General features: G+C 49.3%; 2 protein-coding genes across 8 annotated transcripts in view; both read right to left on the reverse strand.

Annotated features, from left to right (window-relative positions):
• Positions 1–5,937: 5,937 nt before the first annotated feature.
• On the reverse strand, positions 5,938–69,615 carry LOC149367665 (alpha-crystallin B chain). 3 transcript variants are annotated; one of them, XM_089556651.1, is made up of 5 exons: positions 69,435–69,615; positions 43,472–43,744; positions 40,043–40,219; positions 34,286–34,482; positions 5,938–6,090 (listed from the first exon to the last, which is right to left on the reverse strand). In XM_089556651.1, the coding sequence occupies exons 2-5, from the start codon at positions 43,685–43,687 to the stop codon at positions 6,048–6,050; spliced, it is 633 nt and encodes a 210-aa protein (XP_089412777.1). In that variant the 5' UTR covers positions 43,688–43,744; positions 69,435–69,615; the 3' UTR covers positions 5,938–6,047. The 3 variants fall into 3 exon arrangements, with proteins under 3 accessions (XP_089412777.1, XP_089412784.1, XP_089412793.1); XM_089556658.1 differs by having other exon boundaries at positions 43,502–43,744; positions 69,435–69,610; XM_089556667.1 differs by lacking the exon at positions 5,938–6,090 and having other exon boundaries at positions 31,236–34,482; positions 69,435–69,612.
• A 38,989-nt stretch (positions 69,616–108,604) lies between these two features.
• Positions 108,605–144,179, reverse strand: part of LOC149367666 (uncharacterized) — a 53,971-nt gene continuing 18,396 nt past the window's right edge. For 3 of the 5 annotated variants that reach the window (XM_089556696.1, XM_089556706.1, XM_089556681.1), the window contains exons 3-12: positions 140,670–141,813; positions 138,744–139,244; positions 137,585–137,910; positions 136,299–136,598; positions 132,432–132,569; positions 129,231–129,391; positions 127,773–127,913; positions 126,942–127,176; positions 116,585–116,845; positions 108,605–111,793 (exon numbers count right to left, since the gene is read on the reverse strand). In XM_089556696.1, the coding sequence (XP_089412822.1) occupies positions 111,427–111,793; positions 116,585–116,845; positions 126,942–127,176; positions 127,773–127,913; positions 129,231–129,391; positions 132,432–132,569; positions 136,299–136,598; positions 137,585–137,910; positions 138,744–139,244; positions 140,670–141,813 (3,574 nt within the window). In that variant the 3' untranslated portion in view covers positions 108,605–111,426. The remainder of the gene's footprint in view (positions 111,794–116,584; positions 116,846–126,941; positions 127,177–127,772; positions 127,914–129,230; positions 129,392–132,431; positions 132,570–136,298; positions 136,599–137,584; positions 137,911–138,743; positions 139,245–140,669; positions 141,814–144,179) is intronic. The other 2 variants (XM_089556688.1, XM_089556711.1) reach the window with 2 other exon arrangements.

Consider the following 144,179-nt stretch of genomic DNA (forward strand, 5'->3'; position numbering starts at 1 on the left):
AGCACAGCACACGCAACTGTCACAGACGGTAATCTAGGCTCAATTCACAGAGAAACCGAACACCTTCACTGCACACCAACCGTCAGTTAGGTTTGCCCCGGCGCTTAGGGTACTTTCCTCAAAGAGAGGGCGTCCATGTAATGTCTGAGAGTATTTTCCAACGCTCTCCTCGATCGCATCAGTGTAGTGAGGGTACTAGCAAATAATATGATGGATTGTCCTTGGATGACTGCAGTTAAAGCAATTCGAGCTAGCTGCAACCCCAACCTTGTGTAGGTAGCTTTTAGTCTCATCATCATCAGCCTGATTACGTCCACTGCAGAGTAAGGCCTCACCCATGTCTCTTTCATTAATCCTACCCTTTGGCATCTGCGGCCACCGTGTGTCTGCAAGCTTCTTGATCTCATCCGCCCACTTAACTTTCAGCCTCCTCCTACTACGATTCCCTTCTCTTGGAATTATCTTGCCTTCGCGTTACATGCCCTGCACAAGCCCATTTCTTCCTCTTGAATTCGACTAGGATATAATTAACCCGCGCTTGTTCCCTCACCCACTCTGCCCGCCTCGGGTCTCTTAACGTTACACCTATCATTTTTTTTTCCATACCTCTCCCCGTTGTCCTTAACTTAAGCTGAACCCTCTTTGTTAGCCTCCACGTTTCCGCCCCATAGGTGAGCACCGGTAAGATACAGCTGTTGCATACTTTTCTCTTGAGGGGTATATGCGTTCTACCCCATTCGTATTCTTCTAGCTATTTCCCTCTAATGATCCGGATCAGCTGTCACTACCTGCCCTAAGCAGACGTATTCCCCTACCGCTTCTAGCACCTCGCAATCAATTGTGAACTGCTATTCCTTTGCGAGACTATTGAGCATTACTTTGGTTGTCTGCATGTGACTTTTAAGACCTACCATCCTGCTCTGCTTGTCTAACTCATTGATCATGCTTTGCAGCTCATCTCCTGAGTGACTCAGCAAAACAATGTCATCAGCGAATCGCAAATTAGCGATTTTCCATCAAATCTTATTCCCAGCTGTTCCCAATCCAGGCCTCGGAACACCTCCTGTAAACAGGCATTGCCGAAATCGTGTCTCCTTGCCTGACACCCTACCTTATTGAAATTTTATTTCAGGTAGCTGTGCAATCGTTTTAGATATCTTTCAATATATTCACATAAAACTCCTCTACACATTGATTCCGCAATGCCTGCGTGACAGCTGAGGTTCCCACTGAGTCAAATGCTTTCTCGTAATAAAAGCTGGTTATAAGGACTGGTTGTAATAAGGTTATAATCTGCGCATTTTTCTGTCACCTGACTGATACTGTGGTCGATTGTCGAGTATGCTTTACGAAAGCCTGCCTGATCATTTGGTTGATTGAAGCAGAGCAGAGTTCTTTGACGTCAAAAACGGGTGTGCACTCACACCGCGCACTGTTGCTGAAAAAGCTGGAAGTGCACAGGCACATGTCCCGGCACAAACGCGTATGCATACGTGTGGTGCTTATCTGGTACGGTTTTAACGGAATTAAACGGAGTCGACCTGCGAAAGCATGTGTTCATACTTCGCCTCTTCTTCCTGGCACCTGCATGTGCACGCTGGCGCGATGCCCTCCTCCCATTGGCTGCAGCTTGAAACCGGAGCTTAGCCGAGTTACGCCGATCACACAAGACTAGATTTTTGCTCGCGGTTTTTACGTCTGCAGTAGTACTCTCGCACTAAAATTATCAGAGCCCGTATATATAAAGCGGGGGCTTAGGCAAAGGTGTCCTCTGTCACATTCGTCACTGATGTAACTACAAGGATTAGAGAGCAAAGTAGAGAGCACTGGACTTGGCTTCAACCTTTTTTTCAGGCAAGAATGGATTGAACAGTCATTACCAGGACTGAAGAACGTGGATAATATGGTGCTAATAGCTGAAAACAAGGAAGATTTGCAGAGGTTGGTGGACATCTGCACTATAGAGGGAGGCAGATTAGGTCCCCAGTGTAGAAAGGGAAAATCGACAGCCACGACATTTAATGAAGAGGGCTGCGAGCTGGGGGGCTCGTCCTCTCTGGTTTGCTTCCCCGCGATGGGTCCTCCCTGGTTTCCAGCTACTTTAGCAAGGGAGGGTGCCGGTGTCCCAGTGACGCGAGTGATTCCTGCGCGCGCGTGACCTGGAGGTGGGGGGGGGGGGGATAGCTATTTATCTACGGCTCGGGAACTCGACGCGAGCTGACGTTCCGTCGCGGCGCTCCGCTCCAGCGAGAACTAGTGGGGACATTTTCCCTCTAGTTCGTCCCGACTGGCCCCTGAGCTTTTCCCTGCCCTCGCGTGGGCGAACATTCGCTCGTAACCATGCGGATGAGTCGGACGACCTTGATTACTTAGCGTATTTTATTGCTAGCTGGCGTTATTGTTGTTGCAGCAAGAAATGCCTTGTTTGTGTCAGCCAGTGTTGTCGTTCCTTTGTTCCCCCTCATGGCAAGGACCACCGTGGTCAGCGTGCGCTCGGCAGCGCTCGCGATCACGGCGGTTTTGAACAGTGTCAGCCGGAGTATAGCGGGGAAAATGTATTTATCCCGCCTATTACAACCCCACAGAGCACAGGACGCAGGAGGTCATGCCAGAGGCAGTGGACAAGTACAGATATCATTCTTGAAGGTATTGGTGAGCGCTATCAAAATACGGAAAAGGGACTAACACACAGGTCGACACACAGGACAGATATCATCGTGGGGCACGGATAAATAATGTGCCGAATATCTGACATAGCATGAAAAATATGTAACAGGAATACAGCAGTCATGAAAAATAGGGAATTGAGGAATTACAGTAAGTACGAAGTGGTAAGAGGGTTCTGGAAATGGGCGAGGGTTCCTGGTCTGGTGAATACAAGGGGGGTACTGCGCACAAAAAGACAAGGACAATAAGATAACACAACAAGCGCAGACTCGCGACTAACTTTATTTGAAAACACGACACTCCTTTTATAGTTTCAAAACTGTCACATCACACACATGAAGAAACCAAAAACCTGTCTTCATTGTGATACAGTTTGATAGAAGGGTCACTTCCGCAATCTTTATCCTTCTGTTTGATGCAAAACGCCTCCGCCAACTCACGCGCCACCTGGTCACGGCTCCTCCTCAAAACTTTTGTATCTGTCATCAAAGGCAGGCAAGGGTTATTGCGCGTAGCATCCGGGCATGCGCCACAATGCAGGGGTAAATTCGACCCTGTCCCTGATTTCATGGAAAGCTGGTGTTCCCTTAAGCGCTCATTCAGACATCGGCCTGTCTGACCGATGTATACCCTGCCACAGGTGAGGGGAATCTGGTATACGACACCCGTCTGGCACTTGACAAAACGAGTGGCATGACGCTTCTCGCAGTCCGCTTTCCTCTTCCCTCCGGACATGACCTGAGGGCACAATGAGGCCAACTTGCATGGGGCGGTAAAAACTGCCGGCACGCCGTACCGTTCCACCACGTTCTTCAAGTTGAGGGAAATTCTGTGAATATACGGTAGAACCGCTGGCCTCATTTCCTTAGAACGGCCACTATCCCGGCACGTCCTATTTTTCAGTTTGCGCAGAAGCTTCTCTGCCACTGCAACAATGATTGAAGCAGGAAAACCAGCCTTCGTCAACCTAATTACCTGATTATTGAGGCTCTCGTGCACCAGGTGAGTGCAAGACTTAGACAAGGCGCCCTGCAGGCAATAGGTTCCGATAGCCCGTTTAACATTCTTGGAACGTGCTGACCTGAACGGCAACAGGTCTTTCCGTGCACGTGGTAAGTACATCCAGCAAACGTGATCTGGTGTTAAAGTCAGGTTAATATCTAAAAACTGTAGCTTGTCATGTTCCGGTAACTCGTGAGTAAAGGTCAGACCCTTCCCATGTCGTCTGAAAATCGATAAAAATTCTTCCACAATCACAGTGTGCGTCGCGCCAGGTCGATCTTTATTTTTTATTCGACCTGGCGCGACGCACACTGTGACGCACACACCGACTAGCCCAACAACGTACGCTCTTCCTGGTCTGGCCTTCGGCAATGCGGTCCTGTGCATGAGACCAGATGTTCAAGCAAGGTTAAAAAACAACGCGGCGTAGGGAGGCTTGCTTTGGGAGAACATGCAATATATTGAAATCAGTAAGTACAAGGTTACGCGAGATGGGCATTATTCGAGAGCAGAAAAGCTGGCATTAAGTTAGAATTTGAGAAGCAATCGAGAAAAATAGGGGAAAAGCTTTGGTCAAATGGTTTTGCCTTACTTGTATATGAAGTATGTAGATACAAAATGGAGAAAGCGAAATAGAAAACTAGCAAGCAAATGTCTACACAGCACTAGAGCGGCAAATAAGGAAATATCGTCTAAGAAAAGCCCGTAGAAAGGACGGGTCTGTGGAACACAGGGATGCATACGAAATCGGCACTGGTAACATACAGAACATTAAGCAGGAAACATCCAAAGAAAATATCTGCCATAATTCTAAGGGAAGCCCTCTGTTGTTGGAGGCCAGGACCGGAATACTATGGAATAAGACATATCGGGTACCACGACATAGACACGTTATGCGGTGCATGTGGAGAGGAAGAGGGAACGGGTGAACATGATAATGTTCTGGAAAGAGCTTCACCGTAGGTAGCGTGAGCCGCCGCCCAATTGAAAGGATTCAGCCTCATCCACCCAACCACCCACCATACCTACACATCCGTCCGTCCAACCACCAGTCCGTCCGCCCGCCCATCCGCCTGCCGTCCGTCCGTCCGTCCGTCCATCCATTCATATCCATCCGTCCATCCATCCATCCGTCCATCCGTCCGTCCGTCCGTCCGTCCGTCCGTCCGTCCGTCCATACATCCATCCGTCCGTCCGTCGATCCGTCCGTCCGTCCGTCCGTCCGTCCGTCCGTCCGTCCGTCCGTCCGTCCGTCCGTCCGTCCGTCCGTCCGTCCGTCCGTCCGTCCGTCCAGCAACCTGCGCCCGCCTTCTCGGGAGCCACCGCTTATTTCGGCGCCGTGGATCACGATCTTATGATTTATTCATTGCTGTTGACGAAGCAGTCATTGCGTTTCGTCCATTGGTCCACAGAAGAGTCGGCACCTTATGGGATCCTATTATGCAAGTGTATGCTAGCTGAATTCTACTGGTGTCGCATATATCAGCATAAGAGTAAGAGTGCTTTGCTTTCACGGTTTACATAAACATTAAGTAATTTTTTGCAATTATCTACGATTGTAAAGCACATCCCGCATGCATTGAATTGCTTCCACTCACTGCGCACACAGTGATCCTTCTGTATTGCGTGAACATTATGCAGGAAATTATCTCACATGTATTACGAGAATGTAATGAAAAAAGCTATGTACTGAAAATGTCAGCTGCACCGTTTGAGACAAACTTTACACTTCTGGTGCGTCGACACACACTGTCTGTATTGTACGGAATGCTGTAACGTACACATAGTGTATTCTGAGAAATCTCTTTTAGACTGAATGTAACGGGAAGGATATATGTGTCAATAAAATCAAGGAAAATATGTTCTCTGATGTCTACATTGGCGCAGCGTTGCGGTTACCATTGTTGACCATTAGCGCAACCAATTTTAACATGCCACAAAAGCAAAGAAAGGTTGTGGTTGTACGAAAACCCAACTATGGCGTGCGCCGCGCGCAGAGCAGGCGGACGATACTTCCGCCCACCTCCCGTAGAGCCCGATTTTGGACCAGCCCGCACGTGGAGCAGATGCCCTGCATACGGTTTCGGTCGCCCGCTGTGCCCTCATTCTGCCGCCATCCGCTGTGACTGAAGGAAAGTCTATTTGTGGCCGCTGGGAGGTACAGGAAGTTTATGCCCCCCCCCCGCGCTTGGTGTGTCGTGTGTGTGTGTCCAGAAGATGCGCCCTGAGAGACACCGCAGTGGATGCTCTTGTGACGAAGTGTGGAGATGCTTTTGCAAATGTCCCTCGCTTTAATGGCCGTTTTGGGGGCTGAAAGAAAAAAAAACACACTGGGATGAAGTCGGGCAGAAGACAAACAGGCTCGCAAGCAAAAACAGCTACTCCTCGGATTCCGTGTCGCTGCTCTTGCCTCCAGAGGGCCTGCGAGGAGGAGAGAACGGGGAGCACCAATGAGAACGCTCCACTCGGGACGCCAACAGCATTTATACGCACGAGGAAAAAAATTGGCAGTGGCTGAGCTCTGGTTAAGCCTGGATATACAAGCGAAAAGCTGCAGTTATGCTTTTTTTGACGTCATGGCTGTCGCAGTTCGCGCACAATGCACTGGGAGCACCACGGTAGCGGTGTAGGCAAGCGCGTTATATAGCCCTCCTTCCGCATGCGTAGTAACTGTGGTAAACACGCGGCTGCAAGTAGCGTCAGGTCTCACTGACACAGGTCCTGGAAACTGTCCAGAATCGTGCAACTAGATTCATCTTAGGCAATTACCATCGAACATCTAGCGTCACCCAAATGAAAAAGTCTTTAAACCTCCTGCCCCTAGCTACCCGCCGTAAGCACTTCCGCATCTGCCTATTCCATAAGATTTTCTACTCCAATTTTCAACTTCGCTCTCGATGGATTCAACCAGCACCGTTCATTTCTCACCGTCGTGATCATCAACACAAGGTCACAGTGCCTCATTGTAACACAGTGACATGTGCGCAATCATATTTTCCGCTAACCTCTAAAGAATGGAATTCCCTACCCGCATCAGTAACTAGCATCACTGATTCAACTCAATTTAGAAGAATACTTACCACTCTGATTACATAATGATCGCTTTTGTATTTTATTGTAGTGTTGTGTTCTCCACGTACAAGTATTGTTCTTAAACTATTTTATTAATCTGTTCCGTGTTAATTTTGCTCAGTTCTTTTTATCTTGCCTCAGTTGTTCTATAGTTTTGTATGAATTGTGCTTTGTTTATTTTTCTTGTTATCAACTGCCCTTCCCCTCTGAAATGTACTTTGTACCCTGAGGGTATCACAAATAAATAAATAAATAAATAAATAAAAATAAATAGGCGGAAGCCGAGCGCGCGCCGATGCACACTCGGTAAACACGCGCAGAGCGCGCGAACGACGGCGAAGGTCGACCGGCAGAGCCGCACTCGGCGGCGGCTCCACCTGCGCCTCTCCAGTGACGTCACGCGGCGAACTCGCGCATGCGCAGCTGTGGCTAAAATTGATCACGGCGCACGCCAGACCCGCTGTTGACTAGCCTAGTGAAGCTTTTTGCTCTAAAAAAAAAGCGATACACAGGGGTGCAAATTACGCTTCCAGGGTTCTTTGAAAACGAACCATGAGCAGTAGGTAAAGAGCGCGTTTCAGTCTTAGTGCCTAAGTACAGTGAGCCCGATACAAGATTTACAAGTAGATTTCGTCACCAGGTGGACATACAGTTACTGCCTTCTGAAATCAATTGCCCATGGTTTCTGTCGTCGCAGCTGCCCTACTTGTCGCTGCTGGAAACTTATAGCCGGTCATATTCCGAGAGCGTTTCATATGCAGGAGAGCCCGTAGCACGATCAATTATCAGCCTGCGAATTTCCAACTCGAAACGCATAACTGCGAATGCAAGGCCACGACTGCAGGCGTAAAGTTACTCCACAGTCAAGACATCAACTAGCGGCACTGTAGCGCCAGAATGAACTCAGTGTACGAGCATCATGTGATGAAGCTGCTTAAAATGGGGCGAGTTGGTATTTCATGCTTTCATTCGCACAGCGCTTTGTGGTTTCTCTCCTTTTGTCCGTGTTCGTCCTCGCGCTGTGTGAATGAAATATAAATGAAGAATCGCATTTGCGTGTATGTTTGCAATTAATAACATAAAAGACTATAAAGTTACTCCTGTAGAAAAATCGACTCGCCACGGCGGTAGCTGAGTGGTTACTGTGCTCAGCTGCTGATCAAAACATGCGTGTTCGATCCAGGCCGCGGCGGTCGCGTTTACATGGAGGCGGAATGCCAGAGAACAGGGGACGTAAAAGATATTCAGGTGGTCGAAGTTACCTTCCCATCGTAACAGCGGTTATGTTCAAGACTACCGATACTGCATCGGTATAAGGACCTGAAAATTTTTGCCAGCCATAGTTTCTCGTTGATATACCTCAACCTTTCCTCATACCGCCCCTTACTTTGTGCCCCACGCGCTTCGAATGGGGACTACCCCGTATCACCATGAACTGCTTCATTAGTAGCGTTTCCATGTGCCGGCCACAGGGCAAGCCTGCATGCCGACTATCCTCTGGTATATGTCAGTGACTCTTCAAATTCGTACTTTAATTGTGCCCCTTGCAATCAAAAATTATGATTTTAGGCAACTTTTGATCATTATTGTTTTTCAATTAAACCCTCTGCGCAAATAATGTGCGCCGTGCCGTATGGTTTGGTTTATGGTCTATGGGGTTTAACGTCCCAAAGCGACTAAGGCTATGAGAGACGCCGTAGTGGAGGGCTCCGGAAATTTCGACCACCCGGGGTTCTGACACCGCACAGTACACGGGCCTCTGGAATTTATCCTCCAAAGAAATTCAGCCGCCGCGGCCGGGATCGAACCCGCGTCTTTCGGGTCAGCAGCCGAGGACCATAGCCTTTCCGTAAGTACCACACGCACAGACAGCACTGACGCATCTTTAATTTTTCTTAAAAAAAAGACCCAATTTGAAACACCCCATACATAAAATAAGTTGGAGAAGACCTCTTCGTCATACTATTCTGCTACTTGCTTCAGGTTATGTGATAACTTGTGCACATATGGTATCACAGAGAATCACTTAGCACTTCGCTGCTCGCCATTTCCTTTTTCTCGCAAATCCCACCATCTTATTATACATTTCAATTCTTCACACGCTCTAGCAATCTTGGAAACTAATCTTCATGCTGCGGTAGCACGACTTCTTCGAGACCGAACTCTGGCTGAACAGCACAATGTCATCTCCCAGAAGCATTACCTGACAAGACCTCAAATTCAAGTAGGTGCTTAACAGACACGAGAGACTGTCGCCAACACAGGCGACAACGCACTCGAAATTTTTTTCATTAACGCTTGCTATCATCAAAAGCGTTCCCCATTTCTTTTCTATGGCAGTCTTAGCTGTTCAATACGATCGATGGAAACACTTTAAAAGATATTGCTACATATCAGAAGAATGGATCATTATGGATCAATTTTCTAATTTTCTAAATTTTTGTCCGAAATGGTTCGACATGACGGTTTGAAAATGTTATGAGTCTTTATACTGCCATCAAAACCTTTATAAAAGAGCGGTGTCACAAAAGTGGCAGCATTTCTCCGTTTATAATATTTCGTGCAAGTAAACACACGTAGGCAGCTCGGGTTGATTGATTAGTATGTGCGTAGCCCTTATGTCTCTCCATGGGTCGGACAATGCAAGAGCACAATTACGTGCGCATTCTCTTCGCCTGTTAGCTTCCGTCCAGTTTCGCCAAGGGATGCTGGCAGATCCCACTGTCTGACGAGGCCACTGAGAAGGCAGCGTTCTCCACGACGGCGGGGCTCTCCCAGGGAGCGGCTTTCGGCTTGCGTGCGCGATAGGGTGCAAGGTTCCCTCGTAGGCATCGGTGCGCAGCACGGACGTCTCGCTGAAGTTCCGGCAGCCGCAAAATAGAGGCATCAGATATGCTGTCCTTGAGCTTGTGGAAGGCTTGCTTGTGAGAAGACGTCCATTTCGCTGCGTCGCTTTTCCCCTTCTTGCTGGCACCTGACGTTTTGTCCTAGGTGGCTTGGCCGCTTGAATCTTGTCCCATGATGGCCGCCGCCTCGCGCGAGCGGAGGCCATTTCCAAGCAGTATGGTGCTCGACCAGGGGTATTTTACACGGACGCGGCAGGTCCACACCATGGGGGTTGGTACACGGCTGCCGTTGTCCACCAAAACAACCCAGTTCAGGGCCTCACCTTCCGTGCCCCCAACATTACATTCGCGGAGGAAGTTGCTATCGCACTTGCAGCTGCGGATCCAGCGTTCCGAGTCATTATCACCGACTCAAGAGAAGCTTGCCGCAATTTTGAACAGTGCCAAATTCCAGATCGTGCTTTCCAGATTTTACCCAGATGTGAGTACCGGGATTTCCCAACCCGGCGCACCATCATCTGGGCCCCAGCACATGCGGGGATAGAGGGAAATAAGGTAGCGGACACTACCGCCCGCGCGCTTAACCACCGGGCATCGCCTCTTTCACCGCCTGATCCGGCTACTGATTTTAATCCGGCTATTACTTTTCGGGAGATCTCTCTCCTGTATCAAAACGCTCACGGCCGATACCCACCCCCCTGTAAAGGCCTCAATAAGGCAGAGGAGCGTTGGCTACTTCGCCTCTACACCAACACGGTACTGTGCCCGGCAGTACTCAAACATTTCAATTCGGCTTTTTCGGGCGAGTGTCCACACTGTGGGGAAGTGTTTGCGGACACGTATCACATGCCCTGCCAATCCTGCTTTCCCACCCCACCCCCACCCCACCCGAGAGGACTGGGAGGCTGCCCTGCTCGGCTGCTCAACTCTCCAGGACCAACAAGGCCTGGTGACAAGAGCCCGGACCGCCGCGGAGGCCACAGGGGTCCCGGACTAGGGATCCCTCCTAGTGATTGTGAGGGCCGGGCCCTTCAGGCACGGTCCAAGCAATACCTCTGTATATAGTACAAATAAATGTTTTACACCACCACCACCACCAAGCTCACATTGGCTAGGATGCACCGTGAGCCCGGCGGCTTCGATTCTGGCAAATAGCTGCCTTACTGAGTGTATGCGTTAGTTTCAGGTTGCACTGGCGACCAGTGTGTCGTCGTAGTAGTGTTCCACTCGAGGAATGCCACTGACAGCCTTGCGCAATAGCTTGGCGAAAACTGCGGACCCAGTCTTGATGCCGTCGCCTAGATCGAACGGGAATGCCTCGGTTTGGTTTGAGGGGATCCAGAAGTTTTAGAATTGCCTGTATGGTGTAGAGTTTGTTGTTCAGGCAGATCATCAGCCGCTGGCCAATATAGTATAGCAGAGTAGGCAACTGAACAGTCGAGTTCTTCGCTGGAGTCTTCTCCTTCAGCAGTACAGTTTCTGTGTACTACACAATAAGGGAAGTCAAAACGCCGGGACAGACTACCTGAGCCGAATGTAAACTCTATGCGACACTGCTTGCATCTCGGAATCTTGCATCTATTATATGTAATGTGAACTAAAGTGGAAGCTTTTTTTTTTATGTGCATGTATGTCGCATGTCCATGCGTTGTACCGGCCTGCGTACCAAGTTTTGTAAGTTTAGAATATTATTCCGTAATATTCTCAAAGTGACGGGCCGTGCCACAGAAGTGGTAGCATTTCTACATGTATAGCATTTCGTGTGAGTAAACACATGTAAAGTCGCGGGTAAAGAAGATTAGCGCACATGACGGAACACCAGAGCGCCGGAATGACAACGCGTGGTGGTGGTGGTGTAAAACATTTATTTATACTATATACAGAGGTATTGCTTGGACCGTGCCTGAAGGGCCCGGCCCTCACAATCACTAGGAGGGATCCCTAGTCCGGGACCCCTGTGGCCTCCGCGGCGGCCCGGGCTCTTGTCACCAGGGCTCGTTGGTCCTGGAGAGTTGAGCAGCCGAGCAGGGCAGCCTCCCAGTCCTCTCGTGTGGGGTGGGGGTGGGGTGGGAAAGCAGGATTGGCAGGGCATGCCCACACCATGTGATACGTGTCCGCAAACACTTCCCCACAGTGTGGACACTCGCCCGAAAAGGCCGAATTGAAATGTTTGAGCACTGCCGGGCACAGTACCGTGTTGGTGTAGAGGCGAAGTAGCCAACGCTCCTCTGCCTTATTGAGGCCTTTACAGGGGGGTGGTTATCGGCCGTGAGCGTTTTGATACAGGAGACAGATCTCCCGACAACGCGTGGCGCTGTGGGTGGCGAAGAGGCTGATAACGAGAGTGCCGGGCTGTTCCCATTCTACAGTATTAGGTGGGTTCAGCGGACTGCCACGGACCAGCAATATCACCAGCTAAAAGCAGCGCTATCATCTATTGTTCCCGCGAATTCCTTTTGACAGACTATCGCGGACATAAAAAACAGCAATAAAAAGAAGCCATCTTTGCTCATGATGACCGAGCCAAAATAAATGCCGCACGCACAGTCACGTAGGGTCGGCACTTCAACGCTCGGGCGGTGCACGCTTGATAAAGAGAGAGAGAGAGAAAAAACTTTTATTTGAATTGAGGAAGGTTGCTCGAGCAACTTGGGTGGCACCCCTAGTCCAAGGCGCCACTGGCTTTAGCTGACTGACGGACTTGCTGAACCAACTTAAGTTGCTGATCCAGGGTCGCACTCGTCAGGGCCACCTCCCACTGCTCATATGTCGGGTTGGATACAGTTAAGTGTTTTGGTTTCGTTGTGCATTCCCACGATATGTGGTAGGGCTTAGGGCACGCTCCACACCTAAGGGCATGTATTCTGATATTGAGTGGGGCTAATCTTGTGTAGGATGAACAAGTTAGGGAAAGTGTTGGTCTAAATTTTCCTCCAGTCTATGGCTGCGGAGGAGTCTAGTTTTATGTGAGGGGGTGGGTATTTTCTGCGTTCCAGCCGAATATGTTCTAATCTGTCACTATAGGTGCTAGGCATGGGCGTGGGGTAGGGATGACGATCCGCCCGGTTGGTTAAATCTCCCGGGAAAGTTCTCAGTCGCTGCGATTGACCACCAACTAAAACCGGCTCTCCAAGCTTCTATCTATGCAGAAAACCCCTCCTCTGCAGAGGCTCTGGCAATAGCTATCGCCATCAAACATAATGACCAAAGAGGAGAGTCCTAGCTCCCACGTTATAACAGACTCCCAACAAGCCTGCCGAGACTTTCTTAATGGCAGGCTTCCCTCAAGAGCAACACAGCTACTTGGCAATCTCAGCCAAACACACAGACTAACATGGACACCTGGTCACGAAGGACTAGCTGGAAATGAGGTAGCCAACGATCGCTTGATAAAGCTTACTTCCCCCCCCCCCCCCCCCTAGGCTGCAAACATGGAAACGGTCCGATAGGCAGGTCTGCGAACCGCAGCGCCGCGTGGTGAGATATCCGAATTCCCAGCAAACCAAAAACCTCTCAGAGACGTCTAGCTAGACGTCTCTGAGAGGTTTTTGGTTTGCTGGGTTCTGATCGCCAGTGATCTGTGCTAATATTTTTTGCTCGCGACTGTACGCTTACCAGGTTGGCTGATATAGTATTGCCACGTAGTAGTGACTGCAGTAAGGAAGCAGGAAGGCAGCGAAAATGGCTTCTAAACAAAACTCTTTATTTGGGCCGACTTGCGCCCGCAAACAACTGAATGAGTCGGCGGCGGCGTAGCAACAATTAAGCCTGCTCGGCGGTCGTCGAAACGAATGCCCGCCGCTCTCGGCCGTGCTCATTTTAAAGCTGATTGCGAACTTTCGAGGTAAATTGTGCAAAGTTATTAGAAGATTCTGGAACAACGTAGAATCGGCTCCGCCTGGATACGATCAATCAAGATAAATCTGGGCACGTCTTACACCACACAAAAGCGATAAAGCGGCGTGCCGGCAGCTTTAAAGAATGAAAACAGAATCACTACAAAGATTCGAGGTTGCTTCCCTTCCAAAGAGCATCGACCCGGTGCTTTAAAACGAAAGGCGACTACAAACAAATAAAACGGATCGTGCAAAAATAAACACCTAGTGTGGAAACACAGCGTTTCTTCAGCCCGCGTAATGGAGCTTTAGACGGACGACGTGGACAACTTCTGGTGGTACGCGGCGTCGCTGGGATGCAGACATTTGGTCAGGGACGACTTCGTAGTCCAGTTCACGTAGCCGACAAAGAACCTTGTAAGGGCCGAAAAATAGCACCGCAAAAGCTTTTCGCTTGAAACCGCGGCGGCGAATGACCGTCCAAACCCAGACTCGGTCTCCTGCATTGCGGTGTTGTAGGCGAAGAAGATGCAAGGAAGGATGACGTCCCAGGTCTTGTGTTCGGCATCGGCATACATGGCGAGCATATCGTCGATGATTTTGTTCACGCGCTCGGTCAGTCCGTTGGTCTGCGGATGGTATGCAGTTGTCCTCCGGTGGCTGGTTTGGTTGTAACGCAGGTGGCTTGCGTCAGTTCCGCCGTGAACGCTGCTCATCTGCCCGTGATGAGAACATAGGGGGCGCCGTGTCGCAGAAAAATGCACTCCACGAAAAATTTGGCGACTTCTGCTGTTGTTCCGTTCGGTAGGGCTTTTGCCTCGGCGTAGCGGGTCAGGTAGTCGGTCGCTATGATCATCAACTTATTTCCAGACGATGACTTCAGGAAAGGGCCAAGCAAGTCCATGCCGCGATTTGCTGAAAGGGCCTTGAGGGGGGTTCAGTTGGGTTCAGAAATCCTGCTAGTGGGTGGGAGGGGTCTTTCGTCGCTGACAATCTCGACAGGTTTTCACATAACGTGCGACATCGGCAGACAGTCAGAGCCAGTAATGATTGTCTTGAAAGCGGCGGAGGGTACGAGAAAACCCGAGATGTCCAGCTGTCGGCTCGTCGTGTGAAGCCTGAGGAACTTCTCCGCGCAGACTTGCAGGTTGTAGTGCCAGAGCCCACATTTCGCTGGCGGGCCTGTCTAAACCAGCGCTGCGCGCCCGCCGGCGCTCAAAGCAGGCCCAGACTCTCGGACATGTCGCGACGTGCAGCGTGACTCATCCAGCCACGCCGGCGCCGACACGGACCCTTCCTCCTTCCCTCCTCTCCGTCGGTGCGGGCTCCTCCGACCATGCCAGCCTTTTTTATTTTTGTTTAACCGCGTTGTAAATTGTCATTAAAATGCCCCATATTTTTTTTTTTTTCAATACGGTTTCCTACACTTCTCACCTTCTCTCTGCTTTTGAGCCACCAATCTTCCAATCGCTTTTTGCTATCATCCACCGCAGATTTATTTACAAGACCATTATCTCCAAACCATACGGCCTCAGGAAGAGTGACTGTGCCTGCATCGACATCCTAATGGATACAATCACATTTGAGTATGAGGTGTTCAATTGTTTCTACAGATATACCACACACAGCACATTTATCATCTTTTTCGTTAATTTTTTTTGTACCTGCGCGTTTTAAGACACCCTGACCTAGCTTCAAAGAGTAGGCATTGCCTCTTGAGTTACCATAGAACAATTCCTTCCTGATCTGCCTTTTCCGGTATCGATATAGTTCTACACTATGCTTCGTTTCCATTGAATTAATCCAATTTTTACCTTCCGCGTTTTTAACCTGTCGTTTAATGCTCTTTCTTCCTCCGTCCTCGTGTCCACCATAATTACTGGTTAGTTTTCTAGTTCTTTTCCGCCACTGTGAGTCAATGCTCTTTCTGCGTAAATATTTAAACACCTCAGATGCCCACCTGTTATCGCCCAATTTCCTCAGGTTCTTCATATAGTATTTTACTCCGAGCTTCGAACGATGCCCATCCCACATCCCCTTGTAGTGCCTCACTTGTGGTTTTGCCCTGGGCACCTAGTGCTAATTTTCCAACAGCTCACTGATTTACTCCTAATCTCGACTAAACTTCTGCCTTTAAGCACAGAACCACATCCCCGAAAGTACGCCCCGGCACCATTTTTCATTTCCAAATAACTCTCAGTACTTCATATTTGTTGTACCCCCCTAATGCCCTATGTTTCATTACCCCGGCATCTCTTCGCAATTTTGCCCCAAGAAACTGTTCGTACTTTTCGATGTATATCTGCCATTTATTTAGCCATATCCCGAGATATTTCTATCCGGCCACTCTGGGTATTTCATTGCCTAGTATTGTAAGCACCTGATCAGTTGTATCGTTGAAAATAATCACACCTGACTTAGTTGCTCTAAAACTGAAACTAGAGAGTCTCCTCCTCTCCACAACAATTTGCCAGAGTTTGCCAATCTTCCTGGCTATCTTATATTGAAATGAATTCAAGCGCACAGGAACACGCATACAAGAGGAGGAACACACAGGACAGACGCTATCCTGTGCGTTCCTCCTCTGGCTATCTGCTAACAGTACAATATCGTCCGCATACAGTAAACCCGGGAGCCGTTGTGGATTACTTGCTTCGAGCCTTCTTTCCATATCTATCACATACTCTATCTCCTGCTTGGGCCAAGCAGTGGCCTGCAGTATTATGAAATAAAGCATGAACAGCAGCGGTGATGACAACTTTGCCTTAATCCTTTGTGTACCTCCACAGTGTCGTACTTTTTTATCCCTTCCCATGAAATTTCAACTTTATTATCTCGGTAGATTTTCTGTAAAAATTCAGTTACATCATGACCGATACCTACATCTTTTAATATGTTCCACAGGAGTTCCCTGTTCACGTTGTCGTATGCACCGCTTATGTCCAAAAAGGCTAAATACAGAGGTATGTTTTCCGCCTTAGCTATTTCTATGCGTTGGGTAAGCACGAACAGGCTATCGTCTAAGCGCCTACCCCTTTTGAACCAGTTCTCAAGTTCTCCGAGTAACCTATTACGTTCTACCCATGACTGCATTTTTAACTTCACCGCCTGCAATGCCAGCCTGTACATAAAAAATGTTATCGTAATCGATCGGAAGGATTGAATGTTCATCTTATCTCCTTTCCCTTTATAAATCAAATTCATTTTACTCTGTCTTAAGCTTAAAGGGAGACTGAAGCACTTTTTCTGAAAATCGGGCTGGAAGCGGCATCCTATAGTTTTTCATGCTGTATACTGGAATATCGCATCCAAATAAGGCAAAAACAAGCGCGAATTGCCTTTTTTAGCCGAAATATGCGGCCTGTGCCGCGGGGCATGCCGCGCGGCGCGCCGCCGCCCGTGATTGGTCAAGAGAGGTCGTGACGTCACTTTGAGGACTGGAGAAGCTGCCGATGCGGATCCGGCGCTGCGTTGAGGGCAGATTGCAGCTTTCCGTGTCGTTGTAAAAGCGAATACGGCGACTATTTTTTTTTTACTGACCACGGAAGAAAAGGATACTACAGTTTGCTCATTCCACGTATCGCCTGAAACCAAAAAAGACACAAGCAAAACACAAGCAAAAAATTCTATGCCTAGCGCAAGCGTACGCCAGTGTCAAAGACGCGATGCAGTCCATGCGTAAAAGGTGCCCGCACAACATGGGCTCGTATTCTCGGAAAGGAAGGGGTGCGAACAATACTCAAGTCAATTACCACCACCGGACGCCTCCTGGCTCGCCCGGAAGAGCGTCATCCTAAAGAAAAGGCCCAAAGTACTGTGTAAATCTTGTTCTCAGTACCCGGCGTTGCAGGTTGGGGCAGAAAGTATTTCAAGTGAACGATGAAGCAGCACAAAGTTGGTGTCAAAATTAGCGAAGCGCAGTGGCCAAGCACTGCGAGGCATGTGACCACAGGATAGTGACGCAATCATGGTGCGCTGGAAACCAAGCCAAATACGCGCACAAATACGCTTCACTCCTGGCGCGTTCAGCAGATGCCAGAAAATATTAATCGCTGCCTCGGAAACGTTCGCCCTTCCTAGATTTGCAGTTTAGGTTCAGTGAAGTAGTTGCCAACTATATGTGTGTTTAAAAGCCAAGCTAGCTGCAACTCGCCCGCTGCCACAACTTGATGAAGAAACCGAGTAAGGTTGCGGTGTTTTTTTGCAAAAACTCGGTTGGCATTCATTTCTCTCATATATTTGCATCCGAAATCAACGTCGAACGCTTTCATTTTAATTGCTTAGCTAGGATTAAACGAGATGCCGCATATGAAGAGCTTAGATGCTTGCTTTGCTTTATTGTGCTTTGCTCTGCTTGCTTGCTTGCTTGCTTGCTTGGACACGTCGAACCGAGTATAAAATCACTAACCGAGCCTTGCTGAGCACGTCTCAGGTGGTCTGGAGGCACCTAAGTTGAGGAGAGCGACACATGCTTAAGCCTCTATAAGGTTTCTTCAGGGGCTAAGTGAGCATGTTTCTACTTTTAAAAGAGGCGCTTCTTCGGAATGGTGACACGCCTGTTATGCGCGAGGAAATCGATGGAACTGTGTCATGGTTCAGCCGCGCCTTTTCGACAGAAATCTCCAGAGATCACACTAGGACAAGCTCTGCCTGTAGCCGCTTTTACGGAAGTGTTTCGAGCAGAGTAAGCTTGCTTTAGTCGGCTTGAATTCTTCGTCACAGCAGCGAGCGGTTGCGCTGCGAGCTTGTGGTCTTGCGGAAAACAGTGGAAGACGACACAGTCGCGGCCGTAGTTGTTCGTGGACACGAACGCAGAGTAGTACCAGTTGAATTTGATTCTCAAGGTCGGCTGACACGCTTTGTACGTCGCAACGCACGCAGTACGAGGAACAACGCATGCAGCACGAGAAACAACGCGCGCTGAAAGCGCGCTCGGGTGCGCCGAAGCATCCCCGGCTCCTCAACATGACGTCACGCTGGCCGACATGGACATAGAGTTTCTTACTACTACCTGGAGGGAAAGCTGGCGGCGCTGCACTTCAGCCAACATGGACGCTCAAAGCATCATGGGGCGGCATGGAGGAAGGAAAACTAAGGAGAGGCCCTTCGTATTCCCAATGCATTGGCGAGAATGTGGCGGAAGTGACGTCAAAATTTAGGCTTAAAAAGTCGGGCCACTAGCAACGTTGTCGTTGTTGCTAAGAAAACTCGGGCCACTAGCAACGGCGTACGGCGTCGTTAGCGTCGTTGTTGCTAGGGGCCCGAGTGTTTCTCGGTGGCGGTGGACGGGCTTTCGGCACGGTGTGTTCAGCCTTGCGTGTTAAAGTCTACATGCCTGGCGTCGTGACGTTACGCACGCATCTAAGGTTGCTTTTAAATGCAGCAAATAACCGCTCATTTGATATTTTGTTCGTCAAACTTGGTGTCGTTACGCGGAGCGATCGATTCATTGAAATGAATCTCGCGAAAAGGTGGCACTCCGGAACAGCGCTTCGACACACGAAGAAGCGTTGATTGTTTTGATAAGCGAACTTTCGCACCTCACCAAACAGTACAGAAACATGAAGCCGCTCTCGGCGATGCTGAGCTGCGTTTCGAAGGCCACACAGCGGGTGTACGGTAGCCCGAGGAGGATGGTGAGCTCAGCGGCGCGCAATGTCGTCTTTCTTCGCCTGGCGTCGGAAAAGGTTCACCGCACCTGTGCGCCGGTCTGTGTCTAGGTGCGTGTTTGTGGGGAGGAAGGTGTAGGAGTGTAGCGGCAAGCGGCGCGGTTTTTCGATACCTTTCTTTTACGAAGCGCTTGCGAGCCGCGCGCGATCCCCGCCCCGTAGCTCGGTGGAGAAAGAAGATAGTGAGGAGAGCCGAGCCAACTTCCGGTTGCGGAGCGGCTTCACAAAAAGTGACGTCAGGGCCTCTCCTTATTTCTTTCCTTCCTCCATGTGGGGCGGTGAGCTACTTGTTGCGGCACAGTCGTAGTTTTTCGGGAACACAGAGTGGCAGTACTAAGGCGTTTCATTCCGAAAACGTAGTTCGTGTGTGCGCAGACGACTTTCGCGCGAACGCAGTGTGCAAAAGCCATAGTAGTGAAGACGCGACGACACACGACGCCAATAAAAGGTTTTACTCTTCCGAAATGCCATTAAAAAACCTCTTAAAGTATCTAAACAACAACATTTTTTTTGAAAACATATTTACTTTTAAAAGTGCGCCTGTTAATTACGAAATATTAGTTTTTTTAGTGTTCATCACTTGGCCAATAGGAAAGCTAGTCATGTCTTATTTTAGGCAAACTTTGCACTTAAATGCTTTTCTGCTCGTTTGTTGCAATCATTAGATAAGATATTGAATGTTAGGACGTTTGTAGCTATCAAACAGCTTTATTTTTTTATTATTTTTTGGCCAAAAGTTACAGTTCCGCAACAAGTAGCTCACCGCCCCATGATGCTTTGAGCGCCCATGGTGGCTGAGGTGGTCACGTGGGGTCTCCATGCAAACTCCCATAGACGGCTTGCCAGCTTTCTCTCTAGGTAATAGTAAGAAACTCTATGGACATGGACGAGGTTTCCCTCTCCGCTGTTCCCCTCTCCTGCGCTCGCGCGGGGCGCGGGAAATTTAAACATCGCGTTTTTAATTGGTGATTGCGCCACTGTTCTAGCCAAAATCGAAAAAATAATTTCACAGACGTGATCAGCAATGACACTACTTCAAAACCCTAGAAGGTTAGCTGATTCGAAAACCGCCTCAGTATCCCTTTAAGTGGAAGTTTGCATGCAGCGCCGCCTTGCCTCTGGCGGAAGCGCGCGCATTGGGTCGTCTGCAGGTTCATAGCTTCTGCGGCAAGTTCTCGGACCTCCCCAAACTGCGTGTTCCGACTTAACTAGTTGCAAGCAAATACCAATGAATTTTATAACTGACGGACATCACATGGCGATGTCTGTGGATGAAATGAAAGAATTACAATGGCGAGTAAGTATTTGTCTGCAGGCAGTCAAGCGAGTTGTCAGCAGCACAGCGCGGTGTGCTTGTGCTGCGTCTGGGGAGCGCATCGCTGTACGAAAAGCCCGCCACACAGTCGATAATTCTGCTTACTGTGCTTTCCTTTTTCCAAAATATGACTGCGATGGCTCGTTCGCTAGTTTCGTTTCTTGCAAACTATATGTCATGTACTCAACTGGAATTATTTATAAACCTATGGGCACAACCAACTCCCCAAAGAAACGAATGTGTTCTTCAGTCATCTTCTGCGGACACGGGCCTCCTCCATGGTGCTGGACTTTTCGTCGTCGGATAATTAATCGATGCGGACTTTCCTGCTCAACCGGAAATCCTTTTGCAGTTGCCACACATCTCATATCGCAACGGCCCTGCGCACTACTTTCCGACGCTCTTCACGGTAATCCCTTCGGACGCGGTCATGCCGTCTTCGCTGTCAAACGAGCCTCAGAAGCTCGTCGATTGCGGCAACCAGCAGCGCTTGCTTGCCGCCATCTCGGCCAGTTAACACCATCAGCGAGACACGCAACCGCAGCTAACGGTTCACAGCCACCAGTGCATCAGCGATATATCCATAGAGAAGCAGTAATTATCTGCTGTCCTGTCTGCAGCGCGCACGGGTCCTGCGTGCTGCTGGGATTGCACCCCGGCGCACCGCCGATTTTCTCGGTGCGCGACGAAGGCAACGAAAAACCGCCACCCTACCGCCACAAGAGGGTGTGCTTCCGGTGGCTGAGGATGTGCTGATCAGTGCGCACCAGTGCGGTTGATCGAGAATGAAGGTGCTCACTACTCCTCTTCCCACCTCCTCCGGCTCCGCCAACCCCGATCTTGATGCGGACATCTCCCTGGGCGAGGTTCGTGACTCAAGCTCCGCACCACCTCGGCCCCGGGGGCTGACCGCATCACTAACCTAGATACCCCCTCCCTCGAACCCCTTACTAACCTTATAAGTACACAATGGCAGGCTGGCTCTCTTCCCTCCTCGTGAACTCATACACGTGTCTCTTTCATCCCCAAGAGGATTCTGGTGTGGGCTAGTTGGTTCATGCTTAATAAACAGATTCACAACAGCGCTACGGCACAAGGACAGAAGAAACACGAAAAACACAGGACGGGCGCTGACTACCAACTCTTTATTGCGTGAAAAACCAGCACAGATTTATACTATTTCCCTGACCACGTGATGCACTGTCAGCCACGGGACACAGCGAAGGAACGCTTCACACGTTTGGGGAGTCATCACACAGCTCGACAGAACTCATAAAACGTGCATGCACTATCAAAAACTATAGCATTACCAAGCTAATGATAAAGGGACTAACAGATACAAAGATGTGCATGGACCAGCTACAGCCAATGACAACTGCAGCTCAGATAGGCAAGAAAATGAGTACTTCAAAGCAAAGCGGAATCTTTGGGCTACGTAAAAAACATTCAAGAGAGCGAGAAGGCGTAAAAGCATGAGAAAAGCATGAGCAAAATGGCGATGAAAAAAGTAAAAGTTGCTAGGCAATAGGCACAGTCAGCAGGCTAAAAGCGAAAACAAGAAACCGACACCAACAAATAACACGGTAAAAGTAACAATCGTTAAAAAGGGAAACTAAAAGAAAGAACAAAAACATGAACCACCACCGGCCAAGCAATGAAGACGGTAAAACAACTAAAAGTCTTTAAAAGACAGAGGAGCAAAGTTCCGCATAAGGTCAACAAACAAAACAACGCAAAATAAAACACAACAAGGTGAGATGCAGGAAAAACCGTTTGTCAGGATGTCTAGCAGTTAAAACGCAAGAATCGCGTCCGTTCAAGAAAGGTCCTTTCTTTCTCCTGTAAACAGACAGATGAGCTGCTGATGCACTCGTCCCCAGCCTTTTCAATCAAAAAACCTTCAATAATCTCCCTTTCTATTCTGCTCCTTGCGGTCGCCAGAAACTTGGTGTCTGAAAACATAGGTCGACAATCGTGACGGGGTTGGTTACAATGTAGTGGCTCCCAGACTTGTTTTTTACGTTCAGGAAGTGTTCGCTTGCTCTGTCATTGAAGCAGCGTCCGGTCTGGCCGATGTATACTTTTCCACAAGTGAGGGGAATCTGGTAGACAACTGCGGATCGACATTCGGTGTACTGACGGGAATGTTTTACTGAGCAGGTCGCCCGCTTCTTCCGGTTTACTGAAGTAGGGTGATGATTGCAGGGTGAGTTTTACCTGCAATCCACAGTAGTGTCGTACAAAGACCAGCTCCTGATACAAAAATCGGGAATATGTATTGGTTCCTCCGTTGCCCCGGTGCTCTCGGATATTTTCTTGTCCACCATGGACCGGGCAGTTCAAGAACGTTTACATGACAAGCACATCGTCAAGATCTATCGGTACGTGGACGATTTCCTCATCGTGTTAGACAGTGCTGCTGCTATTGACATGCCACAAGCCGTCAGGGACATCGTCGGAGTGTTCAAGGACTATTCTGGTGGAATGAACTTCACGTGGGAAATGCCAAAAGAGAACAGGATCCAGTTTTTAGATCTGTTGCTGGTTTTTAGTGGTAAGCGAGTGTGTTGGTCGTACAACGTTAGATCGAAGAAAGGTTTACTCCCCTTCGACAGTGCGCATTCCAAACTTGTCAAGCGGGCAGTCGCAACTAGCGCACTTCATGCGTCACTAACAAAAAGTTGCGAGCACATGGCTGATTACAGCTTTGATAACCAGGTTGAACGCCTTCTTTTAGCTGGCTACTCACCTTTCCTCATAGCAGGCCTGTGCGAAGCCTTACTACAGAAAATGAAGCTAGGAGAGGGAAGGAGAGAGCCCAGGGAAAGGAAACGTGTTGCCGTAATTCCTTATATCCATAAGCTATCGCACAATGTTAAGAAGGTTGCAGCCAGGTACGATGTGAACGTTGTGTTTTCTGCCCCATGTAAGTTGGCAAGAGTGTGTCCGATGGTAAACCGGAAGAAGCGGGCGACCTGCTCAGTAAAACATTCCCGTCAGTACACCGAATGTCGATCCGCAGTTGTCTACCAGATTCCCCTCACTTGTGGAAAAGTATACATCGGCCAGACCGGACGCTGCTTCAATGACAGAGCAAGCGAACACTTCCTGAACGTAAAAAACAAGTCTGGGAGCCACTACATTGTAACCAACCCCGTCACGATTGTCGACCTATGTTTTCAGACACCAAGTTTCTGGCGACCGCAAGGAGCAGAATAGAAAGGGAGATTATTGAAGGTTTTTTGATTGAAAAGGCTGGGGACGAGTGCATCAGCAGCTCATCAGTCTGTTTACAGGAGAAAGAAAGGACCTTTCTTGAACGGACGCGATTCTTGCGTTTTAACTGCTAGACATCCTGACAAACGGTTTTTCCTGCATCTCACCTTGTTGTGTTTTATTTTGCGTTGTTTTGTTTGTTGACCTTATGCGGAACTTTGCTCCTCTGTCTTTTAAAGACTTTTAGTTGTTTTACCGTCTTCATTGCTTGGCCGGTGGTGGTTCATGTTTTTGTTCTTTCTTTTAGTTTCCCTTTTTAACGATTGTTACTTTTACCGTGTTATTTGTTGGTGTCGGTTTCTTGTTTTCGCTTTTAGCCTGCTGACTGTGCCTATTGCCTAGCAACTTTTACTTTTTTCATCGCCATTTTGCTCATGCTTTTCTCATGCTTTTACGCCTTCTCGCTCTCTTGAATGTTTTTTACGTAGCCCAAAGATTCCGCTTTGCTTTGAAGTACTCATTTTCTTGCCTATCTGAGCTGCAGTTGTCATTGGCTGTAGCTGGTCCATGCACATCTTTGTATCTGTTAGTCCCTTTATCATTAGCTTGGTAATGCTATAGTTTTTGATAGTGCATGCACGTTTTATGAGTTCTGTCGAGCTGTGTGATGACTCCCCAAACGTGTGAAGCGTTCCTTCGCTGTGTCTCGTGGCTGACAGTGCATCACGTGGTCAGGGAAATAGTATAAATCTGTGCTGGTTTTTCACGCAATAAAGAGTTGGTAGTCAGCGCCCGTCCTGTGTTTTTCGTGTTTCTTCTGTCCTTGTGCCGTAGCGCTGTTGTGAATCTGTTTATTTCATCCCCAAACCCGGCAAACCTATCGCACTCATCTCTCTCACATCCTGTCTCGGCAAGCAGTTCGAGAATGTCATCCTGGCCCGCCTGTAGACTTATCTGGATGACCACGACATGTTTCCGGACTCCATGTTCGGCTTTCATCCCCAATTGTACACCCTGGATGTCATGCTCCAGCTTTCCGAGGATGTCTTGCACCCCTCCCACCACAAACGCACTCGAGCTATCCTGGTGCTGGACCTCACCAAAGCATTCGACAATGTGTATCACACTGCCATTCTGGACGCTCTCTTCCCTCTATGTCGGATCCCCGGTCCATGCTTACATCACCGCTTTTCTCGCCCACCGCACAGCCAAAATCTCATACGGCCTACTTCCTTCTCCTTCTTTCTTCCTTGGCAACAAGGGTACCACCCAAGGTTCTGTCTTGTCCCCGCTTCTTTTCAACATAACCCTCTTCCCGTTGGCACGTGCTCTGCGCACTATTCCAGCTCTGTCTCATGCTTTCTACGCAGATGACATCACCCTCTGGGTGACCGCCGGCAATCTTGGCGATATGGAGACCACTCTCCAGGCGGGCGTGGACGCGGTGGTGACTCACGCTCGGGCTATCGGGTTGAGCTGCTCCCCATTCAACTCGGAGCTTTTGCTCCTTCTGCCTCGGGGGGTGGCCCCCATGTCGCCTTCTCCTCTCATCGTCTACCTAGACGGTACACCCATTCTTTTCTACCCTCCGCATCCTAGGACTATTCCTTCAGTATAATGGCGAGCACACCACCCTCATCACTAGACTCACAAACACTGTACACCAGACTATCCGCCTCATACGCCGCATTGCCAACCGTCACCACGGCATGCGCGAACATGACCTCCGCAGCTTGGTCTTTGTTATAAGCCGTTTCATCTATTCACTTATTCCTTTCTCGCACCGAGGAGGACAAAATCAACACCACCATTCGCCAGGCTTATAAGTCGGCCGCGCCAGGCGTATAAGTCGGCCCCATCCCTTCTCATATCTACCTCGACGGCTGGGCACCCCCCTGGAAAATCACTCACTCGAACCGTGAGTGATGGCCGCACGCTAGGGGCGGTGGTGCGCTCAGCCAAAAGGGTGAAAGCAGCCCCGCTTCCACGCTTTGGGGCACATCTGCGGAATGCCGCGTCCGGGCACGCGTCTTTACGCCGTTTTCAAACCACACCATCGTTAGCTCTGTGGAAGGGCGACCTGTTGCAGACATACAGCGGCACCGGCGAGCATGTGTTTCGAGCCGCCTTGAGATGGGTGTCTGTTTCTTTGATCTCTATACAGATAGCGGCAGACAGTGCACAGGGCATCTTGTTTTCGCCTTCGTTACGCCGGCCACCGATGAACTCTTCAGGAGGGAAGGACAAATCAGCCGTGTCCACCCCGCTTTGTCGGGCTGCTCAGGGGCAAGCGGGCGATGAGTTGGCGCTGCCGCTCGCTGTCTCCTCCGATCCACGGGAGAGCGCAGTTCGGTAGAAGCGCCACTTTCAGAATCTTCGGCAAAGGGGATTAGCTGCTTTTGTTCACGGCGACGCAGTCTCTAGAGGCGCCCCCACACCAGCGTTCCTTGCGTCTTCTCCGAAAACCAGCGCCTTTGGTCAACGCAGCCCGATGGCGCCTGCCTGGCTCGCCTGTCACCTCTGGCTGGGTCCCAAATCACAACAGCGCCCATGCACTTTGCGATGTCAGTGCATGGTAAAGAGACCCAGGTGGTCGACATTATCCGGAACTCTGTACTACTCCGTCCCCATAGCCTGAGTCGTTTTGGGGCTCTGATCCCCATAAAAACACACAAAACAAATTTTCCGACCGGAGTGGCGAGTGTCCCTTCCACTCGGAAGTCGCGCGGAAGTAAGCCCTTGCACGTGTGCGCGCCGCTGTGTTTGTGCTTCGGTGTTTTTAGTGGCCGGTTGTCAACGAAGCTGAAACAACCAAGACAGCGGACAAGAAAACGACGAGCGGCGAGCAATGTGTGTGCGGTTGCTCGACTGTGCGGATGCGCGAGCAAGATGGAGCGAGGTGTATGAAGCTGCGAGCGTGCACTTTTCTTGTAAATAAGTTTTCGTTGTATATATAGTCATCTTTCGTTTTCAACGTACGCGTCCAACCGTTTTTCCAATCAATGTGTATGATGAGTGTGCACCGAGAGCGTGTAATGAAGCACAGAAATGAATTTATCACCCACGTAATCACGCAATTCGCCCAGAAAAGTCCGAGGCGCCTACAGTTGCTGTTCAAGGAAGACTGACTGAGTGACTGCGTGTTTGTGACCATATTGTGCTGTGTGCTGGTCATCAATCCGGGTGAGTCGAGAACCCGTATGCAGCAAGACTGAGCACTCTTCTCCACGAAGTGACAGTATCTTTTTGCATTTTTTATTAATTTTGATTGTTTCTTCGTTGATAAACTCGGATGTATCTCTCCTAGCCACCCTTTAATTTGCTGTTTGTAATTTTTCTTTCATGTGTGTATTTAACTTATTTTTTATTTATATATAAATAAATAAATTTACTCCGCAAATAGTGCCTTTTTGCTACGAACATACCCCCCCCTCTCCGGCGCCAACAACCAATGAGGCCCCCCCCTGCAAAAAATTCTGCGGACGCCCTTGTGATTGCTACGGAATTTAGAACTGACAAATAGTATGTGTGTATATTTTTTTCTCGTGGCACACAATCGGCTTTTCACTACAGGTAGGTGTTTGTAGAGCTCGGGTTAAAAAGAGGGAAGCAGCTGCAAGAATTTAAAAGGCATATAGAACGCACTTCAATTTATTCTCTGAAAACACAAGCAATGAAATGCACCAATTCATTACGCAGTTATGACAACAAACAGGCCCCGTGGGCGATACTTTACTCTGTGACAATGCAACGAAAAGAGAGTACTTCAAAATTTCAACGACGATAACACAGTTTTAAACTAGCTTCGATAGCTTGCGCAGCTTTTGTGTTTTGTTTTCAGCATTCTATTTCAGCTGCTTGCAATACTGACGCATGCGTAGTGCTACGTAATAATGCGCGACTTGTGCCATTATGTCGACTTTATGCTAACTGCATGGAAATGACATCTGATTGTCTAGAATGTAGTCGACAGTTATGTCGTAGACATTCTTATCAGAAGCATGCTTCTGAAACTGTTTTTCTATTTCGTTTGAGAGAGAAAATATGGCAACATTTGCATGTAGCAGCCCGCCTCGTGTTTTCTGCAAAACTAAGGCTGCTTCAAGCCTGGTCACGTTTGCAAAAGCCGTTAGCCCAGTTTTGCACGCTGAGCAATCGGTGCATTTCAGCAGTTTCCTGCATAGAAACCCAGTCACATAATAAGTTATACAATCGGCTACACTACCTGAGTCGGGTTCGTTGTGAATAAAGTCCTCACATTCATTATTCTCTCTACAGGACCATCAAGTTTGGCCTTGAGCTCATTGATACGTGGCTCGTAAGGTTCTTTGAAGGCTAGAATCATGTCGGCCAGGTTTATCAGACGCGAGTCTTCATTGTCATGTACCGTCTTTGTCGAAAGTAACCAGGCTTCATGGTTTGCTTCTAGCTTGTATAGTTGAGCCCTTGTGGCTTTCCTAAAGACCAAAAGTTGTTGGAAGGTAAGAAGACCCCCAGCCCTTCCCTTTAACTGGCGTTTGAGCTCCAGGGAAGCTGTAAGGGTTCCACTGTACGAGCTAGAAGCAAACCATGCAGCCTGGTTAATTTTGATAAAGGCGGTACCTGGCAGTTACCATATTTTGGAGGTTTAAACAAGCTGTACACAGAAAGCATGCTGTACAGCAGCAAGAAAGTTGGTAGACACGGGTGCTCATTTTGCCCACCTGCTTGGCGGTTAATACCGAATAATTTTTCGAGCACATCTTGGCTAAACTTCGCAGTTAAAACATACTTGAAATGACATTTCTCCAACAGGTACTTGGAAAGTTGCATGCTTGAGAGAATAGTCACTCTTAAGCCCTCGGCAGTTGAATTTGACAGAACATCTCTGTCTTCACGTTTTTTTCCCATTCATTGAGCCAATTCAGAAAAGATTCCAGAACAACAAAATCTTGACTGTGCAGTTTTAACCCTTCCTTTTGATGTTTCCGATTCAATGCATCGAATAAATTTCTCATTTTCACAGTAAAATCAACAGTGCCCTTGACATAATCTATACCTGGCGTACCTCTTTTGGAATAGAACTCTAGCCCATTGGCAACGCTGAGGCTGAACAGCAGTGTTGCTGGTTTCACCCGCATCTTTTCAGTATTTGTTGGGTTTAGATGTGAGTATGAGAGTTTAGGACAAACCCTCAATTTGCCTTCATGCTTAGTGTCTGCAACGTATAGCGTGTCACAGTGTGACCAGAAAACGCGGGTTAACACAAAGCACTTTTTCCCCATTTCTCTTGCCTTCAAAGAGACGACTTGACTACATGCATGAAGGAGATAATCCTTGGCAACCAAACACCACCACACAAGTGAAATCATCGCGAACAAAGCAAGACACAAGCGTGAAAAGCAAGCGAAAAAGTAGCACGCTACGAACACAGCGCAAGGCGCCAAGCCCCCTCGGCCCTAACGCCATCTGGTGGCGTGGGAGGGAAATGGGTACTGAATTTCCTTTCCGGCCGCCGTGTGGACGGCGCAGTGAGCGTAAGGCGCCAAGCCCCCTCGGCCCTAACGCCATCTGGTGGCGTGGGAGGGAAATGGGTACTGAATTTCCTCTCCGGCCGCCGTGTGGACGGCACGGTGAGCTCTATCACCTGAAATATTTCTTACACCGTGACCATGATATTACTTTGCACTACCGCCTCACTCGTCTCACTTTGCCCCCTGCGCACAAATCCCTTTCCCAGCACCACCAACGCATGGGGCGTCACCTACAGGCCCGCAACCCCCGCACGTCTTGCACTCCTCCACCCCGGAGCGTACTCGCCGGCCTGCCGCTTAAGTGCATGGGCGTCCGGATGGGGGGGGGGGGGGGCGGGGGGGGGGAAGAGGGGACGGCTGCACGCCCCTGGAAATTTGGACAATAACTTTTTTTTGCTCGAGCTAAAATGTTGATTGGCACACTCGGGTTCCTCCGTAGAAGCGCCATTCAGGATTGCGAGCAAACTTTGCACTCTGCACACTATGACGTAATCTTGCTGGTGATGGCACAGCAGTGAAAGAATGGCAGGCTAAAGATAGCAAACAATTATGAGAGGACCGCTCGAGGTTTTCTATCTTGAACTTCGAGATCTATGCAGTATTATCGCGAGAACTTCCGCTTTCTCATAAATTGCCAGCTAAATTTAGGAAAAAGTCTAGACCGCCTTGAGGGATAGCTGAAGCTGGGGAGACGTGTCAGGGTTTCAAGTGAAAAAGAGAGTGTCTTAGGGATTTAGAACATAAGTGAAGGACCAGGCGGTTTTAGTGTGATAGCATTAGGAGAGCCATGCAGACGAAATCTGTCCAACAGTGTCTGTGTGAAGCCTCCACTGTTCCCGAGCAACCTCAAGGTCACAGGCTTTGGACAAACACCGGCGAAATATGAGATCGGGGGTTTTAGTGGTTTACGGTTTATGAGGTTTAACGTCCCAAAGCAACTAAGGCTATGAGAGACGCCGTAGTGGAGGGCTCCGGAAATTTCGACCACCTGGGGTTCTTTAACGTGCGCTGACATCGCACAGTACACGGGCCTCTAGAATTTCTCCTCCAAATAAATTCCAGCCACCGCGGCCGGGATCGAACCCGCGTCTTTCGGGTCAGCAGCAGAGCACCATAACCGCTGAGCCACCGCGGCGGCCGGGGGTTTTAGTGTTAGCGCACTAAAACACATTCCCACTATACATCTACCCATTTCGAAAGGCACAGAAGGGTTTTAGCTCATTGTCACCAGAGCCGGCGCGCTTGATGCGTTAGCTTGCTCGAGCAGATAATGCCGCAATCATGTTAAAGTATCAGCAGCACTTAATCACGTGGATTGTTGGGCTAGTTGGTGCATGATCACTTAAAACCAGCATCACAGAAGAAACAGCCGCAAGGAAGACCTTGTCTTTGTCTGTGTGTTTCTTCTATGCTGCTGGTTTCAAGTTATCAGCAGCAGACCATTATTAGTTAGCAGATTCTTGCTTTCAAGATGAGTACTGTATCTGCGTAAATATTGTTTTCTCAAATGCACCTCATATGTTGTTGTTTTTGGCGGAACACCTACAGCGAACTCAGCCACAATGCTTACAAGCTGCTAGAAGAAGCCAGCTTAAGATGACCTTGGCAAAGTCTGGCATGCATGAGCAAAAGGATGTGGCTACTAATGTGAGGAAAATTTCACAAGCACTTGTTAAGTACTGTCTTGCAAATAAATGCTGAGGACAAGAAAGACTAATCGTTCACGCACAGCCCTCGGCCATGGTTCCTCTAAACAGTCTGAGCTCGCGTTATAATCAATTTCTTTCAGTTTCCCAACATTCTCAGAAATTCCCCCTCTTGCATTTATTAGCAAAATACAGTAAGTTAATTGCATTCCGATTGTTCTTTCACTGAGACTGTGGCTGCTAGAACACAATTCAATGCAAATTGTTTAGATCCGCGATTTTTCCCTACATAAAAGCTGCAGTCCGCGATTGCAAATGCGAGTTTCAGTGAAGCTGTATGCCTGCTTCAACAGCAATGCGGTTCATGCCCACGAATACCGAGATAAAACGACCATCCTCTCCCAACCAATGCCAGCAGCCCAAAATGCTGCTCAGCAGTCACATGCACACAGCTCAACGGGGCAACAGCACAGGCTGCACTTTATTCGGCCATCGCACAGATACACCGCGCCCAAGCAGAACGTGTCCGAGGGCAGAGGAAAATAGTGCACCTCTGCAAGAGAAACACATCCTTCCCACAGAGGAAAAAAGAAGACTACGCACAAACAAAACTATGGTCCCTCCAATGAGCTCTACAAAAAGGTGCCACCCACACACAAATAACGACAGCCACAATGACGACACACCACTGGTCTCAGAGGCTGCCTTTGTACCACCCTCCATGAAGGCCACCAATGTTCACCTATTTTTCACACTCATTCCTTGGCTAAATGATCTGTCATTTGCAGTGGAACTCGTACTTATCATTCTGCTAATAGGAACCTAAACTCTATGCTTTAATGTCCACATCTCTCATAGGTATGTAAAGCGCATGTCTCAAACGGCACGTACATTCTAAATGAGTACTGTAGTTTGAAATGTGTTTTCTCTTCTCCATATAGTCGGCCCTCTTACGGCACTGGTTCTTTTTTGTTTAGTCTCTTTGCACACAATGCGCATGGATTTCTTTAGTTTTTGTACAGAGTATCATTTGCTTCGAGGATTACAGGCACGTCCTTTTAGTTGCGTGTTTTCACCTCTGTAATGTGCACAAGACATTATAATACATGGATCGCCATGTGTTATTCGCCTACAACTGCTGAATAACTCACAGGTGAATTTCTTGTGATGCTGTTTTTTCAACTGAACAAGCGCTGCAATGTGTAAGCTGCACTTAGGTCATGAGGCATGAAAGAAACTGAAACATGCACCAAAACAGTGTCAAGAAGAAATTCAATTATAAATCATTTAACAGTCGTAAGTATAGCACGTCATTTAAAAGAAGAAAGCGTGCAAGTAAAAATTCCGTGTCTATACTCTTTTAATCTAATGCATACTATGCCCTCTATATATTTTTTTTATATTTCCCCACCTGCAATAATGCTCTGGTGTGGGCACTGTAGGTACTGTATAAATAAAGAATAAAAATGGCCTAAAGACATGCTTCAACCACAATGTGCCCCTTGCAAGCAGTTGCTCTTCTCATCTGGCAGGAGCAAAAATGTTCCCCGAAGCAGGGCATGGGAATGAAACTCACACAGAGTGAGTGCAGCCCTGTGCTGTGACCGGTGTGCTGACACATCCCAAGTCACACATCGCTGGCAACGAGGGAGCACTTCCTGTTGATAAATGCACAGCTGATGCCACAACAAGGTTGCCAATAGGTGCTCAGCAGAATACGACAAGCTTAGCTGTCTGCATTGGAGACTGAGAGCACATTATGAAGCATACGAGGCCTCTAAGCAATCTGCAGCAGCAGCAAACTGTGGCAGTACACTGCACCAGGGCTGCTTCCGTGGAAGCAGGGACTGCACATGATGCGCAAATCTTCCAGGGGAACAACTGAGAGGGTGTACCAAACAATGTGCGTGCTGCTTGGGCCTGGTACACCTGCTGGTGTTGCCGCACACCCCTTTGCCCAGCAGGAGCACAGCCAAGTCTGAGCTCAACTGCCAGCTCAAAGGCACAACGCTCACACCCGGCCCGCTCAAATAAACTTTGCGACCAGCAAAGGATGCGTGCACAGTTCAGCCCTTCAAAGCAGATGTACGAACTGCAGCTGTCGCACATGTTGCCATCTCAGAAGAAGTCGTAGAACAAAATAAGGATGCCATGGCAACGCTCCACAAAATGGTGTGTTAATCACATGCCCCCCCACTTGCACGTACACAACACACTTGCACAAAAAACACCCCAACACAACCACCGTCATTGACCGCTCACGGTCCTCTACAAAAATAGGTGCTCTCTACACCAGTGGGCCTACTCATCTACTGGTGCACGGCCCCAATGTCTTGGGCTACATTACGTGCAGCAAGAATGGGAGCGTGGCATGAGCTAGGTTATGCACTGGGAAAGGCTTCTGGAAGATCAAATTCACAGGCACAATGAAAAACACCCCAGTGAAAAAGCTGACACCTTAAAAACAGCAAAAAAAAGGCTAATATTGAGTTCTCCAAGCAAGCCTACCCCAAATAATTTCCTCCCCTTTCCCAGAGCCTACCCCTCTAGCAGCACCACATCTACTACTGAAGCAAGCCGCCCCCTTTCACTAGGCACAAGTGAAGCTGCACATGCAAAACTAGCCCAACAGCCCAACATGGCTGCCACTCCATTGTCTCCCAGCTGCCAGGCACTGTGTGCTCTCACATAAACAAAAAGCCGGCAAAACTGCACCGGTTTACCATTCAGTAGATGACCCCTGCCTTTCTGCATCAACTCCCATGAAGAGAGATGCAGCAACAAGGGCACCTTGCACAGAGGCACTGTTTTTCCCGTGCAGTGAAGGGCTTCCCAACATACCATCCAAGGTCTGGCTGACCCCCCCTTCCAAAGAGGGCAAGCAGAATTGCAGGCACTGCTTAAGCCTGACATGAAGCCACTGTGTACCAACAGATCCCTATAAGTGGTTTAGAAAACCAGCACATAGTGTTGCTGCCCATCCTTCACATTTCCATCACGTGGGATGCACAGAAAATCGGTAACAACGCAAATCACATCATCATACCACACACTGCATCTACCTACAGTGGCTGTTGTTGCCTTCAAGTTGCGCACACAGTCTAGAGGGTGCCGGAGTCTAAAATAAATAAAAACAATAAACAGAGAGGAACAGCACAGAAGCAACCAAGACGTGCATGCGAGATACAGCCAATCGCGACAAAGTGAAACTTGGGACATACAGTGCAGCATCATCACGAGCCTCGACACTCCAAGGCATCAACGCATGGTGGGATACAACTTAGGGAAACAGCAGCTGGCAACAACAACCCACGGCCTGCAGGGGACGTTGCGTAACCAGTCAGAGCTGTAAACTAGGCCAACACTTTACTCAGCTGAACAAACCAGACATCGAAATTTCTTCCCTTTGCAGTTAGCTTTTTGCACACTATGCGGAAGTGGTACACTGCAGACTTAAGTTGTACCCGACCATGGCGTTGCAGCAGCCCTGCCTGTGCGCTCACTTCTTGTCAATGGGGATGTTGCGCTCCTTGTTGGGGGCCTCGATGGCCGGCAGCGGGGCCTCTATTGTGAGCACCCCATCCTTGGACAGCTGGGACTTGATCTGCTCCGGGTTGGTGCCCTTGGGGAGCAGGAACTCCCGATTGTACTCCCGGTACACCGAACGGTTCTCGGACTTCTCCTCGTGCTTGGCGTGAACCTGTCAGGCACACCACACCACAGGTCAACCCATGTGATCCAGCTCATACGCCAGCTTTCCTATCACTCAAGCACCAGTGTGCGAAACAGTGGGCTGCACTTTATAAGTGTTACTGCGACAACGAGGCAAGGCTCAATGCTGCTGACGATGCTTTCAACCATTGTTGAGAGTCAGCATAGTAAATGACGAACAAGGCTTGACCAGGTTCCGCCTCATCCCATCTTGGTGCACATGAACATGACACTGAAGCAGTGCTCAATCCCCAATGGGTCAGTTGTGACTGAACAAGGCATTATTTCAAGGCAACTCAATGTCTCAATGTTGGGCACATTGCAGGCATTATGCAGGGAAAGACTACGAAGACCTGTCCATTTCCTCCCGACAAAAAATTTGCCACATACTATTTGGAAAGTAGGTGCGAAAGAGATCAAGCTCGCGCATATCGTCAACAATTCGAGACGCTTGGAGAAAAGTTCCCGCATTGGCAACAGAGAGTGCGTAAACTCAATCATGCTGAGTGATCCCTTCTCCACTTCACTCGCACGCGGCAGCGCCAGGTCAGAAAGAAGGCTAGTTTTTTGGAAGCCGCTCTCCACGCCTGACCAACGGCGAATCGTGCCTCGGCGGGAGGATGGGCTGTAATTATGCTGCAATTACGAGCAGATGAGGTGCGCCCTATACAGGGAGAACATGTACTGCTGTCAACCAGCCCATGCCATAGTTTAAGGGGGGAAGAGGGTCTTAGAAATATATTTTTATTAATGAAGTCACAACTGTGAAATCTTCAGGAGACATGCATTTTTGCATGCTGATTCCAAATACGTAATTTAATTTTATGTACAACAAGTCCTTGTGCGCTTATGCAATATGTTAGGTTACTTTTGCCGAGGGTTTGAAAGAAACTCTACTACAGGGAAGTTGTTAGACTACATGCCATTGGTTTCTCTTGACATCAAGCTATGCAATAAGGGTAAAATTATCATCCTGCCTGTTATAGAAGGTGGGTTATAGGATTTTGAAATCATCAGTTTCTTCCTGTTTGTGCAGTGGCAAATTCAAAACCCTGTAACTCAACTTCTATGATGGGCAGGATAATAATTTTGCCCTTATTGCATAGTTTGATGTCAAGAGCAAGTTTCCTGCAGCAAAATTTATTGTAAGCTCTTGGCAAAGAAATTACATAACATATTATATAAGGACTTGTTTTAGTACACAAAATTAAATTACATATTTGGAATTAGCATGCAAAGATACATCTTTCTTGACGATTCCATTATTGTGGCTTCATTAACAAAAATTTTTTTTTCCAAGACCAGCTTCCCCCCTAAAGCTTCGGAGAAGTGCTCCTGCACGACTCCCAGGCTGACACCACTCTCCCAGCCATGGACCAGCGAGGCAGTGCATGCCAGACTTCGTGGTGGCCCTGCCATGATCATCGGACTACTGTCGCAGTGCCCGGTGCAAAAATTGTGTTGTGTGCAGTTTGTTTCTCTAGCGCATTAGGGCACTTAGGGTGCACGACCTCTTTTGTATTGTAGCCTCTCTCCAGTGTCACTTGCATGTGTTGCATTGTTTTGTAGATCACTTTGTATGTGTTCCTACAAGTGACTGGAAATTGCTCTGTATCGTCTCTTTGGTACACAGAGTTTGTTCAGTTTGCGAACCTTTGACACCGACCCAAGCTCTCGCTTGCAACCAGCAAAAGCTGGGCACCAAACGATCACCCCCCTTTACCACTGGGTAGTTCGTTCCTGGCTAAGCTTGTCAAGCCGAGTCGGGGACATCTCCTTAGAGGCAGCTACCCCATCTGCTACGGGTGTCGGGGAGCGCACGCAACAGATGCACACAGGTGACACCTCCCGAGCACTGAGAGAGGCAAACACTAACGGAGCCACAGGCAAGAGCTGACGCAGGGATTGTCCAGAGCATGGCCTGCTGGTCTAGCTTGTCGAAATGCTTCTGCCAAGCTTACTCACTGTTCAGATCCAGGAATTCCTGCTTTCATCTAGTGCTTGAGCAACTGGCACGGATTTCGCACTCAGCAAGGAGCTGCGTAAAATAACGCACACTGCCTGTGGCTCTGAATTAGGAACCGATTACGAGACACTGCAAAGATTTTGTGTGCTCATCATACGCATCCACCATTTCGGGGTATCGGCATTTGCCGCCTTCAATGACCACAGGATAAATCAGGTTCCGTCACTTATTTTGGTGCTGCCAACTGAATCCTAGCCCCAAGCTGGACTCCAGCAAGCTTGCATTAGTCCAACATGCTTTCATGCTACTCTAATAAGAACTGTCACCAGTTCCCCACACAATTTTGCTGGCTTAACTCTGCAGAAGTGTTGCCCACTTTGTGACTGTTCCTGTAAAGAACCATTTTGCCAATTTTGGGCACCACGAAAGAAAACAACAACTCGTGGAATGTTTATGTCTAGTGTTTCTTTATCTGCCCAAATCTTTGAGAGATATTTTGGCTGTGTCTGGTTTCCAAGGTGAGCCATCATGCAGAGTAAGGAAAAGGCTCACAATTCAACCATGGAAAAGTGTCAGGCAGCGCCCGAGATCAGGCCGGAACGGCCGCTTGAGCTGTCACTAGGTGCCCGACCAAGGACTGTAAAGGGTCGGTTATCCATGCAAAACCTAGGGCAGCAGCCTCACAAAGTTAGCTTGCAATCACTTTCAGACCAACTTAAAAACGAAGCTTCAAAAATGGACTGAAAGTGACTGAAAGTGGGTCTCCACATCAGTACACAGGCTCCTTCCCAAAATACCATGCTCATTATTGGCCTCAACATTAGCCCCACACAGATATTCTTCTTGACCTGTCCGAGGATATCCATGCACACTGCGTCTATTTATACTCCCGTTGCAGCCCATTACTTCACAAACGTAAACAAAACCTACACCAACCATGTTCTGTCCCCATGTGAATGCACTGCAACATAAAGGGTTATGAACACAGGAGCGTGAACGCAGCTGCTCATGCGGAAAGCACGACTACGGAAAGCACTAGTTTTCTGCACAGCATAACAATTTTGAGCCCAAAAATTGGCCCTTGAATCTGGAAAGAAAAGTGCAGCCCTCATTTGCATTCATGTGGTACTTGCACGATTGTAAGTTGACCTATTTTTATTTCCATTTGAAAACCCACAGTGCGAGTGTTGACTTACAATCAAACCAAAGCATTGCAACATAAATAAAGGTGAGAGAAACGAGATGTCAGGGATGCCACAGCATGCTTGCAATTTTATGCTCGCTCTATGGCTCTACCTGGTAGCATTCGGCTATCTTGCATGCTTGTGTGAAAGGATTTTTTTTTTTTTTTTTTTGCTTTCAGCTGTGCACTTGGCGCTTAAGGGTGTGTCCATAGTTGATGGAAAGGCCAGTGTTCCCTTTGCAGCGGCACCGCCACTCGGACTGGAAAAGTTTCAGCAGAGTGTTAGTAGCCGATGGAAGAGCCGACGTCACTCACACATAGTTCCTGTTTGGCTCTGTTTGACGACTGCTGGCCACATTTTACCATTTTACTATTTTGGTGCCTAATTGCGTTTCTACGCACAGCATGCCAAATAAATATCAGCTGTTAGTTCAGCACTGTGTTGTCCGTTTCTTTCCTTCCTCTGCTCTCTTCTTAGGCCTTGCGCTGTTTCAATTATATCATAACATTTTACCAGTTTTTAATGTAGTGCTTCGTCAATCATCATTGGTCCTCTGGCTGTCATTGTTTCCACCGAAGAAACAACCGCGTGCCGGGCCGTAAGTTTGATGTCGCGGAAAGGGTGACACAGGCAGGTATGGCAGTGGCAGCAGGGCAAAATTTACAGCTGCTCCAAGCAGTGTCATGGTTTGGTTGTTTACGTACACGATTTCACGGGACAACGGCGTGGTTTTGCTTGCAAAGTGGGCGATTTCAGTGGACAACAACATCAGAATGACGTGCCGTGGGACAACGATGACAACAGCAGCGGTAGTGAGGACGATGGCGCCAGTGTGGATGGGTAGTCCAGTGACTAATACATCTTCGTTTTGGAATGTGCCCACGGGCACGCAGTTTATTTTTTTACTTCCTGACATGCGACATGGGGGGGGGGTCAACTTACAATCATGGAAATAGCATCCACCCGAGTGTAGCCATACGGCCAGCAAGGAAAGGTATGCAGCTTCTGCCAAAACATCGCAGCTGAAGGTGAATTAGTCCTGGTCCACGGACTGAACCTGGGACCACCATCTATTTGGCAAGAAAACTAGTGCAAAAAACAATGGACAAAAGACAAAGGTTTCTGTGCTAAGTGTGCACCTTAGCCAACTGGCCCAATCTGTGGTCTTAGTTCCGCCGCCTATCCACGGCAGTCTGTCTGTCTACACACCTAGCCCACCAGGATGGCAGGGAGAGAAAGAACTGAATAAAAAAAACCGGCAGAGATTTAATTCAAACTGAGTAGAGGTACGAAAGCATGTGTACAGCCTGGCTGGCTCATGGTCTTGCTTTGCTGGGTCATCGGCATGTCTGGAGACGATATTAGACTAACTTCAAGCTCTGATCGAGGTTAGGCTGATCTGATCTGTTCCCGTTTTCGAGCTGGTGATAGTATGGCCTTGCCCCACCATTTGCGAGCCACCCTTTGGGCATGTATTGCAAGAATCCGTCGCCCCTTTCAAATCCACCTGGTCCTTTGGCATAGGTGAGTGTTGTCCGGTGACACAGCTGCAGGCTTTCACACACCTGTGGGAAGCAACCAGACCACTGGCTCATTGGCAACCAGACCTCACCAGTAGGTGACTAGCTGCTTTTGTCTGATGCCAACGGAATAGTGCTACAGTTGAACCTGGATATAACGGAGTTGAAAAAAGTCCGGGATTTTTCGCTACATCGAGGTTTTCGTTACATGCAGTTTTCGCGAGAAGACCCGAAAGGGCAATGCAGAACAGAAACCAAAATAGGAAATAAATGTTGAGGAAATTACTTTGAAAATGTTTACAGGAAACCCCACCATTTAATGTCTCATAGCGGTACTACCACGGCAGCCGCCGCCACCCCCGCCGCATTCTGCCGCGAGACTATCGTCGAAAAAAACGTCGCATGTATCCCTGGCTACGCAAGCAAGCGTGGTGCGGTGAAAGCGAAAGCTACAGAGATGCGTTGATGGACGCGTTATCTCAACTGCGGTCACTCGTTGCAATTGTTGACGCTTCTCTCATGTTAGTTCATGCTTTACTTTTCAGCCAAATTTCGTAGCTCAGCACAAGCTAACAGACAGTCGGCCTAGCGAGTTCTTTACATCAAGGTCAACCGCTGCTAGGCGTTCGTTACATGGAGGTCTTAAATACACGGGCTTCAAGGGGGGCAGCGTTGGGGAATTGAAAAATTTCATTATATCGAGGAATTAGCTATATGGAGGTTCGTTACATCCAGGTTTAAGTGTAATGCATGCTAGTGACTCTCTCATTTCGAGGCTGTCTATAGCTGGCACACCCTGGCCAGCCTCCATGGCCACCAGAGATCAGCAGAATTGTGCACAGAGTAAGAGGCCAGGGTGCAGGAGGAAAGAAGAATTACCTGGAGCCTGTTGTCAATGGTCTTGACGACAATTTCTTCGGGGGCGTACTGGGAGACGTCGAAGCGCAGCTTGAGCTGTTTGGTGCCGTCCTCGGCATCCTGGATGAGGGGCGAGTTCATGCTGTCCAGCCAGGTCTTGCTGGCCGCGCCCATGCCCGGTGGCAGCTGGCCCGATCCCTGATGATTGGGGGGGGGGGGCAAAAGTGTTACTGCACAACTCCAGCAGACAATTCTTGATGTTTGCACTGATATCTTTCCTCTTTCTGAAGTGAAGTGTACTTTGTTTCATGGCTCCTGCTAGCATGTTTCTCGAAAGTTCTTGGCTATATATGCTCTTTTTGAATTCGTATTCTAGCCCATTTCGTGGCACGGGTCTGCATTTTTATTAGTTTCCTTTCAATGAGTAAGGGTGCCACTTTTTGTTTGCATTGTTGTTCTTTTCTTCCTACACCCCTCTACCATGCCACGGTGTACGAAGGCACGTAAAAATAACTTGACTCAGCAGTGCTGCTGCATTACTTTCACCATTTGCCAGAGCAATGGGATTGCATTGAACCAACAGTGCTAGCAAGCAGGCACACAGTTCTGCCATGCACATCAGCCTCGCCAACAGCAAGCACGTGCACGCAATCGCACACACCCACTGTGAGCACACAACACGCAGCAGTGGAACCGCGCCCTAAAGCAGCTGCACCAGAAGAGAACACACACTAGGCAACCCTTGCAGGGACCATGGTTGTGAACTCACAACGTACCGTGTTTACTCGCATTATGGGCACAATCCCCCCCCCCCCCGAAAAAAAATCCCCGAAAACTGGGGTCGATGGTTGATATGTGGTGCAAAATGTTCAAACAAAATTTGAAGCAATAAAAACAGTGCAAAAAGAGCAGGCTGGTGGAATAAATACTTTGCTCGGTACGATTCAATCTCTTCAGCATGATTTCCATGTTCAAGAGATAGTCAGCAACTTCTGACCTCAACCTGCATGTATAGCTCGGGCAGCAGCCCACAATGCTGTCCAAAGCGAACACAATTAGAGTTCACACCATCCAGCACAAAGCACAACTGCAACAAGTTCTTCCAACTGCAGACTGCAGACTTCCAACTGTTTATTCGAGACAGAAAAGCAAACGCTATATAGGGGGCGAACCTATGCGCATAACCGTCACTCTCATTCACACAAGACCTGATTAAAATCTAGACCACAATGATGGAATTTTTACGTTGCAGAAGGGCCGATAAACCAGAGAGGTCTCGGTCAGCATGTCCGCAGAAACTCCATGTCAAGAAACACGCCGACATGCCGACTGAATGCTCTCCGATTTATCGGCCTTTCTGCAATGTAAAAATTTTATAAATGTGGTCGAGATTTTAATCAGGCCTTGTGTGATTGACAGTGATGGTTATGCGCACAGGTTTACCCCCTATATAGCGTTTGCTTCTCGGTCTCGAATAAACAGGTGGAAGTCTGCGCCTGTGTTGACATCTGTGTTCCTCGTTGTCCTGTCCTGTCCCATTCGCGCAGTACTAATTTTTTCTGCAATGAACCAACTAGCCCGCAAGAACGCTCTACTTATAAAGCAAAGCCAGCGTTCACTCATACTGAAAAATACCACGAATCACCACTTGTGCTATCACAGTGGAATTCATTACCACCTAGCGTTGCCACTATCAACGACTTTCATTCTTTTCAATCAGCGCTTCACTTGTTATTAATCTCAAAGACATTGAATAATTTTTCCTTTTTATTCAGCCTTACGTGAAGGATAATGGTTTTTCGGTTTTGTGATATGTTAAAAAAAAAAGGACAAAAGTGTTATAGTGAAATTTTTCCTGCTCATTCTACTAATATTTTGCGTTAACACGTTTTGGCGGGCTAGTTGGTTAAGCATCTTGAATAAACAGCGCGAACGAAGACGAGCACAAAAGACAAGAAAATGGACGACACAGCGCTGTGTCGTCCATTTTCTTGTCTTTTGTGCTTGTCTTCGTTCGCGCTGTTTATTCAAGATGCTACTAATATTTTATTGCACTAGTGTCTGTGTCTGTACTTTTTTCTTCTTTTGTTCTATTACACATGGCATCTTTTCCTGCTGTTTATAGCATTTCTGTATTTGCCTGTATTATGAAGATTTTTGTATTGGACATCCCCCCCCCCCCTATGTAATGCCCTTGCAGGCCTCAAGACGGCACAGTACAATTACCAAAAACAGAGTGCGGAAAAGCTGCCACAAACCCCCTGAAAAATCTAACATAATTTGGAACCCAAAAAGCTATGAAGTGTATTCACTATGGGTGCTTGCATGCGTGCACCATCTTATAAGGCAGGCTGAAGAAAGAAAACCAGTTGGACCAGGACCAAGGTAGTGGCTGCATTCATTATGCGAGTAAACACGATAGGCTGGCAAAAAACAGACGCATCCTAGACCGAAGGGTGAGCTCTAGAAAGAAAACAGTGCAGATATCGCAATGAGACCAAAAGAAAGTAGTGCTGGTTTAGTTGTGCGGGGAAAAATTTTTTAGTGTAACGTCTATGCCATCCCAGACAAAATAAACAATTCTGCACCAGCATACTGTCATTGGCCTAGAAGAACTAGTTATACATGCGCACATATTATGCTTCCAAAAAAAAAAACACGTTGGCTGCCAGACATTCAATGCCCCTTTAAAGGTGCAGTGAAGAGGAATCTGAACTTGTCTTTTTGCCACGGGAACTCCATCTACATGTTCTGAGCATTCTTAGAAACTTCAACTTGTTGCCCTGTGTGGCCGATTTCCCTACTTAAATCAGATTAACGTTGGGCTCCCGCCTTTTTTTTAAATTCTCCGTGTACGGTGGGCGGAGTCGACCAACGCGTGGAGTGCCTTTCAGCCAGCTCGTGGAGGCTTTGCTTTCGCTTTATTTTGTTTTTTAGGTTTCCGTGAAAAAATAGTTTCATTCACAGATAATATAGCCGCGAAATAAGCCCGAAGAAATAAAAATACGCGCGGACTATTTGCTTTCATGTATTACTACATATTAAAGGCACTCCATGCATTGGCTGACTCCGCCCACCATACGGGAGAATTAAAAAAAAGAAAGGGCGGAAGCCTGAAGTTAATCCGATTTAATTAGGGAAATTGGCCACACAGGGCAATAAGTTGCAGTTTCTAAGTATGCTGGGAATGTCTAGATGGAGTTCCCGCGGCAGAAAGACGAGTTCAGATTGCTCTTCCCTGCACCTTTAAACGCCACATTCCTTTGTGGTGTTATTTCCTTGCAGCCACTGTGCAGGTAAGGGGAGCATACCACATGCACCTTCTGCAGGCATGCAAAGCAGCTGGAAGCCGGGCAACAAACCATCGACCACAAGCACCACCGCAGCAGACCTGTGTGTGGGGGGGGGGAGAAAGAGAGAGAGGAGGCCATGCATGCCGTGCACACTCACGGAGGTGCCGGGAGCACCACCTGGCCCCACCTGGAGCGGCGCAGAGCTCTTGGCAAAGAAGTCGCGCTCATGGTCCATGAGCTGGGAGCGGAAGCGCGACATCTCGTCCTCCATCTTGCGCATCTCGGCCTCAAAGCGCTCACGGATCGAGCTGAACTCATTGTCCAGGATGCTGAGGTCGGACTTCTGGATGGGCACTCGGCGCTCGGGGGCCATCTCTCTCGGTCACTGCTTTACGGTGGTGGCACAGAAGCGGTGCGCTGTCGCTGTTGCCTGCACGCAGAGGCACCATTAGGCAACGCACCACACGGGGGCGCCACAGACTTCCGTCACATCGAAGGCACTCTTACACTGACCATCAAAATTCCTGGAAAGCTCAGGGAGGGCCATGGGGCAAAGACTGTGACCGATAAACAAAAAATCAATTCTGAATTGGGTTTTACAGCACTCTCCAATTCTCCAGCGCTCTCTTAAACAAGAGAGGTCATCTTCCAGACCATTGCCAAGCCTGCTCGAAAGAGAAGCGTATAGCCTGCAAGCCTCAACTATCTGATTGCAAAGTGCTATTGAAAAGCCGAGATAGGACAGAACTTGAGCTTGTGGAAGCCTTCTATATCAAGAAGCGAGGTGATAGTTGTATTAGTGACACGTCAGTTGTTCTTCGCCACAGTGAAATGCTGTTTCTTGATGCATATCTGTGAGAGGTGAATGTCTGTGATTAAGAGCATGGATAAGGGCAAAGGCTTATAAACGTTCTTCCTTCAATAAATCCTGTTGAAAGTGCAGCACTTGTCCTGTTCCCTTACTCGTCCGTGTTGCCATTTTTGCACTCTCACGTCTTTCACGAATATGCACCAACAAGCCCAGCTTCAAGTACTTCTCTCCAACTAATAAGGAGTCAGCCTAATTGCGTGCTCTCCACCAATCAACCCTGTATAAGGCATGAGCTGTCTCACATGCAGGTAAAGTTGCGCTCAGACTTTAGCAATTGAATGACATCATTTTGAAGCCATTTAGTCTGTTTGTTTTGGAGAAAAAAAGGTGGAAATACATTTGCACCAGCACCCACTTAAAAATAAGTAAAATGTGGCACATATCTGTACACACCTCACTGACACCCCCTGCTGTGTTTGCCCTTCCTCGGGACCCACTCCGTCACCTACAAGGAGCCTATTAGAACAAACCTAAACAAAATTTAAGATGCAATTGCTGGTAACACACCACATGACTCTCTGAGAACGATTAACAGCCTCTGCTCAACAGTCGATCCTTGCTTTCAATGTTGCCCAGGCCACTTAGTGTTATGGTGAAGCTTATTTCGGTGTGCCTCCAAACATAAACAGGGTCGCTCAACAGCCTGACCAATCATGAAATTTGTGTTAAGAGTACAGAGGGCAGAGCGCCTACCTAGAATGCCTGAGCTACATGCTCTGGACATGGATCCAACCAAACATGCAGCAACATCTAGCGACAATGCCTGGTTGAAAATGGGCTCAATGTTAGCATCCGCAGCTGCATTCGCGAGATTGCATCGACACTGCTGGTCTCTGCGACTTAGGCAGCTGCTCTCACAGTCTGGAGCATGCAGCTCGGTCGTTCTAGATGAGTGTTTGCCCTCTGCAACCTGGCTGACTACTGCCTCAATACATTCTACGCACACAAAGAATTGCGTAAAAAGTTATGCATGGTCCTTGCAACACAATGAAATCTCTACATACATATGGCAATATACCTAACGGGCTAAAGAGAGAAGCTAAAACAAACGCTAGGAGACAAGAATGATGTTCGCAATGACTGCAAGAAAGAACACCGAATAACTGACTGTTTCTTTCAACAGGCAGGTTTCTCGCACACCCACAAATCAAACTAAGTTTTCGAATGCTCTCCACAACAATTGACACAACAAATCCTACTGCAGGACCACATGCCATCCTGCTTAAAAACCTGCAACACTTCCCAAGCACTGTTCTACAGCTTCACCAAAGAACTTGATGAAGTCCGTGCCACGCTCGCCTTTTTTCGTTCCGTTACTGCAGAAACGTGGAGGCTAACAAAGAGGGTTCAGCTTAAGTTAAGGACAACGCAGCGAGCTATGGAAAGGAAAATGATAGGTGTAACGTTAAGAGACCGGAAGTCAGCGGAGTAGGTGAGGGAACAAACGCGGGTTAATGACATCCTAATTGAAATCAAGAGGAAGAGGTGGGCTTGGGCAGGGCATGTAATGCGAAGGCAAGATAGCCACTGGTCCTTAAAGGTGCACTGAAGAGGAATCTGAACTCGTCTTTTTGCCACGGGAACTCCATCTACACATTCCGAGCATTCTTAGAAGCTTAGATTTATTGCCCTGTGTGGCTGATTTTCCTAATTAAATCGAATCAACGTCCGGCTCCCGCATTTTTTTTTTTAATTCCCCCCCATACGGTGGGCGGAGTCGACCAACGCATGGAGTGCCTTGCAGCCAGCTCCGTGGAGGCTTTGCTTTCCCTTTATTTTGTTTTTTAGGTTTCCGTGAATAAATAGTTTCATTCGCAGATAATATAGCCACAAAATAAGCCCGCAGAAATAAAAATACGCGCGGACTATTTGCTTCTATGGACTACTACGTATTACTCCGCCGATGGCAGAGCGGCAGGCCGTCGCGGGACTGGCTGAAAGGCACTCCACGCGTTGGTCGACTCCGCCCACCGTACGAGAGAGAATTAAAAAAAAAAGGCGGGAGCCGGACGTTAATTCGATTTAATTAGGAAAATCAGCCACACAGGGCAATGAATCGAAGTTTCTAAGAATGCACAGAACGTGCAGATTGAGTTCCCGCGGCAAAGAGACGAGTTCAGATTCCTCTTCAGTGCACCTTCAAGGGTAACGGAGTGGATTCCAAGAGAAGGCAAGCGTAGCAGGGGACGGCAGAAAGTTAGGTGGGCGGATGAGATTAAGAAATTTGTGGGGATATACGGTGGCCGCAACTGGCAAAGGACAGAGTTAATTAGAGAGAGAGGGGAGATGCCTTTGCTCTGCAGTGGGTGTAGTCAGGCTGATGATGATGATGACCGCAAGGGACCATCTTCCCCTTGCATTGACTTTCATCTGTTCCCCTCTTTGTAGAAACTAAAACTGATTTAGTTCCTCGTTGTAGACAGTAGACTGTTATCGTTTATGTAACTTCGTTTATTGCAAGAAACAAGAAACAATCAAACTGTTCGTTAGGAGGGGAGCAAGAGCTCGAGAAATTACATGCTCATCGTTGGGGCTCCCCGATCGTTCTGTCCTTTTCCAATGCCCCTCTAGACGGAACAGCTCTCCGCCTGTCTCAACCTTTGGCCCCTCTCCCCTCGGGTTCCCAGAGTCCCGTCGCCCGAGGGGAGCCGCCGCCGGCCATAAACAAGCGAGAGGTGTCTGGTTTTCGTCTCGGGAGGCGGGCTTAAGAGAATGACATACAAAAGACACACAGGGTAAAAAATGAAAAGAAAACATAGTTTCAACACTGCCCCGCCGAATGGGCTTGCTCATTCTACGTTTCCGAAAACTCCAATGGGTACAGTAACTGAACAGGGCGTCGCAAAGTCCTCCCCTGCGGCATCCTGACCTCACAAGAACGAACCTTGCCGTCTCGCCCAGGAAACAGGGCAGCGATGACTCCAGTTTTCCAGAGCAGTCGCGGTTGATTCTCTCGAACCAAAACAACATCTCCGACTCGGGGAGTCACGGCTCTGGGTCGTTTAGAGGCAAAGGCCGAGCGTAGCTGCCCCAAGTATTCTCGCTGCCATGTCTGCCAGAAAAGATTTAGCATTCGCCTTCTCTTCTTCCAGAGCGCCCGGAGAGAAGCGGCGGACGCTTCGATAGCTCGTGTTTCAGGCGAAGGAAGAGCAGTCAAGCGTCTTCCCGTCAGGAAACTGGACGGCGTGAGCGGAGCACCGTCTTTAGGGTCCTCATATGTGTACGTGAGGGGCCTAGAGTTTATTACTGCCTCCACCTCAGCCAGGATTGTTGACAGCTCAATGGCGTCTAGGCACTGGCGTCCGATCGTTTTTCTCAGCGCGCTTTTCACGCTACGGACCAGCCTCTCGTAGAATCCGCCCCACCACGGTGCGCGCTCCGCTATAAATTTCCATTCTATGCCCGAATTGGCAAAATGGTTCTGAGTTTCAAGGTGCCGCAGGAGCTTCCACAAAATGCCAATATCTTTTGACGCTCGTTTAAACGAAAGAGCGTTGTCAGAGTAAATAGTTCGGCACAAGCCTCTGCGTGACACAAAACGACGGAAAGCTTGTAGGAATCGTTCTGTGCTCATGTCTGCTGCAAGTTCAAGATGCACGGCCCGCGTCACAGCGCACGTAAAGGGCACGATGTACGACTTTACGGTCCGACTGTTCTCCTTCACCATGAGGGGACCGGCAAAGTCGAGGCCGACGATCTGAAACGGGTCCGCTTGGGACGTCCGGTCAGGGGGAAGCAGCCCTGTTGCTGCGTCGAAGTGCGAGGCACTGTGCCGTTTACACACCACACACGATCTCACAACACTTTTCACAAGCTGACGCCCCCGCACAATCCAGTACTTGTCTCGCAGCTGCACAAGTGTGTCTCTTGCGCCTGCGTGAAGCAGCTGTCGATGGGCTTGGTGCACCTGCAGCGTTGTGTAGCGATGATGCCTGGGGAGCACAATCGGGTGTCGCTTTTCAAATGTCGTCTCTGTGGAACAGATTCGCCCTTCAATCCTCAGTATGCCGTCTTCGTCTGTCCACAGCGCGAATTCTTTCAAGGCGGAGTCGTTTTGGATGCGGCTGCCTTTCTTTGTGCTTTCCAGTTCCGCAGAAAATACTGATTGCTGAACTCTTCTCAGCCAAAATTTTTCCGCATGTTCGATTTCTGCTGCAGTCAAAGGGCCCGAGTTCCTGTCAGCAGATCGCAGATTTTTCACGAACCGGAAAATCCAACCTGTTACTCGATTCACTCTAGATACAGAGCTGAATTCTTTCAGATCCAGCAGCTCATCTTCTTTATCGCAGGTGGAGTTTAAGACACCGACCTCCTTTTTCTGCTCAAGTTCTTCAACAGTGAAGTCGCCTTGTTGGGGTTCAACCGGCCATACCTCAGCTGAACCTCTTATCCACTGCGGCCCGTTCCACCATAGCTCGCTGGTCTTCACTTGAGTGGTCGTACTTCTTTGCCGCAGTACACGTTGATGGGGCATGTACACTCTCTGAGAGTCGTCGCAATGTGCGTCTGTTTCCCTCTCTGCTATGCCCTCGTCAATTAGACGCCGCATTTCGGAGTCGCAATATCTCATGAGGCTCGGGTTCCTGCTTAACTGCTTCGTTAAATACCGAAGGCGATTCTCTGCTACTCCGCGGTTGTCAGACATTTCCACATCGTCTTTCCAAGGAAGCTTTACTTCATAGCAATCGTTGATCTTCTTGATACTTTTAGTAAATTCTTCCAGGGCTTTGGAGCCTGAATTTGTGTTCGTTTTGTCTGACACACCGGTGTTTTCCAACTCCCAGAACATCTTTAGAATCGGAGCGGTTTCTCGATCAGCCACGGTCGTTCTCATGACAAAAGCATGTGTGCAAACTGTCTCTTGACATTTGGACATTACTTGGCCCTGAACTGCCCACCCAAATACCGTCTCGACGGCAGTCAGCTTGTTGGGCAGCTTTCTCACCTTCCCGGTGACGCATTCCCAATATTGATCGCAGCCAATCAGCACATCAATCGGTGTGCCGTCGTTAAGAGCTGAATCATCACCCAAAGGAAGCATCAGATCTTGAAGCGTTTCTCTGATCAATTCGTTGGGGCAAGGGATAACCTGTTCACATATGGAAGGTATTTCTAGGGCTTCGATTTTATACTGCGCTTTTGGGTCGTCTCGTCGGAGAAGGCACACTTCAACTCGCCTGAATGTGCGTCTGGTCTGTCCTCCTCCAAATACTCCCACCGACAGTAACTCTGTCCCGAGCAATTTGCACCCGAGTTTCCTGGAGCAGTCTTCCGTAATGAACGTTCTCTGACTGCCGCTATCAAAGAGAACTCGAGAGACTTTTCTTGTTTTTGTCCCTTTGTTCAAGGCTGTAACAGTAGGCATTAGGACTGTGCGGTGAGTGGGGTCCTTTTCTGCTCCTGAGGCATGCAGGCTCACTGGCTGTACCCCTTCGTTGGCCGACCGTGCGTTCTCGGCATCGTTGATGGCAGGGTCGCACATCGCTGTTGCATGCCTGCGTTTGCATCTCTTGCAGCTGATCTTAACCCTGCATTGCCTTGAACGATGTCCATGCTTCGTGCAACGAAAGCATCTGCCTTTCGCTATGAGGATTGCCTTCCTCTCGTTTACTGCCATCTTCGACTCGCACTCTTGACTTTCATGTCCTTTTGAGTCGCAAAACACGCATTGCATGCAGTTGGCTGCACCATGCAGGGCTGAGGCCGAAGAAGGGTGAGCGTTCCCTCGATGCGTTCGTGCCTTGTGCCCATCAAAATGAGAAGCAGGCTTACCATGTGCGTCGTCGGGCCTGTCTTCCAGCGTCCTTTCGCGGCTCTCAAGCTCAAAGCGGAAGAATCTGAGCAGGGAACGAAGCGGCGTCAACTGTGAGCTGTCCGACGACGATGTCGTTGACCCTGAATCGTCGACCACCGAAGACGTCGCTTCATCTTGGGTCTCAGAGTGTGAACGATGATAGTCCAAGATCATTTCCTTCGGGAGAGCGCGGAGAAGGACCGGATACAGCATCGCCTGGTAGCCATCTTCCTCGATACCCAGCGCCTTCAGCCCCCGCATGTGAACCTGTATCTCATCGTAAAGCCCTCTCAAAGCTCGCACGTTCTTTGCAGAGAACACAGGTTTCACATCGATTAGGCCCTGCATATGATCCTGAATCAACGCTTCCGGATTTCCGAATCGTTGTCGCAAGATGTCGACCGCGTCGCTGTAGCAATCACCTGATGCCTGCAGTCCGGCAATTGCTGTCAAGGCCTCTCCGCTCAGCAGCGTCTTCAAGTAATTCAAGCGGTCGATGTTAGAGAGTTCCGTGTTTTTGTGGACTGCCACCTCAAATTGTTCCCAGAATGGCTGCCAGTTTTTTCGTTTGCCGTCGAATTTTGTTAGTTCCAGCTTCGGTAATTTAATCCTTTGAGCCACGGAAGCACTACCAACGGTAGCTTTAATCTGGGTTTCCTGATTTCTGCTTTCTTGTTCGGTTTGCTCTTTCTTGAGTTTTAGTCGGCAAATGCAGGTAGCAATTTTGTCACTGTACTCGATGACTTGCTCGAATTCAGCCTCCGCTTCATCTTCTTTGATATTTGGCTCGATCGCCGCGTCTACCTCGTTGAGCTGTTGTTTGACCAATTGTAGGCGTTCAAGAAGCACGCTCACCTTTTCGACGGTGGGCGCTTCTTTAGCCGCCAAGATGTCGTCCGTTTCTTTGGTCAGTCGCGTCGCCTGGCTTCTGACGGCCTTCCTCTTTTTCCTGAGAACATCCATGTGGCTGTCGTTGGTACGCTGAGTCGTTGGGTCCGGTCGTTGTTCCTGAATAATCCGTTCCCGGGTTTCGGCACCAAAATGTTTTGTAGAAACTAAAACTGATGTAGTTCCTCGTTGTAGACAGTAGACTGTTATCGTTTATGTAACTTCGTTTATTGCAAGAAACAAGAAACAATCAAACTGTTCGTTAGGAGGGGAGCAAGAGCTCGAGAAATTACATGCTCATCGTTGGGGCTCCCCGATCGTTCTGTCCTTTTCCAATGCCCCTCTAGACGGAACAGCTCTCCGCCTGTCTCAACCTTTGGCCCCTCTCCCCTCGGGTTCCCAGAGTCCCGTCGCCCGAGGGGAGCCGCCGCCGGCCATAAACAAGCGAGAGGTGTCTGGTTTTCGTCTCGGGAGGCGGGCTTAAGAGAATGACATACAAAAGACACACAGGGTAAAAAATGAAAAGAAAACATAGTTTCAACACTCTTAAATGTCACCTCTATTCCGTTTTCTAGAGGTAGCTGTGGTGTCTGAAATTTGACCTGCAGGCATTTTTGATACCCTCTTAGTTGCTGCCCCACACATAACTAATGGCAAAATGCAACTACTGTATACCTTCCTGGCACACTACAATACACCAGGTGGGGTCCAACGGGCCTCCCAAAGCAGCACCTAGGCTATTAGTGACACTGTGGTGAAGGCCTCCACATTAATTATGGTCCAATTAGGACCATTAATTACACGCCAGGGGCAATGTTAAAAGGCACAAAAAAAGGGACAAAACACAAGGGTATACCCAGGGGCTGGACACTTTTGCAACCTGTCACCACTGAACTGCAGCTGCCGAAGCTCCACTGCATGAAAGACACTGGCAAGGTGTTATAACCTGCCAACTACTCCCCCTCCCCCGGTGGCCCAGTGTATATCCTCCCCAGACTGGCAAACTTAAGTTTTCGCCATAATTTTTAGTCCCACCCTTACTTATGCTTTGAGCCCACAAACTACCAGCGATCGACGTAGCTTGCCCTGCTCATGACCCAAAGGGGCAGGGGTTTCTCTCCCAGTGCATCCATTTTCCTTTCCAGCACAAGTGCTTTTATCTCTTCTGAGGTGGTGGTGGAATGACATCAGGACCGCGTTGACCAGTGAGTAATAGTGTAGCGACGCCATCCCTGTTCTTGCTGTGGCGTGTTTTAATTACCCGCTTGGTGTCATGTTGTCAGGACCCTTCGCATCAGTCCCAATTGCCTTGACAAGCAAACGCCAACTACAGCAGTTTCTCCACTGAACAGGACCCTTAATGCTACTGTGTTAAAAAGAATCCACCTCCAGTCAGAACCAAATAATTCTTGGTCACCGTGGGTACCTAGTGGGTTTAAAAACAACTGCAGTCAGTTGTTTCACATCCAAATGGTGCCAGTGGTGTCGAAGAATCAACTGCGTTTTCTCCCAGAACCATTCTCAAAAAGGGATTTAAATTGAGAATTGCACGCCTTTAGGGAGCTGAAACTATGTAAACAAACCTGAATCATATCGAAGCAACATTTTCTCCCACTTATATACTCCGTGCATGGGACCCTCTTGCTGATGCCAGTGGCACTTATCTATTTCAAGAAACCTCTAAAGGCCTTCGTCGTCATGAGGGTATAACATAGGGGAGTGGTAAAAAATTCGAACATGAAGATTCAAGAAGGAACATCTAAGATGAGGAAGTATCAGTGTGGAAGAACAACAAAATGCAAAATGAACATAAGAAAAAAATAACGTAATAAATAGATATAATTAACAAAAGATATAATTTAATCAAGCCCACCATAATGGTAGAAATGATGAAAATAATTTGGCCGATAAAGCTGCCAATACAGAACAATATGCAGATTGCAGTCAAAGCGATCATTGGCTTCCAAATGGACTTTCCTTTAGGAAAATTTCAAATTGCGTATTTGAAACCAATTGGAACACCCAGTTGGAGCTTTCAATTGGCTCGGTTGCAATGCTTAAGGCATGCAATATGGAATTTCACACAATTGTGAAATTCCTAATTGCAAAGCTTAAACGGCGGCCAATGTTTTTTTACTGTAACACCACTTGAAATATCACAAACCATTATCATTTCAGGAACCTGTTACGTTTATCCAAATGGTTTTGCATATTCTTGTGGTTCCCAAGATTCCAATCTGTATTATCCAAATGGGAGCAATGACACCAAGTAGAATCATAGGATCGAACTAGAATAGCCAATTGGTTTGGTTTGGTTTGTGGCATTTAATGTCCCAAAGTGACTCAGGCTATGAGGGATGCCGCAGTGGAGGGCTCTGGAAATTTCGACCACCTGGGGTTCTTTAATGTGCACTGACATCGCCCAGTACACGGGCCTCTGGCACTTCGCCTTAATCGAAATGTGACCGCTGCAGCCGGGATCGAACCCGCATCTTTGGGATCAGCAGCAGAGCACCACAACCACTTTGCCGCCACAGCGGCTGGAACAGCCAACTGGAATCTGCAAAACACAGCTGGATAATCCAACTGGACCAACCAACAGGACTGCAACGCCCTACAGAATCCAATTGGAAACAACAGGCAGTGCAATTGGTTCCATTCGGAATTTCGGGTTGACCAACTGGATCCAGTTGGGATTCCCAACTGGCATCTATATATATATACCGGATGTCCCACCTAAATGTAACCAAACTTTTAAAAAAGGCGAAGTGTCCTAGTCCAGTGAAACCAACTCAGGGTTGTTCATAGTCGCGTGGCCTTGTCTTGAGTATATTTTTCGCTCTTCAAAATTAATTCATTAGTTAAGTTTAATTAGCTAACTTTTTAATTATTAACTTGAGGAAGAAAGTGTCAATGCAAAAGTTCTAGATCACCTCGAAAAACCGCTAGTAGTGCTGTTTCCGTCAAGTTACGATTTACGTAGCTTCATTTATTGGCCTTAAAAGAAAGTTGCCACGTGACCAGCTGCTCGCTCACTTCTCTGCCCCAATGTGCACCCAAAGTCTCATCAAGGAGAGGACTTCAGAAAAAATGGATTTTATTCTTTAAGGCGCGTCTTGGGACGTTGAAGTGGCACAATTGTCATGTGAAAGCTTTTTCTTATTGTGCGGGTTATGGTTAAAGGCCGGTAAAAAACTACGTAAATATTACTTTGCTGCAAATGTCTCAGTAAACTGTTTCTCAAAGCGATCTACAACTTTTCCATTGATGTTCCTCAAGTCAATAATTAAAAAGTTAGTTAATTAAGTTTAACTAATTAGTCAACCTTGAAGAACGAAAAAAATACTGCAGACTAGGTCACGCGACTATAAACAACCCTCATTTGGTTTCAGAGGGCTAGGACACCCCGTGTTTTTTAAAAGCTGGGACACCTGGTGTGTGTGCGTGTGTGTGTGTGTTGTGTGTTGTGTGCATATATAGAAACTCTAACAAGCAATGTGAAAGGGAAAAGCAGGAGACAAGGATCAAGTAACTGCAGATCTATGTCAATGATGGTAGAGAAACTGTGCCACAAAAACTTGCACACTCACTACCAGGAACTGTGAAAACAAAGACCGATTTCAACATTTAAGCATGGTGTCACGGCAAGTCTTTGAGGATTAATTTCAACAGTCAGTGATTTGCCATTGTAGCTATAATGTGCTACATTAGAAAACTGCTACTGAATTTATTTATTTACTTAATTTTATACACTGCAGGCTCGCATGAGGCTAAAAGGCTACTCCCTATTTATTGACACTCCCTCTTAACAGCATAACATTAACTAATCTGAGCTTCTTATGTTTTAATGACCAAGACGTTACATATGGTTACACTTTATAGTCTTTTGCACTGTTTTATACAAACCACATTTTCAAAACAAGAATGCCATCTTTACATCGTTTATAGTTGATTGCAAGGAGCTGAACAGCCCACAAAGATTTCAAGCAAAAAGAACGAACAATAAAATGCACTGAATCATCAATAGAATAAAGTGATGTTGTAAGCCGACAGCACTTTTCGACTGGAGCATGTCACTTGGGGTGACTGCAGTGGTTCTACTGCCAAGTATTCACCAGTGGTGTCAAAAATACACATTTGGAAATATCGAATTGTTTCCACTGCGTAATTTCCAGGCGGAATCCTTTTCTTCGCCGGGCTGAAAACGCAGCCGCGGCGGGGCTGCACGAATGAGGAAAGCTGGCCCGTTTCGAAAACGACGCGAGACCCGGAGACGATGTTACAGCGGCGCGCAGACTGCGCCCAGCAGCGTATCGAACTGAGCGAGAGACTCTGGTCAACGGCCGCGCACTCGAGGACAAATCTCGCAGCCGGTTCCTCCGACAGCCCACGCTGCCCCGCCGGCCACCGTACAAGGAGCTCCGTGGGCGGCCACCAATCGGCAACCCGTCAGGCGCGCGCCATACATGGCCGCGGCCTCCGACAGCTCCGAGTAGGGAAAGCCTTCGAGCGACGGGTGGCCGCATTTTTTGTCGCCTTCCTTTTCCCCGCTCCATCCCGTGCGGCGGCGGGTCTCGTCAAGCGACGTCGGAGAAGACGATTCGCAGATCACACCCCAACATCTGATAAGAGCGGACTGCCGCCGAAGGGCGCAAACACTCCGCAAGCCACGCAGCTCCTCCAAGCACGCAGCGCATGATGGATGGATGGATGATAATGGCTTTACCCTTTGTACCGGGCGGCAGCTTGCGCCACCTAGCCTATACTTCCCCCACTGTTAGTTGATATTTAGGGCGAAATCCTTTAAAGGCTCATACTAGGGCCGTTTCTTTAACCTACACCAGCTACACCAGTGTAGCAAATGTCCAATACCTCCAATGAAGCTTCGCTACACTGGTGTAGCTGGTGTAGATTAAAGAAATGACCCTACTGTCTTGACCATGACGTGTTAGCAAATTAGTCCGCGTTTCAGATTGGTCGTGACGTCACTGCGCGCGAATTTTGACGGGTGCCCACCGAAACATGTGCGGCAGTTACTGCGCAATTTCCTTTCCTCGGCCCCTCTTTCTTTCTTCTTTCACTCCACTTCCTCCCTTCCTGTACGGTGCGGTTCAGGTGTCCACCGAGATGACAGAGAATTACAGCGCGATTTCCTTTCCTCAAAAAGGGTTGCGTTCAAAGGGCAACGCATCGCGCCGAACGGGTGGTGGCGTTCCGTGGACTCCCTGACAGCGCTACAACACGCTGTCGCGTTTCATTCCTAAAGGCAAAGATTAAGCGTCATTAATTGGCAGTTAATTAATGCACCAACAGAATGTGAAGTGAACAATCGCGTAGCAGAATGCAGCACTCAGGCTTTCGCCTTTCACCACTTTAGCCGCTAAAGTTCCTCGTAACTTTTTCCTTCCTCCATGTCTGCGCCCAACATTGCACCAACCCTGCGCCCACCGTTTGCAACTGCGCCTGCCTGCGCTGCCGCGTTACCCGGGTGGCAGCGCTGGCGGCGCAGACGCGATGTGTCCCCTTCGCAACTCATTTCTTTGATATCTCATTTTTAATACTTATGACTGGTTATAATTTAGTTCATAAGCATGTCTTTGTTATCCACTGCGGTCTAGAAATTTTATTTTTTTTAGGCTTAACTGCAGCCGCGTTTACCGCCGATACCAGGATCGATGCAATCGTTTCGATCGTGTCAGCCTTGGTTATATTAACTCTATGGTGTCGGCACCCGGCGCGGAAGCGCAATTTGCAACATGCCACTTCACAATCAGTGCCCCTGGTGGTGGAAACTCTGATCATGGAAAGCGCAGTATCCAAGGGCGTCCGCAGAACTTTTTCCAGAGGGGGGCAGCTGATGTCCGGGGATGGGGAGGCGGTAGATTTGTAGTTGTTTTCTACTAGGGCATAAATAATATCCGTAATGCCAGGAGGGGGCAACCGCCCCCCCTTGCCCCCCCTTCCGGACGCCCATGGCAGTATCCCAGAACGATCAATGGAAGGCGTGCCCTCGGTAACGGGGCGGTGGCAGTTGCCACTATAATCGCCTTTTTTTTTTCTTGAATGGTGTATTAAATCGGTCAGTAAATTCGTCATTTTATTTAAATACATTAATCCAACATATCTAACTTTGTTACCTCTCTGCTTTTAAGCACCAATCTTCCAACCGCTTTTTGGAACTTCCACCGCAGATCCATCAACATCACCATTGTTATCTCCAACCATGGAGGAAGGAAAGAAAGGAGAGGCCCTGACGTCACATTTTGTGAAGCTGCCCCGCAACCGGAAGTTGGCTCGGCTTTCCTCACTATCTTCCTTCTCCACCGAGCTACGGGCGGGTTTCGCGCCCGGCTCGCAAGCACTTCGTAAAAGAAAGGTATCAAAAAAACCGCGCCGCTTGCCGCTACACTCCTACACCTCCCTCCCCGCAAACACGCACCTAGACACAGACCGGCGCACAGGTGCGGTGAACCTTTTCCGACGCCAGGCGAAGAAAGACGACATTGCGCGCCGCTTACAGCTCAGCTCATCCTCCTCGGGCTACCGTACACCCCCCGTGTGGCCTTCGAAACGCAGCTCAGCATCGCCGAGAGCGGCTTCATGTTTCTGTGCTGTTTGGTGAGGTGCGAAAATTCGCTGATCAAAACAATCAACGCTTCGCCTGTCGAAGCGCGGTTCCGGAGTGCCACCTTTTCGCGAGATTCATTTCAATGCATCGATCGCTCCGCGTAACGACACCAAGTTTGACGAACAAAATATCAAATGAGCGGTTATTTAAAAGCAATCCTAGATGCGTGCGTAACGTCACGACGCCAGGCATGTAGACTTTAACACGCAAGGCCGAACACACCGTGCCGAAAGCCCGTCCACCGCCACCGAGAAACACTCGGGCCCCTAGCAACAACGACGCTAACGACGCCGTACGCCGTTGCTAGTGGCCCGAGTTTTCTTAGCAACAACGACAACGTTGCTAGTGGCCCGACTTTTTAAGCCTAAATTTTGACGTCACTTCCGCCACATTCTTGTCAATGCATTGGGAATACGAAGGGCCTCTCCTTAGTTTTCCTTCCTCCATGTCTCCAACTGTAGAGCCACAGAAAGCATGGCTGCCTGCTTTGACATACAGATGGATAATGTCACACTCGTTCAAGATGCTCCGTTGTATCTAGAGATTTACCACACACTGCACTTTTGACATCTTCGTGGGTAAAATTGTTCTTGTAGCTTTTTGTAGCTGTAAGACACCCTCATCTAGCTTGCAAAAGTAGAGCACTGCCTCTTGTATTATCTAGAGACATCCTTTCCTTATCCGCCTTTTCCAAATTCGATATAGTTCTGCAGTCTGGATTAATACAATGGAAAAGAAGCAGTTTTTACCTTCTGTGTCTTTTACCTGTCTCATGAAACTCTTTATTTCTTTTTGGGTGGAAAATTTTTTTTATTTCTACGTCCTTATTTCCTGCATACTTAGTGGTGAGTTTCCTAGTTCTTTTCTGCCACTGTGAGTCAAGGCTCTTCCAGCATAAATATTTAAACACCTCAGCTGCCCACCTGCTATCGTCCAGTTTCCTCATGCGTTCTTCATATAGTATTTTACTCTGAGCTTGCCTTGCTTCCAACAATGCCCAACTCATGTCCCCCTGTACTGCCTCATTTGTGGTTTTGCCGTGGGCACCTAGTGCTAACCCAGACAACACCAAATGTCCTGAGGACGTCCTCAAATGGTCAAAATGTCCTCATCCCGAAGAGGTCATTTTGAGTACTTTTTGGGTGCATCACGGCAAAATGTCCTCATGAGGATGTCCTCAGTTTGTACTGCGCGGAACGACTCAAGGACGAAAATTTCTCAAATGTCCTACAAACGTCCCATCGCAGAACAATATCGTGGTGTTGAACTGAGATAAAACCAGCTTTATCTCTCGCACTCGGCTTTCATTTCGTAAAAACTGCAGGTTTATTAAAAGATACTTGTGTACAATAGAGATGTAATGTAGGAAACGATTGTGACTGGAAATATTCTGAGCCTTCAGGATATATCCTAAGTTATTTTGGTTTTCAAACCTGGTATTATGTACTGCATGCTTCTGATGCGGTTAGAGTGCTCAGATTTTTGGGCAATTTGTCGGATTGGCTATTCCACTGAGGTGGCAGAGTTCGACTCCTGAGAGAGTTATATGGTCATTGCTGTAGGAAAATATTGCATGTAGAATAACCTGTAACTGCCAACAAATATGGTGAACGAACCAGTTACTTGTTGAGTATGCGAAACTTTTGCAAAATTTGTTTGCTAAAATCCAAGACAAGCACGAAGAAAGCTGTTTCACAACCCCTGTGCACATTGCCTACAATAATTAAGAAAACAGTGACCCACATTCCCTGGGCTACATGTCATCTGATGTCCTGAAAACAGACTGAGAAAGTCGTCCAGAGGAAATCTGAGGATGTCCTGAGGACATACTGAGGCCGGACAACAGGACTAAATGAGGACCTCTGGAGGATTAGAAGACGATGCCCTGAGGACAACACAATGTCCTCAAAAATTAATCCTCAGGATGCCCGCGGACGCATGCGCCGGCAATTCTAAGAAACTCTGGGCTACAGTGAACTCGATAATTCAGCCTACTTCATCAAACCGAATACTTCCTGACCTGGCCCTTTCCGCAGATAAACACCTGCTATCAGATCAGTTTAACGATCATTTCTGCTCAGTGGGTGCTGATTTACGTTTAAGTATGGGTCTCACAGACGAACCTTCTCTGCCTGAGTATCTTGAAAAGACCTTCGGTTTTATAGAAATAAGCAGTGACGAAGTAATGAGTGCACTTAATTCAATGGATGCCACTAAGGCCACGGGTCTCGATGGTATTCCGGTTCCCATAATTAAAAACAACAGTGGCGTCCTAGCTGCCACCTTAGCCTCTTTATTTAATAAAGCGTTTCTGTCCGGCATCTATCCTGATATTTTGAAGCTCGCCAAGGTAGTCCCTATCTACAAAAGTGGGAATCCTAATGAACTCAGAAACTATAGGCCGATCTCAATCCTTAGCTGTATCAACACTCTCTTCGAAAAACTATTGGCTAAAAGAATTACGCAATTCCTGACCAAAAATGCAATTCTGTCAACGTCCCAACATGGTTTTCGGAAATTTAGATCGACCACCACGGCTGTGCTTTCTATAACTGACTCAATCAATGAAGCACTCAATAATAACAATATTTCTGTTGGTGTATTCCTGGATATGAAGAAGGCATTCGACACTGTGGATCTCGATATTTTATGCAAGAAACTAGAACGATATGGGTTCAGAGGTGTATCACTGGATTTCTTTAGAAGCTATTTAATTGGGCGACGGCAGTGTGTTATTATTGACGAACACGCGTCAAGTTCGCGTTCTATTTCCGTAGGTGTTCCGCAGGGCTCAGTACTGGGGCCTATACTTTTTACACTCTACATAAACAACTTACCCGATTGCCTAATAAATACCCGTGCCATTATGTACGCCGCAATACCTCATTGTTGGTGACCGCTAACTCCGTTGAAACAGCCAAGCATATTTTAAACTCAGAACTTCAGAGAGTCAATAAATGGTTTTTAACAGACTCACTTTGAACGTGGGCAAGACTAAATAAATATGTTATATTTGCATCCCCTTATAAAAAATACCAGAATACCTGCTCCGCAATATCGATAGGAGATAAAGAAATTGAAGAAGTTAAAACTATTCAGTACTTAGGTGTAACCTTAGACGCTGCATTAAACTGGAAACCGCATATCGAAAAATTGCGCAGCAAACTACCTTATGCATGTTTCGTTCTGGCCAAAGCTCGGCGACATTTCGAAATACACGCACTAAAAACAATATACTTTAGCTTTTTCCAGTCCCAATTAACTTACTGTATAGAATCATGGGGGTTCACTTACATCACTTACATTGAACCTGTTTTACGCCTGCAGAAGCGGGCACTGAGAATAATGACTTGCAGAACACCGTATACGCCTTCTCGCCCTTTGTTTTTTAGACTCCAAATAATGCCGGCATTGCAGCTTCGAGATTTTCGCGTTGCACTACTCGTACTAAGAGTCCTCTCCGGCACCTCCCCCTTTCCTTTGAACACATTCCATAGAGCCCCAACTAACAGCCGTTCAGCAGCACAGGGAAGATTTCTGGTTCCTACATCTCGCAGTGACTATGGCCAGCGCCACTTCGAGTATCAAGGGGTAAAAACTTGGAATAAAATCCCCTGTGCAGTCTTTGCAACGTCTAATCCTTATACTTCACTGAAGACCTTTTTTCTGTCACAAATAATTACCTGATTTACAATGCAAATCGCTTAGCGATTGTCTCTTATTATTCTCTGTAGTGTCTATGTTGGGTTTGCCATTCATATGTCATTGAATAATCACTTCTAAGGCAACTGCGTTTATTTTGTATAAAGAATGCTGTTCCTGCCTTCATGTTTTTTTGCACACTCTTCTATTTTTTTGTAGTGAGCCCTCTTGTATTTCTGTAATTTGAACCCTCTTGCTTGTACGCTTTGCATTTTTCCACCATTCTTATGTGTATTATTTTGGCATGCATGTAGAAAGCATTTGTCCTCACTAATATCTTTGCTTTTATTGCATGGATCCATAACTAGCCTTTGGCTAAGGATCCAGACAGTGATGTTATGTACTGTGCTGAAGAAATGATAATAAAAAGAATTGAATTGAATTGAGGATGTAGTTGCATTGTCTGGGTATCTTCCAACAGCTCTCAGATTTATTTCTAGTCCTGACTGAACTTCTGCCCTTAGGCACAAAACTGCATTCCCAAAAGTAAGCCCAGGCACCATCATTCATTTCCAAATACATCTCTGTACTCCCATAATGCCATATGTTTCATTATCGCCGCATTGTGCGCGATCACACAAATTGTGGCACCACCCAGTCACAGCTCCTCAGCTGTGTGCCGGACACAGTGGTACTGCACACTTTTTCTTTGATATTAACAGTGGCAGTACACAATACATTCAAAGGCGTTGTTCTCTCACAGAGGAGATAAATGTAAACCCGGCACAAAATTAGAAAAGTGCTTTGCAAGGTGTCGTTGATAAGGCGACAGAAAATTCAGTCGGGGCTAGAAATAAATCTGAGGGCTGCTGGCAGAATAGCTCTGGGTGTCCAAAGCAAAACCACAAATGAGGCAGTACAGGGAGATATGGGCTGGGCATCATTCAAAACACGGGAAGCTCAGAGTAAAATACTATATGAAGAACGTCTGAGGAAACCGGACGATAACAGCTGGGCACCTAAGGTATTTAAATACTTATACAGAAAGAGCGTTGACTCACAGTGGTGGAAAATAATTAGGAAACTAACCGGTAAGTATGCCAGAAACCAGGAGGAAGAAATAACAAGCTTTAAACGACAGGTCAAAAGCGCACAGGGCAAGATTAATTCAATGGAGAAAAAACGAAGTCTAGAAATGCACAGAAAATGTAAAAGGTACGTCAGGACGAAATCTATCTATAATAACTCAAGAGACAGTGCCCTACTCTTTGAAGCAAGATCACGGTGCCTTAGAAGGCGAAGCTACAAAAAAAGAATTATAATCAAGATGATGAGAGGTGCAGCATGTAGTAGAACCATAGCAATAACTGATTTCCCTACAGTGTGCCAGAATCCAACCAAATGTCAATACACGCACAGTTACTCTCCCCAAGGCACTAAGGTTTAGAGATATAACAAAGGTCATGGGAATAAACCTGCACAAACCTGGCACAAAGAGACTGGAAGATGGTGGCTAAAAAGCAGGGTGGTGAAGTAAATATACAAGTTCAGGATTAAAAATTAGCCAAACATAAAAGTCAACAGAGTTTGCAAAAGAAAAGGCGAATTTGTTCCACTACATTTGACAGACTAGAAAAAGGAATACCAAGCACGGCAGCACCTGCCGCGATCCCATTTTGAAGGGGATGCTCCTAACATGCATCCATGTAAACCTTACATAGCTAGACACAACAGCAAGAAAAAACACCAATGCATCTGAAAAGCAATCAGTATCACCATCATCAGCCCGACTACACCGACTGCAGGGCAAAGGCCTCTCCCATGTCTCCAATTAACCCTGTCCTCTGCCAGTTGCGGCCACTGTATCCTTACAAACTTCTTAATCTCATCCACCCACCTAACCTTCTGCCGTTCCCTGCTATGCTTGCCTTCTCTTGGAATCCACTCCGTTACCCTTAAGGACCAGCGGTTATTTTGCCTTCGCATTACATGCCGTGCCCAAGCCCATTTCTTCCTCTTGATTTCAACTAGGATGTCATTAACCCGCGTTTGTTCCCTCACCCACTCTGCCCGCTTCCGGTCTCTTAACGTTACACCTATCATTTTTCTTTCCACAGCTCGCCACGCTTTCCTTAACTTAAGCTGAACCCTCTTTGTTAGCCTCCACGTTTCTGCCCCGTAGGTGAGTACCGGTAAGATAGACACACCTGTTGTATACTTTTCTCTTGAAGGATATTGGTAAACTGCCATTCATGATCTGAGAGAAGCTGCCATATGCGCTCCACCCCATTCTTATTTTTCTAGTTATTTCCCTCTCATGATCCGGATCACCTGTCACTGCCTGCCCTAAGTAGACATATTCTCTTATTACTTCCAGCACCTCGCTATCAATTGTGAACTGCTGTTCCCTTGCTAGGCTGTTGAACATTACTTTGGTTTTCTGCATGTTAATTCTTAGCCCCACTGTTCTACTCTGCCTGTCTAACTCATTGATCATGCTTTGCAGTTCATTTTCTGCGCAATACTGATGTAAGCGATCAGTATTTCTCACCTAAAGCATACCGTATGGGTGAGAAAACAGATCCAACACTTCAGAGCAAGCATCATGTCAAAGAATGCAGTGGCGATGCTATATCTGGCCTGAAGTAGGTCGGGCTGGGCAGCACCATGCTGTCAACGTTAACCAAGCAAGCCCCGCAAAGTGCGCAACACAAACTGTGCCAGCTCGCGTATTCACTTCAGGCCTGAATGCAGGCTCGAAGGGCTGACAAAGAAAGTGAAGGAAGCTGAGAACTCTGAGCTGGAAATATTCTTTAGTGTCTGAGCACCACTCTTGGCAGACGGCTGTGTCCACATACCTATCCAACTGTTTGCCAGCACTTCATGTAATGGACCTGTTCCTTAACTCTGAAGCAGTTGCTAACTTCCATAAGAATAAGAGACCTGCCCCTTGCACTGGTGTTAGTGTGCATGTGCTTTATTTCTTTTGTTCCCTACCACACAGTCAACTCATGCAGTACGTTCAGCAATGTATCGCGGATAACAATGATGAGTGCATGCTTCAAAATGACTGTGGAATCTCGACCAAGTCCTTGCTAGAACTGCTTACTTACTAACCTTAATCATACGTATGTTGTTTGGGATGGCCAAATATTTATGCAGAAGTCTGGTGTATGCATTGGTGGCACCCATCCTCAGCACACTTTTCTAAGCCAGCTTGATAAAAAAAAGAGGAGAATGATTTAGCGAGATGTTTCATTTGCATTTTCCGTAATGTGGATGATCTCCTGGACTTGGGTAGTTCCGTGGACCCTTCATATGAGTCTCATGTTATTGGTGTTTTTGCACGAAATGGGTCAGGACTGAATTTCACTCATGAAGTCCCTCGGCAAGAAATCTTGCAATTCCTTGATTTTAAGGGGGGACGAGGGTCATAAAACTGACCTTTTTATTTATGGCTAGAGTCTCATGAAATTTTGCACACAGATGCGTTTTTCTCTTCTGATTCCAAATATGTAGTCGTAATTGAGCTGGTGGTCTTAAATCAAAAGTTATCTTGAATTCTAGAGTGTAATTAGGTAACTTCTTACGGAGCTTTAATTAACTTTTTCACTGCATTTTGTTGCTTTTAATTACATGAATTGATAGCCAGCGAATTCCCATACCCGATGACATTCTTACTTTTTTTTATTTAGGCCACGTATAAATAGCAATTTACGACTAGGGTAGCGAGTTCCAGTGTCAAATACTGCGACCTTTTACTCTCTATGTAGTGTATCACGATGACATGTCTTTAGAGAAAAAGAATGTCACCGGGTATGGGAACTCTCTGGCTATCAATTCATGTAAATAAAAGCAACAAAATAACAAAATGCAATAACAAAGTTCATTAAAGCTGTGTAAGAAATTACCTAATTACTCCCTAGACTTTGTAAGATTTAAGACCAGCAGCTCAATTATGATTACATATTTGGAATCAGAAGAGAAAAACGCATCTGTGTGCAAAATTTCACGAGATTGTAGCCATAAATAAAAAGTTAGTTTTAAGACCCTCGTCCCCCCTTAAAATGACTTTCGAGACGAATCATGTTCGTTGACAGTACTCTCCAAGGGGAGAGAAGCCTCTATTAAATTACAGTTCTTTTCATTCTAAACTTGCAAAAACCAGTATTGTTACAGGATGCTTAAGTATGGCTGCGAAAAAATCTTGTCAACATCAAATGAGCTCCAGTCTCTTCGCTCAGGTGCACAGATGTAGGGAAGCTGGCGTCCTTGACTCTGTCCTTGCCTCAAGTGTGGATAAGGTCCTCCGCGCGTAGAAATCCTCAGAACGCACTTTGAGGCAGCGAAAGGGCTTCCGAACAGAGAAAAAAGACGACGGTCGTGCCATTAATCGTACCCTGTCGCACCGGCTAAAAAAGTGGGGGCCAGGTACGGAGTAAAAAATATTTTCTCCGCTCCTAACAAAGTGAAAAAGGTTGGGGCTGTAGTTCAAGGAAAACTTGAAGGGTACAGGAGGAAGGTGTGCAATAATAACCATGAAAATAGTTAAGTTGCATGTGAGACTGCTCTCTTCTATGAGATACCACTGTCCTGCAGCCTCACGTATATGGGCTAGACTGGCAGTTGCATTAATGTGAGGCTCATGGAGCACGCTAATTCCTTGAGGAAGGAGGCTGAGAACTTGGCTTTCCTGTCAATGCACTCCGTAATTTGTGGATACCAAAGTGCTCTTTGTACAGCCTTCGTCAAAAGTTTGGAACCCATGGGGTTTTCTTTTGAGCCACACTGTGTCATTCTTAATGGATCTATAGCGCTCCAAATTTCCTGGACATGAGAAGATTTCTGGTACTGCCTCCTGCAATAGGTAGGACTTCCATGAATGCTCCTGGAGTCCCAATATAAAGCTTGGAAGTGAACCCCCTGGGCTCTAAAATTTTGACAAAGACTGTACATTCCAATACGAGCACCAGGGACGTAGTTGAAGCATTCCACACTATCAGAAAAAATAATGGGTGTATTAGCATGCCATCTGTGATGCTATGAAAGTTGTACGTAACTAATTAATTATAACTAACTACATTCTTGTGTAATTTTGTACTTGATTACTTTTTCAGCTGGTAACATTTCGAGTAATTCAGTTAATATTTTTCTGTAATCGATTAGCGGTAATCCATTACTTCTTTGCAAAAGAGGCTACTGTGGCGAAGCATTCGTGACGATCTGATTGCGACAAATAGTTGACTACGCCCACTGCAGGGCAAAGGCCTCTGCCATGTCTCTCCAATTAACCCTGTCCTGCGCCAGTTGCGGTCACCATATCCCCGCAAATTTCTCAATCTCATCTGCCCACCCAATTTTCTGCCGCTCCCTGTTACGCTTGCCTTCTCTTGGAATCCACTCCGTTACCCTTAAGGACCAGCGGTTATCTTGCCTTCGCATTACATGCCCCGCCCATGCCCATTTCTTCCTCTTGATTTGTTCCCGCACCCAACCTGCCCGCTTCCAGTCTCTTGAAAGTGAAGTAAATGCATGGGATGTTTAAGTACCTGTACAGAGAGACAGTGGAAGAAGAGAACACACCAACAAGCAAGTATGCAGGACACCAGAGAGCTACAGGGTCACAAAGAGTTATGTTAAAGGTGGGAACTGGGCAACATCCAACAGGAAACAAGCCGGCTACATGAGATCAGAAAGGGATTGTGTTAATTCAAAGGGCAGCACCCTGCCATCTAAAGTGGAATCAGAGTGCCTTTGAACATGAATCTCTAAAAATAAATATGCTCATGATGACTCATGTGCGCATGTGGTAAGTCTGAAGAGAGAATTGAACACATTTTGATAGAATGAAGCAGCCAATATCCAGAGATGTTGATGCAGGCTCAATCGTTCTCCTCGTAGCCCTGCAGGTTCAGGGATAACGAAGCTTACGTGAATTCCTCTGCAATAAATGGACATAAAATAAACTGAAACATCAGTGGTTTAAAGGCCGGGCAGCTACCAAAAAAGGGTAATATTGAAGTGAGTACTTTTAAGCTTTTTTAAAAGAAATAGTTTTTTTTAACAAAAGGGGGCGGGGGGGCAAACAGCATGTTCGCACCACACTTATGGAAGACGCTAGTCATGCGCGACGCTCCTCTTAACACGCTTGATCGCCCCTCCTTAACGGGGTCCGCCCAAGCGCGCTAGCATTGCTACGCCTGTGAGACACACAGCCTTCCACGGCCAAACCACGCAAATTCTACAACAGCTGTTCATTCAACCACCATCCAAAATAAAAAAAAAAAGGTAGCACTGATGGCTACGCGGAGCGGTGCGCGAACCATAACGCAGCATGGCACTTACTGATCTCGCGGCGGGAATGCTCGTGGCGCCAGAGTGACGTCACACTGACGGAGCGAAATAAAGTGGGCTTCGCCACAACGCAGCCAAGTCGCGAAACGTGTGATGGCGCCGCGGCGGCAAAAATGCTGGCGGTGCGAATGCTCGGCGGAAAGGCACTGTGGGCCACGTCAAGCATGTCGAGCAGCTACTACGCGGCACAAGAGCGGAAAGTACTCCACTGAGCGGCAACGCCCACGCCAACATGGTAATGGCCGGGACACAAGCTCTGCTGTTGCCCCGTGTACCGAGCTTCCGTGCACAGCCTCAAAAGTACCACCACCTCTCCCTCAGCATCAGCTTCCAGCGGCGACCGGTCAACGGATGGACTATTGCATGATGATAGGCAGCTGCCAGCAGAATCCCGCACTCATCTCTGATTGGCTATAGAAAACCAGGCCAGACTTCGATCAAGACTGACGTTTGGTCCGTCTTGTAATTGTACGGTCGTCGTTGAGCAAAAAAAAAATGTGCTCCTAACATTCCGTGCCGCACAGAAATTATAAATTTTAATTGACAGAAACTTGACTGCTTCTTGGATCTCGAATCCCTTAGCGACGTACTTTCGCAATCATTTTAAGCCAAATAACGTCAGCAGTCGCGTCGTGGAATATCAGACATTAAATAAGTGCAGTCTAGCGGGAGAGCAGAGCCAAGTTAGCCAGCTCGAGACTTGCACCCGCGCTCGACATACTCTACGCTTGGCTGAACTTTTTGTCACACTATAGGCGCATGGCGTTCGCTTTCGGATGTGTCGCATGGATCTTGGCGCTGATAGTGCACGGAGCGCATGAAGTTCACTACAGGGTTGCCGAAAGACTTTCATGCTGTCGCTGATTAGCAGACACGCAGCGAGAATTAAACGGCGCCGGGAGCGCGGGGCCGTGAAAAACGCAGAAAAATCGTTCGCACGGCGCCCTAAGCAGCCAATCACAGGTTGGCTTAATAGTCTTGACCGGCAAAACGGGGTTATTTAACCGTATTCTCTTAATCATGGCAAATACTATCACAAAATTCCTCCTTCTCTCAAGTACAAATTAAAGCAACTTTCGGCAAGCGCAGCAAGAGGCGCCACAAGTTTGCAGGGTAAGGGGCCTGATGCTAATGATGACTGATTTACGCATTCATCGGGCCGTATGATCGGGCACTGCACAGAAGGCGAATCTGAGCATTTCGAAACCTTCCAAGCTGGGGCGCTCAACCGAAACGTACTTGAACCCATTGCATCGGCGAGACAAACACACAAGCTTCTGGCTTATAATAACCCCCGGGGAAGGCCCTTCCGCCACCTAGTTATTTCAGACAAGCCAAATATTTTTCGCCGGGCGCTAGCCAAACGAATGGCCAACTGCTCACCCCCGGCGACCATCCCCCCCGAAGGCCGGGCTCTCTCGCCTCGCCGCGAGTACTGTCTAGACAAGGTGCAAAGAGACGCCGCTCCCAGGCCCCAAATACCAGGCCCGGCTTCACCAGTCCCGCGATCACCGCTATATATACCCAACCCGTCCGCACCACCCATCTGCCCCGCGCCGCCAGTGCAAAACAAAGGCAGACTTGCGGGGCGGCAATGTGCGCCAAGCGGGCGAAGCCGCTCTGGTCACCGGCGAGGTGCGCCCGACTGAAGGAAGCGGGCTCTGACATCTGGCGCTGGCAGGTGACGACGTCTGTGCGCGCGGTGATTTTCGCCGGTGACACACGAAGGCACCGGCGCGGGGCACCAGGTTACGCCCGACGAGCAAGCGGGGGCACGCCGACCGGACGGGGCCGCCCGAACCGAGCATCGATGGGCCCGCTCCTACGGGACACCCTTTTCGAGTAAAGTGGTCGAAGCGCACGCCAGAAATGCTCAGCGATCGAGGAGTGCGGGGCGATTGTAGCGGTGATCAATCTCTAGGACTCGGGTCAATCGTACTCACTCGGGCGTTTTCCGCTGACGACGGCTGACGCTAGACGTGCGCTCGCAATCCGTCGGAGGTCGTCGATTGGGCGGCACAGTTGCGGGGACGGCTGCTTTTAATGCAAGAGAAGCTTCCCGAGCACGTCCACGCACCGTTCCAAAAGCAGCGACACGCCTGACTCATTCGAGGAACGCGAGGGGGCGAGCGATTGCCGCCGCGCATGCGCACTTGAAAAGCGCCGAGCAGGCGGTTGCCGTGGCAACCACCAGTGTTTACCTTCACCTCTTCCCGCCGGTGGAGTTCTTCTTGGGCACTGCTCGAGCAAGGTCACTTTTCGATGCGCTATAAAGCAGCGATGGGTGCGGCTGCCAGCGAACATCGAAGTCGCTCTGTTTGCTCGGACAAACAGACCACGTGGAAGGCAGAACATGTTTGCTGTGCCCGGGAACGACGAAGCCGACGTCATTTCGAAACCGAAACCACCTCGAACGTCGGTGAGCGCGTTTCACGACAGGCGGTACGCGTGGTTGCCCACGCGTCGTCTACCTTCGCAAGCAATCTTGCTTGACGAAACAGGCTTTGTTCGTTGCATATGAAACTAGTACCATACACCTTTTATTCTCCTCAGTTTGCATTCTCAGTCTGAAGTAATAATTACATTACTAATTAGTCGGGAAACCAAATGGAAGACAATCCGAATTGGAAAACCACCTCCACTGAATCATAGCTGTTTCACATGTAAACAGCTCAAAATGGCTAGGCGGCTATTGGTTTAAGAGCCCTACGGCCAAAAATTCGACTTGAGGTAACTCGATTAAGCATGCGCCAAAGTGGCGCTCTGCCGAGCAGTCGTTGCGTCAACATCTGCGTGCCCTGCGGCGTACACAGAATGAGCTGCCGCCGACAGCGCGCGGTCAGCGCAGGCGGGACTCGAGTCGTCCGCAACTGGGTCAGCGGGTGACCGCCGCCAAAAAAGGCCTCAGGGCAGCGAGGGTTCGCCCCCCACGCCACCGTGACGCGCCTGGTGCGTGGGACGGGCCGACGTGCCCCCGCAGCTGGAGCGAAGTTGCGCGCCACAAGGGATCGCGGCTGTATCCTATCTATGCGTCGCACGTGATACGTCATACGAGTGTGACGGCGCTGGTCTCGAAACTTGTTACCCTGGCATTTATGCGTCCTTTTTCCCAGTCTAGAGCTTCCAATTGCCACCGCCATCTCTGCATTGTCTGTCACAAAATCTTCCTTGCCGCTCCAGCTTTCCGCGACGTTTCTCCTGAAGCGTTATCCGCTTGGCGGTGATAACCACAAGTATGTCCTCGGAGTCCCGGAGTACGGAGTCTGGCCTGACTCCGAAGGGGGGGTCTTTCGAGCACCGCTGGAGAGGGAAATAAAGAGGGAGGGAGAGAAAGTGCCTGGCGGCGTGTCTTGCACATCGTTTTATACAAATCATTTCTAAAGGTAGTTTTTTGCTCAGTTTACGACACAGGCCTGAAACAAGAGACCCCTTGCCAGTGGGCTCGACGGTTTCTGACGTGAAACAGCTCACAGACAAACGAAGCGTCGGCGGTTCTAACGTGCGTGATGTTCCGGACGAAATCGACTTGATACAATGCGCTCACCCTGGCATCGTGCAGGATGTAGAGGTCCTGGGAAAGCTGCGTTGTGGCGACCACCGAATGGTAAGGTCTCGAATCTGCTTAGACATGAAGAGGGAACGGAGGAGTGAAGCAGAGACCCATCAACGAGTTGGTGGTAGAGGGAAACTAGAAAAATTCAGGGTATCGGTGCAGAACAGATATTGGGCTTTAAAAGGAAGACGATCTTAATTTTTAAACAACCCAGGTAGCACCGAAACATTGCGATAATGTTACATTTTAGTTACGCTCAAATGTTATTTCAATGTCCTTAATGTCCTTTTTTTCTAATGTTTTTGTAATGTTACATATAAATGTTCGAATAACTTTTCCCAAACACTCGTGAAACATGCAAACAACATAAATGAAACTTTCTCGAAAATGGTGAAGCAGCCCCGCACAAGCATGCAGGCCTGCCAGTGGTGACGACACACAACTTAGAACACTTTGCAAGAACCAACAACAAGAACGACACCTTCTCCCCTACACTACAGCACAGCAACTCGTATTCACTCACCTCCAAACGGATATCATGCCACCGAGCTTATATACTCGCTACTGCGGGATATCCCATGAGTGACAGTGGGGAATGGGTAATAACGAAAGTTTTGTGACAAAATAATGGGGCTCTTCATGTATGGCGAGTACTATCTAAGAGCTGTGGTTACAAGGTACTGTTAGTTGAAAAACATCTTTACTCTAAGAACAGTGAGAAAATGTCTGGAAATCCGTGCTCGAAGTATATTTGCAATGTTGTTTTATAGCTGCGACTCTAACATATAATAAAATTTAGAAGATTATATTAAAACAACGTTTGTTTAGAATGTGAAAGTAACGTTTCCTATATAACTTATAATGTTATATGTTAATTTTTAATGTTAATGTAAAGTTACTATGCAACATGTAACATTACTCCAACTTGCATAACATTTTTATAACACTATTCTAATGTTCGGTGCTACCTGGGAATGAACAATAATCTCACAGCTATAATTATGGGGTGTGCAGTAGAAGTAGGCGGCAGGATGGTTCGACAGGATCCTAGTGACGATACGATACCAAATTGACATCTAAAAACTGCAACGAACCTTGTAAAGGGAGTTCGTGCGTAAATCTCAATCCCCTCCTGTTCTGCTGAAAGCTCTTCAGGATGCTGCGACCGCGCCCTTGAACAAAGCTTTAATGGGAAGGGAGTGCTGAAAGTTTTTAGGTACGCAGACGATTTTCTTATTGTTTTGAAAAAACTAAACAACATTTCTTACACCGAAGCAGTTGGCAGCATCCTGGAGAGCTTTCAGCAGAACGGGAGGGGATTGAGATTTACGCACGAACTCCCTTTACAAGGTTCGTTGCATTTTAGATGTCAATTTTACTATAGGAGTTGATCATGTATGTTGGGAGTACGCTCCGAGGGCACAGAAAGAGCTTTTACCTTTTGATTCCGCTCACTCCAAAACTGTCAAGAGGTCTATTGCCGGCCTATGCCTGGGGTCTGCTCTCTCGAAGTCGTGCCCGCATGCTATGCAGTGTAGCTTTAATAAGCATGTACGCCGGCTACTTATGGCTGGGTTCCCCTGTGCGGTCATTGTTTCTGTGGCCGAGGCCCTTCTTCGGAAAACCAAGCAGGTCATGTTCGCCAAAGCGAACGTACTAGGAAGGAACTCGTTTAAACCAGTAGTGGTTCCGTATATCCACAAGGTTGCCCATCATGTGAAGAAGGTGGCAAGCCGACACAGCGTTCCTGTGGTGTTTTCCGCACCGAAGAAACTTGCCCAACTTTGCTCACGCATTTCGTGCGCGGAAAAGAAGAGTGGCTGCAGGAAGAAGCACTCAAAGAAGTATGTCGACTGCTGTTCCGGTGTCGTTTACGAGATACCTTTGACCTGCGGTAGGGCTTACATAGGCCAGACTGGGCGGTGTGTCAATGACCGGGCGGGGGAACATTTGCGGGCATTAAGGGGTGGAGGGTGTGGGGACGCCTTCGTCCCCTGCGTTCGCTTTCCCGCATTGCACACCCCACTGTTGTTAGCTCCTCCGAAACGCGCTCTTCTGTTTTGGTTACTTTAACTAACAGGGGAGGGCGCTCGCGTCGTAGCGACACCAGCGCCACGGATGGCGTTTTGCTGCGCGCGCGCGGGGGATAGCTGGCTCTCTTCTCCCCGGGACAGGATAGCGTGTGGACGTTCACGCGCAAAGCTCCGCTCTTGGCCGCGGGCGTCCTCGTGTGGAAACTTCTTCCCCTCAGCTCGTTCCGTCGGGCCTCGGAGTTTATCCCTTTGCCCTAGCGTGGGCGGACGTTCGCTCGTAGCCGTGCTGGTGAGTCGGACATCCTAGATTCCTCAGTGTATTTTGTTGCTAGCTGGCGTTATTGTTGTTATAGCAATAAATGCCTTGTTTGTGTCAGCCAGTGTGTCGTTCCTTTGTTCCCGCAGAGCAAGGCCCGCCGTGGTCGGCGTGCGCTCAGTAGCGTACGCGACCACGGGGTGGGGTAAGCGCGGTTTTGAACTGTGTCAGCGGCGCTTAAACGGGGAATACGGATTTATCCCCCCGATTTTGTAACCCCACATCTGGCAGCCCAACGTGGGGCCTGCTCTTGGAACATTGGACGACAGTCTGTTCGGTTCGAGGAACGCTCTTTGTCCGGACTTGACAAGTGCTAGGCCTAGAGTGAATTTTGATCGCTAGGACCTGCGGCATGCTTTCTTGAGTGCGAGGTGTATTGCGCTGCAGCATGTTTGAACTTTTCGACATGCTCAGCATGTTTTTTTTTGTGAAGTTTTCTTCCTGGAGTTTCTTCAAGAACCACTTGGTCCGCATCGAGGGAGCGCGAGGCCTAGCGCCCGCGGAGTTGCCGAGCCCGAAGCGAGTGAGTACGGAAGCCGCGTGGGTGGTCCGAGTTTTCTGTATATATTTTCTCGCTGTCTCTTTTTCGACTCTGGGAGTCGCGGCTCTGGGAGCCGGGTGGCCTGGGGCCACGGGTGCAGTTACGAGCTCGCTGGTATTGCAGCTCGGCACCGGGCGTTCCGACACCGTCCGATACGGTGGGCGCCGATCGCTCAAGCTGCTTTGTGCAGTGAGCGGGGAGGACCACCCCACAACGCTGATGTCTCCTCGCGGCTGCGCGCACGAAACCCGTTTCGGGTCTTTCTTTTGTTGGGGGTCGTCGACCTTCACAGTGGTAGTGAGGCCTAAGGCTATTCATAGCTGCCTGCACCTTGTCAAAAGTGACACGACCACCGGACCGTGGTATTGAGAGGGGGCGCACTTTGCTGGCCGCCTGTTTTTTTTAACCTCGCATGAACCGAGCATTCTCGTTCAACTCAAGAAAGGGCTTTGTTCACTCGAACTTTGCGTTGCACAGCCGCCCGACACGTTTTGCTAGCGAGTTGAGCATTGAGCCACCAGGCCTTTGTGTACGCCGTTTCCCCTCCCGTGACCTACGTTAAAGGCATGCGGAGTGTGTTTTGGCAATCTTACAGATCTGGAGCCACTGCGGCTTGCTGTCCTGTGCACATCGTCTCGCTGCCGCCTGCTGCGACGGAGCGGCCTGTATCCTGTTCGCCGCATCCATCCGGGGCAGCCGTGGCGAGACCAGACAGCAGCCACGTCTGGCTGCTGTTGCCCTGGCGACTACTGCGGAATCTTGGACTGCAGTGGTCAACCGGCCCTCCTCTTCGCGGGCCTGCGGGCACATAGCCCGCGGGCCATGCGAGTCGTCCCAGCGGAGACCTTCACGCCGCCTTCGGAATACCGCGGAAGACTGCGTGCACCCTGTCGGCGTGACCTCCGCTGCACGACCTGCCTCGAGTGCATGAAGACCAGGAGACTCCTCCATAGCATGTAACTTGCAGGCGCGTGGGTCTATTTAAGGTTGGGGGGATGTGGGGACGCCTTCGTCCCCTGCGTTCGCTTTCCCGCATTGCACACCCCACTGTTGTTAGCTCCTCCGAAACGCGCTCTTCTGTTTTGGTTACTTTAACTAACAGGGGAGGGCGCTCGCGTCGTAGCGACACCAGCGCCACGGATGGCGTTTTGCTGCGCGCGCGCGGGGGATAGCTGGCTCTCTTCTCCCCGGGACAGGATAGCGTGTGGACGTTCACGCGCAAAGCTCCGCTCTTGGCCGCGGGCGTCCTCGTGTGGAAACTTCTTCCCCTCAGCTCGTTCCGTCGGGCCTCGGAGTTTATCCCTTTGCCCTAGCGTGGGCGGACGTTCGCTCGTAGCCGTGCTGGTGAGTCGGACATCCTAGATTCCTCAGTGTATTTTGTTGCTAGCTGGCGTTATTGTTGTTATAGCAATAAATGCCTTGTTTGTGTCAGCCAGTGTGTCGTTCCTTTGTTCCCGCAGAGCAAGGCCCGCCGTGGTCGGCGTGCGCTCAGTAGCGTACGCGACCACGGGGTGGGGTAAGCGCGGTTTTGAACTGTGTCAGCGGCGCTTAAACGGGGAATACGGATTTATCCCCCCGATTTTGTAACCCCACAAGGGACACATTTGGCAGACCATTGTGCGAACTGCAGAGCGCGCGAGCCGCGGCTGAAGGAGATAAAGATACTTGGCAGGAGCGGTGATAAGACGGCACGTGAATTATTAGAAGCATTTCACATCAGGAAGAGGGGGCATGACTGCGTGAGTGACACTTCACTTAATCTTTTGCGGACAGAATACAGATACCTTGAGCACGCATTGTGATATGACGATCTGTTTCTTTACTGCGCATGTCTCGTTTCATGTATATATTTTCGCTCTCGTACCTGCGAATAAATCAGATGAAGTTAGCGCCTGTCCTGTGTGTATCCTCCTTTTGTGTGCGTTTTTCGTGTGCGCTTAAATTTCATTTCATTTATAAAATTTTCAGTCTGCTAAACTGTTAAACAGCTTTGGGATGCACATGGATTTCAACAAACCTTTTACTGTTTTTAAATGTGAATGCAGACACTTCTTGGTTAATTCAGCAATTTCATACACAACTTAATGATACATGGTCCGTTCTGAAAGTAGTAGGACTGATTTTTTTTTCTAAATTTTATTCATGATAATAGTAAAAATGATTAGTATTTTTCAAAAGAGCACCCTTCCGCATCTGTACGCTGCTGCCAATGAGTTTTACAGTTTTCGTACGCCTCCAGGAACGCCTGGACCGGAATGCTGTTTAGCTCCCGCGTCACGGCCTGTTGAACCGCCTCTACCGATCCGTGATGCTTCTCCTTGAGCGTCGACTTTATTCTCGGGAACAGAAAGAAGTCTGGCGTTGCCACCTTGTGCAAGGCAAGATACTCCATTACGAGGAACGCTGTGTGGCTCGGCGCGCAGTCCTCTGAGAACTTACGCGTAAAAAACTGCATCAACTGTTTGTCTGGGTGGTACGAACTCTTTGTGGATGACTCCATGTCGATCAAAAAAGCAAATGAGCACGGACTTTTCCTTCGATTTGCTCTATCGCGCTTTCTTGGGGCGTGGGTAAGAAGGGGTGGGCCATTCTGACCTCTGCCGCTTGCTCTTTGAGTCGTATTCAAACACCCACGTCGCGTAACAGGTCACCAGGTTATCCAAAAAAATCGGGGTCCTCATTCACGCGATGAAGAAGATCCTGGCAGATCGCTTTCCGACTGGCCTTTTGCTCCTCTTACAACACTCGCGGCACCAACTTCGCGCACACTTTCTTGATGGCTAAGTTTTCTGTCACGATCTCAAAAACTTGGATTTTAGGAATGCTAAAGTCCTTAGCAATCATTCTGATACTCATCCTGCGATCACACATTTTCGTTGGTCTTGCTGGTCGATGAGCGTCCGGAGCGGTAGTCGTCTTCCACTCTTTTCCTACCTTCTTAGAACACCTTGAGCCACTCAAAAACACCTGATCTACCCATGGCAGCATCCCCGTAGGCCTCCTTAATCATGTCATGAGTCTGTTTGCCCGTTTTACCAAGCTTTACACAAAATTTGATCGCGTATCGCTGATCCCGTAAACACTCCATGATTCTGCGTGACGAGGCGTTTGGACAGGGGTCCACAATACAAGCGACCTGCTCTTTTCAACGGCCGAGAGCAGACTGCCGATTTTCCCCAGCGTTCCCAATATCCCCTTTCACCGATCCTGCGCGCGTAGACAACCTTTCGTCCGCCCGTTCGCCCAGGAAAAACTCAGTCCTACTACTTTCAGAACAGACCCTGTATGTGTTTCTACTAGAGCCTCATCAAATCGATTTAATCGTCAATACGTGTTCCGCGGTTTGCACATGGAATATGGTACCTAACGCTTGCCATTGGATACAAAATTGTTTTGGTCTTCTATTTTTCTTTCCTTTTGTTCATGATGGGGAGATGGCTCGGTGGGGAGCACGTGGAACGGAAAGGGAACGGCACGTGTTCCTTCTGCGCTATCTTTTCATCATGAACGTTATCTAATTCGCCCAACTTTCGGCTTTGCTTTTCTTGTGTATTGGTTTTGATGTTTGTAGTGCCGGTTTTACACTTGATTCCTACTGCCTGTGCCCTTAGTATGCAAACCTGGATATGTTTACAGAATCCGCGTTTTCTTACAACTTTGGATCGTTTGAGGCTGATGTACAGGGTGATGTACAGGGTGAGGACAGGACGGTAAAATTTTGCCTTTTAAAGAAATGTTTACATTTTTTCCCTGCTATTGGCCGAAGTATTATACCTGAGTTCTGTTCGTTGCTGCCAAAATTTGTACAAGGGGCCAAGGCCTCGTCAGGCTCTTAGCCTTTAGCCTTACACTGTCTGAGGAACAAATAAAGAAACAAATTAGGCTTGCGAATATTTTTCACTTAGGCCGAGCAATTTTTTTCTCTTGCGCCCATAAAAATTCTTTCTCTCTTTCTTTCTTTCTTTCTTTCTTTTTATTTGAGACAATTTAATACAAACTGGCTCAGGAGGCAATAGCAAAAGGCCCTGATGGGGCCTGCTATGCCCCCCTGACAGCATATATGCAGCACATGTGTACATATAATATTTCAAGGCCCGCCCTAGATTTCGCTAACCAATGAAATTTTAATATAGCCACAGCCCCTGTAGGTTGGGCACAACCTTGAACCCAGGGCTTGACAAAACAAAAAAAGAAACATATAAAGAAAACATCAGCACACCCGCTAGACATGGGAATCCTCGCCCTCTCGACGTGATTCTCTCCCCTTCTCCTATAGTGAACTAGAATTACCTTCTCCTTTCGCCGCCGCACCTTCGTGTCGCTTCTCAGCTCCGCCCACATCCAGCCTCCGAGCACAGAATTCCTCCACGACGAAAAAGTAGTCCGCTGCTTAAACGTTTCTTGTTACGTAATAAAGAAGCTTATGATAAGAAAAAAACTGTGAGCTTTAGAATTTTGATACGATTGGAAAGCGGAGCAATACACAACGCCGCGGACCGAGGCCCAGTGTAAGTTTCGATACCTGGGCGCCGCCATGTTTGTTTTACTCCAGCGCCGCCTACCGCCGACGCCATCATGGGCTGATAATTTGCAGCCCGTGTATAGTGCCTAAGCCCGTGGGCTGCCGACGAAGCAGCGTGTGATCTCTGGAAGTGTGATATCCGACCGTTTTATTCCTGCCAGGCCTAGAAATTTTGCGTAGGGGTTCGCCTCGAGTTAATCCATGTGTGTGCTATGCTATTACTGCAACAGCCAACCGGGAGCAGGCGACCATTCTTCGAAGGAGCGAACGATCATCATCGGTGAGTGTCATACTCGCAGTTTACGCGTGCAGTTTTTGTCGCCGGTTGCCTGTAGGGCAAACGCGGCATGGTGTTGCATGTTAGAAAAATGAAGGCAAAATGTGTTGAAACATAAGATCGCGGAGTGCAGTCGAATATCTAGATTTTCCTGGAGCAGTTTCTCATCTGCGCTCTCGCTGCCTGCTTGGGCATGGCGAGTGTGACAGTTTAGATGCAGAGCTCGCGACAGAGTACCCCGTTCACAAACTGAACATTTTGGAAACAGTGAGTACATGACCGAAACGAAACCACGTTTGATCATTGCAATGTTTGTTTGCGCGATGGAACTGAAATTCGACCCATCCTGCCGCTTGCGTAGGGCTGTTCGTACTACGAGCGACACAAGCCAGTTCAATGAAAGCAATTCACATTCCAGCTTACTCCGCTCCTGCCAGTACTCAGTGGTTCACAAATACCGAAAAATGCATGGTCTGATAGGTTGGTATGCTAATGTAACGCTATTACCGCTTACCGACAGGCCGAATCGCCGCACATGTGTTGAGAATTCCAAACTCAATCGGGTAGAGGCTCTGCTCAAGTCGTTGCGTTTGTTGTATCTCTGGCACGGTTATGCATAGTGGTATTTTTTTGCAGTGCATTCGATTTGATTTCAGTCGAATAATTTAGTGCAATGAATGGCAGAGTTCACTGTCCTATGCATACCGTGTTTTTTCTTCTTACGTTGCCGTGGCTGCATTTTTGCTCACTTTGCAGTTGGGTAAAAGTCCGTGTCGCCGCTTCCATTCATGCCATGCTGTGCGAATTAAATTAGTATTTTTGTACTAACGGCATGTTTTTTTGTTTTTTTTTTAAGGTGGCGATGCTTACACGCTCCCGATATTGGCGAACATGCGGGGTGGCGAAACAATGTTGTGGCCAAATTTGTGAAGTCCTCACAGCGTGTGCTGCTGAATGATAACAGCTTTGCCAAGGCCATCCGAAAGCTCCATATCTTAAAATTATGCACAGGGTATAGTTTGGCAAGCCAGGCGCTGCGCTTCGTTCCGCGACCGATATTAAGCACAGGCAGTGGGTTTGTTTCTGTATGCATTTCATTCACAAAGTGTGCTGATGCGTAAGCTTGCTGTTGGCGCAAGTATTTTTTGACGTCCACTGCCAATGCAACTAGGGGCCGGCGGGAAAGCGGTGAAGAAGTGTACATACATCGCGGCGTTTTTTTTTTATCTACTTTCGTCGACTATAGACCTTATGCGAAATGCACTGCCATCTAGCGGTCGCCGCGCGCGATCCGCCATGTTGGAGGATAGCCGCCGGATTCACAGCACGTACTGGTACACGCTCATCGCGCGCGCTAGAGTTTCACCGTCCTCAAGATGCCCACATATTGCTTAGTGCCTTTTTGCTGTACGCAGAATGTTCACAAAGACGCCCAGGGAAGAGAGGCAAGAGCGCTTGATTTGAGCGCGTTCCTATTTTTGGACTGCGATCCACGACATCCGCGGCACAAATGTTGCAGAACCGTCGCTATATGTGGAGACACCGCGCAACACATTTCGTTATCGCCATGTGGCAAATGAAATTAGAAATAAGTTTTGTAGGCACGAAGAAAATACTACAAAAAAGCTTACTCCTGCGATTGCCCTTGAAGTGCTGCGATTATCGGCCTCGCAAGAGTAATCGTGATCAGCTGTTTAGTGGTACGGGTCGCACTTTGTGAGAACCGTCGCTCCTTGCGTTTTCCGCCGCAGCGGTTACACGCGTTAGGTTTTAGTGCGAATATTTATTTCGACGGAAACACTAGCAAGGGTCAAATGCTCGTGGCACGGAACGTTTGTGCTCTGTAAGTCAGTCAATCGTTTCTGTTAGACCAACGAAAGGTGCCTACTTTGTGGAGCGACGGCTTGTATGCATTTAGCGATTTCACTTAACCGGCCGGTTTCCACGAAACCTTGTGTTGTGTAAAAAAAAACAAAGGACCGTAAGGGAAGCCGCTCAAGCGGTACCATAGTTCCAACTAGTAGCGGGAATGCATAACGCGTGTAGAATCCTCCAAAAAGCTCAGTGCACAACTGCTTTCTCGTCATGGTAAAGCCATAGACACTGCTGCATTCACGGGCTACGTTTTTAAAGGCGGTAGTCCAAGAATGGTAAACACTTGTGTAGTGGGGTCGTGCGGGCACCTAGGGGTCTATGTGCCCGGTAATAATAATAAAGTGTTTTCTCTCTCTGTCTAGGGCACTAGGGCAAACCAGGGGCTCTAAGGCACTAAATCACTAGGGCAAACAAAAAATTGCTGTATGAACTTTTCAAGCAAAATGAAAGGCGTCGCATGTTGAGAGGCTACTTTTTTCGACACTACCAACATGAGCTTGAAGTTTACTATCGTTTGCTTTCGGCGCCGACGCAACACACAGAAAACGCTACCACAACAGCAATTCAAGCGGCACGCCCGTTCGCAAAAAGTATCGAACCAAATAAAAGCTGACTCAAACTAGACCGAAATGCGCACATTTTTAGCCGTAAACGAAAATTACACTTGCTTCGTACATTTCTTGGTGTTCAGCGTCGGCAAACTGACGTAGGACTCCGTGAAAAACTTGTAGCTCCGTACCCGGTGGCGTTTGGAAAGTGTTTTGGACGCGTAGTAAGTGTCTGCGAAGTCATTTGGAAACTTGCGCAGCAGAAACAGGTCGACTGACCATTCAGTCATGCTTACAGGCTCAAGTGACCGGAAATAAGATTTTCTAGCCAGCACAGCAGTAAGGAAGCTAACGCAGGGCACGCCTATATCCTGAGAGCAGAGGCGGAACGAGCCTCAGTCATCCTCCAACATGGCGGCTTTCCACTGGTTCTTCTTTTCTCCGATAGATGGCAGCAATTTTGCATAAGGCCTATTGCAATAAAACATTGATGCCTAGAGGACGTTGGCGTTCCGATTGCTGTTTTTGTTGTACGTACACAAACACGCGCTTGACCGGTGGCTAAGCGGTCGGACGTTGCTACGCGCGCCGGATTATCAGCCCAGGAGGGGATGGCAACAGTGGAGTGTCGCGCAGCGCACGTGTTTGACCGTATTTCTCCCTCTCCTGCCCACTCCTCGTAAAATAAACGACAGGACGAGTTATTTGCTGCCCCATCGCGGAAGTGGCAGGGGGCGGAAACGAGCCCCACGACGCTTCGGTTCTGGCATTCCTACAAATGGGCCCTTCGCGGAGCTCTTAGCAGGTTTCCATGTTTCCGCGAAAGTGATACGCGGATCCACTGGCAAGCTTTGTTGGTGCCCCGGCGGACGCCCGCGGTCAACATTGCTAGAGTCGGCCGTCATAAGCCTCGTTTACATGAACCCGACATGACTCGACCCGGGTCGAGACAGGGGATCGAGTTGAGCAAGACCAGCCCAACTCGACCACTGCGTGTTTACATGAACTCGGTTTTAGCGTGTCGAGGCCGATTCAACTGCAGCGACACCAAGCGTCGAGCAGTGCAGCGGGAGAGGGCAGTGGCAGCCTCCAAGATGGCGGCACGGCACCGCTGTCTCGGAGGCGCGAAGGCGCTAGCGAAAAACAGGTTCGCATTTATCATCTCCCCTCCCATTAACCCGACTCTTCGACTCGATCCGGTTTGCATGCCCTCTGCCGTTGGGTTCGAGCGAGTCAACCCACCCCCTGCAGCGGAGTTGACTGAACTCGCTCCCTCGACTCCCGTGCCCGACCCTGCCGTGTTTACATGAACCCAGTAACCGGTTATCAACTCAACTCAACCCCATTATGTAAACGCCGCTATAGCGACGCTGCTAAGATATGGCAATGACTTCCTGGTTTTTGAGCATCTTTGCCGGGGACTGGCGGGTGGGGAGCTCGAGGCTTTACTCAGAACTCTCCGCGTAGATTGAAGGCGCGCAGCGACCTCGCGTTACACTAATTAAAATAAACTAATGAGGTCATAATGAAGCGCGGCTTTACACGCTGGTTAAATACATAGCTGTCGATACCAAGAGGAAGAATGGACTTGGGGCTGGGCTAATAGGTGGATTCCAAGAGAAAGCAAAGAGTTTGGGGGGGGGGGTGAGATTTAAGAGTTTGCGGGCATAGCGTGGCCGGTGCTGGCAAAGGAACAGGGTTAATTGGAGAGACATGGGAGAGGCCTTTGCCCTGCAGTGGGCGTGGTCAGGCTGATGATGATGATGATATTCCCGAAACCACTATTTTACTGACATCGAGGACCAGGTTAGCATTTCTGAACAGTCTCGGCTGGTTGGTGGGACGGCAAATGCATATAAAATTTTTGTATAAAAATGTGCTTTGGAAACGCTTCATACAAGAAGCGCGAGTTTTAATTACACTTTAAACAGAGTCAATGAAGCGGGAAAGAATTATAAACAATAAAATTGCTCCGCGTGTGAACGAAACGAAAATTAACAAAAATGTTACGAGAACAACAAGGTTGGTCTGCCTAACAGGCGACAAGAACAGCCTCCCATTGTTTTTTTTTATTGATATCGCGCGAGCGTCGACAATTTGCTCATGTGCACGGCGCGAACCGACGAAATCGGCGAGAGTTGGCGAGTGCGCAGTGAAAGCTAAAACCAAGGGGGTTCTCAGATCCCTCGCCGGTGGGGGTCAGACACAAAGCGCTACTTTTGACCATCCTCGCTGATGGCTGTCGCCGGAGCTGTTTAGAGACAGATATATAGCTGTGGTCCGTACTGTAGCTTCGTTTTCCAATCGTATATCTGTTAATTTATAGTACCTTATAGGCTCCACCGCTGGGGACAAGTCATTTATCAAAAGATCGAGGGAAGGACAACATAAAACGGACCGCATTCGTCCAATCGTAGAGTGAAGTTTATGATAATCAAACACCAGTACAAACGCCTCCGCATTTTTCACTCGGAGTTCCACTGATAAGTAAGAGGGGATTTCTGCGCGCGGAACTAAAACATAATGGCAAAGTATAAAAATGTACGTTCTAGCTCACAACTTTATCCCTTCACGCTTGTGGAGCCTTGCACGATCAGGTACTCCCTTTTCGTGAGGAACTTCCTGCCCTGAATGAAGCGAAAGCAACCCACCACATGTTTGAAACTGACACAAACAAAAACAGCTTGTATATAGAACATGAGGACGACTCAGCACTGCGGCGCTTCGTCGTCATCGCTGGTGGCTTGCTTCCCTTGGGCGCAGCAACAGGAATGTGCTTTCTGCCATTCAAACTTAAACACGAAACGGCTGTCATCCTAAAATCTTTCTTAATTCTATCTTCTGGCTACTCATGTTCAAAATTCACCTGCAACCGATGCTTCCTAAATTGGGGACGTTTAGCCCCATTCCTATTTTCAGTCACTAAACTCGCCACCGTGTTTGATTTGTTTCTTTTTAATCATCATCTCTTTTTTACTTATCTATTTATTATTTAGCATCATCATCATCGCCATTATCAGCCTGGTCCTTACTTCATCGACGGAAACCTCAATGGGAAAAGTACATAGACTCCACCGCTGTGGTCTTCTACAGAAAAAAACTCTTCGTAATATTGCTAATGTATCATACTACCATCCGACAGAAGAATTGTTTGTGAGGTATAAAAAAATAAAAGCAAAACATTATCTAGAATTTCGCTTACTGCACACTTTCTTTTACGCAAATAATGCCCTTCAAACGTTTTTAAAGAACACCGCAAGTTTACGTAAACAAAAAAGCGATGGTCGTACTCGCAATTGTGACAGATGGTTTGTACCACACCGCCGTACCGATTATCTCTGTCAGTCCCTACAGTACCTGCTTCCATTTCTTCTGAACGATTATGAAAAGAAAGGATGTATATTTCGAGTCCTACAGTAAAAAACAACTGCGACAGTATTTTGTAACCCACTAAACAACCTGTGCACAATAATCATGCTAACTTTGTATTGTATGTCAATTCTGCTATGTTTTCCGATGTTCAGGAAGACTTTAGGCCGAACGCCGATCACCTGAAATTTTCATTAACAACGATTGTTTTGTTAATAATTGTACTGTATAGTTGTTCGAGTGATTGTTTGAAGATATGTATGTACTTACACTGTAATTTAGTTTGTAACCACTGCTGCCTTGTATGGGCCCCCAGGCACCTTTCAAGCTGTCGCAGAACAGCTTTTATGCCTGGGGGCCTTCAACCTCGAGTTGAAAATAAATGAATTGAATTGAATTGACTGCGTCCTAAAATGCGCCATCTCTGAATTTGTCTCAGTACTACCAGTGGCCGCGTTCAAAAAACTGGTTTAAGCATGACGACTCCCCGCCACATTTTTGAAGCGAAAAGCTTCACTACAGTGAACTAGTAGCTTCACTACCCGCACCACAGCCGCGCTTCGCGCGAGGCGTCGGAGCCAAGATTTGCCAGAGCTTGCTCATGCGTGAAACCGAGTGATGTCACACGCGGCACAAATAAAAATAAAATAAAAGACAAACAGTGCGCCAGGAAACTCTCATATCTCGGTGGACACCCGAACCGCGTCGTAAGGGAAGGAAAATGTAAATTTGTTTTAGGGAAAGGAAACGAAGCCTGTCACACTCATATCTCGGTGGATACCCGAACCGCGCCGTAAGGGCCTTAAGGAAAATTAAATGAAAATTGCTTTAAGGAAAGGAAATACCTGTCTCTCATATCTTGGTGTACACCCGAAAGCAATGGACACCACAGCACATATTTCTAAAGCAAGCACCGTATTCACTACACGCGCGTCTCCTCCTCCGCCTCGTACAGGCAGTGTGTGGATGGCCGAACGCCTCCGCCGTTATCGTGGTGCTCCCAGTGCATTGTGCGCCAACTGCGACAGCCATGACGTCAAGCTAAGCACAACTGCAGTTTTTCGCTTGTATATCCAGGCTTAACCAGGGCTAAGCCACTGCCTAATTTTATTGCGAAAGCAATACTACTCGCACTTTCAAGCCTTCGCGTGACCCGGCCGCAGTTACGTTCGACCTTTAGCGGAGTGAATATGGGCGACCAACTCGCTCCTTCAGAGAGCCCGGCTGCAGTTACGGTGTGTGTTTGCCGCGCTGCGCACCTGGGGCGCTACTGCCGCTGTGACGTGAGAGACAAAAATTTATTGTAAGAGGAATTCGGGGCACGCCCCAGGGTCCCCGCACGACCCCACTGAACTCAAGTGTTTATGTTCCTAAGGCCCATAACACTGGCAGCCCGGCCGGTGGCGGTGGTCTGCACGGCCGGGTCCTTCGAGTGCAGCAAGGTCTCCCAGTCCTCCCAGGTCTTGAGGTTCTCTAGATCCCGCGGGGGAGGGTCCGCCGGGCAGAGGGAAATGATGTGGAGGGAAGAGGCGAAGGGTTCTGGGCATAGGGAGCAAGCAGGAGTGGGGAAGGAGGGATGATAGTGGGCTAGGGTGAGGGGTGAGGGGAGAGAGTGTGTCTGTAGTCTGCGCCAGTGTTGCTTGTCTGTTATCTAGGGAGGGGTGGGCCGGGGGGTAGAGCTGGCGTGAGGCTCTGTATGCCTGCGTCAGCTCGCTGAATGAGTTCATGCGCTCCTTCGTGAATCCCCGATCCGAGGCCACCTGAGCCCGGTTTAAGGAACCTCGGGCTAAAAGGTTGGCGGCCTCGTTTCCGGGATTCCCGGAGTGCGCAGACACCCATATCAGCTCCACTTGGCGGGGCGGGGGTGCATCGGGCGAGTCCAGTATGCCAAAAGCAGGGACATGGACTCGGCCTCGAGCAAAATTTAGAATCGCAGTTTTAGAGTCACTTAAAATGTACCGGGCTTCCGTGCGGGTGATAGCAAGTGCAATGGTGGTGGTGGTGGTGGTGAAAACATTTATTAAGGCGGAAGCCTTTAATGCCTCATCGCTGTAAGCAGGAGTTGTCGACAGAAAATGTCACGCTTTTCAATTGGTCGAAATGCTCGTGACGTCACAGCGCGCGAATTGCAAATGGGCCAATTGTACTTTGGCTAGTAACCATGCAACCAATCAAAGGGATCGTATAGTGATGCTCCAACTAAGTGGGACTGAGTTTAGTTAATTGCTTAATTCATCAATTAGCCTAATTAAGATAGAGGAGAATGAAGAGGTCAGAAGACAGAGGAAAAGAAAAGACACGCGTCGCAGCGACAACAGCGTCCGCGGAAGGAGACGCTGCTGAAAAAACATACGAAGCCGCGTTCGCTCCACCACCACGCACTGCCCCACTCAGTTCGACGTTGCTCGTTTCATATACGTTGTGTCGAACATCCTAGACAGTTCCAACCTTTGACAGGTGAATGACAGAACACGATGGATAGAAATACAATGATATAAATATGAAATAGCCTAATTAACCTTTCTAGTTAGACCGCATAAATCAATAAAACCGAGAACGAAATTGGTCGAGTTGGGAAATCGAACCAGGGTCTCCGGAGTGCGATACGAGCACGCTAGCCACTCCGTAATGCCAGCTGAATGGTTTGGAATGAACAAAGGCGCGTCTAGCTAATACGGCGTCTTCGTTCACTCCCGTCTTCCCCCTTTCCCTTACGGCGAGGTGCAGGTGTCCACCCAGATATGCGAGAGAGATACATTTCCTTTCCTCAAAAAATAAATTTACCGTCCAGCAAGGCGTACAGCCGAATTGGCGATGGCGTTCTGTGGACTCCCTGGCAGCGTTGCAAGACGCTGTCGCGTTCCACTCTTACAGGCGAAGCTTAACATGTTAACCAAACATCAGTAACACACGCAGACAGCCAATGGACGCGTCATTCGCTGGTAGCACTTGAATCATCATTCACAACCACATTCATGGCAGAATGCTGTACTCAGGCTTTCGCCTTGCACCACTTTAGTCGCCAAAGTGACTCCTAATTTTTACGAATAAACAGGAGGTATGTTTGGACCAGCCCGTAAGGGACCGATCCTTACAAACACTAGGTGGAGGTCCCTAGTATGGGACCCCAGTGGCGGTTGCCGCCGCCCGGGCGCGCCTGACTAAGGCTTGTTGGGCCTGTAAGTCGTGGCAGCCGAGCAGGGTCGCCTCCCAGTCCTCCCGGGTTGGGTTGGGGATGGGGGGAATAGCGGCGTTGGAAGGGCAGGCCCACACACCATGTGATAGGTGTCAGAAGACACCGCACTACAGTGTGGGCAGCTGCCGCTAAAGGAGGGGTCAAAATGTTTTAGCGCTGCGGGGCACAGCAATGTATTGGTGAGAAGGCGGAGAAGGAGCCGCTCATCCGCCTTCTTCAGGCCTTTACATGGGATAGGGTAAAGGCGATGACAATTTTGATAATATGTTGTAATCATGGGCGTCCGGAGGGGGGGGCAAGGGGGGGCGGCTGCACCCCCCTGGAAAATCACTCACTCGAACCGTGAGTGATGGCCGCACGTCAGGGGCGGCGGTGCGCTCAGCCAAAAGAGTAAAAGCGGCCCTGCTTCCACGCTTTGGGTCACATCTGCAAAGTGCCGCGTCCGGGGACGCGTCGTTGCAGACATACAGCGGCACCGGCGAGCATGTGTTTCGAGCCGTCTTGAGATGTGTGCCTGTTTCTTTGATCTCTAGAGAGATAGCGACACGGAGGCAGACAGTGCACACCCCGGCCACCGATGAATTCTTCAGGAGGGAGGGACAAATCAGCCGTGTCCATCCCCGCTTTGTCGGACTGCTCAGGGGCAAGCGGGCGATGAGTTGGCGCCGCCGCCGCTCGCTGTCTCCTCCGATCCACGGGAGAGCGCAGTTCGGTACAAGCGCCGCTTTCAGAATTTTCGGCAAAGGGGATTAGCTGCTTTTGTTCACGGCGACGCAGTCTCCAGAGGCGCCCCCACACCAGCGTTCCTTGCGTCTTCTCCGGAAACCAGCGCCTTTGGTGAAGGCAGCCCGATGGTGCCTGCCTGGCTCGCCTGTCACCTCTGGCTGGGCCTCAAATCCCAACAGCGCCCATGTACTGTGCGATGTCAGTGCATGGTAAAGAGACCGTCCGTCCCTCATAGCCTGAGTCGTTTTGGGGCTCTGAACCTCATAAAAACACACAAAACAAATTTTCCGACCGGAGTGGCGAGTGTCCCTTCCCCTCGGAAGTCGCGCGGCGTTCCTTGCGTGTGCGCGCCTCTTTGTTTGTGCTTCGGTGTTTTTAGTGGCCGGTTGTCAACGAAGCTGAGAACAACCAAGACAGCGGACGAGAAAACGACGAGCGGCGAGTAGTGTGTGTGCAAATACTCGACTGTACGGTTGCGCGAGCAAGATGGAGCGAGGTGTATGAAGCTGCGAGCGTGCATTTATCTTGTAAATAAGTTTTCGCTGCATACATAGTCATTTTTTGTTTTCAACGTACGCATTCAACCGTTTTTCCAATCAATGTGTATATATTTTTAACACTACCAACCCCGAGGAGCTCCATAGCCAGCTTTGTCTCGCGCGGTCCCGAATGATGGATATTCGACGCTTCTTCAAGCGTCAGCGGTTGTCTGACGAAGCATTATCCAAATGCGCCCCTGCAGATTCTGGTGTGACATGTGACAACGGTGTAGCATTTGAACAGAGTGATGCAAGCTTTTATCACCGGACAGTAGCTGATGTCGTCGACTCCATGGAAGGGACTCTGTCAACAGTGAGTTCAGGTGATGCAGCAGGCCGAGATGATTCCATTTCTCCTTTCTTGGGATTCAAGTCCGGATTTGACCAGAGCGATGCAACCTTTCATCACCGGACAGTAGCCGGCGTCGTCGTCTCCATGGAAGGAACTCCACCAGCGAGCTCCGGTCACGCAGTAAGCCGAAACGATTCCCTTTCTCCTTGCTTGGGATCGAAGTCCGGAGACAACATCAAGAAAACAAATAACTTGCCTCAAGAATATGACTTAGGAGAGTTTCTAGGCAAAGCTAAACTCACTGGCATACCGGACTTTTTGAAGTTACGTCTTCTTACTAAGCCATGGTCGCCAAATGTCACATATGATTTTAAGAAGGATGTAACACCTGGAAAGAGGCCTTTTCGACATCAGTGGCTGGGAGATTACGCCCCCTGGCTTGCGTACTCAGCGACAGCGAAAGGCGCCTTTTGTCGTTTTTGCGTCATTTTTCCTCCGCGTGTTCACCGGGGTACTCAAGGTAGTTTTATCGTGCGCGCTTTCAGTAACTACAGAAAAATGCACGAGGCGTGCAGGGATCACGTAAAATCCCAATGGCACCAGGAGGCAATGACGGCCTCACAGAACTTTATGGATGTGATGAAAGGCAAGCAGCTACCCGTTGTACAGCAGCTGAACAGAGCACTGCACGCGCAAGTTGAAAGGAACCGTGGGAAACTATTTCCAATAGTTTCCACCATTGTCTTTTGCGCGACGCATGACTTGCCGATTCGCGGCAAGCAGTCCGATAGTGGAGTCTTCAATGATCTGCTTGACTTTCGTGTAGAAGCTGGAGATACTCTACTTCAGGAGCACTTCGCTTCTTCTGCTGGCAATGCCAAGTACACTTCTGTCCGCGTCCAGAACGAGATCATCACAATCTGTGGCGACATCCTGAGAGAGCAGATAGTTACCGAAACTAACAAAGCGTTTGCTTTTTCCGTTCTTGCTGACGAAACTGCAGATATTTCAGGAAAAGAGCAGATGTCTATAGGCGTTCGCTTTATTGACAAGGCGGAAGTCGAAGTGTGCGTTCGAGAGCAGTTTTTGGGATTTGTAGAGCTGGAGCAATTAAACTCCGCTTGCATCGCCGCGGCAATCTTGAAGCTTTTGACGAATGTCGGACTGATTCTTTCGAACCTCGTTGGACAGGGGTACCATGGATGCTCTACAATGGCTGGAAAAGAAGCTGGAGTGAACAAAATTATACAAAAACAGTTCCCGAAGGCACTATTTTTCCACTGTGCAAGTCACAAACTAAATCTCGTCATCAACGATTTGAACGACGTCTCTGAAATTCGAAACACAATTGGGATAATCAAACAAACCATAAACTTCTTCCGCGAGAGCGTGCTCCGGAGAAAATTGGTGCCCAACATTCCGATGCTGTGTGAGACAAGATGGTCTGCAAAGTACAAGTCTATTAGGATCTTCTCTCAGCATTACGTGGCCATAGTCGAAGCACTCGAGCAGCTCACGTCCACGGAATCATGCTCGAACTCTGCAACTAGACAACGAGCTCACATCCTCTACTGCGCAACAACAAGCTCATCTTTCATCGTCTGCTTGCATATTGTAGCGAAGTACAGCGCTCGGCTCGAACCAGCTACGAACATTCTGCAAGGTGTATCCATGGACTTCCATTCTGTGCATGGCCACATCACTGAGCTACAACGTATTTTTCGCGGCCACCGGACAAACGCTGTAGAGGAGTTCTCTAACATCATGAATGCAGCAAGGGAGGCAGCCAATCACTTAAATGTGGTGATATCTGTACCAAGACAAGTCTCTCGTCAGGCCCACCGAGACAACTACGGGATTCAGTCGCCAGAGGAATACTACCGTGTGGCAATATATGTGCCGTACTTGGACTCCCTCACTGCTTCTTTAGCTCGGCGCTTTTCTGAAAGCAATGAGAGGAGCTTCAAACTTCTCCAGCTGCATCCATCAAAAATGAAGCACTTGAGCCGTGTTGAGTTCGCTGTTCTCGCCGAAGAACTCCAGTGCTTTTACGGCATCGACAACTTCAAGGAAGAGGCCATCTCTTGGTACGAGATGTGGTGCAACAAAACTGGGGACCCATCAGAAATAACTTACTGCGAGCTTCTACATCAGGCCAAGACATTCTTCCCTGGTGTTGCAAAAGCCATTGAGGTGGCTCTGGCTTTGCCAGTTACTACCTGTACGGTCGAACGCTCCTTCAGTACAATGAGGAGAGTGAAAACGTGGCTACGCTCAACGATGACAAACGACAGACTGGACGGCCTTTGTATGATGAGTGTGCACCGAGAGCGTGTAATGAAGCACAGAAATGAATTTATCACCAGTGTCATCACGCAATTCGCCCAGAAAAATCCGAGGCGTCTACAGTTTCTGTTCAAGGAAGACTGACTGAGTGACTGTCGTTGCGTGTTTGTGAACATATTGTGCTGTGTGCTGGTCATCAATCCGGATGTGTCGAGAACCCGTATGCAGCAAGACTGAGCACTCTTCTCCACGAAGTGATAGTATCTTTTTGCATTTTTATTAACTTTAATTGTTTCTTCGTTGATAAACTCCAATGTATCTCTCCTAGCCTCGCTTTAATTTGCTGTTTGTAATTTTTCTTTCATGTGTGTATTTTACTTATTTATTTTATTTGTATATAAATAAATAAATTTACTCCGCAAATAGTGCCTTTTTGCTACGAACATACCCCCCCCCCCCTCCGGCGCCAACAACCAATGGGGCCCCCCCCTGCAAAAAATTCTGCGGACGCCCTTGGTTGTAATATCTTTGAATGTATAGATCGGATTAAAATCGGGTTCCTGATCGGATGGGGAGAAGAAAACAGCCTGGTGAGAGAGCGCGCGGGCGGCTGCGTCTGCTGCCTCGTTTCCTGCCAACCCCTGATGAGCAGGGGCCCATATGAGGTAACGGTGTGCGGGGTCCGTATCCCGTATGCAATTTTGGTATATTCGATAGGCTAGGAAGGGAGTGCAGCCTTGTTCGACGTTCCGACAGGCCCCTCGCGAGTCGGTGATTATGTATTTTGAATTGGAATGTGAGGCCGCGAGAGCAATCGCGACCTCTTATGCTTGTGTTGCACTGCGGGCTCTGAAAGTTAGGCCGTTAACTGTGTTGCTGTTGTGAACTACCGCGGCCGTGTACCATCCCCCGTGGTGAGGGCCGGAGGCGTCCACGTAGTATACACCTGTTCTGTTGCCATAATATCGGGCTAGCGCTTCCGCTCGTGCCAGGCGCCGACCATTATGGTCTTCATGTGACATGTTTGCTGGAAGAGGCCGCACGTGGAGGGCACGTCTCCACAGTCTTTCTCTGCAGCCTCTGGGGAGGTGTCTGGAGAGAGAGGTAGTTTGAGGAGGGTGGATAAAGAGGAGTCCACCACAGCTGCTGTCGCTTCATCACCCGCGCAGGCAGCGTCCACCCAAACGGCGTCTTGGCGTACGGCGTCCGGCTCGGAGCCGTACGCTCGATGGAGTGCCTTCGCACGGGCTCTGCGGCGATCCTCATGGTGGGACGGGTGCATATTCCTCGGGAGCGGCCTGATGAGCTCCCGGTGAAGGGGTCGTGGGATGACGAGGAGGGTTGGGTCGTTGGCCGGTATTCGGATTCCGAGGGAGTCCAAGATATACCGACCTGTGGAGGTTGGGCCGGTCGGTGGGCCTCCACCAGTTCCCCGATCGTGTTGTGGAGGCCCAGGCCTAGTAATCTGTCTGTGGGTGTGTTGAGGGGAAGATGAAGTGCTACCTTGAATGCCTTGCGAATCAAAGCATTCAAAGCGTTTACGTCATGTTTGGATAGTTGTAAGTATGGGGTAGTGTACAGCAATAAGAAACCTGTGGAAGTCGCCTATGTAGACGCGGCTAGCGGAAAGTCGGGGCGGCAGTCTCCACGGTGGTCAACGGCCGTGGCGCACCAGTCACCGCCGCATGCATTAAAAGCCGGAACATAGATACAGCTGAGGAAGTTGCAATAGCGCTTGCATGCGTTGGAACGAAAGCAAACATCATAGTTAGCGACAGCAAAACGGCTGTGTGGAATTTTGGTAATGGAAGGGTCTCGAAAGAGGCGAACAAAATTTTAGCAAGTTCGGAATTAAACCGTAAAATTACGATATCTGGACCCCCGCACACGAATCAGTCCCAGGCAATGAGGCAGCACACGAGTTAGCCCGAGCTCTCTACTTCCGGGTAACCGTAGAGCCGCCCGACTGTCGGGGACTGGATGAGCGCGCGCAAACCTACACTGAAATCGTCGAGCACTATAGAGTTGGAAGAAGGTCTCTGCCACCACCGGACCGAACTTTAAGCGACAGAGAGGCTGTCGCTTGGCGACGCCTGCAAGCTGGGAATTTCCCAAATCCAGTCTGGTTGTTCCTCACGCGAATAGACGATAGACCTGATGATAAGTGTAAAATCTGCGGAGATAGGGGGCACTCTTGATCATACAATCTGGCAATGTCCTGACTCCCCAGGCGCCAGGAAGAACATTAAAAGTAGAGATGCCTGGGAGGCCTTGCTGCGAAGCTAGTCCCCCGCCGACCAGCAACAAGTCATTCGCCTGGCGACGGAAGCCACGAAGAAACACTGCAACTTCGCCTGTCTTTAGTAGCAGAACGGCCCCCGTCCCTCGAGCCTGCGTGCCAGGGGCGGGGAGTAGGGGGCCCCCTACATAGGTGGAAAATAAAGTTCAACTACTACTACCACTATGTTTTCTTCCTCTCAGTCGCAACAACATCAAAAACAAAAATTGGCGGGGGCTTAGCTTTGGTTAAGCCTGGTAGGTTGCGAAAGCAAAAGCGCGGCGCCTCCAACTGAAGGAACGCAGTGCGCCGCGTCTACAGGTCACGCGTGGCTACCGGCCGCCGCTGCGCGACGACTCAAAGCGTCTTCGGTAATTTTTTATATTTTGTTTTTGATGTTGTTGCGAATGAGAAAAAGAAAACATAATCTACAGCTGGTATGACGTCACAGCGGCAGTAGCGCTATAGGTGGTGGTGGTGGTGGAAAACATTTATTTACAGATACACTTCAGGAGGTGAGGTATGAGCTGACCCAGAGGGGGCCAGCCCTCACAAGCATGGGCGTCCGGAAGGGGGGGCAAGGGGGGGCGGTTGCCCCCCCCTTGGAATTACGGATATTATTTATGCCCTACCAGAAAACAACTACAAACCTACCGCCTCCCTCATCCCCAGACATCGGGTGCACCCCCCTGGAAAAAGTTCTGCGGACGCCCTTGCTCACAAGTACTAGGTGGAGGTCCCTAGTTCGGGACCCCAGTGGCGTCGGCCGCTGCCCGGGCTCGCGCGACCAGGGCCCGTTGGGCCTGCAAGTCAGAGCAGCCGAGCAGGGTCGCCTCCCAGTCCTCCCGGGTTGGGTTGGGGTGAGGGGGGATAGCAGGGTTGGAGGGGCAGGCCCACACCATGTGGTAGATGTCCGATGACTTCTCCGCACAGTGCGGACAGCTGGCAGAGAAAGAAGGGTCGAAGTGTTTGAGAGCTTCCGGGCACAGCAAAGTATTTGTATACAGGCGAAGCAGAAGCCGCTCCTCCGTCTTTGAGAGACCTTTACACGGGCGGGGATAAAGACCATGGCCAGATTGATAAAGTAAAGCAATATCTTTGAAGGAGTAAGCGGGAGTGAATTCTAGTTCCTGATCGTCGGGATCGGAGGGGAATGTCCGGTGAGAGAGCGCGCGGGCGGCGGCGTCAGCTGCCTCATTTCCCTCAAGGCCCATGTGAGCAGGAGCCCAAACGATACGCCGGTGAGCGGGGTCCCCGGTGTAGACGCTGTTTTGGAGAATGCGGTAGGCTAGATACGGTACCCAGCCCTGCTCGACGTTCCGACATGCCCCTCGCGAGTCGAAAAATAATGGTTTTATTGCGAAAGCAATATTGCTAGCACTTTTCTGCAGTCGGCGGAGATCGTTCCTTCGCTGTCACGTGGCACGACCACGTGACGGCGTGACGTCACCAGAGGAGAGCAGGGGCCCCAATTCGTCTCTTCGGCCGTATTCGTTCCTTCGCTCGGCGCGGCGGCTACCACGTGACGGCCTCCTCGGCCCGCCGCGTGAGGGCGCTCGCTAGGAGAGGATAAACGGGGCGCCGCAGGCGCGCTCCGCTTAGTCATGTCTGAGGAGTTGTGCAAGGTGTCGCTGGAGCGACGTGCTGCGCGCAAAAGCCGGCGCCGCGCCGAGGAGACAGATGAAGAAAGAGAAAGGAAAGAACGGTTGGCTAAGCAACGCTATAGTGTACATATTCTAGTACACTATAGCAACGCGCCTATGCCGCAGAATGGCGAGCCCGGCGGCGTTCTACAAGTTCTCTTTCTTTCAGTTGCAACAACAAGGCATCGCGCTGAACGGGTGGTGGCGTTCCTCCCTGCCTTTACGGTGCGGTTAGGGTGTCCACAGAGATGACAGAGAATTACTGCGCCATTTCCTTTCCTCAAAAAGCCGGTAGCCACGCGTGACCTGTAGACGCGGCGCACTGCGTTCCTTCAGTTGGAGGCGCTGCGCGCTTTCGCAACCTGCCAGGCTTAACCAAAGCTAAGCCCCTGCCAATTTTTTGAATTGGAATCATATGCAGCCAACGCAATGGCGACCTCCTCCACGTGTGTTATGTCACGGGCTCGGAAAGTAAGGCCGTTCACTGTTTTGGATTCGTGGACGACTGCGGCCGTGTACCATCCCCCATGGTGGGGGCCGGAGGCATCCACGTAGAATACGCCGGGCCAGGGCTAGCGAGTTGGTCACCCATAATCTACAGCTGGTATGACGTCACAGCGGCAGTATAGCGCCACAGGTGCGCGGCGCGGCGTAACTGCAACCGGGCTATCTGAAAGAGCGAGTTGGTCGCCCATATTCACTCCGCTAAAGGTCAAACGTAACTGCGGCCGGGTCACGCGAAGGCTTGAAAGTGCGAGTAGTATTGCTTTCGCAATAAAATATAAAAAAATTACCGACGATTACGTTACTTCCTAATGCGAAATTTGAGCGCAGCAAATAAGCTGTTTCACCTTTTCGATAGTGAGTCAACCCCAGCTGCGGAGTTGGTTTCAGGGACAACGCCGCCGATGCCGACACAAACAATATGATACCCTCGCTTCCGCAGCGCTAAGAACCAGGTCTAGCCGTGGGAAGGTGGTCACGTATTCGTCGACGTGCCGGGGCCTACGTGAAATAATCGGCGCGTCGGCAACTGAAGAGCACCCTATCCGCCACACAAGAACAGGGGGGGGGGGGACCCTTTCCTTCTCTTTCTGCATGGCGGCGACGGTGTTCTATGCAGTCACGTTATCTTGACTCTCTAGCGGCGTCAGCGGCATCCAGCGGTATCAGTCGGTCGCTGCTAGCGCTGGGGTGATGAAATGGGGGCGGAGCTGGTTACGAGGCCGACGACGACGCGAAACCCAGGAACGGACGCCAAAGAGCTGCGCTCTAAAAAATTACCGAAGACGCTTTGAGTCGTCGCGCAGCGGCGGCCGGTAGCCACGCGTGACCTGTAGACGCGGCGCATTGCGTTCTTTCAGTTGGAGGCGCTGCGCTTTTGCTTTCGCAACCTACCAGGCTTAACCAAAGCTAAGCCCCCGCCAATTTTTTTATTCCTCCGCACATAGTTTTCTCACCAAACCCCAAGAGGTTGCGTGGAGGCAACTCCAAACGAACACCTTCCCCAACCCCGCGATATATGCCCTTATATACCCTGGGGTCTATTCCCCTTCCTGTCAACTATGTGGCCAACATGCCACTCTATCCCACATACTCTGGGCTTGCCCTCGGTACTCCCCTCCTCGAGGTTTTCAGCTCTCGAATCCAGACCAGTGGGAGGCCGCATTGCTCAGTTCCGACTCGGACACACAGATCCTGGTTGTGAAAAGAGCCCTAGGAGTCGCCAAACGCCACGGGCTCGGCCACTTGATGGCCCCACACCGTCAGCTACATTTGTCGGCGGAAATAAAGTTTATCCTCCTCCATTACCTACGCGCCTGTCCTCTCACCGCGGCTATCGCACTTTCCTTGCCCTCACGACGTCACTTATTGGTGATCTTTCCCTCGGTCTCGTGCGTTGCTTATTCGCATTGCCGTTCGCGTTTCTTCTTTCCTTTCATCCGTGTTTATTCCCGCCCGGATGGCTCGTTGGCCTACCTGCCATTCCTGTGTACACCCGCAGTTTTCGTTTTTTTTATTGTCTTGTTTTAATTTTTATTCTTATTTTGCTTTATTTCTACGAGCGGCCATTATTTTCGCTTTTTATATGTTTAGTTTTTAATTTCACTCGTTCTTTATCATTTCTTCTGTCCCTACCTTTTTCCCATTTATCTTTGTTCACTTTCCTCTTACCCCATTTATATTGCGAAAGCAATACTACGCTCATGAACGGCCTTTCGAGTAGCGGCGGCTGGTAGCCACGTTTGACCTTTAAAATGACCTCTGACGTCACACCAGGGCGAGAGATGGGCTACCAAGTCGAGTCGTCGCGCAGCGGCGAGAGAGAGAGAGAAACAACTTTATTGCCATAGATTGGCGGGATTTAGGGCAGGTGGGCTTGGTGTGGCCCCCAGGTGGGGGCGACTTCCTGGGCCCACGAAATGAGTGCCAGTTGGATGCTCTTCGTCTGGCCTTTTGAGGAGTTCGTTCCATCCGTCTTCGGAGGGAGCTGGCAGTAAGGTTCGAGGGGGCGGATTTCCCGCGCAACCCCAGAGGATGTGAGCCTGGGTGGCGATTTCTCCCTGGTAACAATTTTGGCAGACGGGGTCGTATTCCCCGTCTGTGATGAGTGAAAGTCTAGAATGGCTAAGGATAGAGTGTGTCTGCAACCTGCGGAGCAAGGTGGCTTGCGCTCGATTCAAGTCGGGGTGTGGAGGCGGGAACTGGCGTCTCATCTCTCTGTAGAGGTTGGTAATTTCGGCAAAGGTCTGGGGAGCCTCGGCAGGAGCGTCTGGGTCCGTGGGGCCGGCCGCCCGGTTGGTTAGTCCTCGGGCTAGTCGGTCGACCCCTTCGTTTCCAGAGTTTCCCGCGTGGGCGGGTACCCAGACCAGGTTGATCTTATGGTCGGGAGTGCAGCCGCGAAGGATGCGTGCAGCGGGGTGGCAGATAAAACCTGCCGAGTAATTTTGTATTGCTCTTTTGGAGTCGCTGAGGACTGTGCGCGTACGTGGGTCAGCGATGGCCAGCGCGATGGCGGTTTCTTCTGCCGCTGTCGGAGAGTGAGCTACTACTGTGGCGGCGGTGACGAGAGTAGACTGTGGCGTGGTTGCACAAGCCACGTATGTGTTTGCACTTTGCCGTGCAGCATCTACGTATATTGCGTGTTCGTCGGCAAGGTATGTGGCATCTATAGTGCTTGGGCTTTCAGCTGACGGCGCGTATCATGGCGGCCAGGTAGCATGTTTTTGGGGATTGGTTTTGTAACTAGGCGGCTATAGACCCCTATCGGAATGGGCGTCGTGGGGTGGACGTCGCCTATGGGGTTGATGTTGACGGTCAAGTATGAGCCGCCCGTGTTTAGTGCGGGAGAGGCGGTGGATTTGGGCGGTCTTGTGTGCCTCTATGAGTTCTGTGAGCGTGTTGTAGATGCCGAGTTGGAGGAGGTTGTGTGTGCTGGCGTACTGAGGTAGCCCCAGTGCCGCTTTGTACGCTGAACGTATAATGCTGTTCACAGCTTCCTCGTCCTTCCGGCGGAGGTGATTGTAGGGGTAGGAGTAGACTATCCTGCTAATGAGGAAAGCTTGCGTGAGCCGACAGAGGTCATCCTCCTTCATACCTCTGCGGCGGGTGCTGATGCGGCGGATAAGGCCGTTGATCTGATTGGCTGTGATGCGGAGGCGCTGAATGGCCTCCGAGTTTTGCGTGTTGTTCTGTATTAACATACCCAGAACGCGGATAGTGCGGACCGGAGGTATGGGATGTGTGTCGACTTGAAGCACAATAGGTTCTTGCGGGTCGGGGACGGGCAGGCGAGCTCGTCTGTCCCTGATGACTAGTAATTCCGACTTCGTGGAGGAGCATGTGAGCCCATTCGCCTGTACAAAGGAGTGTACTTTATCGATTGCTGTTTGGAGGGAGTTTTGGATTTCCCCGTCAGAGCCAGAGTTGGTCCACAGGGTAATGTCGTCGGCATATATTGAGTGTTTAATGTGAGGTATCTTTTCCAGGAGCGGAGGGAGGCCTCTCATTGTAGTGTTGAAAAGGAACGGAGATAGGACTGCTCCTTGTGGTGTTCCTCGGGTGCCTAGTGTGATCTTCTCGCTGTGGAGGTCTGCAATGTGAAGTTCTGCTGTACGGTTATGAAGAAAGTCGGCGATGTAGTTGTAAGTGCGAGTGCCTACATTCATTTGTGAGAGGTTTGCCAGGATGGAAGCATGTGACACGTTGTCGAAAGCCTTGCTGACATCTAGGCTTAGGATGGTTCGTGTAGCTCGGATGGGTCTCGGATCGAGGATGTCGTGTTGGATTTGCCACATAATGTCTTGAGTGGAGAGGCCGGTTCTGAAGCCGATCATAGTGGGGGGAAAAAGGTCCTCTTGGTCTACGTGAGTGTGGAGTCTATTGAGTATGACGTGTTCCATGACCTTTCCCAGGCAGGACGTGAGCGAGATGGGCCGAAGGTTGCCCAGCTCGAGTCGTTTGCCTGGCTTTGGTATGAAAATCACTTTGGCATGCTTCCAAGTGTCTGGAAGGCGACCCTCATGCCAGTGTTGGTTGAAGAGGTCCGTGAGTGCCTCGACGGACTGATCTTCGAGGTTACGCAGCATCTTGTTGGTTATGTGGTCGTCGCCAGCGGCCGCAGTGGTTTTAATCTGGTTGAGGGCGGCGCGGACTTCTCCTGCCGTGATGTCGGCGTCCATGTTGGTGTTCTGAGCACCCGTGTATCCTGAAAGGATGGGAATTTCAGTAGAAGTGTTGATGTATTGATGTATTTGTCTTTCAGGGTAGCGAGGATTTCCTCATTTGTTCCCTGAAAAGCGTGTATGACACGGGTGAGGTTCTTGTGAGCTGTGGATTTGGTGTGAGTTGGGTCCAGTAGATGTCTGAGCAAGAACCACGAGTTTTTGCATCCTAACTGGCCGTTAAGACGGTCGCAGGTTTGATGCCATTGCTCCTGACTCAGTTTGACCGAGTAAGCTTCGATCTCTCGCTCGAGGCGAACGAGACGGAGCTTGAGGGGTCGATTGTGTTTTTGGCGGAGCCAGCGAGCCCTAAGACTGCGCTGGGCCTCCCACATGTGTATGAGTTTGGCGTCGGGAGAGGGGCCATCCTCGTTCTGGGTAGTCGTGGAGGTGGCATTGGCGGTGTCTTCGAGAAGCGCGTTTGTCCATGCGTCCAGGTTGTCTATGGGGGCCGAAGTGCGTTTGGCGCGCACGTATCGGAAGGCGTCCCAGTTAGTGTGCCTGATTGTTCGGTTGGGGGCTTTGCTGTGTGTAGCCGTGAAGGTTGTGCTGAGAACATAGTGGTCGCTACCTATGTTCATGCCGAGGTTTTCCCAGCGTGCGTCTGGGATGTTGCGGGCGAAAGTGAGATCGGGGCAGCTGTCCTGTGTGACACTGTTTCCAATGCGAGTAGGCCTGTCGGGGTCTAGGAGTAGTGTCAGGCCCAGTGTTTGGGCTGTCTCCCACACTTTGGCTCCCTTACGACCGCATGCTTTGCGGGGGTAGCCCCACTCGGTATGCGGCGCGTTGAAGTCACCTAAGATGAGTAGCATCCCTGTTTGTGCAGTCGCGCAGGCCTTACGAACAAGGGTTGCCACTCTTGTGCTTTTGTCGCTAGGGGGGCTGTAGACGTTGAGGATGTGGGGCGGGGCTTGTGAGCGACTGTTCGGTAGGACCTGTACGAAAGTGTGCGGAACCTCGGGGTAACTAAGGCCTATATGATTAGCTGCTAAATTTCGGTGGACCAGGATGGCGGTGTTGGGCCGGTGGTCTGGTGTCGTTTGTTGGTTATATGCGGCGTAGCTGGTAAGTTTTGTGTCCATGTATGTTTCCTGAAGTGCGATGATGTGGGGGGTGTGCGGCTGGGCCTGCAGGGTGTGCTCCAAGGCTCGCCGCTTCGCCTTGAAGCCCCTGCAGTTCCATTGCCAAACTGTGAAGGGGGAGCTAGCCATCGCGTTTCCCGTAGGGTTCGGGGCGTTGTGATAGCGCGACGGGTGATTTAAGAATGCCGCCTGCACGTGAGCGCGCGGTTTTACTCTCCGATGTGGCGACAATAATGGGTGCTGGGTAGTTAGGAGGGGTTGTCGACTTCAAGGGGGTTGCTGATGTCGGGGGATTCGTGAGGGTATCGAGCCTGGCATGAAGGGTTTGGATGTCGGCTGCCATTGTGGCGCAGCTTTCTACTAGACGGTCAATGGTGGGGGCGAGTCGAAGGAGGGCGCCCTCGAATTGGGCCATTCGCGCATCAGCTGCCTCGAATTTGGCATCTATGTCTGCTTGTGAGGAGGGGGGAGGTGCTTTACGCTTCGTGCGCTTAGGCTGCTCAGTGTCCATGCGTGGATCGCCTACAGGGTCGGATGTGGGAGCGTGAGCCACCTGCTGCGGTTGCAATTTGGGGTTTGCCTGTGCTGATTCTAGGCTATGAATTTTAGCGTTTGCTTTGGCCAATTGTAGCTGTAGTTCCTTGACCATATCTGCCAGCTCCCTTACCTGTGAATCTGGTGGAGAAGCGGTGACTTGTGCAGGAGTCTTCCATCCAACTTGTTTGGCTGCTTTGGTCTCCGGCCGGGCTTGAGAGCTGGCCTGAGAGCTGGGTGAGGCGGATGTGGAACGGCTGCGAGTGCGGCTGGAAAGGCTGTCGCTGCCCTCGCTGCCAAGCGGGGGGAAGGAGCCGTCCCGCAGTAGGTTGTGGTCGCCGCGTTTGCGGTCTCGGGACCGGGACTGGCGTCCGGGGTTTGCCGAGTTGGAGCCGGTATCGGTGTCAGTGACCGACGGGGAAGACTTGGGCCGAGTGGAGGACGTGAACCGGTATTTGCAGCTTCTGCTGCCTGTAGGGTGGGCACCTTTGCAGGCGATGCATGAGGCTTGGCACGTGGGCGGTTGCCCAGCTGGAGGAGGGTCATGGGCTGCGCCACAGCGTCGGCAGGTTGGTTGTCGCGGGTGGGGGCACACATCCGCCCTGTGGCCTAGCTTCCGGCAGTTGAAGCATGCCTCCGGACGGCTTTTGTAGGGGAACACCTCAAAAGTGAAGCCGAGATACCTCACGTAGCGGGTTAGCTTGGCATTGGCGATAGTCACCACGAAATGTCGTGTGCGGCCCATGCGGCGTGCGGCGACTACGGGGAGATCGGGGTTTCGAGCTTGGAGCTCAGCGAGGATCTCAGCGTCGGTCTCGTGACTGTAGGCTCTGTGTATGATTCCTCGAACGGAGTCATCGGGGGCTGGGGCGTACGTGGCTACCCGGATGGCATTGGAGTCAATGGTTAAAGTTTGTATTTTAGCATACAGGAACGCCCGTTCTTTTTCCGGTGTGCTGATGGTGACAGTGTTGTTTGTGGGGTGGATGCGGACTTGGTCGGCGGTGATTGCAAGGCGGCCGTCGATCTTGGCGGCGTTGTAGATGGTCATCGCCAATTTGGCCGGGCCGACTGCGTTGAGGCCGACGGTACCTTGCGGTCGGAAGACGATTTTGTAGTCCTCTGTAGGCAGGCGAGGAAGTGGTCGTCTTTTAGTCGGCGGTGGTGGAAGGCCGCGGGGTCGTTGGTCTGACAGGACAGTGGTGGCTGCAGGCGTTTGGGTGTTGGCCGGCGGCGTTGCCGGTGGTGGCGGGCGTCTGTAGCGGCGTTGCATTTCGAGTGCCGTCCAAGTGCCATCGGCCAGCTCCGCGGCGGTAACATCCGTGCCGGTGACTGTGTACTGCATCTTTAAATGCAGGGAAGCGCCGTCGAGGCGAAGCGGGCGTCGCCGCCGCAGGTGGGAGCAGAGCACGCACTAGGCGTGCTGAGCCGTTAGGCCTAGCTCCCGCGGTCGGACGTGGCCGCAAATCGGCCTTAAAGTTGAAGACACTCGCCTGAAAGTAGTTAAATGTACCACAGGTGACGCCGGATGGGTGGCGGGCCGTCCTGTGAAAAATTGGTGGCTGTAAATAGCCGGAAACTGGTGAAATCGCCGGAAAATCGCAGACCGCATATAAGATGCGTCCGCTCGCTCCGAGCGCAGTCGGCGTTCCTCTCGCGCAGCGGCGGCCGGTAGCCAGGCGTGACATTACCTATGACGTCATGCCATGCCCAGTGACGTCATAGCGTGACGTGATACAACGGTGAGAGATGGGCTACCAAGTCGAGTCGTCGCGCAGCGGCGGCCGGTAGCCACGCGTGGCATTTAGAATGACCTCTGACCTAATGTCATGCCTAGTGACGTCATAACGTGACATCATACCAAGGTGAGAGATGGGCCACCAAGTCGAGTCGCCGCGCAGCGGCGGCCGGTAGCCACACGTGACCTGTAGACGCGGCGCACTGCGTTCCTTCTTTAGACCAAGGAGGATATATAAAACTTGCAAATTCTATATATCCTCCTTGCTTCAGACGCGGCGCGCCGCATTCCTTCCGTTAGAGGCGCTGCGCTCGCTTTCGCAACCTAACCCGCCAATTTACCTCTTCCGCTTTCTGAAGCTCATTTATCTCGTGTTGTTTTTTCTCGTTTTATTTTCTTCCTTCCTACCGATCTCCACACTTTCCCTCCTCCATACCACCTGTGAGCACGTCGGAAGCTCCTGGGCATGGACACTATCATGTTACTTTTCCTCCTTCTTAATTATTAAGGCGAAAGCCTTTAATGCCTTATACTGTCGTGGCCAAGATTTGTTAGCAAATGTGTCCGAGTTTCAGATGCATGCCTTAAATGGGCGTATACCAATCAACAGCCAATCGATACTTAATCGGGTGCAATCGAAAGACAAAGGAACACGATATTAATGGATTTCATGATTATATCATTGTACTTAATGACTAAATGAGTAATTGGTAATTGTAAGAAGGGTCATGTGGGACTGTGCACTGCGCCTGTACCTTAACTGACACTAATTGCCCCGCCGCGGTGGCTCAGTGGTTACGGCGCTCGGCTGCTGACCTGAAAGACGCGGGTTCGGTCCCGGCCGCGGCGGCCGAATTTCGATGAAGGCGAAATTCTAGAGGCCCGTGTGCTGTGCGATGTCAGTGCAGGTTAAACCCCAGGTGGTCGAAATTTCCGGAGCCCTTCACTACGGCGTCCCTAATAGCCTGAGTTGCTTTGGACGTTAAACCCCAATAAACCAACCAACCAAACCAACACTAATTAATCAGCGTACTAGTTAAGGTCACGTTAACTATCACTAACCATACATTAACTATAGTATCCCGAAATGTACAAGTCATGCTTAACTATCATTAGTTAGACTTTTCTAGACGTTTCATAGACATTGTGTCGAACATTCTAGAGAGTTCCATCACTTGACAGGTGAGTGACAGCACATGATGCATGACATTAGAACATGACATTAGAACCTTTCTAGTCAGACCACACAAATAAATAAAACCGAGTCGCACACGCTAGCCACTCCGCCATGCCATCTCGGTGGTTTAGAATGAACAAAGGCGCGTCTATAGCTAATACGGCGTCTTCGTTCACTGCCATCTTCCTGCCTTCCCTTACGGCGAGGTTCAGGTGTCCACCAATATACGCGAGACAGATGCATTTCCTTTCCTCAAAAACCAATTTACCGATGAGCAAGGTGTATATAGCCGAATGGGCGATGGCGTTCTGTGGACCCTGGCAGCGTTGCAAGACGCTGTCGCGTTCCTCTCTTGGAGGCGAAGTTCAACATCTTAACCACACATCAGTGACACAAGCAGCAACACTGCGCTTAAGGCTTTCGCCTCATCGCACTTTAGGTCAACAAAGTGCCCACCCCCTGAATTAGTCATCCTTTTGGGGCCCCTCTGCCCTACAAATCACCTCTGCCCGTTTGTGCTTTTTTCTAACTGGTTTTTCTTAATTTTCTCTCGGGTGGGCGTTGACTCCTTTTCTTTTATTTTCAATTAGTCTCGCCTCTGATAACCTCTGGTTCTTTTTTTGTGGCGCGGGCTCCCTCTGATTTCTTCTTTTACTTCTTGTCACAATAAAGGGGCTCACCCTCGATCCCAAGTGTTCTGCCGGCGGGAGTGCGAGACAGGCGCCTTATTTGGGCAGTTTTGTTGTGCTTCACGAAAGCGAAGCAGATATGACAGCAGTCCTTTCTTAAGATGAGGAGGTATAACTGTTCCCGACGTCATAATTGCAAACCCAAGCGGTCAAGTACGAACCCGACCGCGGCGGCCGCGTTTCCATGGAGGCGAAACGCAAGAGGCGCCCGTGTGCTGTGCGATTATTCCGACCTCCACTACGGCACCTCATTCTTCTGTCACTCCAACCTTCCTCCCTTCCCTTCCCAGTCAAAAAAAGCCATTGGAACCAATTGGATTTCCAAATGGTTCCAATTGGACTAGTTGAGTTTCCAACTGGTTCCAATTGGAACACCATTCCAATTGGAATGTCCAATTCAACTATCCAATTGGACCATTTGGGTTTCCAATTGGTGGCCCAATTGCTCTTACATCCTATGGTCTTACATCTAATGGTCTTCCATTACATCCAATTGGACCGCCCAACTGCACCCACTTTTTCCAATGAATGTTTGGTTTGGTTTATGGGGTTTAACGTCCCAAAGCGACTAAGGCTATGAGAGACGCCGTAGTGGAGGGCTCCGGAAATTTCGACCACCTGGGGTTCTTTAACGTGCACTGACATCGCACAGTGCAGGGGCCTCGAATTTCTCCACCAAAGAAATTCAGCCGCCGCGGCCGGGATCGAACACGCGTCTTTCGGGCCAGCAGCCGAGCGCCATAGCCACTGAGCCACCGCATGTTTGCAATGAATGTTTGCATTTTTGACAAACAAGGTAGAACCATATGGTTCTTATAATAAGAGCTATCAGCAGCTTAACCTACTAAATTGTACTGATCATCTGCACCACCACTGCAGCTGAAATTAAATTAAATAACTGCGCTCAGTGGGCAAGCGCCACTGGCCCGAGCATGAGAGCCTCACAAATGGGGTATATATAAGTTGGAGCAGAAGTATGTTCTCTGGATGCACATATTGAGCTAATATATGCTACTAGTGCCTGAATGTTGCTCGAGTGTGATGTATTTGTGCCTGTTGACTTTGATTTCCATAAAAACTGTTAATCTCAATTCTGTAGAGCAATGTTGATTGGCACTATAGGCACATCTCCCTGCTGTCCTCATAAATGAGTTTTCCTTTTGCATATTATAATATGTTCAGTTGTAGAAATATTTGTCCAAGATTCTAGAGCATATTATTCACAAACATTTTTACCTCTCTCAATGAACATAACATATTTTGGGAATATTTTCTGGGTGAAATAACTGCCCGACCTAATGGGTTCAATTGGCTAGTCCAGTTGGGTCCAATTGGTCGGGAGTCCAAAACACCATTGGAACCAATTGGTTCCGATTGGGAAATCCAATTGGAACCAATGGGAATGTCCACTTGGTTCCATTTGGAATGTCCAATTGGTTCCAATGGTTTTTTTGACTGGGTTACGGCGCGGTTCAGGTGTCCACCCAGATGCGAGACAGGTACTGCGCCGTTTCCTTTCCTCAAAAACCAATTTTATTTATTTAATTATGCGCCGGTATGCGCTGGAATGGCAGCACTCCAGCGCATATTCGTAAATCGTCTGTGTATATACATTCAACTTTTCTTTTTTCTGTGAAACGATGATTTCCTGGAGCTGGTTCATGGCAACACTTCTTTGGGATTCCCTGCTTGAAGTTTTCACTTGGTTCGCGATTTTGACGCCCGCCGATGCCGGTGGCATGCAGTTGGACAGTAATTTATGCCAATCAAGGCTATTTGACTGCCAGGTCTGCACTCGACCATTCGTTTCGGAAGCAGCTTGCACTTGGCGCGCTGCACGCGAGGGCGGCATCGTCGTAGAACAGTGCTCAGCGAGTCCGTACTCTGCAATTTACAAATAAATTAAAAAATTGCTGCTTGCAACCGCGCGTTCTTACCTGCCTCTCCACCTGCGATGTACAGAGGGGAATGGTGCTCGCAGGCGAGACGGAGTGCTTATTTTCTTATGTCGCATCGGCATGTACGAGTTGAGCGGGAAGACAGAGCGATATATATTTCATTTCCGAGATCTGCGGTGTTAATTTCGAGGGGGCACTTTGAAGATCTCAAGTGCGCCGAGACGAAATCCTTTCCCGCAACGCTCTTTTTTGAACTGCACATACGTTGGCAGGAAGCCGCGGCGTAGCACGCTCGGACGAGTGGCGCCATCCGATGTGAACGCCACAAATCACAAACATTTTATCACGGCCGGACAGAACGCAGCAACGCGCGCAGTCCGGTCCTAGTGTTATCTAACAGACGAACGGTCACGGCCGCGAGTTTGAGCCATCTACCGACTTGAAAATTGCGGTGCAGCGACAAGTGACAGAATACAGATCGCTCGTGTGCTTTTCCTAACCTCAGTATATACAATTTCATGGTCCGTTCAAACGTAAACGCGAATGTCAGTGGTTAGGGTGCTTGGCTACTGTCGTAGTTCGAACCCGGCCGCGTTTCGATGGAGGCGAGAAGCAAAGGCTGCCGTGTGCTGTGCGAGGTAAGGGCACGTTAGATTGCCAGGTGGTCGGACCCCCCCACCCACTATGGCACCTCTTTCTCTCCGTCTTGTTTCGCTCCCACTTTCCTCCTCCTCTGCATGTGTTGCAAGGTGTCACCACCTCCCACTTTGCGCTACACGTCACATGGAGGTACAGCCTTTGCCGAAAGTAACCAGACTCCATGGTCTGCTTCTCATTCGTATAACAGAGCCCTCACGGCTTCCCTAAAGATCAAAGAGTTCTCTGAAGGCGAGGGCAGGGGTTTTCCTTACCATAGAGATTTAGAGCTTGAGGGCCGGCATAATAGCTTTGATATACGACTGAGAAGAAAAAATGTACAGCCTGGTTACTTTTGACAAAGACTGTACTTAGAGTGATGTGTTTGAACCAACTTGGGGCAGGGGGTTCAGTTCCACCAAGATGCCAGGCGCCATTTCCTCTCCTTAAGAACCAATTACCGTAACAAGCATTGCGTAAGCGTGTGGCTAATACAAAAGCTCACCCTTCGATGATGGCTGCTGCATACGCTGTGACAGTCATGTGGCACACTTTTCCCTTCATTTCTCCTCTGGAAGGTGCCCAGCACAGGTGTGTGCCCCATGGAAAGCACCACCAGTGACACTTAAAACACGGAGGAGTCAACCAGTTCGATTCTTTAATAGTGAACAGGCATCTGGCCAGTACCCACATCACACAATACACACAAGAGAACCGAAACACACTTGGAAATCCTAATCTAATTATGTGCTCGTATAGTGACAACTTAAAGGGAAAAAAAGAATGTGCACTTTACAACTGCAAGTCAAAGCCAGATAATGGAAGAAGCAAAAACAAAAGTACAAGGTAGTCAACGCTGCTAAAAACATGCACAATGCACACACACATACACACACACACACACCCAAGTAGGGAAACAATGCAAACAACCGACAGCTACACTACTAATCCGAGTTTGCTTTTAGCAAGCCATAATAGATGCTAAACGTCAAAAGCTTGTACACAAACACTGGTAGTCAGTTTTACCCTTCGCCCTTCCTCCACATAGTGCCCCAAGGAGAAAAATGCATACAGACAGGGATGGGGGTGTGCAGTCTCGACACAACCACACTCTGTCTACAGCTGCACGCACTTGAAACGACGCCAGTACTAACAGCTGAAAGAAAGATTAACTAGAACAGCATTGTAGGCAAAAGTGGATGAGTAAAAACCTCCACACCAGAGAGAAAAATCAAGCCTTAGAAAAAATGCAAAACAAGGCAGGGGAAAAAAAAAAAGACTTGCACAAGGTAGATTATAGTATTTCTGTTTGCTTTTGAGACTAGTACATAACACAGATGTGCTTTAGTCACACAAATAGAGTGGGCCATACAGATGCACACAGCGGGCAACTGTCTACAGCGGGTGCCCCCCGTCCCTTTTTTTGTCTGCTGACAGTAGCTACTGCCATAACCATATCGGCCATGACCAGCTCGCTCCACAGAGTGCTAATCACCACATGGGCAGACCATCAAAACCCGTCATGATGGAAAGAGTTCCTACCAGGCAAAGGTGTGCAGCAACCCGTCTGGAACCAAATCTGCAGTGATGTCTTGTGTTACTTTGCCTATCTTTGCTATGCAACATACACGTGCAACACAGCTGTGTGGAGTGTGTCTTCCACCTCCTCTCTTATGTACAGTGTAGACAACAGGCGTGGGCGCTCCCTCCCGCCACACCCAACAACATGCACAAATATACTTAGCACAGATTTATATACACACGTACATGCTCGCCCCCACAAATTCCAGAGAGGCCAAACCACCACTGCAATCACTTTGCTGCTGGCAGAGGAAGGGGCAAAACAATGCAGCTGACACCAAACAATGAAAGGTGCTGAAGCGACTGCTCTTCAGTACGGCCGCCTCAGTGGTGCCTCTCGTGCGAAACAGCTGCGGTGGCACCTCTGCAAGTGCGCACACAGCGTGGGCTGCTTCATTTCTGACAAAAGTGTGACCGTAAAAAGAATGACAGAAAATAGCTGTTTTCAGCGCTAAATGTGAAATATGATGCAAACAGGCACACTCAACACGTAAATCATCAAAAACCTGGCTCTTTCTAGAGGCTTACAAAGACCCCCAATTACAGCCATGAAGCATGCCACAAACACACGCACACACACACACCACGCAGAGAAGAAGAAAATTGTACTTTGTGCAGAACCCTACCACCATCCTGATTTACACTGCAACGGGTTGTCGCTCAGGATGCATGCTTCACACAGGCGCCAGCAGCCACTGCTCGTAGACTGCTCACCTACAGTCGGGGCATGGGGCCTCCAGTTCCGCACACGGGTGTGTTTGGCTCCCCCTGGGGCTGCTCTCCAAAGCAACAGACAATTGTTGCCAGCACTCACAGGCCCGGCTAGTATAAGGCAAAAACATTCACACGCCACAACACTCGGAGCAGGGGAGGGGGGGGGGGCTGTGCAGGACCAACAAGCAGAGCGTAGTTGGGGATGAGCGCAACAACTTTGCCACTGTCGCGCCACTCAGCCAATTTGGCCCACACGGATCCAATTTGGCCCCCACCAAACGTGCCTTCTGTCCAACTTTGTACGGGCAACAAAGGCACGGCATCGTCTCTCTTTGCGTCTGTCAACAATGAGCTGCCCCGCCCAGATATCCCCCTGCACCCTTCCACAAGCAGCCGCTGGCCACACTGTGCTGCGGGGCTGAACCAAGGAGGGACCCTGTGTTACAACCAGACACACGCAGAAGCCGTGGGCAGCAGTGATCGAGGCACTTCGCGAAGATCGCTCAGCTACAGAGGCATGCAGCACGCAGGTTGGTGGCGAGTGGGGGGGGGGGGACAGAGAGAAAGGCACGTTCAGCACAGGAGGTGGTCGAACACTTGCCGAGAAATGCCCCACCCTCCAGTGCTGTTGTGCCGCTTCCTGCCTGGTTTCAAGTGTCCAGTGCAGCTGGAACCACTGAGTGGGCCAAGGAGGCACGTGTGCCAACCACAGTGGTCGCACCACTCGAAGGCAGGCGAAAACTCCCCATGAACAGCCACCGCCTGTCTGCCACTGACAGCAACAACAGAAAGGGCTAAAAATGAGATGCAGCAATACTGCATGCTCCTTGACTAAGGGTGCACATGTGCTGCACGTGCAGTGGTGATATACCCGTGGTTTTTCTGCCGGGAACAAAGTGAAAACAAATGCCTCCTCCAGGTGCTGCTCAGCTACGCAACTTGCACCAGTTCCAGCAAGCACACCGTCACATGTCACCGAAGTTGTGACACCACACAGAGACTGTCAGTGGTGCAGCACCACCATAGCTCGACCGAGCAGTGCCACACGGTGCATGCTGGTGCCAAAACTAACACACACACACGCGCACACACACACACACACACACTGCGTGGACGAAGGAAGTAACAGGGTGACACACACTGGTCCATCGAGCTGGTCAGCACATCCTCACTCGCCAAACATCTGGTAGACGTGCTGGTACTGGGGCTTCCCGGGGCTCAAGGGGTTGAGGCCGTAGCCATACGAGGCCACGGCGGGTGCAGTGGGGAAGGTGGGCGGGGCCGCAGCAGCCGCTCCCTGGGGCCCTGCCGGCTGCAGGTGGGCGGGCAGAGGGTGGGTGGTGTAGGGCACGGCCGCCAGGGTGGCTGTAGCGGGGGCCGGCCCTCGGCTGTGGTGGTGGGCTGGGGGCGGGGCCAGGGGCGGGGCCAGGAACCCACCCGCCAGGACATACTTCTGCGGAGCCTGCTGGGGCAGGTAGGCTGGCTGGGCAAGGCTGCTGGCAGCCGCAACGTACACCGTGGGCCGACAGTACTCCCTGCACAACACAAGCAGGTGGGAAGAAGATTATGAAGGGACTACTTACGTGCTGTGTGTCAGCATGGGCTACGAGTTAACCACATATCACTGTAGTGGCCATTCGTTCGTGCTCAAGGCCACAGGAAAGGAGTGTTACCATTTCTGTTCGTGAAGCAAGAAGCAAACTGACTAATCTCAATTGATCACAGCCATGTAGAGCTGCATCTACGTGTTTCCAGATTACTGTAGATGATCTTGACCTGTTATCTCGAAGTTTCCTTGCCGGCTTTAAATTGAGCGATGACGCGAGCGCCTGGCATTCGTACTTCGACGACTGACGAGCATGTTTGTTGCTTACACCGCCACATATAAATTTCGAATACGAATATGAATGTTTGATATTCATTTCGTATTCACATTCGAGAAATTGATGTTCAAGAATTTCTGAATATTCGCCAGAAATCGTATACCGCACCAACTTTAATAAATTCGACCGTGGCAAAACCCCAATATCAGGGCAAATGATCCGATGATCAAGTTTGAAGTTCCAGGAAAACAACACAAAGGTTCTGTTCTCTTCACCATTGCTTATCTCGAGTCGACCGATCACGTCCCAACGTCATTAGGCTTGACCTCGTGCGAAATTCCACAAGTGGGCTTTCCCACATATCACATGTGCTGCAAACAAGATGGCCAACAACCTGCTTTGAACCGTGCTTCGAACAATCGCAATACGAAAGCGCACTGTTTTAAAATCCTTATCCTTTTGTAATATATTACATTACTTAAAGCTTACACCCATGGCATTCGTCCTGCGGTCTTCAAAGAGAAACTCCCTGAGTGTGACCTCCACAGTCTCATTTTGGTGAATTACACTGTTAAAAAAAAGTTAGCGAAAAGGCAGTAAGTGCAGCAGTTACTAACTAGAGCCAAAATCGGCATGGCATCCGGCAATATGCACTCTGTGGTGGCTTACGTGTGATGAGAGGCATCTTGCCTTCATTGAAACGCCAGTTGTTAACAGTTTTGTGATAGAAAAGTCAAGAGTCACGGTGCGTTTTGCCACAGGTACGCTGCCTCGCTTTGAAATGCACCACCATTTCCTTCCGCGCTCGCCATCTCCGTGAAAGCGCACGTCTCCCACGCGCTTCGCTGCTACCTCTTCCAGTATTCGGTACAAAAGACTCAGCACAGATGAGTTCACTGACCTCTGAGTACTGTTCAAGTTCACGCGGTGGAAGACGGTCAAGAACAGTATGAATTCGAAACCACACGGGCACAATGTCCGCTAGCACAGGATTTCAGCATCGCAATTTAAGAGGCTCCCTTTAAGCTTGAAGAAGTTTTCGATCTCTCCTGCAGTTAGAATTATTGAGGTTCCACTATAGTACCATACATAACAAGTAGTATCAATACAGCTATCGATATTACTATCAATGAAACTATCAAAACTACTATCGATAGTATATCGATACTACTATCGAAAGTACTATCGATAGTGCTATCGATAGTAGTATCGATAGTGTTTTTTACCATCGATAGTTTGATAGTGACTCAACTACCGATAGTAGCGATAGTATTATCGATAGTTTTGCATCACTAGCTCTTATACAATGGCTCAGTGGGCCAGGTCGCAGTGCTGTGAAAAAAGTCGAAATAATCAAGCAGGTCCGAAAAATCAGGCGTCCGAATTCTCTGTGCCTCCTGTATTTAGGTATTTGATGTCTCTCGTAAAATATTACAGGTTTCGTTCACAGTTCGCGGAATAGGGTTATAGCAAAAAATTTATTGACGAAGTGAATGTTTCAGGGAACACGTATTTTTGTGTACCGATTCCAAATATGTAATATATAATTTTATGTAAAGCAAGTCCTTGTGTACTTACGTAAATGTTAGGTAACTTTTTATTAAAGGGACCCTGAAATGGTTTCTTCAATCATATTTTATTGCAACAACTCTGTAGAGGTGGTCTCTGCGAGTATTCTAGTCTGATTCAGAAAGCTGCGCGTGGAACCAATAATTTACAAACAATTTTTCAAACTTGCCGCTCACAGCCGATTAGGGCGACACCTCACCGCGCGTTTTTACCCGCCCCTACCACTTGGCGTAAACTGGGCAGCCTTGGCCATGGACTGGGCGACCCTTCTCATTGGCTCTGCCAATTGACGTCACGCGCAATTTTTGCAACATTTCATTTGAAACTGAGCACTGATGCTCCTTGAAATATTATTTTATTGATTGCTTATTATTTTTTAAAAACATACGTATACAGAGGTAAGAATCCAGCGCATTTCTTGAAATTAATGTGGTACTTCCGGTAAAGAAGGAAATCCGTCTGCTCACAAAAGCATGTGTTTTCGTCAAATCTCGGCGCCCGCCTTTGCGAGTTTCCTAGCTGCGCCGACGAGTCGCTGCTATAGTGTACTAGAATTATATATATCGCTGCTGTCGTCGCCCTGTGGGTCTCGGTATGGCGTGTACTGAAAGGCTCGAAGCCCATCTCAGCGGTGGCTGCACGCAGCCGCGCTTCGAGCTCCGGATCCATGCTGTTCGAGCAGCAATCAGGAGACAGATGTGCGAAAACTTGGACGGCGCGGCACCGATCGTCATCAGAAAGACTGCCAGCTATACTCGAGCAGCGACAAAGCATGCCTGCTCATGTTGGGAGCTTTCGGCAACGGCACCGCTCGCGGGCTCTCCGAGCGACGAGCTCTGCTGCTGCCTGGCTGTCGTGGTCGTCGCTAGGCCTATAGCTCGTTTCGCGTCGAAGAGGCAGCGGCCGGCGCTTCGGAAGTCGCCTGAGCTATAATAAAAGGCTTACTCTACACATCGCTTTACAGTCAACAGCATCATCTCACAATAATGTAATAGTATGGTCACTTTCCGCGACGCCTTCAGCCGCGAAGCGAGCGGGCGCCAGGCGAGCCGGACCCCAACGTCAGGCCAGCGGCAGCTGCAAGGCGGTTGTGGCCAGAAATTTGCTCGTATCACAGTTGTTACCTTTACCAGCAGCTCAGTATTGATCAGCGATCCTCAAAAATGACATTTTTCACATTTCTTGGCCTAGGGTTTATTATTTACGTCAAGAACACTCTTTAGCTCATTTTTTATGACGTCGGCAGACCTGATCCAGGCCGGTCGGCCGGCCGGCATGCTCGGCGTACTTGACATTCGCACAAGGAAATACAAAACAGCCATTCTACCAGAGATGATGCTTTCTAGATTCGAGCAACGACAACATATCTGTTAAAAAGTGGATCTTTCGGCAACGACACCGACTGCGGCAACGCCGGGCGACGAACTGCGCGCTGGTCCCAGGCTGCCCTAGTCGTCGCTAGGCCTAATGGTTTCGCATCGCTGACGGCGCTTCGGAAGTCGCTTGCGCTATATCAAAAGGCCTACTCTTCACATCGCTTTACTGCGAACTCGTCCCATAATAGAATATATATTCGATTTCCACGACGCCTTCAGCAACGGAGCTAGCAGGCGGCAGGCGAAGCGCCGCAGCAGCACCAAAGCGGCTATGGGATAAAATTTGCTAGTATCGCATTCATCACTTGTACGATCAGCTCGGTATTGGCCAACGACCGTCAGAAGTGATGCATTTTTGACATGCATCTATCCCAGGGCTTGCTATAAACGTGACAAACAATACTAGCGCGTTTTTCACTCGCCGGCGGCCGGCGTCAAGGCTGGCAGGCCGGCCCGGTGTGGCTCGGCCCCGAGCGCCCTGAGGAGCGCGCTGTACAGAGGGCAAAACACATGCCTAGAACAACCAAACTGGCTGTTCCGGAGCTCCCAAAGGCACTGCGACCAAGTAGGAAAAAAATGACGATAAAATTCTATGAGTTTAACTGCACATGTTTACATCCAGACCATTTTTAACCAAATCTCATCGCTAGTTATCGCGTGTTAAGCCCAAAACACGCTCAGAGCGTGTTCTAGACATGCGTTTTGCCCTCTGTACGTCATCACGACGCTGCCGCTCTCGCTTTGGCTCCCGCTTCCCGTGGTTGCGTCTGCCGCGCGCGGCTCGTCGTTGACATCTAGCAAGTTGCACGCAGGCGACGAGCTGCGATCGGACGTTGCGACAACGTTCGCAACAGCGTACCGCAGTGAATCGCACTCACTTTCGCACAGTGTCTGCGACCACCGGAAGTAAACAAGCAGAGCGCCATTGCCTGACGTATGCATGGGCGGAGCATCGGCCCGTCTTTTCTTTTTTTTTTTTCGGAGCGAGCCCCGCGTGTATGAGTTGAGGGTGGTATGTGGGGGAGAGGAGGAACATCATTTTTAATCGGCGATATCTTCGGTGTTGATGGAGTTCGCTTAACAATTTTTGCGGTGCGGCGACAAGTGATGGAATACCGATCTCTCGTGGGCTTTTGCTAACCTTGGCAAAGAGCTTTTCAGGGTCCCTTTAATAGCTTTCAGAAATTTTTCAAGAGATTCGCTGCTGAAATGCCTGCCAATGGCTTGTCTTCGCATCGAGAAATGCAATCAGGGTAAACTTATCATCCTGCCCATCAGAGAAGTTGAGTTACAGGGTTTTGATGTGTGAAGGCAGGATAACCGCTGGTCCTTAAGGGTAACGGAGTGGATTCCAAGAGAAGGCAAAGCGTAGCAGGGGGTGGCAGAAAGTCAGGTGGGTGGAGGATGAGATTGAGAAGTTTGCGGGGATACGGTGGCTGCAACTGGCGCAGGACAGTGTTAATTGGGGAGACACGGGAGAGGTCTTTGCCCTCTGCAGTGGGAGTAGTCAGTCAGGCTGATGATGATTAAGTGGCACAGGAGGAGGAACACATCCCACCTGTACAGCTCGGCGGGCTGTGAGCTGGGTGCCAGGTGCAGGGGCTGGCCCACGTGCTGCAGTGGGGACAGGTGGTGGTGGGGGCGGGACGGGGGCACCAGGGCCCCACACTTGACCAGGCGCTCCCCTTCCAGGAAGCCGTTGGGGGGCCGCAGGGGGACACACTCCTCATCCACCTCCCGCTTGGGGGTCACCACCACGTCCCCACCCCCCTGCTGGCACAGCAGCCGCTTCTTCTGGCACAGGGCACTGCTGCTGCTGCTGCACAGCACAGTACACACACTCACTCTCTGCTGGCTCCTTCCTTATCACAGGCTCAGCCGTCCCTACTCGCCATTGTGATCCTCTAAACACTGCCAACACGGTTTCGGCTAGTTCGGTTGGTTTACTGGTTCTTTGGGGTTTAACATCCTGTAGCAACTCAGGCTATGAGGGACGCCGTAGTGAAGGGCTCCGGAAATTTCGACCACCTGGGGTTCTTTAATGTGCACTGACATCGCACAGCACACGGGCCTCTAGGATTTCTCCTCCAAAGAAATTCAGCCGCCGCGGCCGGGATCGAACCCGCGTCTTCCGGGCCAGCAGCCAAGCGCCGCAACCACTGAGCCACCGCAGCGGGTCGTTTCGGCTAGTTTATTTATTTCAAATACCCTCATGGCCCTGCAAGCCTTACAGAGGGGAGTGGAACAAGATGTACCATAACACAGATGATAAGAAATGGCAATACATTCACGGGTTGCAGCACCACACATTGTCACCGACCGCATGTGCAGGCATGCGAGCGTGATATACCGTCGACTATGTCAGCACTTCACATGACCAGGCATGATGATGTGGTACGGTTTAACCCTTTCGCTACCGCACCATAGACCATCACACAAATTTGAGCAACTCAAATCGGCAGCGCAAAAAACGCAGTGTGGAGTTTGTGCGTTTAAAAGCCTACTTGACTGAAATTTTGCAAACCGTAAAAAAGGTTGTTTTTTTCATAGTACACCCCTGTATTATGCTACCAACAAAGCGTTATGTTCCACTTTCAAGCAGCTAAGCTGCCAATGACAAGCAAAAGGCAGAGTCTTCGATATCAAAACCGGAAAAACGTACCATTACCGCCTTATGGAAGTGATGCGTGTTTGAGACGGCTGTTTGGACAGGTTCGGAGCCTGTCCTCGTGGCAGCTCGTGCAAAGCGCTGGTACCGATAGTGCATGCAGTACTTTGCGCAATAAATACTGGTTATATGCGAAAAACATGTATTAGATCACATAACAGACATCTTAACTCAAATGAAATGACCAATAAAAGTTTTAAACGTGTTTTATTTGCTGTAGTAGACTAGATAACTCCGCGCTCAACCTCAGCGAAGATGATCGTGCCACAATGCTAGTGAGCGTAGTTTGCCTGGCAGTATTCGATTACAGCTTGTGCAAAGTTCGGGCATCGCGAAGGAAGGAGGCATATGGAAGCCAAATAGAAAAAGTGCTTGTATTATCAAGTCGGCATTTTTTAGCAGGCACGTACGTGCCAACAGCACATGGGCTGGCTATACAATGCTATACGATGGGCTTGTTACTTCACGTGAAAAAAATTTCTTTCAGTACACTCCAAATCATCCATTTTTATGCGGTAGCGAAAGAGTTCAGCAGGTTCAACGTCCCAAAGCGACATCGGTTATGAGGGACGCCTTAGTGGAGGGCCCTGGAGATTTCAACCGCCTGGGCTCTTAAAACGTGCGCTGACATGCTCAGGTTGCATTTCACCTTCATCAAAGCGCGGCCGCCGCATCTTCGGAATCAGCAGTCGAGCGCGCTAACCATAGAGCCACGTGGCGGGGCGAGATGGCTGCAAGTTATATCGAATATCGTCCACCAACGAGAAACCTTTGTTGCGCAAGCTTTGCACAAGGCAACCCACTTCGTGGTGTGGTCATGAAGTCAGCTATTCCTGCCTGATGTTTGCTCAAGAGCATCAGCGTCATGTGGCGCTACTGCTGTTCGCTGGCAGCAGCAGCAGGAACCTTCACGTTTTTACAAGTAAAAATTTTGTTAACTTTACAAAGTGGTGACATTTGGCCAAATCTTCTTTGTGTTCTTGCGAAGACTTTGTTGTACTGAAACTGTGACGCAAGACTACTTCATTAAATTGAGTGATAAAATACATGCATTTAAACGGAAGTAAGAAACAAACGAAAACAGTTCACTGCATCGCAAACTTCATTTTACTGAGGTTCGTTATATCGATGTTCAACTGTACCTATAAGCGCAGAGCTGTCAGAAAATTGTGCAGCAGTATATGAGTTTGACATTGCCAACAAGCGTGCTAGATACCGATATCGAGAAAAGCATTGAGAGCGCCTTTTTGTGTGCAATAGCAGAGCCAAGCTCGCCATGCACCCAAAGCGGATTACTGCGGCTGGTGTGTGACATTGCCATCAGTGGAAACATGGAGGGTGTCTGCCAAACTTATATCGTGCTTCCCCCGGGACAAAGCTTTGCAGTCGTGCTCAGTGTGAAAGCGCACCGATGACGAGTTTCTCACTGCTCTGTCTCTGAATGCTTAGGTGAATGTTTGTGGCTCGGAGGTTCTGCTTGACACAATGTCCCCCTTTTTATACTTGTTTGTTTCGTCTTTCATTTTCCCTCGCATCAACCAACACGCAAGTAAATAAGGGCAATGTGCATTTATCTCTGCATGATATCCGATTATAACTTCTATTTCCAGTAAAAAAAGAAAAGGTCATTACATCTGAGTAAATATGGTACAGTCGACGACTGATTTTTCAGACGCCTAATTTTTCGGACATGCTTGGTTGTTCGGACTTTTTTCAGGCACCAGGACATACCTCATAAAGCTAATGTATCGTGCGGCTCGAAATTTCGGACATTCAAAGGAGGGGTGTTCCATTTTCCGGACTTCCCAAGCGTCTGCCGGGCCAACTGCTGAGCAGTGTCGCCGCCATCTTAGTTCACTTCTTCCTCCCATAGCCCCGAAACGGATGCCAGCCTTGCATGCCGGATGCTGGATTGAAGCTACAGTCTAGCAGCCTCTGCTTCCGCTTTTTTTTTTTGCTTTAGCCCACTTCGATGCTTCAGCTGCCTGTTCATCGGTGTTTGCCGTGCGCTGCCGAGCGCAGCGAGTAGGCCTAGTCGTGGTCGTGCTGTCGCTACTGTGGCTCGCATTTATTTATTTATTTATACAAATACCTCACAGGTTCCACACTTGGAACATTGTGTGAGGGGAGGGGTTACAATATTTAGCAGACAAAAGATGGTACAAAGTGGAGAGAACAAAAGTAAACAATATTAAATACATTGGACTGCAAACAATTATTACACTGTACTTGAAAAAAAAACGTAATATATTGACACCGAGGAAAAACAGCAAACAAATAGCGGCACTGCATGGATTTGACAACACATACGAACACAATTTATGTACAATATCATGGATGCATGAAGGTGGTCAATTCGTTTTTGAAGATTAATGGGTCACGTATGGTAGCAATGCAATCCGGAAGGCCATTCCAACACTTGATAGCACGTGGCAAAGCAGAAGAATTAAACGCGAGTGTTCGGCCGAATAGACGTTGGAAGCTAAGGTTATTATGTAGGCGACGTGAAGTGCGCATTGGGCGTGTAAGTGGCAGTGTGGACGCGTGACGACTGTATATTAGTTTCTGTAGTAAGCAAAGAAGTGCGATATCCCTACGTGTCTGTAAACTTGTTAGCGATAAAGATAACTTGATGCTTGTTACGCTGGAATGACGGTTGTAGTCGTGAGAAATAAAACGCGCTGCACGGTTCTGAATTGCTTCGAGTGAATGAATTAAATAAGCCTGATGTGGTGACCAGATGGCTGATGCATATTCTAGTTGGGGACGGACAAATGTTAAGTATGCTAGCTTGCGGGTAGAAACAGGTGCGCTATGAAGATTTCTTTTCAGGTAGCCAAGCGTGCGCGATGCTTTGGCAGTTATGCATTGAATATGTTCCGCCCAAGAAAGATTAGAAGTCAGATAAACGCCAAGGTATTTATAGGAAGACGTGCGGGATAGTGTGACACTGTTAAGGGAATAAGTGAATAGCGAGTTTGAATGCTTCCGGCTAACTGTCATGATTTTACATTTGTCAGTATTAAGTGTCATTTGCCATGATGTGCACCAGTTAGTTACACATTCAAGGTCCTGCTGAAGAATTGCATGGTCAGTGGTTGAGCGGATTTGGCGATAAATTATGCAGTCATCGGCGAACAGTCGGACTGATGATGTAAGATGCGATGGCAGGTCATTTATGAAAATTGAAAATAATAAGGGACCGAGAACACTTCCCTGAGGGACGCCAGAAGTGACGTCACTAAGGGGTGATGAAAAGTTGTTTGTTACCGTGAACTGCTTTCGAAAAGATATGAAGTTCCGGATCCAGGAGACAGTTAGCGAGTCTAAATTAAGCGACGATATTTTAGCTATAAGGCGACAATGGGCAACACGGTCAAACGCTCTGGAAAAGTCAATGAATATGCAGTCAGTTTGGTAGTTTTCATCCATGTTCTTGAATAAATCACTGGTAAGTTCAATTAGTTGTGTATCACAGGAAAACCCTTTTCTGAATCCGTGCTGGCGTGGGAAAAAGAAATCATTGTTCTTGAGATGGCGCGTGACGTTAGATGCAACGATGTGTTCAAGTAACTTACATGGAATACTCGTTAGTGATATGGGGCGGTAGTTACTGTGTTTTTGTCGCCAGATTTGTAAACAGGGATTATTTTGCCAATCTTCCAGTCATAAGGAATTGCGCCGGTTGCTAAAGATTGCCTGAAAATATGACACAGAATGATACTAGAGGGATGTATGGTGTGTTTGAGAATTTTTGTATTTATTCCGTCTACCCCTGAGGAAGTTGATACCTTAAGACTGTTAATTAGAGATGCTACGCCTTCTGCTGTTATATCTATTGTAGTCATGAATGGGTAATTGAGTTCTTGGGGTTGAGGTAGGTTGGAATAGTCTTCGGTAGTGAATACTGATGTGAAGTAGTCATTAAACGTGACTGGACAGTTCTCTTGGGGTATTGGACATTTGTTTTCATCAAGCAATGAAATGGTGTCCGACGTGCGTGACGGGGAAATTGTTTTCCAAAATTTTGCGGGGTTATTTTTTATGAGCGATTGAAGGTCCTGGGATAAAAATTTATGTTTGGCCTTCCGGATGGCATGGCAGTATGATGCTTCACACAGTCTGTGCTCAGCATGCGCAGAATCAGTGCGCAATCGTTTCGCGGCTCTGAAAAGACGTTTTTTCTTGTTTTTCAATGCTCGTAAGGAATTGTTATACCAAGGTTTAGATATGTTGACCCGTAATGTTATTCTCGGAATGTGTTTGCACACCAGTTTCGCTATTTTTTCTTTGAACAAAGTCCAGTTTTCGTTAACAGACCGGGATGAAAAATCATGCACAAAAATTTCGGAGAAATGCTCGAGACAACGATTAATAGCGTCAAAGTCAGCCTTCCTGTAATTTAGAATCTGTTTTGGTTGGGTGCGGCGTGAGTAACAGTGGTGGAACTGGCAACTGGCTTCTTGTAGCAGCTTTTGTAGCAGAAGAAATCGCAGTTTGTAGCAGCAATTTTAAGTTTTGTAGCAGGAAAAATGGCATTTTGTAGCAGAATTCGAGCTTTTGTAGCACAAAAAGAAAAGCTTCGTACCAAAATTTCATGCCAAAAAACAGTTATTTTAAATAAAGAAGCTTTGTTGTATTTCTGGAACAGGCATTTGCTCAGACGTTTTTAGCAACCACAGCCATGCAATAGCAAGCTTCAATCCCAAATGCAGTTTAAAGTGCTTGGTTCCTTAAAAAGAGCCGGAAATAAGCAAAACAGGAGGTTCTCCTAAAACACTGCCGTTTTTATTCAGAAGAGCGACATAACGGGATGCTCAACAGAACTATAAAAAATGATACCGTTCTTAAAACAAATTTTCAGGTACTATTTCTTCCCTTTTCTTGATCACTCCAGCTTAGACAGTGCCGCTGCGAGCTTTTCCTGTCCATTCTTCAGAAGGGCTTGTCCACTCTCAACGTCTGCAAAATGTTTAGACTTGACACCTTTTGTGAAAAGCAGCTCAGCATTGGTGATCATATTCCTGGCCAGTCTGAACTCTTCTTGTGCCTTCTCTTCATTCTGACCTCTTTTCTGGGTGTCTATGTCCTGTACATCACAGTCTTGTTTCGCTTGTTTTGCACGGGTCTCTTCTGCATCCGCCCCCAACCGTTGCAGCTGACGCTTCCGCGATCCTTTCACCGCTCTGATTAATCCTTGTGTCATAGGAATGGCAGCTGGACTGCCCGATATAAGTTAGTCATAAATTCTGTTGCCTTTCAGCTTTGACAAAGACATCGAAGACGTGAAGTGTCCATCCACACAGGCAGTGCGCCTTTGTACACCTTCGGTTGCAAAGCAGCGATGGCGATGTGGCTGCCGGTAGATGCGTTGCCGGAAGTGTTGCCGGCAGACATCAGTTTTGGTTTCACGGAAATGAGTTTCGGTTTCGTTCTCAGCAGAGTTATTGGAGTTATTCGGAGATATTTCGGCGCAGGAGTGGCGCAAAAGTAGGCAGAAAACCGATTTTGTAGCAGCATGTAGCAGGATTTCCCATTTGGCGCAGTTTGGCGCAATTGGCGCAGCAGTTCCACCACTGGAGTAATAAGGGGAATTAATCGATAACTGAAGAAGCTGATGATCACTGAACCCGTCATTATAAGATATATCACTAACCCTCTCTGGAGCAGATGATAAAATAAGGTCTAAAATATTAGCATCGCGTGTTGGAGCATTGACTAGTTGAACAAAAGAAAAGTCGAGTGTTAGCTGCATGAACTCATTAGAGGCAGATGAATGTGAACATAGGTTCAGCCAATCAATGTCTGGGTAATTAAAATCCCCGAACAAGAAAATGTCAGATTTAGGAAATCTGGTTCGAATAGCCGTGATATCATGTAGGTCAGCGACAAACGTGGCAGGGGAGTCCGGGGGCCTGTAGCAGATGCCTAAGACAGTGTTACCGAGGCGGGATGCTATTGCTACCCATATGATTTCCAGTTCACATGGAATATCCACAAGGAAAGATAAAATGTTATTATTAACTGCAATTAATACTCCGCCGCCCCTTTTGCTTATTCTATCTTTTCGGTAAATTTGAAATCCAAGTCGTCTTCAGTGCTTCGCTTCAAAGAGCTGTTTTCGGAATTCATAAGGCATTTTTTATTTATATACAGTAAAAGCTCGTTAATTCGAACTTCAAGGGACCGGGAAAAATGTTTGAATTATCCAATGTTAGAATTATCGAATGGCCTCGAAAAAACTGACAATAACCATTTGCATTACGGTATATGTACCGTATTTACTCGCGTAACGAACCCACTTGCATAATAAACCCACCCACCCCGATTTCTGCCTAAGAATTTGAAAAAAAAAAAAGCGTCAGTCGTTAACGCTTTCCTCCGTTTCGCACGTGGACCATCACGGTCCACGACGCATTTCTTGGCAGTGCACCAAGATGCCGCGCAGCGATAACACCATGGTGCCTTTCGACGTTAGCTCTAGTGCAAGGGGGGAAACGAACTTGGCAGAGTGCCAGTGCTTGACCAGCTGTGCAAGCCTCGTTTTCAGTCCGTTCGCCATGGGCGATTGGAGCATAGAGATTGGGGCGTCTACTGCCACTCAATCATTGGAACACGCGATGCTAAAAGCCGGCCTCATGAAGCCGCGTGCTTCCGTTGGCGGCCCATCCTTCCGTTGGGGGAAGGATGGACGACACTTGTAAAGAAAAAAAAAAGTTTTTCGCGCGTAATTGGTAGCGCCCGTCCGAAGTCTTTTCATGGGCGTTGGCTGGGACCGCGCCGACAGAACTTATCCGTATTTCCGAAATAACAGGGCTCGAATCAACAAGTATTTAGTTTTCGGAGGTTGTGCGGAAAAGAGGGGGCAGGTGGCCGCGGCCCCTCCCAACCCTCCAGCGGCTGGGCCGCCGCACCAGTGATGGCGCCATTTAGGCTTTGCCCACTCTTCCATGGTTTTATCTGGTTCCATCTTGTTTCCCTGTTTAGGACGTGCACAGCACCTAACTATGCGGAGGTGCCTTCTTTTTTTTTTTTGCCACGTGCTGTGTGTGCCAAGCCGCCCAGGCCCAGACACGGCTGCACGTAGTTCGAATTATCCATAGCGGAACAGACTCGCTTTCAAATTAACGGGCTTTTTTATACACAGATCTCTATGGAGCTTGGCCGGACCAAGTAGTGTAGTTCGAATTATCGAGGTTCGAATTAACGAGCTTTCACTGTATACTTATTTTTTTTTGTGCAACCCGGCAGCAAGGAGGCACTCGACGGGGTTGGTGTTGATCCAGAGACAGGCTCCCGACGACTGCCCTATGTTCTGCCAAGCCAAGTGTGCCAATTCATAATGGAGAAGAAATCACCCATGTCATCGGCCTCAAAAGCTCCGATGAAGCAGGACAACTACGTCACCGTGTCAATGGCGAAGAAAGCGGCTATCGTGAAGCTCGTGGAAGGTGGCCGGTCGCAGGCAGACGTCATGAAAGAGTTCAAGATTTCTAAGCAGACTCTTTCAGGCTACATAAAAAACAAGGAGAAGATTTTGGAGGCCACAGAAAAATATAGGCCGAGGCAGCTACCCAAAGCTCCTCATCCTTGTATGGCTGAAGTCTACGGTAGCCAGTAAGGTGGCCTCCTCAAACAGAAATGCGAGACAATGGCCCTTCAAATGAACACTGGTGGATTTAAGGCATGAAACTTCAAGAAGCGTTTTGACCTCAAAAAAAAAAGTGCCGCCGCGGTGGCTCAGTGGCTATGGTGCTCGGCTGCTAACCCAAAAGACGCGGGTTCGATCCCGGCCGCGGCGGCTAGAATTTCTTTGGAGGAGAAATTCTAGAGGCCCGTGTGCTGTGCGATGTCAGTGCACGTTAAAGAACCCCAGGTGGTGGAAATTTCCGGAGCCCTCCACTACGGCGTCTCTCATAGCCTTAGTCGCTTTGGGACGTTAAACCCCATAAACCAAACCAAACCAGTTTTAAAAAACTGTGCGGCAAAAGGCACCTCTTTCTCTCTTCTTTCACTCCTACCTTCCTCCCTTCCCTTACAGCATAGTTCAGGTGTCCACCGATATATATGCGAGACAGATACTGAACCATTTCCTTTCCTCAAAAACCAATTTACCAAAGTGCAGCTGTTGACATGAGCACTGTTGCGGACTACCGCTGTGAAAAGCTACAGTCGCTCTTGCAGCAGTACATGCCGGACAACACTGTGACGAGACACTTTTTTTTTTTTAAGCTTATGCGAGGGCAGACTCTTGCTTTTCCCGGTGATCCTTGCCATGGTGGCAAACACAGTAAGGAGAGGATTACTGTTTTGGTCGGCAGCAATATATCGGAGACAGAAAAACTGCCGATGCTCGTCATTGGCAAGTCGAAATCTCCGAGGTGCTTTAAAGGCGTGAAGTACCTGCCTGTCATGTACGAGGCAAATAATGAAAGCATGGATTACCCAGCAGCTTTTTGAAAGTTATGTCACGAAACTAGATAGAAAAGTTGATCTAGAAGGCCGCAAAGTTTTGTTGTTCGTGGACAACTGTGCAGCCCATGGGCACATTAACAACTTGAAGGTGCGCATCAAGTTCTTGCCACCGAACACGACAAGTGGCCTACAGCTGATGGAAAACGCAACCTCAAGGTGAACTATCGTCAGGCTTGCTTTTGCGTGGGGTGTTGTGCCTCGATTTGCTTGGAGCACTAAGCATGCCTGTCAACGCATGGAAGTCGGTCGCACCCACAACTGCCTCTGCCACGCAGGATTTATGTTGAATGGCAAGTCAGCCGCTGCGGACGAGGACATCAATGGCGAGCAGCTGTCTGGGCCTGGCAGTGAACCCCTCACTGACGACCTTCGCACTGCAGGCGTCGAAATTCCGTCGACCGTCTCGTTTTCCCAGTTCACGGACGTGGACAACGAACTGGAACTATGTGCTGGGCTGACGGATGACCCAAGTATTCGCAGAGTCACAGAGCGACGACGACGATTAGCCTGCAGCCGCGCAGCCAAAGCAAGCTGAGCTGATGCAAGCGGTCGCAACTCTTTCGTCGGCTTAAGAAGAAACGGCGACTCTCGCTGAGATTCAGGCGGACCTGCTCGCACGGAAGCGAGGCATGGTTCAAAAGAGCATATATCACTTTTTCCGGCCTCTAGCTCAATAGAAAGAATTGTTTCGGACATTTTCGCGGTGCCTTGAGGGTGTGAAAAATCGGTCGTCGACTGCATGTACAAGTATTTCGGGGAACAGAGCACCCACCTGGTGGGCAACAGCAGTGGTGGAGCAGCGTCCCTCTGGGGCTCGGGCTTGATGGCCTTGGCGGCCAGCACGGAGCTGGTGAAGTTGGGCAGGGCCCGGGCAGGGCTGTAGTGCCCCTCCGAGTCCGAGTCCGGCACCGTGATGCAGCTGGCCATGCGGGGGATGCGCCCACTGGAGCCACTGGTGACCACTGCCTGCTGGCCACCACCCGACGACGACGATGTGGGCAGCATCACTGCACATCGCAGGAGAAGGAATGAAAGCAACCTGTTTGCCCCGGGCACTGAATCAGATTACGAGGCCTGTGCCCTGCGTAGCCAGGCTGATGACGACGTTGAGAATATGTTTTTCATACTGAGCAGACATCCAACACTCAAAGACATTCTTTTACATTTCATATCTGATTCGTATTCAAAAGTTTCATTCAAAATTCCGCAAGTGCGCTTTCCCACATAACTATGTTGCCAAAGATATGATGGCCGACTTCGCTATAAAGGAACTACATGGGCTACAGGAGAGGCGCTGAAGGTGTGGATAGAACGTAAGAAACGTATTTTGCAAGAATCAAACAAAAAACCAGTCTTTCCTGCTTTGCTTCGGCTGGAAATGCATGGTCAGCCATCTTGTTTTGGGCAACACTGTTATGCGGGAAAGCGCACTTGCGGAACTTTGAATACCCCCTATTACTGCTGTCACACAACCCACCTACAAATACATGCTCTGATTTGAGAAACGCAGTGGCTGCTCACAAAGGCCGAATGACTTGATGATGACTGAACAGCCCACCCAGATCACCCAACTGGTCAGGTGCACTGTACCACCACCACCCACCTGTGGCACTGCCCCGGCGCTGGAAGACCGACGGGGTGGCTTCGGATGTGGGCTCCAAGGTAGGGGGCACCACTGCCCAGCTGCCCAGCGGCTGGCTCCAGCTGGAACTGTCCGCCTGGGCACGCGCCCGGCTGCCACAGCCTGTGTGGTGCCCCAAGAAAGAAGATCCTTTTTACACCGACTGACACCCAGGAAGTATCACTGCTACAACTGAGAAAAGGAAAACACAAAGGTTCAGCTTGGACAACACAGCGAGCTACGGAAAGAGAAATGATGGGTGTAACATTAACCCCTTTACCTCGGACAGACACCGGCGCCATTTGCAAGGAGCTAGACTTCCTCCAGCGGATAGATCCTTGTCCAGATACCAAGCTGTTAACTCGCGCCGGTTACAAACTTACACCTTTCCAAACCCGGCCCTCTGGAGTCTCATGTACCCAGGGCAGTTTTCAGACAAATGCGCAAACTGCGAACTTAGGGCCACCTTGGACCACATACTATGGGAATGTCCTCACACCCCCCCGGGAGGGACAAGGTATAAACACGAAATACCAATGGGAGACCTTACTACTGTGCTCCTACCCAGCGACTCAGCTACAACTAGTCCGACTGGCCAAAGCCGCCGCCGAGAGTCAAGACCTTTCGGCTGTCGTCTAGGCGGGTAGCCCTCCGGCTATCCTCTGTATGTTGGACATTAAAAGTTTTCCTATTCTACCCCCTTACCTCAGTAAGGAAGCCTTCACTGCAGTGAGGCACCCCCAGGTCGACCTGGAAGCTTTCTTACTGAGGAGCCCTAAGTAAGGTCGTCCCTGGCGCATCCTCACAGTTAAGGCAGCTAGTAACTGCCTTCATGCGTCCTTTCATCGATCCCGGCCCTAGAGGAGCTCTTCACAACACTACTGCCTCAAGTGGCTCCACACTCCCGTGCGGACGGCAAGACACGACACAAGGACATGAACCCAGCGTGAGTGCAGTTGAGCAGGAGGGAAAAAAATGGCAGCGTGGACCGACTGCTATGCGGGCGACTACACGCTATTTTTTCACCATGCTGGTGAATGTGTGTTCGATGAAGTGTACCTGTATCCTCCAATAGATAGGTCACTTCACGATATGGTGAATATAATGGAAGTGTACACAGCGGAAGAATTTGTGTTCAGCATCCACACTGGTGCGACTCGGTCACACTTGGGCATTCGGCAGTGAGAGGGATCGAAATCCGCCACCGCTGAAATGCTGCCTCGTTCACACCTCCCGGCCACCATGTTGCCGCTCGTGGCATAAGAGATATCGTTAGAAAAGAGCATAAACTGAGGCATAAACTGATGTTCCAGTGACATGATGTCCAAAGTAGTCATGCTTTAGGATTTCACCAGTTCCCTCCGACTGACCCTGTCCCTGTGGAAACCCCCCCCCCCCCCCCCCCCCCCCGCCAGGGGCTGCCAAAGGTGCCCCACTCACCCTGTCGGGGCGTCGACTGGTAGGAGCAGCGGTGCTCCTCTTCGGGGGTCAGGGGCACCACGCTGGCGCACGAGGAGCTCACCAGGGGCACTGCCTGCAGGGGCCGCAGGGAGGGGGCCAGGCACTGGCGGCAGCCGCGGCCACCCTTGCACGACCCACCACTGCACACACATCACAAAGCCTCATCACACTCAAAGCTATGGGCAATTTCCCACAGTTAACACTATTATTTTCAGTCACGTTCCCAACTCAGGAGTTGGGGCACTCAACTATTCAGCTGGAGGACCTGGGTTCAGTCCCTAAAAAAAACTGAGCTCCTGTCCTACCCTATTACTCGCATAATGATCACACTCGCGCACCCCCGAATTTTGTGCGCAAAATTTAATTTATTCTATTCCCCACGTAATGATCGCACCCCCGAACTTGCCACTGCAATTTGTCGACGATGTCGCGTCTAGCCGACGATGATCGTACTAGCCCATCTGTCTGACAGTAGGCATGTGCAGATGACCATCTTGCTCTGTCAGCCGCCTGTTGGTTGACCTGCGGTCACACGGGCAGTCTAAAAGCGGCTATGCTTAACCATGGATACCAAACTTAACTGCGGTTATCTCGAATCACGGTTCACTGTTGTCACAATCCTCACCACCGTTCTGGGTTGCGGTGCAATGACTGAAGTGACGCCATGATCCGGAGAGAAGCGACATTTGCAAATATCTAGCAGCGCAGCTGGCGCAGGGTCAAAAGTGCCATCTGACGACGCTGTATGGTTGCAGCACTACCTCCACAGCCGAATACATATCGCCACACCACCCACAAACCGCCCACGCCGAAGAAACATCTCAACAGCGGACCTCTGGCGCCAGCATCAGAAAACCATGCTAAGCTTATTCTCATAAATAATAAGTCCTGGGATACGGGAATGTCAAAAAGGAATCCTCCTTGAGGATCGCCGACCTGTACCGAGCTGCTGCCAAGAGTAATAACTGCGATTTGTGCTAGTTTTGTGTTCGCAGCCACATAGCAGCTGCTGCTGTTGCAGCGGGGCTGACCTGATCTGCTTGCACGCCAGCTCCACTGCTAAGGCGTCGCTGAAATCCCTCGTATATCTTTGTTTTAATATGAAACAACAAGTGCCACAAGTTGGTCAATTCAAAAGTGCCGTTCACTGTGGCTTCGATCACGACCTGCTGCTTCGAGTGAAACAAATTAGGCCTAGCGAGCTTAGGGAGTAGTGCACCAGAGCGCTGTCGTCCACCGCGCTGGCAGGCAGCACCATTGAGATAAGCTTGCAGAACCCGGTGCTGCGGCCGGACATTTTTCGGTGTAATGGCGGTAAAATGTGCACCTTGAGCGCTGCATGACATTGTTGCAGTATGCTGTTGCTGTGCCTTCGGAAGAGATAGAAGGCTGCATAAAAGCGCCGTCGCACGTCACTATACACACTACTGATGTGTTGCTCTTGAAGCATGATTTAGTGTGAATAAAGTACATTTTTCAAGGTGGTCAGCTCGCGAGCTTTCTGCACTGTGATGCCTACGGGCACAAAAGACGTCGCTCGGTTAACGACGTAAACCGAGGTCGCCAAGCTCGGTTTGCAATAGCCACGGTTTGGTCTGCTGTCTGGACAGCAGTAACCACAGTTACCGAAAACCGCCATTACTTGAACCACAGCCAAGCGCACTTGAAAAGTCACTCCACTGAAGTGCCCATTTATTAAACTGGACCACTTTTTCCTGCTCCCCAATTCAGTCTGCAGCAAACCAAACACCGTTTCAATGCACTGCAGTCTGCTTGTGAAAATGGCTGGTGGTAGCAGCACTTTGCCTTTTCCAGCACATACGAGCTCTGTTTCTAATTAAATAAAATGACAATTTTTGCCTCAATTCTGTAAACATGGGAAACCAAAAGTGCATGAATACTGCTGGTTGCTCGTGTGATTCCAATGCCAATGGCTCTCGCACGTTGGGAGCAGGGACGGAAGTACAGTAAAACCTCGCTTACCCGGATCTCGATAACTCGGAAATTCGGTTAACTCGGACACGCACCGCGGTCCCGGCAAAAATGTGTGTAGTTCAATGGCGTTAAACGCTTGTTAACTCGGCAGCATTTAGCCGCGTATCGGTTAACTCGGACAACCCCGGCGAGAGCTATCGAAACGTCCATACTCGGCGGCCCGAATGTTCAAACACCCCTAACCGACGATGAAGCCGGCGCAGCCGAGGAGAGCCACACAAACTGAAACAAGATGAGAAACGGCCGCAGGAGGCGAGAGATGTGATGATGATAGTGAGAGAGCGATCAGTGGCCAGGTGGCGCTAGCCACCACCCAGCGCACTGGTCGAGCATTCAGCCATCCAGCAACCACTAAAAGTTGCAAAGGACGACGAGACGGCTTGCTAGGCTTACTTTGTCACTGGATATACGCGCGTGCTGCTCAGCCCATTTGACCCACGCTACGCCTGTGCTGCAGCTGTGTTGCGAGTGTGCGAAAAGACGTGTTGTGTGCAGACTCGTGCCCGTTGCGTTAGACTTCTGGTGCGTGCTGTCTCTGCTGTCACGCTTTGCTGTTATGGTGGCCGCCCCCCCCCCCCCCAGCGAAGCGGCAACAGCAGCCGGCCAATAATGACATCATATCGGAAGTGCTCGGCGTGGAGGAGAATCAGTGTTCCGATGATGAAAATCCAGATCAGCCGCCGCGACGTCGCACTGTGCGGGAGGCCGCCGAGGCTCTCGCCGTTCTAGAGGAATTCTGCGTAGAATCCCGTGACAGTGAGCGTGCGAACCATCACCTGATGGGGTTGAGAAAGATCGTTGTAGCGCAGATTCCGGCGACGAAACAAACGGAAATAACGCAGTTTTTCAAGCAATAAAGGTATGTTCATGCTGCGTAATTTTTTTTCTCGTTTTCTTGGTACATTCGATAATCCGGAATTCCGTTAACTCGGACATTTTTCCTAGTCCCGTGAGATCCAGGTTAACAAGGTTTTACTGTATCAGCCAAGCGGAGGCGCTAGGAATGTAAGCGATGTGGGATGGCAGCATTGTTGGCACTGATGACCCAAGACCCAAACCTACACACATGGATAACATTGCAAGATCTTCCTCCGGGTTTGCACCTTGGAACAGTGCTTTTGTGCTAACAGCGTCTTCGCCGCGAGAAGGATGTACCGCCGTGTCCTTATCTCATCGCACACCCACCAGGCAGGCGTGTCGCAGTCGTCTTCGGAGTCTGAGCTGATGGTGATGACACTGATGGCAGGGCTTGGGGTGTCCCGGATCACGATGGTGCTGCGTTGGCGCTCCTTGCCCCTGCTGCCACCCACTGAGCTGCGGACCCTGCACAGGAGGAGAAGACCATGAGCAGCCCACAATGCCAAGCAGTGCAGTCTATGCATCACTTCTAACACATACAGTTATAAGAGGCACGGACGTAACGGACCATCAGGAATGGACCACAGGCATGCTAGCCTACGGGGGGTTTCCCCCCTCATAGTTAAGGACAATGCAGCGAGCTATGGAAAGAAAAATGACAGGTGTAACGTTAAGAGATCGGAAGAGGGCAGAGTGGGTGAGGGAACAAACGCGGGTTAATGACATCCTAGTCGAAATCAAGAGGGAGAAGTGGGCTTAGGTCGAAGAAGGCAAGATAACCGCTGTTCCTTAAAGGGGCTGCGAAACACTGTTTGGGGGGATACCGGCTATACTTCAGGTGACTCCTTTATGTCACACAGATGCTGATTTAAAAAGAATTACAGGAATCGATGCACTGGAACGGGAGTTATTCAATGAAGAAATTTCAAAATAGTACAAGCAAACAAAACGCTGCCCTCAACTCGATTTTGGCGGGGCTTCCCCCTCCTATTTCACTCTCCCAATGACGGCACCTGGCGCAACCAATCAAAACAGCCTGCCAGAGCACGTCGCAGAAGTATGCACTCCATGGTTGCCTGCTCTCTGTAACTCGTTCTTGCTGAGACTGGCAGCGTCGTTTCCAAGCCAGAGCCCCTGGTGGTGGTGTATTTTTATTTTACCTGCTTTGCAGGACTTTTATCTAAGACGAACAAGTTGTTTTTGTTGATCTAATATAAAACACCAACAGGTGGCAAAATGTGTCTCTATTTATTTACACAATTTGCAGTATATTTACTGTTTGTCCGACCAACAAGCTCGCGCAAGGTGATGTCATATCCGCTGCTAAAACCCGCCACACTATGTGGGGACACCATCAGAGCCATGAATTTGTTTTTGGAGGACATTAAAATATTAAAAAACGGAATATACGCGCTATTACCGACGCTAATAGCACCTTTGTAGCTCACTGTATGCGATCAAGAGGCAAAACAGTCAACTAAGATTGTGTTTCGGGGCCCCTTTAAGGGTAACGGAGTGGATTCCAAGGGAAGGCAAGCGTAGCAGGGGCGGCAGAAAGTTAGGTGGGCGGATGAGATTCGGAATTATGCGGGGATACAGTGGCTGCAACTGGCGAAGGACAGGGTCAAATGGAGAGAGACATGGGAGAGGCCTCTGCCCTGCAGTGGGCGCAGTCAGGCTGATGATGATGATGATGTGCAGACACAGTGCCACCGCTTGCTAAAAACTGTCACATCCATGCTCGTGGGAGATGACAACTGTCACAGAGTGGGCCAGCTAGCCACATAGCTGGCCCGCACAAAGAACCACTTGCAACCAGTGTACTGGCAGAGGTACGGGACCTTACACATGGGTGTCTGACAGCACCGAGAATGGTGAGAGTGCGTGGAAGAAGTGTGTGGCGGCCTGTCCTGCTCACACCACTCCTACAATTAACCCCTTAACCGTTTTGGACGAGCTACGGTCGTCCTTGCCAAGCCGTCCCCAAACCGTTTTGGACGACTGTAGCTCGTCCTCGCTGAATAGGTTCTTCCCTTGAGCGTTTCGGACGATCAGCGCTCGTGTGTGGCTTAGATGGCATTTTTCTCGACAGATGGCAGCACTGACCTGATAATTTCGTTTTCTTCTACCGCATAAACGTATTTTTCGTATGGCAACCTGGGTTTTAAAAATGGCGTCCGGCGGAGGCGATGCGTGTTTTGTTGAGCCGTCTTCTCGGAAAAGACGCTTTTCTTCCTCGTCACCTTCTTCAAACGATGGTGATTCAGACACCGAAGTGTACATTGTTTCAGAGAGCGAGGACGATAGTGATGACGTTGTGCTGATCAGCTCTTCCGATGAAGAAGAGGACAGCTCTGATGCAACATCGCGAGCGCACGTCAGTGGATGTAGATCGACGTCAGCAACATCCCTACGCGACCCCCTCGGTTTCCTTTTTTCGCAGCACCCGGTTAGACCACTATAAGCTCCCCTGATGACTTGCTTGAATATATTTATCACTTATTACCTGCAGGAAGTTGGTTTTCTGTATTGCGAGAAATAATAAACTTCAATATGCTAATTTGACTTCATGTTTGCTTCAAATCTTTTTTTAAAGATCGAATGCATGGTTTTTATTGCAATATTAATCGAAATCAGGAATAAAAAAAATAAGCAGTTTTGTTAAGAAATTCGTTGACATAACAAAACGGTGAAGGGGTTAAAGCAGAGCTTAAAAGTGCCCCGAAAGTTTCTTCATTCCAATCTGAATAAAACTTTAGCGATCAGTTTTTCACGCCGACGTCAAATCTGTTACTAGTTTGTTGATAGTTGCAACTTGATCAAAAAATGCTAAGTTTTGGAAAATAAATTAAAGGGTTCTTCTTGGGGGGCTTTCTTGGCAATCTGATCTTGCCAAACAAAAAAATAAGCATATGACCTCAATGCCAAACACATTCTAGGGAGCGATGCTATTCTTATTAATCTGAAGGAAATTTGAGCTAGACTATCTACTGCACATATTTCTTGTTAAATCTTGCCTTTACTATTTTAATTGTACAGCACAATCCCTGTATAGTAAAGTCATTGCGCCCAGCAAAAATCTTTACTATAGTATACTCACGATAATACAAAGTCAGATCAATTCGAACTTTCAGTTAATACAAACAAATTTAAAAATTTTGGCTTGCTGGCTATATCTTAATTGCATTTTAAAACCAGTTAATTCCCACCGCAGATTCTCTTAAATTGACCTATTTCGACCATGTTGGCTCGTTCCGACACTCCAGGCACGTAAAAAAACGGCGGCCAAGGTCGACACATCATGAGCGGGGATGACGATTGGAGTCGCCTTGTCGCCACACAGTTTGTTTTCTGAGCTTTGATACCAGCCCGTAACGTTACCAGCTATCGGCCAAACATCAGGCAGCCAATGCCAGCTGCACAGTGGACTGGACGCTGATTAGCATGTCTTTTTTCTTTTTAGGTGCCCCTTTGTTCTGGCACAAATGAGCGTTCCCCTCGCTCGCAGTTGTGCGTGCCTCACAAGTTGCTCGTTGTGTGGGGGGGGCTCCACCCCTGCTGTGCCACCAAGGAAGGCCTCTACTATTTTGGAGTAGCTCTGCTTCGATATTACACAGAATTAGAAAAAAAAATCATCATCGCCACACAATTTTCACTAAAAAATATGTGCCTATTGTTTATCTTTTTACCAGGCAAATTTGCTGTGTAGCAAACCTGTTTTTTTGGATTAAGGTCACGAAGGGAACAGAAAAAAATTCAGGGGGCACTTTGGCTCTCTAAAGTGCTGCAGGGTGAAAACCTTTCCTGGCACACAGTTTGGCATTGACTGCAAGTGTGTCTGTACTGTACTAGTGCTTTGACTACAAACTGCTTCTTTAGCACGACTCTCTCTCTGCTTCGCTGAGTTCGGTTGTATCCATGGCTGTGTTCGCAGTAACGAGGTATGTAATGTGGTCACCCATGGACGCCTTACGCCCCCCTGTCGGAGCGGACGACTATTTTATTAGTTGTCATCTGCTTCAAAAGGGGGCGTTAGGCATCCGTGGGTGACCTCATTACTTCGAATCCACATGCTCTGACGTCATAACCGCTTCGACCACCCAAAAAGTGTGACACCTCTGCCGACAACCTTCTGTCAACAAAGATGAGGCAGTAAAGGCCTTAAACACATGCGACCCTGGGGGTGCCACCCACCCGTGAGGTGCAGTGGGCTGCAGCAGGGCCTCCCCTCCCCCCCACTTGGGTGGGCTGCTCTCCTTGACGCGCTTCTTGACGGGCGACAGCTGCTGGTGGGTGGCGGCTGCCAGCTGGGGGGGCACAGCAGCCCGGTCCACGTGGCGCTGGGCAGCCTGGTGCCGGTAGGACGATGACGCCAGGGAGGAGTGCTGCAGCGACGACTGCAGCCCCGCTGCTGTCGGCTGCTGCTGCTGCTGGGCCTGCTGCTGGTGCTGGTGCAGAGCCACATCCTCCTCCCGGTACAGGCTGCTGCTGCGGCTGCACACACCAGACAACACCAACACTTGGCATGCTGCACCGAATCCCTCGCCAGTGTGGAATGTGCACCATTCCCCATCCGCCCCACTATGGATGACACGACTGCACCCTCGAGGACTGAAGCACTGACCGTACGAGACAATAATAAGAGCTGCGCATGCTCTGTTAGGTTTCCTGGGAGACTGGCTGTTTTTTCAATAAACCACAGTTGTTAGTACAGCCGTTGTGTGTGCCTCATCTCTCCTTTGTCTCCGTCTTTTTGGCTGGTTTTTTTCATAAGTATGCACCAACTAAAGTAAGACACGATGTTGGGCTAGTCCGTTCATGGTAATAGCAAAACAGAACTGTGAATAAACGACGGAACAAAAGAAGGCACGAATACACACACACAGCGCTTTGTGTGTCTGTGTGTATTCGTGCCTTCTTTTGTCTCGTTGTCTTCATGCAGTTCTGTTTTGCTCGTACCAACTAACCCAGATTTCAACTCTCCTGCAATAATAGGGCTCACAGCTGGTGAACTGCATCGTGTTCGGTCAACAGCAGAAGGCTTTGCAACTTCTCACTTCGCTATCTTGCCAGCAAAGTTTCATCATTCCAGTGCAAGTTCAGTGCAGGAGCTGTGTCATGAGCCATACATGTAAACAGTTCAGTGGAAGCCTGGTAGGAGAGCCTTAAAATTTAAACCAGTCGACGAACTCAAGACAGTCGAAAAATTAGAGAGAGAGAGAGAGAGAAATGGACGCAAAGGCAGGGAGGTTAACCAGGCGATGCCCAGTAGGCTACCCTACACTTGGGGAGGGGAACAAAGGGAAAAAAAGAAAAAAGAGCGGCAATGAAATGAGTTTTTCAAGTGTCCATCGACCACTATGTCAAGGGGACAGAGGGCACGCACTAAAAACCTAGATTATTGTGCTAAAACTAAGTAAAAATAGAACATTGACCACAACGACCACCACGGAAGAGAAGAAAGTTGGAAAGTCAATCACCTGGCCTTGGTGTGGCGCTTGGAGAGGGAGGCGGCCGACACGGGCACGTGCTGCGCTGCCACCAGCTGGCCCGTGGTGGGGGGGGGCTGGTGTCGGGCCGCTGCAGCTGCCACCACGTGGCCCCAGGCCGGGGCCCCCGCCAGGGGAATAACTGCGGCCGCTCGCTCGGGGAGCAGGGCGGCCCGCTCCAGCACCAGCGACCGGCTCCAGGCGTCCTCCGACAGGACGGCCGCGGGCGCTCCCCGGGGCGCCGGCTGCCACGTGGCCGGCACCAGCATCTGCCGGTTGCTGCTCCACGCTGGCTGCACCGGGTTGGTCAGCAGAACCTGGGGGGGAGGCAGAAGAACCACAACTCTGCTACAACCCTGCTCTCTGCATGGCCCACACCAAGACTGTAGGGTGTTGCCCCATGAATTTAATGGAAGAAACGCCAACCAAAAGATTGTTGTTAATATCAAGACGAAGACGTTTCAGCTTCCGTATGAAACAACATATATCCGTATATTAACACGCACACACATATATATTCCGTATATAAAACATATATATATTCCGTATATTAACAACAACCTTCTGGTCAAGGCTTCCGTATGGAAGCCGAAACGCTTCGTTTTCATATTAACAACCTTTTGGTCAGCGTTCCTTCCATTAAATTCATGAATCTTCTACCCGACCAGACGAGTTTTAGTCGAACGTTAGATTTCAGGGTGTTGCCAGTGCTCATCTCCGGACTCCTAGCACACAGGGCCAGGGATTAGGCAAATGCCACTCTTCTAGTGCCACTCCAAAGTGCATCTAGACACTTCAGTAATGCACACCTCTGAACAGTCAGCTCATTCACTAAGCCAGCCCTGTTACCCAACACAGGCAACAACTGTAAGTACCGCATTTACTCGTGCGAGACCCCGCAGTTCTGCTTCGAAATTTTCTCTGGGGTAGGCTTTAGACAAGTCAGGTCTTCACACACCACAGAATGCCTGCAGAAATAAGGTAGTGTGCCACTGCAACAAGTTACCCATGCTGATTCCCCAATCCCCCCATACTCCCTGCTGCTGTCCGACGACAGAGCACTCATGTTGGTCACCTCAAAGGTCTGCGAGACTTCACACAGTGAAGAGCAGCTGAAGGCAGCTCAAACTCGCAAGAAGAACGCACTGACCTGGCGTCCATTCTGCTCGACGACTGACACTGGCACATACTGCTGCAGCTGGAGTGCCGCTGCTGCCGGCGCCTGTTGTGCAGCTGCCGCAGCCGCTGCGACGACCACGTGCTTGGCGGGCGAGCCGACCCCGTACGCGCCCCCAGGCGGGCACAGGATGGATGAGACGCACAGGCTGCCAGGGGGCGCTGCCGCAGCTGCCCGGCCCTGTGCTGCATACAAGGTGGCACTGGGCGAGGGACCGCGGGTGGTGAAGTGGGCCGTGGCTGTGCCCTGCCGGCGGCAGGCCTCCATCGTCTGCACCGAGGCCCGCACATTGGCGCAGTGCGCGTAGTCCACCAGGTGGCTCAGGCTGACAAAGCTGTGGTTGAGGGCCTCGCCAGGGGTTACGCGTCGCTCCTGGTCCAACGTCAGCATGCGCTTCAGCAGGTCCACAAACTCGCGTCGGTCCGCCTTCTCGGCGAGCAGCTCACCGCCCTCCAGGTCTGTCGGCACATTCACCTGCAGACAAGAAATCGAGGTGGCGTCTTACTGTGACGAAAAACTTTCATTTTGCAGCAGTGGAGCCCACCTAAAGGCCAAAATGTTTTCCCCTGCACTCAAAACACAAAAATCATTAAGGCTGGCTCAACATTTTCATGTGCTTGCACTGTAAAACCTCAGTGATTGGACCCACGTCAACTTGGATATTAGGAGTACCAGTGCAGCCCTGGCCGACACTTACGTATGTGTCCAGGTGTTGGACATTGGTGGGCTTGCACTGGTTTAGCTTTGAACTGCTTGCAAGCAATCGTCCAAGTATCCGTTCAGGCCTGAGCTGCATAGCATAATGCTTCCCGCCTACATCCGACATGTGCACTGCAGTGGATGTAATGCTCACTGAAAGGCCCCATTGCTAGGCCAAGAATCATTTCTGGAGTTTCATTGCCAATCTGACCAGCCCACGTGACGGTGGCTACCGGGTGCACTTCGGCCACCCAAGCCCTACTGTGCATCATTTAGAACACCAACTGACTTGTTGCTGGTGTTTTCATTTCCGTTATGGAAAGGTGTCGCACCGGTTTGGCCAATGTGCATCTTCCTCACTTCCATCCATGTGGTTCTTTGTTCTTCCAGTGTGCTAGAACTTTGTGCACATCCCACACTGTTTGCAATTTGTGTTGTGAACGCTGCTCACAAGACACCGCGTGTGAAAAGGCTGCAGTGCTGCCAAGCCACGCCATGAAAGAGGCCTCGTAGAAGCTTACCATTATGGAGTAGTCCAGTGTGCATGCATTAATTAAAGCATTCGGCAGGACTGTGAAAAACTGTCGTTGCTGCACAGTTTTCCTCTCAGAAACAGACAACCACTGCAAAGTTTTCTTACTCCCACGCAAACACTTTTTTTGAGGGCCATTCAATGACACATTTATTCGTGTAATTTTCGCACTTTTTTTCTCTAAAATTAAGGCTTCAAAAGGTGGTGCGCACATTAGCGGGATTTCGCGAACACGTCCTAACAAACTCTACAAATGTCATAACACAGACTGTACACAGCATATCGCCATGCATAAGTCGAGCCCGCAGCCTGACCCGAGCACACTCGCATGAATGCTCGTGTGCTTGCCCAGCAGGGAGCACAGTGTAGAGTTGAAATCCGGGTCAGTTAGTACATATTCACGAACAAACCCAGTCAAAAGACGAAACGCAGCGAAGGGACAAGGCACACACACGACGACTGGAGTCCACCAGTCGTCGTGTGTGTGCCTCGTCTCTTTGCTGTGTTCTGTCTTTTGACTTGTTTTGTTCATGAATATGAAGGAGCAGAAAATAATGCGTGTAAAAGTTGTTTTTTTTCAGAACCCGGGTATAAAAAGTTGGCGGTGCACAAATTGCATGAGTGAATAGTACGGTGCCTGACCCCTCTGGATACCCTGCCCTCCTCACCTGTGCCATGTCATCGAGGCAGTTGAAGATGTACTTGCGGGCCTCCTTGGAGCGCACACCCGTCTCGGCCTCGTGTTCCTCGGGGCTCTTGAGCCGCCAGAAGGGGTAGTTGGAGTCCGTCTCCCGGTGGAAGAAACGCGTCGTCTTGGCGGCCGCGTTGAGCAGGTGCTCCGCAGGCAGCCCCTGCGTCTGGCTGATGTAGCGGATCTGGTCGTACTCGGATGAGCCCGGGTAGAGGGGCCAGCCTAGGAAGAGCTCGGCCACCACGCAGCCCAGTGACCACATGTCGATGGCCTCGCAGAAGGGCAGCCCCAGGATGATCTCGGGCGCCCGGTAGTAGCGCGACTGCAGGTACGTGGAGCAGACCGCCTTGGAGACGTGGGACGCTGAGCCAAAGTCGATGACCTTCACGCGGAAGGGCTGCCGCACGGGGTCCACCAGCATTATGTTCTCGGGCTTGAGGTCGGCGTGGATGAGGCCCAGCTGCTTGAGCTTGAGCAGGGCCGTCAGCACCTGCTGCAGCACGGGCCGGATGCACTTGAGGGGCAGCGGTGAGAACTTGTTCTGCTTGAGGAAATCGTACAGGTTCTGCTCCAGCATCTCAAACACGAGGCAGGTGTGTGACTTGTGCGAGAAGCACTCGAAGGCACGCACAAAGTTGAAGTCATCGGCGGGCTCCTGGGCCAGCCGGTGCAGGATGCTGACCTCAATCTGGCCCTGGCGGGCGTACGACGGGTGGTTCTTGAGGATCTTGATGGCGACGATCTCGTTGGTGCCCTTCTTCCAGCACTTGACCACCTGGCCGAAGGTGCCGCGGCCGAGGAACTCGAGCACCTCGTACTGGTGCTGGGCCGAGTAGAGCACCTCATGCTGCACCAGCTGGTAGTCGCCCTCCGAGGTGCTCGCCTTGGACGTGTTGGGCGCCACGGTGGCGGCCTTGGTGTGCGGCTGGCGGCCAGAGCCCCAGGCGTGGTGATGAGAGGAGGAGGAGGGTTGGCGTCGGCTGGCCGGCCCAGGCGCATGGTCCGGTGCCCGCCGCTTGAGGCCCGCGCGCTTCAGCTCCCCCCCATCCCAGCACGGCTGTGGCTGCTGGGGCCCCGACGAGGAGGACGAGACGTCGCTCACCTGCTGCTGCTGCTGGCCACTGCACCAAAGTTCCCAGCACTCACCACAACAGGTTCCAAAAGGTAATGAACTATGCTTCAATTTATGTCTACAGCTACAACAAGACTTTCAGATTCTTAATCTGCTGAAGAAGGGTTCAGCTTCAAACTGGCCACTCAAAAATTTGCCCCGCAAAATGTGTCTGCAGAAAATCTGTTCGCAAAAAAATGGCACCATGTGATGTCACGAGTCGACGTCACGCCAAGTCACGTGATCGGTGTAATACGTTGCGACGGGAAACTAGTGAGTGGTGTTATAAGTCGTGATGAAGATGATGCCATGCCATTAATTAACACTAATTAGCATTAATAAATGAACACTTACATGCCCAATAATTCCAACTGATGTAATTAGGTAACAAAGACTAATTAGTGATGACGCCATACCAAGTCACGTGACAATGACGTAATGCTACGACATACAAGTCACGTGAAAGATAAGATAATTGCAGAGTTCAGGCCACATGACAAGTAAGCTACATGCCCCAATCCCCATCCCCTAATCCATGAAGGTGTACCGTATTTTCCGATGTATAAGACGCACCCGCCATATATGCAGGCTGTCATTGAAAAAGTTGGTATATAAGACGCACCCGTGTATAAGACGCACCCCAATTTAACCGGTTAGACTAGTGAGAATTAAACACGCTTGCGCGACCATCACGAAATTCACCGCACCTGTGAGAAATTCTTAAGCAACACTAAGTGATCGAAAGCGCATTCGTATACGCTATCAAAGAGTTCGCCCATTTCTGGCGGCAACGCGGCTCAAAACATTCTCTTCTTACTACGTACACGGAGCAGAGTTGCAAAGGGTGGCTAAAAAAGAACACCGGCTTGTCTTGACAATGGCGAGAAGCGCGATTGTCTTCATCTTTTGGCATTTCACATTACTTTTGCTTGGCGCCTCCGAAACAGTCGCGTGTTTATGATCTCGGAAGTCGTCATCCCAGCCGTTTCATGATTAAGTTCACCTAAGAAAAGCTGCGCACGGCGGTCCCCGTATTGAAGTATTAACCGTGTTACAACCGCATCATTGGTAGTGATATTTTTTCGATGAAAAAAGCTTGAACATGAACCTGAGTAACTTCTGCACTCGAAAAAAAAAAACGCGAAAAATTAGCGTATAAGACGCACCCTTGTTAGGACGCACCAGCAAGATTTTTGAAAAAAAGCCGCGTCTTACACACAGGAAAATATGGTAGATGAAATCCCAGCAATGTGGTGGCACCACCTCAATCGGTGTTAATATTCCAGATTACATTTGCACTAAAATTTTTAGCCACCCTTCGTCGTACAGCATTCCAGGTGGTGTCATAGCATTTCTCTTTGCATATAGCTTACCTGTTCTAGTTAAGTTGGAGGCTAGCTTGCGACGGGCACGAGGACCGATGACATATGCACCTACAGTTGCATGCGTTAGAGGGACACTAAGGACAGCACTATCAATATTTTTTGTTAGTAAAATCCAATAGTTCGGCATTTTGTGGCCTTGTTGCTGCTTGTCCGGTGGCGAAAGGTGCATTTATTGCTAAGAATTTGCTTGCCAAGAAATTTGCATAAGTCATCACCTTCTAGAACGTTCAAGTACCTTTCCTTGGATTATCATACGGGATTATAATAACATCCACTAATACATCTTATTCTATTTTTTAGTGTGGGCCTACTTCCAAAGCTTTTGGAGTCCTTTAGAATTCTTGGGCCAACTTCCAAATTTTAGGGGCCCTCAGATTTTCAAAATTGGCACTTCCCTATGATTGGTCCCGTGGCGGTTACGTGGTGTTGATGACATCATGACCCAATCCGGATATTTCATGACAAACAAGCCGGAAATTTCTGCGAGATGACAACCTAAATGTTATCGCAATTTTTTGAAAAAGGTCAGAAAATAAGCTGGTGCCAGTTCAGTAGAGGTGTAGGTACAGGACCTCTCTGATGCTCTCGTATATAAGCAAGGCATCAAATGACGTGTTTCTGCACTTGCAGTGTTTCTGATTGGCCATCAACTTCCAGCACAAGAATTCTGCTCAGGATAAGCATTCAGACACACTTATTCGTGTTGACTGAAAAAATGTTGCCGGTATTCAGAAAAATAAGCCCGACACACAGTGCCATGTTGGGGGGGACCAAATCTTGGGAACCATTTGTTGACACAGCAACAGCAGCAGCCAAGTATTGTGCACATACTGGCAACCGGCAGCAGGCAGAAAACAATGCTTCCCTGTGGACAGCAGTTGATGTTTGGACTCATTTCTTGAGGTCTGCATCATCAAAACTAAAACCAGGTTATCTGACATCATCCTGAGGCTCACCGCTACTATTACCATTAAAAAAAATATCCTCGAAG

Source organism: Amblyomma mixtum, chromosome 1, assembly GCF_055824585.1.
Source record: "Amblyomma mixtum isolate Tamu chromosome 1, ASM5582458v1, whole genome shotgun sequence".
NCBI lineage: Eukaryota > Metazoa > Arthropoda > Arachnida > Ixodida > Ixodidae > Amblyomma > Amblyomma mixtum.

What these genes read in the sequence shown, in the direction of transcription:
- LOC149367665 (XM_089556651.1), bottom strand. Translation starts at nt 43,687, where the DNA reads ATGGCCCCCGAGCGCCGAGTGCCCATCCAGAAGTCCGACCTCAGCATC. An exon ending in GTGGTGCTCCCGGCACCTCC is followed by an intron (nt 40,220 to 43,471) that starts GTGAGTGTGCAC and finishes CCCAATCATCAG; the next exon opens with GGATCGGGCCAGCTGCCACC. An exon ending in CCATTGACAACAGGCTCCAG is followed by an intron (nt 34,483 to 40,042) that starts GTAATTCTTCTT and finishes TGTGCCTGACAG; the next exon opens with GTTCACGCCAAGCACGAGGA.